The sequence below is a fragment of the Trachinotus anak genome, unplaced genomic scaffold (assembly GCF_046630095.1).
Source record: "Trachinotus anak isolate AG129_WGS33_773 ecotype Australia unplaced genomic scaffold, CSIRO_AGI_Tana_v1 ptg000007l, whole genome shotgun sequence".
Classification (NCBI taxonomy): Eukaryota; Metazoa; Chordata; class Actinopteri; order Carangiformes; family Carangidae; genus Trachinotus; species Trachinotus anak.
In genome coordinates this window covers 18,921,054-19,064,693 of record NW_027273858.1, presented here as the reverse complement: position 1 = coordinate 19,064,693, position 143,640 = coordinate 18,921,054, and the positions used below count along the sequence as shown (strand labels likewise).

Genomic DNA, 143,640 nt, shown 5'->3' with positions numbered 1-143,640 from the left:
GGTTGCTCTGCAAAATCACAATTACGTATCTGGGGATTTGAACTAGTAGCCAATCGACTGACAGGTTGGCCTAGTATTAAGGAATCCTAGTCTGTAAATGGAGGTCATGAGTGCACTTTCTTCAACACCCCAATGAGAGAACATCTGCATTAGGACGTCCTTAACCAAAGCATTTTGCTCATGACTACGCATTATATAATATATTCATTGAAACTACATGAAAAGCAAGAATTGGCACCACAAGATGAAAGAACAAGAGTCAAAAACATTTTAATAACAGATAATAGGAGAAAAGTTTATAATTATATGTTTAATTGGTGGTTTAATAGATGACTGCATATGACCAGCCTTATCTCTGTAACCGCGAGCTTTTATACTGTGTTTGTATTGGTAATACTACAACCAAAGTGCTCTGAGAGATACCTAAGTGTTCTCTGGAGCCTGATTGTGTGGATACGTCCTATGGGGAACCCAGATAATATGAGTTCTCCCATAAATTCACAGCTTTCCGGGGGAACTCAATGTTCTTTGGGCAGCAATGATTGACTGCCGCTCCAAGGGTCATTATTTTCTGGGTGAGTGGCTACATCTTAGGGGAGACAGCAAGTAACTCATGCCTTGAGGACCAGAGCTATAAATCTGTGTGTGTGTGTGTGTGTGTGTGTGTGTGTGTGTGTGTGTGTGTGTGTGTGTTTTGGATCCAATATGTGTGTATGTCTGCCTGTCAGTGTGTTGCCTCAAGGCTCACCTGATGCTGCTGTGTAGCTCGCTCTTGCAAACCCATCAATCAACTCTCACTCTATAACTGTGGGGATTCACACACACACACACACACAGGTAATCTCCATAGAGTCAAATGAGTTCCCCCTGACCTGAAAATATCAGTGATTTGTGGAGTCTGAAGTTAAACTCAATCTAAATTCTGCAGTAAAAGATGTGTTTTTTTCATGATCAGAAGCCAGAAGTCACAGTTTGAAAAATCCTGTGATTGGGCCAGCTGCAAAAGTAGCAGGTGTTGGACGACCATCCACAAATCTGAAAGGAGTAAATCAAAAACCTGCTTTCATCATTTTTATTTTTCAAGTCAGACAGTATGGCATCTTAAAGAGGCCCTCCACTGTTTTTACACATAAACTCATCACAAGGAGCGCTCCTCAGCCTGTGAACACAGTTGTATAATGTTCTAAGTGGCACTGGAGGGAGCTCTCCAGAGTCTGAAAAAATAACCCTGATGATGTTGTTAGGGGATTTGTTTGGGCTAGAGGGTTTATTAGAGTACACTTTCATACATAAAATAGGAGGCAGGAGGGTTCTACCCACAAGACTTTATTGGGTTGCATTTTGGGGAATGTGGAATCCAGTGTTTTTGAAGCTTGACCCGTTTTAAGTAATAAAAGTCAGGATATCTCAGCCTGTGCTGTTCTTTTTTTTTTTTTTTTTTTAGATGGAAGGGACTAGCAAATCAGACAAATCTAAGACCAGAGCTTGTGATGTGGTCAGAAACATAGCAGGTTGTGCATTTTGTAGCGCTGACAGTACCATGGGAGTAGAAATGACCTACCAGAGGAAAAAGCTTAGATATACAGAGCTGGCAGCAGAGGCAGGGCAGCGTGGTTGGAAACCCAAGGTCGGCCCTGTGGATGTTGGCTGATTTGTTGGCAGATCAGTTAACTGAACAGGGTTGTAAGAGGGTGGAGCCTAAAACAAGCAGTGAAAAACATGGCAGACACGGCAGCCAGTTCCAGCGGATGGCTGTGTGAATGACAAGGGCAAAGATAGGTTAGTGCAGAACTTACTGTGTACAAGTTTTTGACACCTAATTTAACACATTCAAGACCTTGTCATCCACAGGAGTAGGATTCCAAGAAAGCTTAAGCAACGCTCTTTTCACCTCTGCTGTACAGACACATCACATCATGTGCACTCCTCATAACTGACTTTACTGGTTAGCAACTGATGCTCTGAGACATGAACAGGCCTGCGGTTGGAGCAACCAGGATGACTCACTTACCCATAATAACACCCTCTGCTGTGATTTGCCTAAATCAATCAAACCTCAGCAACAGCACTCAGTCTTCTGTGACATTATAAAACTGAAATTTGAGGTGAAGTGGGTCATCTTTGTTGTATAATCTGTTTGTATGACATACAGTGCATGTCAGTGATTTTATGTGTTGTCTGGTGCAAATAAAGATAAATATGTTAGTATTTGTTCACCTAAATATCACAACATAGGAAACTGATTTCAGATCATCGCTGAATATCTTCTATGTATGTAGTATGGTATCTAAACAGAGGTAGATGTCAACCAAGGAGGTGTGTGCTTCACTGTTGTAACCTTCAGTGTGTATTTGGGACATATTAATGGACAACAGACAACCCCCATATTATTTTTTATTGTTTTGGGTTATTGTTTTGTTAATTGTATTATTTTAGTAGGTTCATTTATGGTTACAATGAGTAAAACTTGCACAGACATTTTGGGCAGCTTAGGGGGTCCTTTGGGTGATTCACAGGAGGGCACAGCATCAATCAGTAGACCCACTGAGCCTGCAGTGATGTATGAAAGTGGTGATGGTGGTGGATGTATAATGAGTGTACAAGAGTAATGAACTATGAGTAATGCAAATATGAGATTTTATATGAGAGTTTGCAAGATAAATTGGGGAAATCCGTAGTGGAGCCACGTGTAGCCTCGTACAATATTAGTTGTGTGCGTTTGAGTGTGTGTTGAGATTTGTTGTGGAAGCGGACGTTGCATGTTTTACCCAAGGTCAAAAGTGAATAATGATGTTAATAGAGCATAATTCAGTCAACCCAGACAGCCCGCAGTGTGCATCCACACTATATTTATGTGCTTGTGTTTCTTTATTTACGGCAAGAAACTAAGTAAAAGAATTATTTTAAACTTATGCACACCTGGAAGTCCCTTTAGTGTCCAAGAGTGCAACATGTAACATCACTTGTTTAAAATTTCTATCAGTTACTTTGGGTGTTGTCTCTTATTTCTGGGTCATTTCTCAACAAAAAGTCTCCGGAAACTAGCAGAACCCTGACAGAATGCTAGGCAGCCATTTTGTTAGTCAGCCATATTGTCTTGTTTATTTATATATGTGTGATGACAACGTAATCAGAGGAAATGTCAGCTCAGTCTGTGGTCTTGTATTCCAGCCTCCCGTCTGCTTCTCACTGATACTATCACATCATTATTTCTCCAAATAGCAGGAAGAGCCCAAATGATTGTGATGCAGGCAGAAAGCAAGGACACACTCTGAATGGCTCGATGAAAACTGGCAACAACAACATCTCTCTGTGAATGTGAGAAGGCAGCGGCAGCCTCGAGGAAAAGCATTGTGACAGAAGCTGCCTTCTTGTTGTTATTGTTATGATACAGCAAAAGAAAAGTGAAACATATTTTTTCTCTTTGCAATGGAAAACCGCCCGGCTCAGTGCGCTCCAGCTGCTTCGGCTTCCTCCCTCACCCGTCTCCCCCAGCAAGACATCTTTCAAGCCATTGTGGATGTGACATGCTGGAAACACAATGAGACAAGCACGAACCCAAACTACACTTCCCCTGGCACCACTGCTGTATTGTGGGACCCGGTGGGAGGAGATGCTGGGTCAGGGGAAACTGAAATGGGGCATTTGCACCCATGGCTAACAATTTACAGTTGAGAAAGCAAAGACAAAGGGCTGCCAAGCTTCGGCCTTCTGGCTACTTCCTTGTTATTACCAGTCTCTCTTCATGCCTTTTACCTTTACAAAGTTAATTCTTACCATTTTACAGTCTGTTGGAAGCCAAGTATGTGGAGGTCACATGGGTAGAAATCCAAGTTTGAGATTGTTTCACCAATGGGGGGAAGAAATAGGGGGTTAATCACTGTTAATGATTTAATTACTAAAAAATATAACACATGCGACAACACAGAAGACAGGAGCATAAAGTGTAGAATGTACTGTTGTGTTGTGTGGAGGTTCTGAGAGCTGGCTGACTGAATCCACCAACATAAAGTAACACTGCAGAAGTCCTCCCCCAGCTGTTGTCTGGCAGCTGGCAGGTTTAGCTAGCTATCCAGAGGTTTGAGCTAACAGAACCAGCCAACAGCTGCTCAACCACCACAGGCCGGGGAGCTGCACATCACACAGTGCAGAGCAAGGCTGTGGTTACACTGCTAACGCTGTGGACAAGCAGTACTTTCCCACATTAAAACAAATGTCACGAACTTTTCCTTTAGGTGTAAATCCAGTTTAATGACGATTGTGAAATGTTGAAGGATTCCCAAGGCTGGTAAAGTATTTGTGTATATTGGGACATCTGTTCCACCTGAGCAGGTGTTTTCAGCAGCTGGACTGGGCACAGCGCTCAACTCACCCCTATCCTATTGCCAAGGTATGCTCGTCACCAAGACTTAATGCATTGGACTGACCACCCAAAGTGCTGTACAATGCACACACACATTCACACACTGATGGTGCAGCATCAGGAGCAGTTAGGAGTTCAGTGTCCTGCTCACTGACAGATTCTGGAGGATAATAATGCAGAGATCTGTTTATCTATTTAGCTATTTAAAGCTTCAGCTCTTTTTGATGATACAAGGTTAAACTGTTGTTTGGGTGATCATGTACAGTAAATATGAAACTACAGCCAGCAGACATTAGCTTAGTTCACCATAAATAAACTCCAGGAAGCTGTTGTGCTGTTGTGCCTGGCTGAGAAAAAAACAACTTTAAGGAAAGGCATTATTATAATTGAAAATTATTATTATTATTATCATTGTTATTTTATTGCTTGCTTATTTTCTTCGATTTTGCTGTAGTTTCAGGTTCACTTTTTATTATGGAGAAACATGAACTTTGTGCTGCCTTATTCTGTATACATTAACCAACTACTGACTGTGAACTCAGCTAATTATCAAGAAGTTGTTTTAAATTTGCATCCCAACTTTCAAGAGAAACTCATTTCAACCCAACTAAGTTTACAACTAAGAAACATCCAGACCAGCCAGTAACACCCATTTACAGCACATATCATGAGCTCACCCCAAGGGGTTCTGTAGGTAGCAATTACACCACCCACCTGAACCTCACACACACACACACACACACACACACACACACACGTTAAGTACCTATGCCTCTTTCTACTGACCATGACCCCACTATCCATCTCCCGTATTCCTTCAACCTCCTCCTCTCTAAGAGAGGTCAGATTACAGGCCCATCAGATAATGGTAAACACTGTGGTTATAGCTGGTGAGTTCATGTGTGTGTGCTAGTGTGTGTGAGATGACAGTAGCTTTCAGTGTACAACAAGAGCCATCACCAGCCCCAGTTTGCTCTTATAGGAGCCATCCTTCTTCAAGCACGACAACACACACTCACACACACAAGCTCAGATTATAGGTTGTTTTGTTTTCCTCTTCTCCTGAATTCAATTTGCAACCATAAGAGTGGTCTGCACTATGTGTTTAACTCCATCATCCGTTAGGTCATGGCCTGTTCAGCCGTGACATCCAGACCCTTCTGCCTCTGCAATCAAGCCAGTAATCCTATTGATCCAAAACACACCTAACCCCACCATTATGTTATCTCCAACATCGACCGCGGTGCAGCCTCTCGCTGTATACATCCATACAGTGATTCATCTCTCTGAGAAGCGCTTGATTAAAGATGACATCTCATTCAAATCAGGCTCTACATTGAGGCCTCCACACTTCAGTGTTCGGGTTGGAGCAAAAAAACAAAAACAACTGTAGAGACATTGCTGTGGTCATGTACAGCTTTCCACTGCAGAGACACGCTGGATTTATGTTTACATGCTAGCCTCGTTTAATCCAAGCTGTCTGAGTGGTGTGTAAAAGAGCTGGAATTTGGTGGATGTTAATCAGAGAGGCTCAGGCTTAACAGAGGTTTGGGGAAACTGTCAGTCAGCCTGTCTGAGGGTTTTTTCAGTGAGATTTTAGCTATGTCTTCATCCCGATGCATTTTCTGTAAATAAAATGAGATGTTAAAGTGGAATTCTGGTTATTGCTATGGGTTAGACCAATTGATCGACATGGGCAATATATTTTCAGGGAGGAACTCCCAACTTTTCAGCGATAGACAATCGATCAGTATAAAGTCTGTTAAAGTTGTGTTACTGCTACATAGCCAATGTTAGCATTAGCAGCTTTTATCTTACCAGTCTAGAAGTTGTGAGTTCAGAATCAAACATCACTCCTTTACTCACCAAGAGCTGTCTCCAGCGGTGGAAAGCAGCACCAATGTTAACTCTTTTTTCTATCCCCTTTTCTACTACTGAAGTTAGCATGCTAACCACCTAGCCCCTGCCTGTCTTGTCACTTTCTGATAGTAACTCACTGTAGCACTGTAGATGTAGCACTGCTCAGAGGAAGTATTATAAGCTCTTGTATTATAAAGACAGTGATGGACGAAGCTCTTGCTAAGAGAAAATCACCGATAAGAAAGCACGTTCAGTGGCAGAGAAAACTTACAAATAAATTCTGACTACATAGAAGATGGCATGTTTTACATTGGATTTTGGGTCCACATCTTCTGGGAATATAGTATTTAATTCCTTAATTGAATTACTTTATATTAAATTATGTTGCTAAAGATAAAAATGAGGTTCAGTAGAATTAGCAACTAGCTCAATAAACAGACAAACCTGGTAATAGTGTGTGCTGAGCGTTAACAGATGGGCCACATACCAGTGTGACAGGCCTGTTTCCATAAAACAGAAAAGGAGTCCTGTGATCACCTGCTGCAGAGGGGTGGGACTCTCATCTGCTGCTACAAGAGCGCTGAGAGATGGACAGATTGGAAGATGGGGGGCCGGATTCCTCAAGCACAATCCTCAATCACACTCAAACACACACCTGCGATCAGATCATCACCTGCAAAGATAGACAGACACACACACACACACACCAGACCCCCCTCTCTCATCTACTCATACAGACACACCCTGCTTGGGCAACCACATCCACGTGTACAAACGAGTGAAATGAGTGTAAATTGCAGTGACATAAATACAGAAACCTCAAGGATTAAACTGAATAGCTGCAGCAGCAGGTACCGTGATTCAAACCAGACCTGTAGTGTTGGCAAAGCATTTTGGGGGTTTGTTTGGTTCTTCTGGGATAATACAGGTCACGTAAGGTAACTGGTGACATCACACAAAAGTAGTATTTAGTATGTAGTATTAAAAGCAAATATTCTCATGCCAGGTATATTTCAGATGTCTGTCCAGGAGGTCTCTACATCTGTTAATGCTGGCTGGGAGACACACAAAACACACACACAAAAAAAGAGATACACAATGTACTGTTCATGCTGGTCAAACACACACACGTGGACACCGTGAGGGCACACACCAGCTCATGGAGTTAGGAGGCAGGCATCCCTTGTAGGCATTTCTGTGGGCAGCTGGGGCTCTTTAGTGGTCAAGGCAGACGCAGACACAGTCAGAATGAGAGCGGCATGGAAATCTAAGGCCCTCATAAACCCAGATGATTCAGCCCCTTTTCACAGGGCCGTGTGTGTGTGTGTGTGCGTGTGTGTGTGCGTGTGTGTGGAGGAGTTAGTGGGGTGAGAGTGGGTGTGAGAGCATCATCCACTAAAGTACTGGTTGCAGTGGAAAGGTTGTGACCCCCACTATTTGCAAACAGTTCGTACAGTTAATTTCTTTCCTGCTCAGGTTGGCTCTTCGCCACTACACTCGCTGTTAGTGGCGTCATGTTTTCCTCATCTGGATTGTTCTCAGATAATCACTTGAGCATCAAAAGATTTAAACACAGGCTGAGATTTATATGCAGCCTCTGAAGTGCTTGAGGTCAGAGGTCACTAAGGAAGGCTGCAGGTGACCACAGGTGTGTGTGTAATCACATAGGTGTCTTTTACAGGCAACAGGAGGTCAAAGGTCACCAAAGCAACTGTCACACAACACCAACAGTAAACTACTGGCCATGACAGACGAACAGTGATGTAAGGAAAAACAATTACAGCGGAAAGAGCTGCTGTCCATGGAAATGGATCTCTTCATTTTTCATTTTTCACTTCACTTTTTTCAATTCAGCCTGTAAAATCAATTAAAATTTACAAATTAAAAGCCAGTCCTTAATTTATACCTTAGCGGAGCCATAAAAATTCAGTTTAGATTTTAACTTAATTAACCCTGTAATGCCTGACCCCAGAAATTATGGACAGAAAATTCAGATTTCTTGAATCTGGAACCTTTATTTGGCCCTTTCACAAAATTTGAAAAAAAAAAATTACAAAAAATTATTTGCATATAGGTTTTTCCAAATTTTATACACAATTTTACTACATACTAAAATGCAAAAAATTACGTAATTATAACTTGTTTCAACAGATTAAGTGTTCAAGAGGGTTTTGAGTGAAGTTTTTACCATAAGGTGATGCAATAGGTCTCAGAAATGCTTGTATCAAATTTGATGCATTTGGCATTATAGGGTTAAGGATTTATTCAGAGGACACATCTTAATCCCTTAATAACATTTTAAATGGCCAATTAAGGAGGAACTCATGTAGCCCTTTATTAATTAAGGGATTTTGAAATGAAGGTGTTTTAAGAGGTTTAAGTTCAGTCTCTTGAGAACATAATATATTGTATCTTCATAACATCTTAACTTGATAATCAGTTGAATTGTAAAATATTTCAAATTCTTGTGTAAATTAATCGTAAATTCATGTACCATCTAAAATCTAAACATGTCGAGGACTTTTGAGATTAAGGTGTAATTTAACTCATTTTTTGTTATTTTATTTTGTTGATTTCTTTATTTATTTTTACCACTTGGGGGCAGCACAACAAGGTACGACCACAATATTGGCATTGTATCACGGTATAAAATTGCTATACCACATGAGTTGGCAATCCAGCAGACACAGATCACATTGGCATTTGTTTCTGTCCATGAAACTAACCTCAGTCCAATACTCACTCTCCTCTTAGCCTCCCCCAAATCCTAAGGGAAATATTTGGCTCTTCGCCACTTCAATGCTCCACCAAGTTCCCCAGTTAGACACTAACTTTGCTGTTTTGCATCGGGCCGGTGATGTACTGTGGTTTTCATCAGTGGTTTTCTGCTGAAACATCTACCTGGCACAGCTGAAAACACGGTTGATGAGAGCGATGAGAGTGAACGAAACAGTTAAGTTGAGAAAAAATCCAATGAACTTAAAGACACTAAAAAGCCCCACAGAGTTGAGTCAAAATGTAGCTACAATTAGGTTATGGGCCTAATATTGTCAATAAACTTAGACAAAACTAAGACAAAACAATCTCATTACAAGGACCATGTGAGGGCTGTTGTCAGGCTTTTGACTGCATCATCTTCCTCAGTACATGACGTTTGCTGTGAGCTGGATGTATCAGCTACTGATTTCAGCCTCTCCAACTCAATCATTGGTCTGTTTTCGCAGGTAAGGATTGATAAAGTGGAATTTCAGCAAAGTTTCATATCGTGTGAAAAAAGCAAGCAGCAGAATGAAAATGAAGCTTTATTCTCATCGTACTTAATGATTAATATCGCCCAAGGAGTTATCCTTGTCCAGGGTCCAGGTTGTACCCTGCCCCTGCCCAATGTCATCACCCTCCACAACACGCTTTGGATAAGCAGATGGATAACTGCGTTTGGATAATTGGCAGTTGAATGTATGTTTATTATTTCTAAAAAATTAGCGATCGAACTTCAGAGGACGATCCATCTTGCCTTTTCTCTGCAGGTGAGGATTGAAACTTAATTATAACCTTTTTAATTAATGGAGCCTCCACTGCCTCAGGTAACTTGAAGCTAAGTCCACACACACACACACACCCACACACATACATACACACTTCTTGCCTGCCTGTCTGTCTGTCTGCCTGCCTGACCACCTGAAGCATTGTGGGATATTGGAAAGCCACCCCCATCCTCCCCCGTCTCTTGTTCTCCTCCACCCAGCCCCATTAAAAAACTCAAGCTACTGGAGGAAACACCCACTTCCTCCACATTCCTGAAGGATTTTCCATACAGAGAATAGTAAACAAACCTGTGAACAAAGACCAAGTGGAGGGAGGAGGGTGCGTGGACAAGTTAATGTTATTTCCTTTGCGTAGTAAATCAAACTAAAGGCCGAGGAGGAGAAGGGGGGTATTTCTTTGTGAGTTGGCAGAGGTGTTGACCATCAGCAGCGATGGCGGCAGGAGTGGCATAAGGAACAAAGGCCTGGGTGACGGCCTGCATCACCTTCCTCATCCTCCCCACTTACCTTTCCCAGCTGCTTGGTACACATTTTGCCCCACAAACACACACTGGCTTTCACCGCATGGGAGGAGAGAGGAGTTGGCAGTGGGAGGAAGGCCTCCTTATCAGCTTTCAGCATGGGAACCTCTGTGCTGTTCACTGACTCGTGTCAAAACCTCGGCCTGAACTTGACGCAGAGGGAGTGCTTTTGTGTGTACATGTGAAAGGAGGACAGAATCTGGAGAGACAGGAAGAGAAACAGTCTGTTGTTAACTGACAAGTACAAATAGCCAAGAGACAGACAGTTAAATGGAAAGATAGACATTTGGCTTATTTCCAATGGGACTGATAGACAGGTAAAGGTCTGATCTTGTTACTGGTGTATCTGTGTTTGTGTAAAAGGGAGGGGCAAAGCACCCATTGGCGACATTTAGCATTTTACCCGACAGAGCAGGTGAGTCTTTGAATTTTTCCAGTAATGAGAGGTAACGCTGGCATATAGCTGTTGACTTTTAAAAGCGTTGATTTGTGCAGTTGTCAGACATTTCCTGCTGGCCCGTTGGCACACACACACATACAAAACCTTAGCCCACGCAAACCTCTGGACCTCTTAAAAAAAAAAAAAAGTCGGCTTCCTTCTTTAAAGGTCACTCCACTCAGTGTTGACAGTTTCTGAGGGCATGTGAATTTGACATCCACCAAGCGTCCAGAAACAATAAAGCACCATTCCAACCTTAGACCTCCGAGCTGTAGAAAATATCTGCTGCGCTCATATAACACAGGAGGCCCATTAAACTGTGTCCAGGGTCCAGTGTCATGGAGGCCGGCACAGGATGTGTGAATGACTAATCTTCTATCCTGCTATCTAGCAAGGGCCTACTAAATCTGAGTCCTGACCTGCTGCTTGTTCTGACGACGTCCTTTCTGCTCGATCCCTCTGGCAGAGGCCGGCCTGTAGCTGTGGATCCTGCCCCAGCTTGCACACAGGAATGTACTATTGAGAAAGCGTTGCACCGCAAACGCTCCCAGCCATTCCAACCCGTAATCAGATCCAGTCTGTCATCCCCCATCCCGTCTCCAATCTCTCTCTCTCTCCCTCTTTTTTCTCTTCAATCTTTCTTTCTCTAAATGACATGCACACACGCAGAACACAAACACCCACGTACAGAACAAGCACTCAGACACCCACACAGAATTGCAGACACCAATTTGTAGACATGTATGTTTGTGCAAACACGGTGCAAAAGTCACAGAGACTTTCTGCAGAGCGAAGTAAATGTAGCTCTGCAGGGAAAACTAAAAAACATTTCCACATGTTTTGTTGGATTTCTATAAGATTTACATGAGAAACATAAAAACCCTAAAGGCCTGGTAACACCTGGTAACACCAGAAAGTAGCACAGCAAAATCATGTGTGTTCTCGCAAAATAGGTCAGCAGGTCTCTCTGCACTTCGCTTTTTTTTTTTTCTGTGTGCAGTTTAATCCCCCCAGCATTTTGTTCTCAGGATTGTACAATACTTCATTCAATGACAAGCTACTGAAGACAGCAAAAAAGCTTGCTAGAAAGCAGAGTAGCTTGCGAGGTTTTCTGTTTTCTCTGTGACGCGCCATTTACTCTGTCTGACCCACCTATCTGGCATGTTGTTCTCAGGATTGTTCATCGTTTCATTAAATAAAGATGATAAAGATGTAACTGAAGTGAAAAAAGAAGTTCTTCGAGCCAGCAAGCTTGCTAAGTGTCAGTTAGTAAAATTATTGGTTAGCAAGTTTGTTTTTGTTAGCTTCGTCACTAACACAATGATGAGTTTGTATCATAAATCTTGGTCTTGTGACTGTATGAAAACCATCGCTATTTTGTGGATTATTTTACACTCTGACAGAGGAGGTTAAATAAAACATTATGAGCCAATACGGCTAACAACATAACTTCTCTACAGTCCATCAGCACTTTCGAGACAGCTTCGTCTTAGTCAACAACACAAATTCAAGTGTCACATCATCAGAGTTGAACTCATTCACCCTTTTTGTGTGCAAATCCACTGATGACCGCAAACCTTTTCAGTTGTAATTGCTGGTGTGACGAGGCCTTTGGAGTCAGTCATACAGAGTTCAGTGGGCATTACTCTGTACCACTTTAGCAAAAGTTTTGAAATTTAAATGTGATTTGATTCTGATTCACTACAAAGCTTCATGTTTCTGTTTACTTTCCTTCTCGTCCTCTGTATGGAGAGTTTTGGAAGCTCTTTATGTAGCACCATTTTTGTGCATGTGCTTAGCTGGTTGTAGATTTATCCTTTTAATACTATAAAAAATTATTTAAATGTAAGAATCCATTTTGTTTCCTCAGAGGCAAAAAGTTTAGTTTGCACGTCCACTTATCCACTTATACTCTTAGTCATTGTTTCAGTTAGTTAATCATCCTAACAATGAGCAATCTCTTCCTCCCTCTATCTCCAACCACCAAATCTCCTCATCTCTTTCCACCTGACTGGCTATGATTGCTGCTGATCCTTCCCTCTTCATCTCCAGACCTCCCTCCTTCTCCTCTCTCTTTCTGTCTTTTCACTGAGGCGGGATGGGGAATATTTCTTTAAGCTCCTTTTTCTCTCTTCTTCTCTCAGGAAACTCTGACTGTGGTGCTGTTTTGCTGGCTTTCAATAAACTCTTGGATCCCGCGCCTTTCTGAAAAACCACAGCTTCGATTACACAAAATGAAGCACCACACAACCCTGGGCAACCGAAAGGTGTTTTCAATAATTACTTATTATATGTGTTTGGCGAATCAGAAACATCTGCGGTGAATTTGACTGAAAGAGCCCCAAAACATTCCTAAAATAGGAGTGACGCACGCAGGCCCTGAGACACAAACTGTCTTTCAGACACACGCACACACACTGGAGGGCTACACTGCGCCATTGTCAGTATGGGTCTATTTGCGGGCTGTTTTTTTAGCTGGCCACAGCTGCGGAAATGAATATCAAATGTGGTTATGCTCCCATAAATCAAAACCGTTTGCCGTGTTCTGACTTTCTTTCCCCCGTTTAAAGTCAATTCGCTGGGGCAGTGTGCATTACACTTATACCCTACAGCTTAACTCTTTCCTCTGAAGCAGTCAGAGAGGAGTGTTCAGGGGCTGAAAGTTAAGAATGGTGGGTAAGACTTTATTTAATGAAATGATATCTAATTAAATACTAGCATAGAGAAAATAACAAAAAAATATGTACAAATAGAAAGAGGCTTAAAAAGATGCTGTGACTGAATATCCCTGCATATTACTGGCTGACTAGCATGTTAGCAGCGGGCTTAATAGTGTCAGTGGTTCAGCCATACAAGTAGTCACTACATCATCAAGCTTTACGAACCATATTTTGTTAAGATTCATTGTGCTGTAGCACATTCTGGTGCGATCAGGCCTTTTAGGTAATGGAAAACATCATTGCTGACCTTTATGTGATCCAATCACAACACTTTGTGTGTGTGTGTGTGTGTGTGCGCAGGTGAAGGAGGGTGCATCGATGAAAGCGCCGGAGGTCCTGGACTGGGCTTTACCTCTGCTTTTCTGGGATTAGAGGGGATCCAACGCTGTCCAAATCTTATCCTAACCTACCGTCCAGGCCAAACCAACACACACACTCCAGATCAAGCTGTGGGACAATAGACCTGCCATATGTTAGTTTAACAGGTCTGGATGCTTGCTAAAGGGGGATTGGGAAGGCCTGCTCTGATGTCCAAAGGCCCGGGATGGTGAAGGAGGGAGGAGGGAGTGAAGCATTACCACAGGGGAATGCGTGTGTGACTTTGTGTGCATGTGTATGTTCAAGTAGCGCAGGGTCACATAAGGTCGTGCATGTGAGTGTGCATATTTGGGACAGTGGAATGTGAGGGAGGAGACGGGGGAGGGGGGGGGGCATGCAGCAAAGGGACATCCCATTAATACCAGACCTAATCTCCACCCTGGGTACTGAATATATACACACACGCATACACACACACACAGGGAGACTGACAGACAGACAGCCAGACAGAAGGAAGGGGATAAAGTCAATGTTTTTATTCTGAACTGAAATGGAAAGGAAGAGGAAATGTTTTCATTTCCTTTGTTATATCCAACACCTACACTTACACTGTAAGAAATGAAACATGTCTGAACTCACATCATCAGGATAACTTTTCACTTTCCGTGAGTTTAACCTCTTTTTTACAACTTCACAACAAAAATTCAAATGTAACCATGTTTTGGGATCAAGGTTTAAATCCTTAACATTTCACTCCTGATGCTACATGTAGCAATTCTACTAATTTAACTACATTTCAAGTAATGTTTGGGTAAATTAATTACTTTCAGAGTCATGCAACTTTTCTAGTGGGAAGCTACTTTTTACAGCATGGGTAGCACAACCAAAGACAACCAGAAACCCCTGAGTCAGATATTAACAATGTAAAAACAAATACATTACATTTATATAGAAAGAAATTAACCCACAATTTTGTTTGCATTTGTTTACTTTGTTATTCGTTTTTTTCTATGTAACAGCTTTCGCATATTAAGCAGCTTGTAGTGTGTCCTGTTACTTTTAAAGGAGCTATTTATAAGTGTTGCTACTGCTACATAGCCAGTGTTAGCTGTTAACTTGCCAGTCTAGAAGAAACAAGGACAAGTTCAGCATCAAACTTAATTTATTTATTCACCAAGAGCTGACACTGGTGGTGAAAAGCAACACCAATATTAACTCTTGCCTCTATCACATCGTGTCTTCTCCTGAAGTTAGCATGCTAACCAGCTAGCCCCCGCCTCACAAAGAGCTAGCTAAACTAACTACCTTTAGTTAAGCTAGCCGGAAGTAGATTCCCCAACATAGCTGTAGCAATGACTGACTGCAGAAAACATGCTGCTTTGAGATGGAGCTGGGCAGAGGATCACAATGGATGTCTTGTCAAGTTGGTCGGGTTATTTATTTATTTATGTATTAAGGTGACAAAGTGAGTTCCTTGTATGTTTCTAAATCCATTTCTAAAATAACTGTGTCTGATATAATGCAATATCAGACACAGTTATATGTAATATAACTATATGTTATATAGTTACAGTTATATGTAATATAACTCTCAAGGATTTAAACTTGGTTCTCTGCATTATTTCAGATTAAATATCTTCTGAATTGCATTGTACTTTAAAGTCCCATGCAAACTGTTTGAATTCAACACGTTCAACAGTCAAATCTATAACTACCCTCTGGTTTCCCCTTAGAATCACTGTTACACTGCTTTGATTGCACTGTTTTGAGTCAAACTTATTCACCACTTTTAAATGTACTTCTTTACAAGGCCAAAATAATAGCGACGAAGTGCATCAAAGCTCTGTTCATAAGCCTAACATTTGCATCAAGTTACTGTGACTCAACAAATTTTTGAGAACACTTATTTCCCATCGGTTATTTCCCAAAGTCAAACTTTTTAATGCACATGTGAGTATGGATAGAAAAATAAATTCCAGATTGCACCTTTAAACTCCATTCAGTGAAAATGACTGCTTCACCCGCACTGTGCTGTCAGGCTTAATAAATTCCCCATGAAAGCATGTTCTTTGCATGCAGCCTAATGTGTTTAAGACCTGAATCTGGGCAACATGTGTAAGCAAGTGCTTACTTGTACCCATCCACACACACACAGAGCTGTAGCCATCACCCCCCGCCCAGCTTTAGCTTATTAAGATGGGCAGATTTACAGCTGATGTTGAGCCGTAATTGGCAGTTACACCAGGAGTGATAATGCCGTGGTGTCAGTCGCACACTCTGTAATTACACTGCAAATTATCTGCTGCTCTGTGTGTTTGTTTGTGTGTGTGATTCTAAGTTTTTTTTATTCATGCCTACGTACGTATGTGTGAGAATGTGTGTGCCAGTCTCACATCTTAGCATGTGTATGCTTGTGTCTCCGTCAGTATGTTTATCTGCTTGTGTGTGCGTGTGTGTATACACAAGGAAATGACAGAGCCCCTGTGATGTGAAGTCCCACAGAAGTGTTTGCTGTTGCTCCGGCTCGTCTAAGCTGAGAATGGCAACAATAACAACCCCCTCAGCACTGGAAGGAGTGATGTCAGCCTCTCCCCTCCCTTCACACACACACACACACACACACACACACACAAACAACTGACACCCCCTGGATCGCTCACATCAGACACTGGCACAGCATACCAGCCTAACTTAGCCAGTCCTTACACATACACACAGCCTCTGTTGCTTCACTCTCCAACCTTTCCTCGCACCCTCTGCTGAATAGCCACATTCATTGCTGTCTGCGGCGAAACATAAAACACTATTAACAAAACAGCAAGAGCCTGCTGAGTGACACCTGCCCGGCCCAGCCAATGTACACTTAAGCCCGCTCCAGTAACAAGTGTTATCATAGTCAGCTGTAAGGAAGGCGTCATAAAAAATATATTTAGAGTTTAAAAATATAGATCCTAGAGGGCATTTTGTGTGTAGCTGGGGGAGGATGGTCATACTGTGGCTTGAAAGCAGGGTGAGATGGCAGAGCAACAAGTATAACAGTATCTACAGCCAGGTGTGAGTGCATGGTTATAAACACCAAGCACGGAGTGTCGGAGGTGATAGCCAGTCTGTATTTAGGGCAGAGAAGAATGGTGCTACATAAAGGACCAATGGAGTAATACCAGGGGGAGCACTTTAGTGAGCTGCTGCACGGAGCCAATGGAAAATAAAGCTGTGCCATGCTAGTGGGGGTGCCAGGGAGGCAGAAGGAGAAAAGAAAGATGAAGATGATTTGCAGATGACCATAGTGTAGAGGAAAAGGGGACCTATGGGGGTCAGAGAAAGACCAGGATGATGTATTGTATGATGATGTATTTTTATAATACTAACAGCAGTTTTTCCAACAGTGCTACATCACTCTTGGATCCCCACGGACTGGCAAAGGGTGCTGCAAGATTTGTTCATTTGCAATTTTTCATTGTGCTTATTTATTTTGTTTTATTTTCATCACATATTAAAACATGGATTTTTAACTCTGTATTAAGTTTTTTTCTTCTCGTCTTACATTTTCAAATGTGTTGAATAGAAGCAATAAAATGACTCAAATTGGCTAAACTACATCGCGACTATGTGCCACACCAAAGTTTCAGGTGCGGAAAACATGCCTCAGCAATGCATCGTGGTCATGTGTAGTTATAGTGAAGACACGTTGGAAGCGAATACCCTTTTACATCAAAATTAACGAGTGTAAGCAGGTTTTTTTAAATGCTAGCAGTAAACCCGCTAAAAAACAAGATTGCCTTTTACACTGCCAGGAGTTTGCCTGAGAGGACACACACCACTGTCGTTACAGAGCACACACACAGACGCAGGAGAGAAAGAGTGCTAGCTGCCGTGCAGACTGGTAAAATGGATCAGATGCATCTCATCCTCAGGTTGTTGCTTCTGTAAATGTAAAAGCCTCGACATGAGATGCTTCGATCTGTGATCATGAGTTTTTGAAACTTATTTTGGGGCACCAGCTCACTCCTGCATCTGTGTAGCCACAGTGTTTCTGGTCTAATAGCATCGTGCTGGACCGATGACAGGTCTGGTTACAGTGTCTGTGTGCGTTGAAAGATGTCACAGCTTGGAAAAGGTACGAAAATTTGCACGTGCACCCGGGTTTTGTGTTTCCATCAATGCTAACTGGAGCTGATAAATACCCACATTTGCTGCAGAGTCATTTGACCCAGGTGTGAATGCTGATTGTAAACTCTTCCGTTGCCGACAAAAGCCTGATGTTCGGGTCTTGGTGAGTTTTTTGACCAGTGGAAAAAGGGCTTAGTAGATCAGGTAACATCGGCTTTGCCATTCCTCACTCCCTGCTTTGTGTGCATGTCAACCTCACAAGTTAGCCAGTAGCTTGCACTTGAAGATGTTTTGTGAATGAGCAACCTATGACTGGCTCCAATGACCAATATGATTTTTATGCTATATAGCAACTTTGTTTTGTTGGTATCTGTATTATTGGAGGCAAGGAAAAGAGAGAATCCAGAAATCCACACCTGGTCTACACTAAACTTCCTGGCGCACCACAGCTTTACTGTTTTTTGTGATGGCAAGGGGAAAACTTACCATTATTTGCCAAAAGCTGTTTTTGTTTTTTTTCAACATTTAAACCCTCTTTTCTTTTCTGTGGCGCTGGTCAGTCCTGTATCATTTGAAATCCCACAGTGCTTTCAGGAGCAGCTCACTCAGTTCTCATAGTAAACAAAATGACATTGCAATGAGTAGGTACTTACATTTAATGTAGTGGTAATATACATGCATCCTTCTACACAGCTGTCAGAATTAGCGATGAGAAAATACAATGGAAAAATTTGGCAGCAAGTTTGTTTTATTGTTATGTTGTACTTTGCTGTACTGTATTTTTATGCTGTAGCTGTTTAGTTAGTCATAGTTAGTTCCACTTCCACTGTACCTGAGTGGCACAGCAGAGCACTAACAGTCATGTAGTATCTGTAAAAGCCAAATGTACATGTAAAGAAACAGTGTGGTTGTTGTGGCCATGGCTTAAGCAGTTTTGATTTAAACTATTTTCAATTTACACATAGAGTAATTGCACCTGTATAATATATAAACAAACCTGAGAAACACTCTCTGATACTGCAGTGGTGAAGGTCAGAGGTCAGGTGTTGATGTGAAGTCATAAGACATGAGTTTTCAGCCTCTGACAAACAGAACTGCATCAACTCTGACTCTGATGGAAGGATCGGTATCACTTTTTCAGCATTTTTGACAGACTGGCTTGTTATATGTTCATACACCTCACTACAAAACTTCACACTGCACTGTGTCATCCATCAGCACTTACCTCTCATAGAAATACATGGGATATTGTTAGGTTTTTTTTTTTACAGATCACAGGTTCTGGGATATCACGGAGCCTGAGCACTATGCAGCACCTGTAAGTCCACTTGCCTCCCTCCCTGTAACCACAGGCGAGGACAGGGGATGCAGAGTTTTCCCAGGCTCAGCCAAGGTGAATATAAAGGCAGCTCTGTTCGCTCCCTGCCTGCATCTCGTGCTCAATCTCTTTGAACTGGGCAGTCATGTCAGCAGCTCCCAGCCTCCAGCCCCCACACCGCCCTTCATGTGCCCATGGGGAGCGATAGGCTGGTCGCCGACAGATCCACACAACACCCAGAACTAAGACACGCACACACACACACAGGGCTGTGCCCTGTCTGCCTACAGGAGACGCTGATACAGACATGTGCAGTATCCATCAGAAAGGCAGAGAATGTGCCATTGGCTGTATTTTTGCATTTGGCATGCATTCAGTTACACACACAGGGTTTGAACCTGGGCACCATTGGAACAATGAGCCCTAAAATGTCCACTACAGCATCTCGGTTGTCCCCCATAAAGTCAAGGGCAGGATAAAGCTGTTAGCTGGTATTTAATTTAGAATCTGATAAGCTGTATCAGTGCTGTAAATTTAGACTTTTGGCTGTTGACTAGTAAACATTCATTTAACTGTGTCTGCAAGTTTAACCAAAGATGGTTTGTAGTGTTAATATCCCACTGCAAGCAAACAAATCACGGTACATCGCCTCTAACGGCTTGTGGGTGTATCAACTCTGACAAGCAAGCTAGTAGCTTGTACATGTGCAAAGATTGCAAGAATAAGCAACCAACAACAACAATTATGTGACTGAGCAGGTCTTACCTGTTGAGTAAACAATTTTCATAAATAAAAAAAAAATCTAAATTAATGAGGACTGTGTCTTTTTGCTATTCAATGCTTATGCTCAATAAACATCTAGCGTTAGCTGATTGCTCTACATTCTAGCTAGATAGCATTTGAATACTATTGACAGCTAACAATGGCTAAAGCTAGTAAAGTAGAATCTGCATTAATAGGCACTAGTTTTGGCCACTTGTGAACAATACTGATCATCATTAAGTTGATGTAGCAAACTTGCAAGCAAACATTTCATTATGGACAACATCATTCATTTAGAGTTGTGTTTCTGGCCCTTTCTTTTGGTCTCTACTAACTCATGAGGGAAATATCTGGTTCTCTAGCTGTTAAATGCTTAATCGTGTCTGTTTTGTGCTGAGTAGTTAATGTGCAGTGGGCTTTTTGAGCTTTTTCACTTCTGCCTGCTGTGGCCAAAAACAATACCCAGCCCAGACATCTAAATGAGTTGAAATTCACTACAAAACTGTAAAGCCAAGGGGAGCTACATGTGGCTTTTCACATTGTTTTCACATTCACATTTCTTATGATACGCTGTTTATCATTAAAAAAAAACAAAAACAAAAAAAAACACCATTGATTATAGCCCATTTAAGCACATCACTCTAACATCTGAATGACCTTAATCAAGATCTCTGGACATTCGGGCCTAAGCAGCAACATCTCCCAGAGGTGAATGCAGATTGTAAGCTTTAACATTGTGGACCAGTGGGTTTTGTGACCAGTGTAAAAGGAGCTATAGAAGATATAAGAGTATCTGATGTCTTCAGCTTTAAAAGAATGATAATGAATATTATAATTACACTAAAACAAAAGTTAGTTTAAGTAGAAAAGTAACGTATCCATCACTAAATCTGAGTTTTAATAAGTAAATCTTGTGGTTACAGGTCCAAGTCAACTTCAAATTAAATACTGCACAGTTAAACCTTGGTTAAACAGAGATGGACTTTCTTGATCACACCAGTTTCAGTCATATGATTTTACAGTGCACTACAAATTCCCATTTGTTTAGTAGTAATCAAAAGCAAAACAACTATTTTAATTTGGCTTATATAAATTCTAATATCATTATTTTGCAGCCCCTCCCACACGTTTACAGTTACAAACAGTGGAAAAATACCCATTTGCCCACTTGACCCAGATAATTCTGCCTCAAACATTACACACATGCAAAAACAGGAACCTTTTTAGAGAAAGATGTGCTGTACACAAACACACAAAAAAACATAAACATCAGAGAAAAAAATGGGATTACAAATTCATTCATAAAATAGTTGTAACAAGCATATAACATGTACACTTTCCCTCGCATACACTCAATATACAAACACACTAATCAGGCGCTTTCCCTCCTTTTCCTGTTATGGTGATAAGTGTTGAGTTGGTTGTGTAGGTAGCGTGCACAATCACACTGGCACAGGATCAGACATTTCATTTCCTCTATCAAAGGTCATCATTTTGTTATTTATACCATCCACGTCTGCCTCATACTGTGATTGCTACACAGTGAGTAACGCAGACACAATGGCAGCCTTATAAATCATTGAGTCCATACAAAGAATTTGGAAAACTGATGAAACACACCTGGTTCATGCCAAAATGAAGACTATGGTGTTTGTTAGCAACAAAGCAGTAAATACACATGTTGTGATGACCGGAGGGAAGTACATGTGTGTGTATTTGTGTGAATGTGTGTTTATTTCAGTGTCTGCCGTGGCAGAAGCAGATGTTTTAACGAAAGTTAGAGATGTTAAACTTGTGTGTGTGTGTGTGAGTGTTTATCTACATATTAAAGACAGAGCAACAGTCAGAGAGACAACTGTGAAAGCAAGACAAATATATATTCATATTAACAGCATATAAAAACTCTCCTCTCCTTCTGTGATGAGTTCAGGTTGGTCCATCCAAGAGAGCTGCTTGGCTCAGACTCTCAGGAAGGACCCTTTTAGAGATTCTGGCCCGCCATCAGGTCACACACTCTTCCTCTTCCAGAGGGCTCTGTGCGCACATAAATCAAACATACTCCCAGCGCTCTCCCATTATTTGTGACATCTATCTGGATGGGCAGACATGTTGTAGAGGATGTGGTCGTTTACCAGGCCCCGCCAGGCCAGAGTCCTGGGCCAGGGGAGTGGGGCGGAGGCTGGAATACAAACAAATCCCTGGCTGGGATGATAATACTCCCCATGCTGTTTTTTTCCTTGACAAATGAAAGTCTTAAACGTTGCTGGGAAGATATAGGAAGTTGCAGAAGTTGAAGAGTTTCAAGTCCAGGTTTCCTGGAAATTATGTGATGAAATAGTTTGTTGTAAAAGTTTAAGTACAGGTTTCCTGGATATAAAACAAGCGAATGAGTATGTTCATGTGCACCTATACTCTCACACAAACACTGATTCATACAAAAGGTCACACATCCAACCCAAGTGGCCGTAAACGAAGAGTGAAGTGCTGCAAATCCTTTAGAACCACTGTCATTTCCAGGAAGATTGTGCGTGTGTGTGGATACGTATGTGTGTGTGATTGGGGTTGGCAAAAGAAGCCATGCAGTTGGAGGGATGTTTAATTAGGTTAAGGAGGTGCAGCAGGCAAGACAGCCAACTGGCCCTACACACCCTTGTCCTCGACAGACACACACACACACACACACACACACTCCACTTCTCAAGTGTATCTGGCTCCTCTGGCTCAGCACAGTGTTCGGTACACGCAAAACTTGGAAAACTGTTCAAGTTTCCAGCTGCCACCTGCTGCTGTACTCACTTTTCATTACTCCTGAGTGAGAGCACACAGCACAACTTTGAGTAACCTGCGGCCTTTCATTTATTTTTAGTGTCTGTAAAAACTGACAAAGTAAATGTGGAAATGCAGAAAGATGATTTACGTTTGACCTTTACTTATCCCTCAGTCATACAGTATTTAAACCTGCACTATACACTAGTCTTCATTTTACCATGCTTCCCCACAGTAGAGGTTAGCACACACACCTGGGAACTTCTCTGTCGCATATCCGACATAAAAACCTTGCCTAGAGGCACGTTGGCAGTATCTCCTGAGTGGAACGGGCACGTCATTACTCAGATTGATGAAATAGCTCCCCACCTCAAAATGCAGCCATGTCATCACCGGCACAGACAGCTCCAGCAAATACGCTTTTGGAAACAGAGACAGTTTGTACAGGCAGTGGTTTGAGATGCATTTGAATGCATCTGTCTCTACAAGACACACGGACGGTGTTGGTGCCTTTGGGAGGATTTTTTTTTTTTTCAATGCAAATATCAAACAATTAATTTGGCTTGTGGTTAATTGATTAACAGAATTTGAGGAAGTCTGTGCCTCTGCTTTTTGAGGTGTTAAAAATTCTGGTGTTATTTTATTCATATGTTAGCTCTGACTGCCACATATCAGTGACTGTGCTCACCATATATGGCTCGTTACTTAGCTTGTTAGCTAGCAAATAAGCCTGCAGATGAATTAATCTTGGGTTAACCTGTAAGCAAGATGCCCAGCCGCTCAACTATGCTAACAATGCTAACAGGAGAGCAAGCTTGCCACACTTATTTAAAGGTTTTCAAGGGAGCCTGATTCAGATGCTGAAGTATCAATTAACAGGCAGCTTTTAAGTTTCTTGGTCTGTAGGACATCTTCTTTTGATCTTTTGAAAGTGTTAAATGTTGCACTGAATGTATTTTTCTTGATTATTAAAGAGTAAAAAATAGTAGTCTGACGCCTTATAAAAGTCACATGATGAAGTTACGATCAGTGTCAATCCCAGACCTTACTCCAGGAACACACTGCCTGCATTGCATGTGCATGGCGACTGTGTTGCTGAACTGCTGCAGCTTGCGCGCATATGTGTGTGCACACCACCAGCTCTATCTTTCTACATAGAGTTTGCCATGAATAATGGCCGTCAGCTGGCTACTCGAATGTGGGATTTCTTCTCATTATAAATTAATTTAATTAAATTATGATGCTGCTATGATGTCAATGTGACTATCAACATGTCTGTTTCCTCTCTATTTTTGCTGGTAACTGCATGCCAAATCTCTGGATCACGCGATGCAGCCGCGTGAGGCGTGACGCAGGCAGTGTGTCCGCTCTAATCTGTTACCATGGGTGCCGAAATGAAAACCAAGACATTTCCCAGCCGCCACGCAGCCAGTGTGTTCCTGGTATTACAGCCTGTGAAGACATTCATTAGTGTGTTAGTTGGTTTGCTTGTAGCTAGCTATCTTGTGAAACTGCTCAAGAGTACAGATAGTTCTTCTGGTGTTTTCATCAATTAGACACTACCATCCTCTGGACTGGAGTAGAGCAGACCCTGATTTTCAACAGGCTCAGAAAAACTACAACAGATGCAGTTAGATTTGTGTTGTGCTCAGCTGCTTCTCTGACCTTTACACTGCTGCTGTGACAGTGCAAGTGTCTAGCTCAGCTTTTGCTGCAGCATAGGACACAAGCATCCAGGAATACACTGCACTGATAAATCAAATGCATGCATCATGAGCAGTACTTTGTATCATTCCCCTTAATCATTTATGCTAATTCTACTTTTACCACCCAAGTTTTAGGGCAGAGGAGAAACAGAAAACTTTTCAGAGTTGTACAGTCCTTTGTCAAATGAGTATAAAAGTCGATTTCATGTCTGATAGTCATTTAATGAACTGCCTGGATTTTATTTTTGTCTGCTGCCCCAGTCTTAAAAACCCACTTACACAACACTCCCAGAAGATGACAATGATGAAGTGTGAGAGACGTTCATAGTTTACCTTGTGAAAGTGGAGGTTAAAAAAATGTAAATGGCACATCTGGGAATTCTTCACCAGATGACCCTGAAAATTCACACACTTCCCATGAAGAACAGTCACTTAATTGGCTTCTTAAGAACAAAACATTATCTCATGTCTTCCTCAAAACTTACTCTCCCTCCCTGGCTGTAGATTATATCCAACACACCCACACATCTCCCCCTTCTGACAAGCACACCTCTGACCTCAGAGTTTGCTGGTGTGCAGCCAGGCAAAATGACATCACTTCCTTTTGGCAGCTTGACAGACTCTTCATCAGTGAAGTTGCCCCTGGCTTGAGAGAAGAGTGAAGGAAAAAAAACAATAATGATAATAATTATACCTTCACACGTAATGAGCAGAGCCCACGGGCCACAATATATAACAGCTGGGCCTGGGAGCTGTCAGACAGCTAGATAGTGAGTGAACGCTCAATGCAAATCAAAGACAGATGTGAATTATAGTTTGTGACACATAGCTTTGTGGTTTGTAACGCGCTGGGGCGGGTTTGGATCTAAATATCTTAATATACTGTTGCAGAACACCTTTTAAAATTAAAGTTTGATGTTATGGGCCAGCAATATCTGTGTTTTTGCTAAATTTTCAAGGGATTACAATGTATAATATATATCTTAGCACAACCCTTTTGACACTAAGTGTTCTTGTGGGGAGCAGTTAGTAATGCTAACATGTAAATAACAGCTTCAGTATAAGAAAACAGCAACCTGGAGGACGCTGAAGTGAACTGCAGTTCCTCAAATGGCCACTTGAGGCTGGCTCCAACAGTGAGTCAATCCCCGCAGACTCTCTTGTTAAAATGGACAACTTTACATCAGAAATAAACATGTTTACAGCCTGGTACAAAGATGGTTTTAGTCTCTATAGCTAATTTCTTTCCTTCATGACAACTGTTCTGTGGTAAATTTCTATAGAACTCACTAATTTTATCAAGGCTTAAAGTTCTGCATAACTGAGGGTGAGCCGCTTTGAGTGACATGGTGAGCGTATGTTTGCCACATTCGCCAAAGTCTCAGCTCCACACACGCCCCACCTCTTTGCCCATTTCTGGATTAGCCAGGAGTTAGCCGGAGTCGGGCACTGCCAAGTTGGCGATGGCAGAGCAGCCCACTCTGAGCTTCAAAACTGCTCTTCAGAAACATATGGGTGATGTCACAGAGGCTACATCCATCTTCATATACAGTCTATGATTGTAACTGCTGGTGCTTTGCATTCATGACTTGTATTTTTTTATCTTTTTTCAAATAAAAGCTTTGGTGTTTAATATGATATTTTAATTGGACACACTAGGCTATGTGGATTTGCAGTCTTTGCAGTTGTATGTGCCCATTCAACTGTGTGTGTGTGTGTGTGTGTGTGTGTGTGTGTGTGTGTGTGTGTGTGTGTGTGTGTGTGTGATTAATGCTGCAGGCCAGATCAGGGCAAAGATATGAGCACAGGCCTTGCCACAACACCTACAGACTTGCAGTTACGGTGCCTTCAGGTTCTGTTTTTTCTCAGGTCTCACCTTCCTCACACAGTTTGTGTGGTTCCCTGTCATCATCACACACTCTCCCGCTCTTCTTTTCCCATCAAACATTTTGCCCAATCAGGATTTCTCACTTTTAATGACACTATCATTCATGCTTGTGTACACACCCTCTCTGTTACAATGAAATGAATCTGCAGTTGTACATATTCAAATCATAACAAACCAAAGTTATGGTACAGCTAAAGACACGATGACCCACATACTGTTCACGCAGACAAAATGTGTCTTAAGTGGAATGTGTTGGTTGATACGAACCTCACTGTATAACAAATACAAACCCCTGGTCTAATAATGCTGCACAGGTTGTTCTGACATAATGGAAACCAAACAAAAGATGTGCAATGTATATATACTGGTAGCTGCTGCTAGTACACTGTGCACTGCCATATTACATTTTATGTGAGGCACCAGTGTCATCAAGACATTGTTGGGTTTGAGATAAAAGATGGTTTGAAAAGTTCTTGTTGCATGAAGGAAACAGGTTTTTGCTAGTTTTGCAGTGCTCAAATTTTTTAGCATACACTAAATTTAGAGTCAAGACTTGTAGATGCCATGCTATTATTTCAGCTCTGTGTAGAGTGATAATAGGTTAAACGCTTGTTCTGGTCTGATACTTAATGCTATGTTGAAAGCCTATAAACTCCATCCTAAGACCTTTACCTGTACTAGACTGACACAAAGAAGACGCCATGTTAAAGACACCATGCTAACACTTTGAGAAGTAGTAAACTCCGTGCTAACATTTTGAAAACAACACATTAACAGACAATAGGCTCCATGCATTTAAAATTACTTAGCATTTAGCTCTAACATTGTGTTTTTCCTCATTTTCCCTGCATCACGATTCCTCTGTCACATCTTAAGCTGCATGTTAATGGTTGTTATCCATCATAATTACTGAATGAAATTCATAGTTTACTCACCAATTTATTTTGACTGCACTGTCACATTTATAATACATACACAAATAAAGTTATCTTGAGAGGAGATGACTGGTTCACACTGAAAGCTAAGTCAGGGGAGAGAAGTCAGCTGTGGGAGGAGGGGGAGAAAAGACAACACTGGCAGAATGAAAAGACTCCTGCAAATGTTTGTACAAGCAAGTACGGTGATAGCGGGACTGTGATGAAAATGTAAGTCAAAAAAAGACTGTGTGTTTACTGGATCAGACGAGACTTGGTAATGTCTTGAGTACATTTGGTGAAATTTCCCCATCCCATACTTATTATGAATGCTGCGTGCTTGAGTGGATAATCAAGTACTCTTTGCAAGCATACACCCCCGACTTTTTTTGCAATATGGTGATCTCATGCTCACTGCATCTGGCCTGATCTCAATGGAGCAAGTTGAAGTCTCTAAGCGCACAATGTTTTCTACATTAGTCCTGTTCTTGAGCTTGTGACAGTCAATAACACACATCCGACTGGATGGCTGGAACCGGTGTGTGAGTGTGCTTTGTGTGTTGAATTGTTGAGGTGTTATCAAATCAATTCTACCTAATCTATCCATCTTTCCATTCATGCAAACACAACACCAATCATATCTACACAACTTTCCTCCTACACCTTTAACGGGCAGCGTGGTAAGATGAAAAATGACTACCTGTTTAACTTATATATGAAGGGGCAACCACTCAAATGGCACATTTTCATCAACACACAAAAAAAACCTGTTCATACATCCATTTGTGCAGGTCATGCTTCAGTTCCCGCTAGATAATAAAGTCAGCTTGGGTGGATTGTACAGAGAGATGAGAACATACCCTCACACTCACAGAATACATAGAGTGCAGAAGTGGGAAGAGCAAAACTGGACCAACTGTTTTCATTCAAACACCAGACACAGCCAGTCATATTTGAGCATCACATCTGCATCAGGAAAAAAAACAAAAAACAAGGACCAAAGCATCCAAACAATGGGCAACACTGACCCCTAGTGGAAGAGAAGAAGTAACTTTTCATTGTTAAGTCAATGATAATTTATTTAGCACAATTAACATCTTTCACTCACACTGACTTATGATCTAATCACTTGAATGAAAATTAATTTTTGCATTCCTCCCAGGAACTTTAAACCATGTTATGATGTTTATAAGAGGAATTTGATCATATGTTATATTTTTTTAATGGAATAAATTCAAGGAAATGTATGAGGCAAGAAAAAATAGCAGGTTTGGAGAGACTGAGCTCTGTCTATATCAAGACACAAATATCTAAACAGAATATCTATAACTTGAAGTGCTATTTCCTTCAAATATTGGGTATAATGTGAGATTTGTCATCCATTTGTAACAATATGTGAATGGATATTAAATCCGACATCATGCACTATGGGATCTGATATCCATTACAGTTTTGACATCCATTTTAAATTATTTGTAAAAGATTACTACATGATGCAAATTTGGAGTCAGAATATAAACTACTGTGGTTACATGATTCACTTGTTATTTTCACCAGTCTAACTGGATCTTTGCTGAGATGGAGAGATACTGCCCCCTCTTGATCGCAGAGCTGAAATACTACTTAGGATGTACTGTGCAAAAAAAACCAAAAAAACAAAAAACAAAAAAACTGACTCATACCTTGCGTGTCATGTTACCCTAATATGATGGTTTTGTTCTCGGGTTTGTCACAAAATGTAAATAATGTTATTTGATATTAAAAATGTGTGTTACAAAAAAATGAAATATTTATGCATTCCATTGCCTTTTATGTTTAAAACTTCTATGTAGACTACAGACTTTGTGTGTCCCTAGTAGTGATGTGAATTCTAATTGTGTCCTTTCTGTTTTATGACATTTACTGTGGTTACCACTGTAATAATCCTACAGACTTGTAATTAATTTGAAAGAGTGCCCTTGTAGGCTGTATTACTGTATTTTTTTCTGGTTAAGGGCTCATGTGTTTACAGAATAGGGTCTCTTGTAACACAAAATACATGTCTCGGTGGAGGAGTGAGTGTCAAAAGGCTGCTCCAGGTGAGGCTCGAACTCACAACCTCGGCATCGCTCTACAGTGTACTGTCGTATAAGTACCGCGCGCTAACCGATTGCGCCACTGGAGCTCAGTGCTGCTGTCGGTCAGTTCGGTTTATAAAGACACCGCGGCGAAACACTGGCGCGCCTGTGACGTCATTTGTTTTTATTTACCTGCTGCATTACTCCCTCGGACGCGTCTATATTTGAGATCACAGCATGACAGCACAGCGGTGCACTTATTGAAAATGGTGAAATTGAAAGTATTTTTGTTAAAAGAAACGCAATGAAACACGGAAGCGGGGCCACCAGTCAGAAACAAAGCAAACAGTGTCCCCAGTCCTCGGTGCATGATGACCGTGTAAGTCACTGGTGACTCGTCGCGGCCCCCACGGCTCTGTCTCCGCCTGTGAAAGGCGCTCCTCTCCGCTGGTTACAGGGCTGGGCTCACACCAGAGGCGTCATGCGTGTAGTGGCTACTCTGAAATACAAGGAAGTACAAACTTTGTTTTTACTTTTTTTTCCTACAAATTCTTTATTCGTAGAGCGAAAGTTCTTAAATCAAATGCTTCATTTAAGTTGTGTCTAATTCATCTTGAACGCTACTTTGAGTCTCTCAAATTTGTAACATGTCAGCAGTTAATATATATTCTCAAATGTTTGTCTGAAGAAGTCTGTCACTCAAGTTATAGATTTTTTTTTTATCCAAAAATATATATATATTATTATTTTAAATATGAACTGATATGTCTGAACGTTTGTAATTGTGTTCAATTTAAATAAATGCATGGGGGAAGGAAAAAAAACAAGAGGAAGTACAAACAGTCCTTAACAATTTCATAGTTTGACAGAAAAAAATGAATCTCAAAACACAGCAGACTAAAAATCATTTGTTATATAAATATATTGTACAAATATTGAAATAATGGTGAATGTACTGTCCTGTCTGTTACCAACAGTTTCAACTAACCTATGTGCCGTCCTCTTCTGAGCAGAAGTAAGAGGTCTTGTACCTACTTAATATAAACAATTACACATGATATTTGTTTTTTAACAAGTTGCAATTTAGTCTTTGTCTGTCATTTCTGTCACATTGCTTTTGTTTTGGTCCATTTCAAACATTTGCATATTCACTCCTGTCTCCTGTCTAGAACTGTGTGGGACAAAAAATTCTTAAACATAAGATTCTTAAACATAAATCAGTTCATTCGATTTATATAGAAAATTACACCTTTCATCAGTGTCAGCTTTCATTTTATACATGTTTATCAAATAAGGCCAATAAATCAGTTGTTTTTTTGTAGTCACATTTTGCACCTGTAATCCGGTTGCAAAGTCAGTCTATAGCAATGGCGTACATTTATCCACAGGACACAATCATAAAGTGAACATGTCTACATGTTAAATTCGTATATATTTAATGCTGAATTCATGGGCTGATTTGAGGGGAACTATAATGATTATAATACAACTGTCAACAAATGAATAAGTTTAGTTTTGAAGTCAATTAAGACAGAATTGCTAATTAATTAAATATCAAGGGCTATGTATTTTTTCCCCTTTGATAAATGTTATCTGATAAACTTTACTTTTTTGCCTCTGAATTTTTGTTATCCCTTAATCATCATAAACACCTGTGAGAACGGCACGAGCAGACATTCTGTATAAAGACATAGATGCAATGAATGCCAACAAATAACCACACACACTCACATTTTACTGCTTTTATTTGTCCATATTATCCAGTGAGAGAATACATTTATATTTATATCTACATTTACATTTAAATTTACATTTACATTTTCTCATTTGGCAGACACTTTCATCCAAAGTGATTAACAAGTGAGGGACACCACTAAAGCTTCAGTGCAGTAAGAGACCTTTGCACAAGTACTACTTTCTACATCTATTTATAACTGTGAGGAGATCAAGTAAAGAAGTGCAACAAAATGATGATTACGATTAGGTCTAGGGCAGGTAGGTGGGGTTGGCAATTTACAGTAATAGTGAAGGGATAAGGATCCAGGGAATGCGCTATGTCATATGTATGTAATATTAAGTTTGCCTTTCAGATGTTATTGTCTATGCTATTGTCTGGGCTGACATTCGTCTTCACAAAGCCCAGCTGACCGAAGGAGCTCTTGAGGGCATCACGAAACATGGAGCTGGAGAAACAGTAGATGACAGGGTCCAAAGAGCTGTTGAGGTAGGTGAAGGGAATGCTCATCATAAAGCACGTGGTGATCAGATTGTAAGCTTTGCAGTTCTTGGGGTGGTACTCCTTGACGTACACCCCCCCTAGGCCTGTAATGACACCTGGCATGAAGCAGATAGTGAACACCAAACTTATCACTACCACTGCTCTCGTGGCCTTCCGTACCATCTTCCGCCTGCTGTCCATCCAACGATGGTGCAGGGAGCAGCTGATACGGGCTGAGCAGAGTAACAACACGAGCCACGGCAGGAAGAACTCCACAATGAAGACCACATAGTGTACGATTATCACCGGAGGGACTCCCTTATAGGCGTTGAAGCTGCGACACAGGGAGACGTTGCCATCCTGGTGGAGGAGATTGGTGGTCAACAGTGGAATCCGAAGGGCAATCACAACAGTCCATATCAGGCCTACGAGCCAGCTCGCCTGAGTTAAAGTCACATGGTTGATGCAGTGATGTGGATGGACCACTTTGAAGTAGCGATCCACTGTCACAGCTGTCATGAACGCAATACTGGCAGAGCGATTGACAGCCAGCATGAAGAGGTTGATGCGGCACCAGGCCTGTCCAAACACCCAGTATTCATCTCGCAGGCTCGCGTCGATGCGAAAGGGCACGCTGAGGATAAGCAGGAAGTCAGCTATGACCAGGTTAAAGAGGAAGAGAGTGTGGGGTTTCCAGAACTTCATGCGGAAACAGAAAATCCACACGGCTACTGTGTTTCCCGGCAGGCCCACAATCATCTCAATGATCATGACAATTGTCAGGAACAAATTTCCAGAATTTTGGGTGGTTTGGCAATGCATTGAAGTGTAATTTTCACTTACTGCTGCGAGATCACCACTCAGCGAATACATTTGTGGTCTGATCTCTCAGATTCTTTCAATGTTCCTTATTTTCAGCAGCTTGTTCCTGAAATTGATAGAGAGAAAAGTGTTTCATGGATCAAATAGATAAAGCAAAAACACATATTCAAGGTTTTGTCTTGATCTACCGTGGCTTGGATTGTTCCAAATGTGTATGTTGCTTTGGACAAAAGCATCTTTCATACATAAATGTAAAAGTAAATACGTAAGATGAGAAGACTGCTACTACTCTCATGTCTGTTTATGAAGATACAGCCAGCAGCTGGTTTTTTCAGCTGGCTAAACTCTGTGCAAAGATTACACAATACACCTACCAGCATGATTATGATTAATTAAATGTGTAAAACTCTATGCCTATCAATTTATATCTTTTGCATACATTATTTAGTTCGACTGTCTTCATATTGTTGTTAGTGAGGAAATAAACCAGCGAAAGTGAAAATGCCGTCATGCAAGCCAAAGGTCTAATCTGTGCACAACAGAATACGGATTAGTTTAAATTTCTGTACTCACCAGTAGTCAACACTCAACTCTTTTAATCCCTCACAAAGCCATCACCACCTTCATTGTCCAAAGTCAGAGTTGTTTTATCAGTTCTTTCAGCAGATGCAGACAATAGTGTGAGTGACCCTGATGTACAAAAAGTGATCCAGTGATACAAAACGCTTGCAGCATGCCCTGTATATAAGCTGGTTCCTCCAGAGGGCTAGTCGTAACATGAGGGTAATGGTGGTTCCAATGAAACAACGCCACGAAGAAATCACTTCTGGTATTTGAGAGCACTCACTCACTTATTATGTATCCTCAACTGACGCACAATTTATCAGGGAATGTTGTACTGACAAATAAGAATCTAAATATAATATTAAAAAAAAACAAAAAAAAAACAAACAATTAGATAATTATGAAGACAGATTTTCAGGGTCTTTTTGGTTGTGATGACACAAATGTACATATGTACACTTAAATGAATATTTATTTGTTTACTCATTAAAAACATATTATACAGTATCAAACACTTGCATACATGTAAGTAAGCTATAGATACTATACTTGCTCGTGCTTTAAATTCCTGTGTATGTTTTATAAATTGTTCTAAATTAATTTTGTGCCTTTGTGATGTAACATCTAAATTTCCACATAATTATTCCACATAATTGTTCATTTAGAATTACCTCACCCTACCTCGTCACTATGTATTTCACCTTGATTTATATCAGCAGCATGCCAGCTCCTCTGCTCACAACACCTCACATCAAATCATCCCATCCCATCTCACCTCGGCTCACCTCAAGGTACCTAAACACAACTTGTCTTTTCTTTTCTTAACTGGTCTCACCTCACTTCATCTCAGATCCTTGCATCTCATCTCATATTGCATCATTGTACCTGAGCCTTATCTAAACTCACTTAATCTCATTGTTTCTCACCTCACATGCACTAATTTTTCTGGCAACAAGTCATCTAATCATCTCATCCACCAATTTATTTCAATTTCTCCATATGCCTAATTGCATTTCATCTCATTTTATCTCCTCTCATCTCACCTTATTCATCTCATCAAGTACTAAGTCTCATCTCCTCTCCTGTTTAATTATAATGTCTCATGTTATTTCTCATTACATTGCATCCCAATTAATCTAAATCAGATTTTGATGTATTCATTTCAGCATACGAGACAGACTCAACACTGACAGTGACTCACTTCCAGAGAGCCACAGGTGAAGCTGTTTTCTCAGAGAGAGAATGCAAATTTTCCTAACCAAACTTTCTCTGGCTCATTACACAGAAATACAATAAATGCACTCACAGAGTCAGCCCAGTTCACCACTGTGTGAAGAGTCCGACCTTTGTCAGTTCAATAACTTTATGGTCACTGACTCCCATACAGCAGCATAGTCCCCCCTCACAGCTCTAAAGGTGTGTTTGCTAGAACCACTGGACTCTGATCTAGAAGTCCACCATTCATCCAACTGTTTTATTAGAGTACACACAAAACAAACACACAGAACCCACCAGTGGCACCATGTCAAGACTGACATCTGCTCTCATTGACACTTTATGGTTGCACTGTATGCCATACATGTGTGAAACTGTACTGGAAAAGCTCTGTGTCTATATTTATACAGTATGTGTATGTGTGTGGTGAAAGTTTTCTGAACATGTCTCTCTAGGTCTCGGTGTCAGTGCTTAGTGAGTGACAAGGGGAAATAAATGTGTGCACCAAATTTCATGGCGAATCTACCTGCAGTTGTCAAGATACTCAAAACCACGACCTCATTGGGCGATAGAGGAAAAGTCTGGGGCTCACATAAGTAAGTAGAATTCATTCTGTGCTGATCATTGTATGTAGCAAATCTCATTTCCATGAATTTCTGTGGTAAATTTCATGCCAGTCCATCAAGTGGTTTGGTCTGGACCACAGGGGTGGACTGACCGACAGGCCGACAGACTGCTAGCATGGCTGAAAATGACCTGGATACAATGCAAATTTTTCAATAGCATTGTAACAATCCATTCTTCAATCTATCAATATGTGTATAATTCTGAGCAGCTTCTCTGATACACCCAGCTACTGTGGTTCACCGATGACCCCCAAGCTGGACCACAACATGAAATCATGAAATACAGCATTATATGGAGCTTCTGCATGATACAGACACATCAGTGCAATTATTTGCACACTTACTGTATGTTTAACAGATAACATGCAATCAGCCACCGTGGGATCAATACCAGTGCACATAGATGAGTGTGCACACACACACACACACCACACACACGCATTTATCCTCAGGTGGTCCAGGTTTCACAACCTTAGCCTGTGACAGAGACATCACTGTCTCACTCTGACAACACGGAGCAGCTTAATGTTTAGCCCTGGATCTGCACACACACACACACACACACACACACACACACACACACACACACACACACACAGACACACACACAAGGAAGCAGAGGGATTACCAAGGCACAGAGACCCATATGCTGCCCAGGGATGGAGATGAGGAAACTAAATACAAGGAGAATGCAAGATAGTTATGACCAAGGTGAGATTTATTACTGTTTGTTGCATTTTAACGTAATTTTTATTGACTGCAGAAAGACACCCTGTGTCTGAGGCTTAATGTGGCTTTTTTTGTTGCTACATCCTTATCTCAGCAGTAGTGAGTGAAATGATGGAGTTGGATTCAAAGTGTTTGCAAAACTTTTGTTGATTGTAATACACATCAAGGAGAAATAATTGACAATGATGTCACCTAGTTGATAGACTTTGAAAAATTGCACTGTTTTCTAGCGTGGAGTGAAAACCTGTTGAAGATTTTCCGAGTCTTTAATTTGCTAAGCCGGGCTGTTAGCCTGTTAATCCACATTACAGCATGGGCGCTGCGCTGTGTGTCCTGTGGAGGAAGGACAGAACAAGACTCTATACACACTGGACAGACAAGGCAGGGAAGAACATTTATTAAAAAGAGACATGGACTGTCCCAAAAAGAAATAAAAATGTACCTGCCAAAAATGAATACAATTCTTATACAGGAGAATTTCATGGTTAGTATGAAATAAGGATAAAGCTACAGGTCTATTGAATAAAGGTAGTGATACCTGTATGCTATAGACGCCATAATTAAATTTTTTATACAAAAATCACTTTAACAACTTGCAGTAATTCTTGGTTTAATTCCTGTGTTTCTCATAAACCAGTTTTGATCAGTCAACTTTACAGATGTGACAGAAAACAAAAGTGGAAGAACCTGTAAGCCTCGTGTAAACACACTTGTGGCCCCACCGCTAAAATTCAAAGCATTTGACTGCAAGCTGCTGTCACTCCAAAATGACTGACAGGCAACAACTAATGTACACCTGCCATTACTGTTTTCTGAGGGTTTAGAACATCAGCCACGTAAACAAAGCACAAAAACAGGCCTGTAGTGTGAGTTATGGTCAGAGAAACACACACCTTCTAACTTTTTATGCACTTCTCAATTATATGGCTATAAATGTATTTCACATTTATATATTCAAAAATGTTCTGATTGGGCAGCTCCTGTCAATGACAGTTTTTCTTGCAGTAGTCAGTTTTACTTTTACTCAATAAGTCTCATGAAGAGTTAGATGAGAAGCTCTCTCATGCCTGAACATGCATTACGTAACTGTAGCCAGCAGCTGGTTAGCTTAGCTTGGTATAAAGACTGAAAACAGCTAGCCTAGCTCTATCCATGTGTAAAAAAAAAAAAAGATGCAGCTCTTCTAAAGGTCTAGCACGTAAAACCACTACATGTCATTCATTACTCTTTTTTCTCTATAGATCAGTTTAATATGCTTTAAATTCAACTTTTCACTATAAAGAATAAGTTCATTAAAAGTTATATATTTGTGAGCATATTGTTGTTTTTTGGGGTGGCTTATGAAACTCCCCAAATGGGCCAAAAATGTACAATTATTTCAGTTTCTCTGACAGGGACCAGTGTTGAACAGGACGCCCCAGCAGAGCCACATGGCCGCAGCTCCAGCCGTCCTCTGTCTGCTCTAGTTCGTCTCTATGTGTATGCACTGCACGGCTGCCTGTGTGAGGTGGCCTTCACTGCTGTGTTGGACTGGTGCAGCAACCATGACAGGAGGCTGGCAGGTCACAGTAGTCTGTGGGCGCTGCCCATGTACGCCACTGCAATCTACTTCATGGAGAGCCTCAGAGCGTGGCTGCTGGCTCGGCGTCAGCCGCTGCCTGTGCGTCTGACGGCCTACACCCTGTTCATTTACTTATGGGAATTCAGCTGGGGCGCCGGACTGAGGCTGCTGAAGGCCTGTCCCTGGGACTACTCGGGTTATAGGTACAACCTGGGAGGACTGGTGACTCTGGAGTATGCACTACCCTGGGCTGTGGCAGCATTCATAGCAGAGCAGCATGTGATCAGGAACACTCTGAGGATAAGACTGCACAACTGAAGTGATATCAACCTGGAATAATGTGCTTCCAAAGAACAGCCACAAAATGTTCATGGACAATGTTGTAGTGAGTTTTTGACATTTTTGATATTAAAAAGTTGGTTAATTTTGCTGCATGTCTCTGTTGTTTTTTCAGTTCAGTCTGCAAGTGTTTTTTTTTTCCTCACCTGAAGTCTGAAGACAAAACTATTATGTTAGGAAAATGATTTGGCAGCCAACAGAATGATAGCATCAAGGGAATAGTTTGGCATTAGGCTCATTTGCTTTCTTGCCAAGAATAACACAAGAAGGCTGACACCATAATCACATCTCTCTGTTAAATATGAAAGCACAGCCAGGAGACGGCTGTTTACCAAAAGGACGAGACAAAACAAGACAGAGCTACAGCTTGGCCAAAAGTCAAGGTGTAAAGACACCAAGTTGTTGTTTTGTGTTGGTCTGCTTTCAACTGGTGTGTGTCTGCTGGTTCCTCAGCAAAATGGCTCCAGGAGGTTGCCACACCCATCTGCTGTTCACCAGGAAATAGTCCCCGCACCTAACACACACTGTCATGTTCACCGGGGAGCTTTAGGCATATTGTTTTAAGTTTAGACAAAGGCTGCTTCTAGTCTCTATGCTAAGCTCATTGCCTCCTGGGACAACTCTGTGCTAAACGCACAGACTGAGAGTGGTATTGACTTTCTCATCTGAATCTCAACAAGAAAATAAATCAGTGTATTTCCCGAAGTGTCAGACTGTAGCTTTAAAAATGGGATTGTTTGCATCAGCTCAGATTTGGACGGTGCATTTGCCTACTGTGGTGTAAGGAAAGTCAAATACAGGCTAATGTAGGACTTGGAGATAGTTGTAACTTCAAAGTTGAAGTCATGTCTAGGAGTGAAAGAGCAACTCTCCATTGAACACTTATGAAATTCAGAAAACAGTGACTGAAAAACGTCACCACAGATAGAAATGGGAATCTGCTGTGTGCCATGGGGTTAGTCCTGCTAAGTGGTCTGCAAATGCAAGCTTTGTTTGGTTAAATCATGAATCCTTAGCACTGGTTATATTATTTGCACAGAGTACACTGTCAGTTTTTTTTAAATATCTTCTCTGATAAACGTTCTCAAAAATCAGGGGGTAAACAAGGTATTTGATACTAGAAGAAAAGAGTTCATTTTTTAATTCAAATAGACATTCAGGTGATGTAAAAAGTGGGATTCATAACAACCCTAAATCTGTGTCTCACCAATAACTGCATCCATTACTGGAAGAGTTTTGTCACTGGTAAGACACCTACTGATTCATGCCCAGTCAGATCTGGGTTTCTCTGGAAAAGCCCCACCCCTGTGTAAAGTGATTTCCACTGCAGTGGGAGAAAAAAAGGAGAAGAAATTCAACAATGAGGAAGTGACGGTAACAGTAAGAGAGTGTGTGTTTAGAGAAATAATCATATCCCACAGTTTTTTTCTATACTTATTTATGGCTTTGTTGTCTCTCAACAATAAAGATATTAACATGAAATTACATGCAATGATAAAATTAATCGACACCACTGGTTTGTGTATGTAACTTCAACAAGGTGCAATTTACAGTTTCAGTTTCAATAACTTCTCGTGCCCATTAATACTGAAAAGAGTCAAAGTTCACTTTCATTAACATATAACAGAATCTTATAACATGCATGAGGTCATGATTTACATTATTGTATTGTGATGATACACAATGTGCTTTTCTTGGCTGCACACAGATACAGTGGTGCATGTCATGTTGTATACTTGTAGTTGTGAAGAACAGGGGTAGGTCAGACGGCAGGTCCTGGTCATGGCCTCTTCCGTTCAGGGTTTTGAACCACGAACAGGGCAACAGTCCCCTCATCTCTCTGCCACTGGTACCTTCAGAAGAAGACACCATTTATCAATTTGTATAGTATCTCAAGTCATTTCTGCCAAATCACCTCCTTTTAAACTCCATCTGAATATTCAGAAGGGGAAATTGAAACTCTCTTTTATCTAATAATGTGGACCCTGACTGGATAAATTTGCCATGAACTGTTAGTAATGACTCACTGGCTCTGTTCAAGAATGAGTAGACTGTCTCTTGCAGACAGACTGAACTCCTGCTCATTCACTGTTACTCTTGAGGATCCCTCCTGAGAGACAGAGGGAGAGGAAATAGATGGTCAGACACAGATATACGGACAGCAGCATCTAAGATACAGAGTGAACATACCAGCTGCCAAATCCACACATCACTCTGGGGTACTGATGTCTCTGTCAGCCCAGGGCCAAACACCATTGCCTGTCGGGGTCATAAGAATGAGCGTTATAGCATTTTTCCATCTTCTGCTTTGTTCTTTTTTTATTTTATTTTTTCTGCTTTGTTCTTATGAATTTACAGTGAGACGCTGTGTGGCACGTTTCCATTTATACAATACAGTCACAGGGAATTTCCACAAGCAGGAAAATGCCAAAATTGACGGGGATCTACTTTAGTCTCAGTTTCAGTTTACCAGACACTGTGGTTTAAGGATTTCAGCGACGCATTAAGCAGAATGAAAGAAAACTTCCAGCAACCTACTGTACATGTATATAAAATAAATGATATAGACTTTATATTCATTAGGAATCACTTTCTGGGGGGTCTCACTTTTGCATTTATAGGGGACTTAACAGGTTAAACACTAGTCCCCTGATTAGACGACTCTATGTATAGTATGTACTATGTAGTATGTACTATGTATGATGCTCATACAAGAGCTAAAATAGGCAAATTACATGTCTGTAAAAACCATAGACTGTATATAAAAATGGATGTAGACTCCAGGTATGAAAAGTGAAGTCAATGTGGAAGAGCCTTAAACCTGCATTCTATCTAATGACCATCAGGGAGTGACTCCACTGGTTGCAAAAGGAAGTCTCATTGTATTGAAGTCTATGGGTTAATGGCCCTACTTCTTGCTTGATTTATTACCTCAGTAAACGTTTTCCTAATGAGTTTATGGTCTCAATCACTAGTTTCAAATCTTCTTCAACATAACATGGTGTTCATTATTTTAATTATGGTCCCATTTAGAGGAAAATAGACAATAAACTGAGGTATACATTAGGGCGTGGCTACTGTCTGATTGACAGACGGTACCACACCCCCGATAACCCCCCTCACTTCTCCTCAGCTCCACCTTCTCAAACTAATATGGTTTCTTCTGGTTTCAAAAACCAAGATGGCAAAGGCTAAATTGCAAACTTGCGGCTTCAAAACGGCCGTTCACAAACCAATGGGTGACGTCACGGTACATTGGCACTTGGTAAAAACACCAAGTTGTGGTTTTATGTGGGTTTTGTGTTGGACTGTTTGTAGTTGGTAAGTGGCTGCTGGTTGCTTGGCAAAGTGGCTTCAGGAAGTCACCACACCCATCTGCTACTTACCAAGAAATAGTCCTAGCACCTAACTTTTCATAAAACCACATGTTGTCATTTTAACATTTCTGTTCTTGTATGAATCAAACCAGCATACTGTACATACTACGGGTTAATTAGTGAGTTTTAGGCATATCTTTTTACACCTTACGCTGAGAAATATAAACATGTTTTAAATGTTATTTGTTGCTTTGGCAAAATTAGTCATACAAGAGCTAAAATAGACAAAATTATGATTGAAATCAGCATCTATCTGGTCATAGAAAACTCTGAGAAAGCATTTGATGCCAGCTCAGTACTTTACAGTATTTAACACTCTGTGCTTCACACACACTTTGGTTGGTACCAAAAAAAAGTATTGAAGTTGAAACTGATAACTATTCCTAGTACCTCTGTCTCAAACTGAGCTCCAAACATGTCAATGGGCCTGCCACTGGCCAGCGACGGCCTCTGTTTATCCAGCCAGTCTTTGAAGGAGAAGGGAGACATCATGTTCATGGTGTTCATATGGAACGGAGGCTCTCTGAAGACTTCATCTGTTCATCAAAGGACAACAGTGACACCAGTTAAAAATCTACAGGGATATCTTAGATATCATAAGTTCTCCTGCAAAAAATTGACAGGCATCACAAGAAATTTCAGAACAACTCACTTGGGTCAGGTTTTCCTGTTTTGCACTGCTTCGATGCCATGAACCTGCAAGTAAACAGTCAACCAATATGTCAACAAATAACCTGGTCAGATGGAGACTGTAGGTGTATAGATAACAACGAAGGAGGGAATATGTCTTACTCTTTGATTACTGGCACCAGTTGGGTTCCTAGATTCTCACAGTAGAACCATTTCTCAAACAGGATCTCAGTAGTGTTGTCCACATAGTACCTGAAAGCACCAGCACACACTGATTTGTGAGGAGAAGAGAGGAGAGGAGACGAGAGGAGAGGAGAGGAGAGGAGAGGACAGGAGAGGAGAGGCAACAGTTTACCTCAGGCAGTCAGTCTCAGTCAGCAGCCGTCTCCTCTCCACCACCAGTCCCACAGTGTTGGCCTGCCTCTGTGGGGAGTGGGGGATCCGAGCCGGCAGCAGGAACATCTACAAATGAGGAGGAAATGAATGGAATACTGAAAGGAACCGTGACAGCAGTGGTTTGTACTGCTGTGAAGTTGGACTCCATATAAAGTGAAAACAACTGACGTATTGTGCAGAATATATAGCTATGGCAAAGAAAGTATATAATATAATAAATATATAATAAATATGTATATAAAAACATATCAGAGCTCACCTCTCCCTCTCTGATGTGCACATCTTTGTGTTTTCCATTTTCAATCACCTTCAGACACATGTCTCCCTTCACCTGGTAGAACAACTATTTAAAATAAGCAGCGGGAGACAAACATAAAGCAATGGATTAAAGGGTGACTCCACTGTTTATACACATCAGTGTGTGTTGATAGGTGTTGGTGAAGACGAGTGCAATCTGAACATTAGTGGTACTATCACATCACACACTAATCTCTGACCAAACTGTCAGTGGTCAGGTTGCATTGTGGGTAAGGCAGGCGCCAGGTTTTGACAAGAAAGAAGAATATGTGGAATAAAAAAGACGATATCTCATCCATCATGAGTCTGGCAATGTAACTGAGTTCCAACATGGTGTTTAAAGATGTATTTAGCATAGTGCATAAAATGAGTCCAACTCTAAAAATGCTAATCAAGTGTCACTCATTCCAATAACAATAACAGCTTATTGTATGTTACATATCCCATGTGCAGTCACCTGATCTCACTCTACACTCTGAGACTGTAAACTTCAAAAAGCCTAACAGCAAAGGATGGTAATAACAACAGCACCCAAAAAACACCAAGTACTGGCAGCCAGCCAAGAATATCTGACCAAGCATTCCAACACTGTGGTAGAATAGGGGGGGGGGGGGGGGGGGGGGGGGGGGGGGGGGGCAAGAAGACAGCAGGAATTTAGTGTCCTATAGGGTCACAGTGATGTGCAATCAATGGAAAATGTTATGCTCAAGTGATTTTTATTTTTCTATTTTAAGGTAAACTCCAAGTTAGCATTGAATAATCAGAGTTTCTCCTGGTTTAATTGTGTGCATGTCTGTGGTGAATTACAACTTTACACAGTACTATTCTCTTACCTCCTCCCCTTCCTCAATATGATAATCCTTCCTGGTGTTTGGACCTCCAACAAACATGATATTCAACTGCTGAAAGTGCCTGAGGAATTGAAGACAACCATGGACTCATCACGTCCTCAAATGGTCAAAGGAAGTTCAGTGTTCATTTGTCAGTGTACCAAAATTATACACTTACTATGATCTGATTGTGATTGTGTTGTTGTAAAATTGTCAAACAAATTAGATTGTTTATCACATCATGTAATCCATCAAGTTGTTGCGAGGAGGATCTCCCAGTAATTATATACATTATGTAACAATATGGCTAATATTAATAACACATTACTCACATGAGCTTGTTGCACACTGGTGGCACAAAAGCATTCTGGTTCTCTGAAATCCAGTCTTCCACATTCACAAGAAGAGGGCTGTTGCTCATGTTTTAAACTTGACTGGGCTCTGTGTTGTAGTGTTAAATGTCTCAGACCAGTCTGCTAGTCTGATTTGTTTAAACAATGTGACTGAGAACGAAAGTCCAAAATGCAGAAGTGGGTGTAAGCTGAGTGGGGAGGAGCTTTGCGTTCCACACAGGTGAAAGGTCACTTGCACATTATTAACAAGTAACATAGTGTTTATCTGCTGTGACTCTATTGAAAACAATTTAGATTCTCATGAAGCCAAACTAATAAAATGCAGACACTGTGCATATGCATTAGCTCTCTCCTGGACTGTAAATGCAAAATTTGACTGACATCCCTGTGAGATAACAACACATCAATATTAGAGCTTCAACACAGAACAAAGAAAAGCTCAAATAGCTGAGAATAGGTAGGTAATGGAAGTTTAAAACAAGTTTCATTCACACATGATTTTTTTACTTGGCCTACATGAATATTTTCATTCATTCACAGAACACATCAATACACACACAGTCCCTGTACCACAATGGATTGTATTACAAAGACTGTACTGCACAAGGAAGTGAATTGAGATTACAAAATGGCAAATTATGCTCAGTGTAATTTCACACACCAGCATCATGTGTGCAGTATCATATCTGTAGCTTTAAAATCTGCAGAATTTTTACTGGGAATGAAACCAACTGGTGATCATTCACTGCTCACACTGACCTTGGTCAGAGTTGATGATCAAACCAGTTTATTTGAATTTTTTTCACTTAATGTAATGATTACAACTGCCCACCACATAGTTGAAAACAGTTGTCTGTCTTAGAAAGTAAACATTTTCTGTGCTCAGTGAAGAAGGATTTGACAGAGGCTTTGACAAGAACGCTTTCCAGGTCTATACAGAAAGACATTAAGGTGGAGAGAAAAGGGGGAAGAGGCTGAAAATTTCATGGCGACCCCTTTCACTTTCTCTATGACCATCTGTGGACCCCCTTTAGCCACCACCTCATCATATCCTTAGAGGACTCATAAATGCCCCTTACCACAGAACCAAACTGAAATGAACAGCTCCGACAGTATCTCACCTCATTTGAAATTACTTTGAAGATGCATAAATTATTAGTGGAGGATATCTTGTCATCCAATAAATGGCAAATTATCATTATTGTTTTGAAAATGGGTAATTAAAAAAGCTGATAATTATATATTTAATAGCAGCTTTGTTTTTTCTTTGACTGTACAAGTGAACATCCATCCAGCCATCTTCTTCTGCTTATTAGGGTTATTCCAGACGTCCCTCTCACAAGCAACGCTTTCCTGCTTGTCCTGGGCGATCCCAGGCTAGATGGGATACATAATCCCTCCAGCAAGTTCTAGGTCTACCCCTTGGTATAATAACATCAGAAGCTTTTATATTAATTGCATTGTTGTCTGTTTAAGAGAGAGACAAATGTTGGCAAAAATATAATTTCTTGTGTTGTAGTACAAATTGTTCACAACTTCTATTGACTGTGGAAAAATAAACTAGTTAAAAAGTTAGCCTTTAGTGTTATCTTTGAGTGTCATAGTTAAAAGAGTATCTATCACTTATTATGGCAGTATCAGTGACAACAAACACACAATTGTTACCCGTTATAGTTTTGGGGCCTAAAATGACATATTGGTACATCTGTCATTTATTGATCTAGTAACGTTTTAGTTTTATGCCTTTATCTTCAGCTTCCTTCCATCCATCTTGTTTTCCTGTGAAGAGGTGCTCCCTGGTGGGCACAACAGTACACAGCAACAATAAACACACATCAGCAGTTTACTTAATGGACATTACGGTTTTATTTTTCACACACAAATGCACTACGCATTAATGAAATGCATTATTATTTTATTCTTTTTTTACATTTCTTTGTTAGTCTAAACAATCCTAAAAGAAAGTATGTCATCGTGTCACATTTTGTTTAAAAACAACGTTGTTACTTTGACAAATTAACGTACAATAACACTAAGGTGAATACGTGAATGGCCACCTGCAATATTGGGCATACAATTTAGTCTGTTTTGAGGGGAAAGGCTGAAGTTCTGCAGTTTTAAATGTGCTGTATCCATTTGTGCCATAACAAGCTAACAAAAATAGCCAATATTAGCTTACATAAATGTACACCATAAAGTATTACACCGTAGCTTTTTTTGCTAGCTCATTTTCATACAATTTGGTTAACAATACATTCACTTATGTCGCATTTTGCTCCTTCATACCCACCTTGTGTAACAGGTGTGGGCGACATGCCGGAGCTAGCTGTGCCACAGTGCCCGGTGTGGTGCTCAGCGGCAGCGGGCCTCCTCGGTGGTCATGTGACCTGCGGCCTCGGTGAGGAGGGGCCTCCTGACGATGGTTGCTCAGCGTGCTGCACGCAAACGTTGTCCCGACAAACGTCGTTACATTTGTAGTTTTGAATTTAAAAAAAAAGTCCCAACAGCTATATAACGCGTGTTTAGCTGCAGGCATCCAAAAATCCCGTGGGTTTTGTAAACGAATTAGATATGAGTATTTTTTCGGGGTTACGAACTTGTACGTTATCTGATAAGAAGTGATTCCGGTTCAGTGGGAAGGTTTGAACGGTTCTCTGGAAAGTGACCATTGTTGTAATCAGGTCGAGGCTGTTATCATTTCCACTTGCGGACTCTCTTAGTTTTTTTTTTTTTTACCGGTTTACAGCTGAACACAGAGCAAGCTTTTTCGAGTGTCATGAAAGAAATGTCAAGGTAGGTCATGCATGTGGCACATTTTCCACTTATGAACATTTCTGTTCGCGTTTAAGAGAGTCCTAAAGAATAGGCTAAAAGCTAACGTTAGCCAACTGTCACAACAACCAAACAAGGCCTGCAGCCATCGTTTGTTGGCTAGCTCGCTTGTATGTTGTTTGGTAACCATAGTGTAAATGCGCCCAACACCACGAACTTATTTTACGTGCTGCTTTTGTGTGAGAAAGTGGCAACTCTTAAATCGGTCTGACCGGATCATTAGTTAAACAAATTCTTCCGTGGCAGCCCGCTAACGTTTGCTAACTTGCTAAATTAGCTAATTTGTTAGCGCGTCCAGCCTGTTTGTAGCATCTCAGCTAACGTTAATTCTTGGCTAGCCGAGGCAGAATAGTGGCATAATTCAAACACAGTTCTGCAATTTTCTCACATTCGCTTTTCATAGTTGGATTTGTACACAGCTGTGGAGTCAGTAATGTGCTTGTTTCTTTTAACAAATGTAATTTATGAACATTGCTCTCATAGCATTTAGCTAAGTGTTTACACATGGGTTCGCGGTAATTGGAAAGAGGAGTAACGGGAACCATCGAAACAGTGACAACTTTCACATTTGGCAGGGGCTGATAAATGTGTTAGCACTAACTTGCTAACCAGTCGCTATTTCACACGTTGTTTGTTATTTAAGACAAGGCTTGATAAATCGTGACATGGAACAATGACTGTAGGAGCATTACGCGGTGTTGTGTGGTACCTGTCACTTAATGTATTATACCGTGTTCCCTCGTAGCATCATGCCTGGTGGGCAGCAGCCTCAGAAACACTATGGCATCACCTCTGCCATTAGCCTTGCACCTCCACGAGAAATAGACCATCAGTACACCAAGAAACTCTGTGATGCTATGAAACCGTTTGGGGTATTTGAAGACGAAGAGGAATTGAACCACAGGTGAGGAACAGTTGGCATAATTTTTATATTTGACATCACACCACTAGTGGATATCTTGATTGAATGCCTTGAAGGGATGGACACAAAAACACCTGTAATATATGTCTTGTAGTCTCAACAAAAATGAAAAAGCTCTAACCTTCTCAAAGCAGTTGCTTTAATTCACAATTAAAACAACTGTATGTGTAATTATGTATAGTGTATTTATTGCATCATTTCAGTCTTGCTCTATGTTTAGCTAAAGGGGTGGATTATGTGAGAAGCACCTGCTAAAAGTTGTATCTGCTTTCAGACTTGCAGTTCTCGGGAAGTTGAATAACTTTGTTAAAGAATGGATTGCAGAGATCAGTGAATTAAAGGTATGTTCTGTTTTGTGTGGTGATATGATATATGATTCATTGTGAAGTCATTAATAGGGACTATCAAATCAGAAACTTTAAAGCAATTGAAAGGATTCTAATGTTATGCCATTAAGTGGAAAAAGTCACACTGACTTCATTCTATATGCTTCTTTACTCCACAGAATCTACCACCATCGGCTATTAGCTGTGTTGGGGGCAAGATATTTACATTTGGTTCATACCGCCTTGGAGTGCACACGAAAGGTATGTGTAGTTTTTATTGTAATATTGTATTCATTCTTTCAATGCTGTGACATAAATCAAATCACTATTTTATACTGGGAAATTTGCTGACAATATTAAATTTTAGTGACAACAACATGTAATGTATGACTGGCTATATTGGCTCTCAAAAGTAGTAAAGAGAGATAGAGGTATCTGGACATTACTGCCCCACAGCACTCGATCCTGTCTGAACAGGTATCATTGCATCATTGTTTTAGAAAAGCATAGTTCACCCTGACCACACTAAAGCACGAGGCTGGCATTGTCATATTCAACTGCTATTGAGTGTGTTTTTGAAAAGACCAGTTTTGGTGTTTGAAAGCTGCATAAACACAGGCTTACTATAGGCTGAAGGCATTAATGTGAATGCAGTCCTGCACACCTCTTTGATTTAAAACACATACACCTACATAACAGAGTTTTACTATTTGTTAAGTTATGTGATTTTTTTTTTTTTAATTATTTATTTATTTATTTGTTATTATTGTCACACGTCACAGTGTTCTCCATTAGTCTGAATGACTAAGGGTGTTCCAAGCCAATCTGCAGAATTGGCAATATTGCTGATTTTCATTAATTGGTATCAGCTATATATCACTTGATCAGTTTCTGATGCTGTGTTTATTGTAGGCAGTTGCATGTCTGGATAGCTCAGATGTGAGAACTACCTGTGTTCTATTAAAATAACTAAACCCATTTATATCACATTGCAAAAATTTGAGAACTGCAAAGGAAGCCAAGCAAAAGAAAAGAAGCTTATGTTTCATTGCATGATATCTATCAGTCTAATGAGACAACACATGTAGGCCATCATATTGAGTCAAGTCAATTTCAGCAATGTTACACAGATAAACCACACCTCTAAACTGTTGCTGTTGTTTATAAACTGCTTTTGAAAGTCTGTATTTTGGTCATGCTGCAAATAAAGAGAGGCTGTCCTAGTCCTGTCCAAACATTCCTGTCACAACAGTACACTGAAATTGATTTGGAGATAGAGGTAACTGGACATTACTGCCACACAGCACTAATAGTACTTAAATACTGCAAACCTGCTGATACTGAATTTGATCTGACACTCTCCTACGTGACACAGCTACTTAGTCCACATTGAAGCACCAAACTAAAAATGACCTAACATAGAACTTAACACTCAGTTCTCTCTTATTGCACACAGCGGTGCCATAGAGTTTATTCAGTCATAAATCAGCTAAAAATGAGATGCTGCTATATACATGTTTTATACACTGTTACTCTTTGCAAAAAGGTAGAGAAGAGTCAACAGAGTCATAAGCATGGGAGTTTGATGAAGTTGTATTTTTCCAATCAGTGTGTCAGAAGAGTACAGCCACATTGAGCAGATTAAATCTGTAAACGCATCTTTTTCTCTCTGTTTTAGCCCAGCATCCAGATTAAAACCCATGCAGGGAGGGTCAGGGGCTCAGTGGCTGTAAAGTTAAGACAGCCTTTAAGCGCCTTTAACTTTCACGGTGATAGTTAATGTTAAATGCCTGTATAGCCGAATACACAGCAGAGCTGTTGTCAATAGCCTGGATTTATGTTGAGTCTGTCACATGACCTCACGGTTGTAAATAATCGATTCATTTAGATTTTGATAATTCAGTTACATAAGGTTAACACCATTGTTGCACAGAGCCCTTTGCAGAATTTATCTTAGGAACTTAAGTTTTTCATACATTCAACCAGTTAACATACTCTGTTGTTTCCTTGAATATGAATTTGTGGAAAGTGCACATCATGGGCTAAATTGTAAACACATTTTTTTTATTAGGTAAATGTATATGACTAAAACATCACATCTATATTTTCTTTATCTTTTTTTTTTTTTATCTCTATCTTTTCTTTAGACTTATATGTATGAAACAATCAAATAAGAATAATAAAAAAAAGACATGGACCATTTACAAGGGCATCATCATTTTTGGGTAATTTAAAAAACAAATGACATTCCATACAGCTAGACATGAAGTACAGCACATCCACTGTTTTGATCCCTTTGAGCACAGACGGGACAAAAACGTCTGTCTGCTCATTAATGCATTTGCACTGATTGTGCTGAGCAGATATCAGCCTGAAATCTGTGGACAGCTGTTAGCAGCAAGGACAGACTGAAGTAGAGTCCACACACTGTTCTGTCAGCATTTGTGGTTTCACATTTTTTAGCCAGAGATGACATCTCTTCAACAAACACAAACAGCTCAGATCAGTGTGCAGTGTCTTTTTTCACTCTGTCTAGCTCATAGATATCTCTAAATTCGCTGCAAGATATTCACCTTTTGAAGACATCAGGTATAATTCAAGCCTCACAGGATTTACTCTTTGTCGGGAGCAGAGTTTGACATTAGTATGGACAGGTGGATATGGTGTCAGATGTCCAACAACAATTGGAAGATTTACTCTCGCCTTTAGTCTTAGAAACTTTTCTAATTCTTCCCACCTTTACAGAGTTCACAAGAGGTCATCAGTGTCTAGCAAAACCAGGCCCCATGTCTGGTTTTGTTTGTTAAAAATATCTAAACCCTAAACATTTTATAGGCTGAGACTGTCCAAAGTAGGGGCTGCATGAATCAGATGCATCATGGTAGAAAAAACTATTCAAAAGTTTCCGTGCTTCATTGTTTACCCACAATGTTTTATTCCACTCTTTATAGCCTTGAGTGTAGAAACTTTGTTCAGTCTACTTATCAGATTGTTATTGAAGTCATTAACCATTTAACCTACTGAGCAACACAGATTACACTGATCAAAGTAACTGTCGATTCCAGGAGCTGATATTGATGCCTTATGTGTGGCTCCACGCCATGTAGAAAGAAGCGACTTTTTCCAGTCTTTCTTTGAGAAATTGAAACAGCATGAAGAGATCAAAGACTTGAGGGTAAGTCTGGTGCATCTCTATGTCATTAAAGCACAGGGCAACAGACAAACTTTTCTGTAGGCTTCAGTGTTAAAACTCATTTAGAGGGGAGCCACTATGTTCAGACATTTCCCAATGAAGGAAGCTCTTGTTTTATCCCACAGCCTTGAAGAGTCACAATCATGTCAAATCAAAGCTTTTGTAGTGTAGAAGATACAAGAGCAGCAGACCGCTTACATCACTGCTCCTGGGAGAGAACGCCCAGGAGCGTTCTCTAGAGAGCTGAGTTCACTGTACTGGGAATGCTGAACTGTATGAAGGACTGGTATTGATTGCTGGATTATGGTATGGTTTAGTCTTAACCTTGCTTTTGCTGAATAGGAAGAGAATTAAAAAAAACACTTCTCCACAGTAATAATGGAGTAACTCTCAGGAGATGAGAGATGAGGAAATGAGAAAATAGCATTGTCTGTGGTGTTGCAAGGTCTGCAGGAAGGAACTACAGTGTGTACATCTTAAGTTTTTGTTTGTTGTGACTCCAAATGATCTTGAAATAAAATAAACTAATTGGCTGATATGTGTTGAAATGTTTAGTAGTACTTTCATTGGCATAGCCAAAGGCTCCTTGCCGGTGGATAAACAGTAGTGAGTACACCTGTATTTCTTGGATGATAGGAGGAGGAGGATGATGATGATGATGATTATTTATATTTTCAGTTGAAATTTGAAACTCTTTACTCCAAAGTGACACTCATACTCTACATTATGTTAATGTTTTCTGAATGTGAACCTACACTGCACCCTCAAACTGCAAATATTTCTGCATGCTATAGGTGAAGCTGTAGTATGCTGGAAGCAAACTGTGCTTTCCACTTGTTCGTTTGGTGCTGATTTCACTCCATGATAATGGCAGTCAGTCTTGTTACTTTGTGTTGTCTCAGAGTTGGTTTTGACATTGTCTCTGTCTTGTTTTTTTCTCAAGGCTGTTGAGGATGCTTTTGTACCTGTGATAAAATTCAAATTTGATGGAATAGAGGTAAGTTGCTGAGATCCAAGTGATCTGTGTTGTCTTGATCATGAGTTCCTAGTTACTGGGGCCTGAATATTGGCTAGTGGACCACAGAGGTATTAAAACTAACTAAATAACAGGTTACTCATTAGTGACCTAACTGTTACTTTGACTGGGATTTTATAGGCACTGTCTTTGTAGTTCATTGTATAGATAGGACTGATTTTTAAAGATGACTTTACTCCAGCTGTTATCATCTAATACAATAGCTATGAGAGGAATGACAACAAAAAGTGAAGTTTTTTCGGGACCATGGAAGAACTTCATGACACAGGTGGTGGCCCAGCTTGTGGTTCAGGTCTATGAAAACCTCTAGTAGAGAGCAGGAACACAGATATGAAATAATCTGACAGAGATGAACATAAACATAACTGTTCCAGTATCTCCCTGCATTTGAAACCTGTGTGCATGTTGTAGTTGCCCTTTAAAGTCTTGCACTGTGTCTGGACGAAGTCTGTAAATAAAGGCTGTCAAATATAATCATCTAAATACTCATACCTGTTGAAAACCATGATTGCAAATGATGTTTTTCATGGCACTCAGACATTGTACAGTTGATGTGCACTCCCCATCATCCAACTGTGCCACATTACTTTTGGACTTGTTTGTCATTCCTACACAAATAGGGATTCTAAGCAGCAATCGTTTGCCTCTTAATGATTTTATTAAACATGCTTTTTTGTGTCTGGTTATTTAGTACTTAAACTTTTTTACTTCAGTAGTTTAACCTCAGTCCCTTGTGTATTTGACTCCAGAGAAGACATTTGTGCCCCCTGCAACTCTGAACAGGATTAACGGGTGTAGAGGGTGGATTTCATTAACCTTTTTTAATATCTACTTTTCCTGTTTTCTGTCTGTCTGAGCAGATTGACCTGCTTTTTGCCAGACTGGCCTTACAATCCATTCCAGACAACCTGGACCTGAGGGGTGACTCCATCCTGAGAAACTTGGACATTCGGTGTATCCGCAGCCTTAATGGTACACTTCATGGCTTCTATCGGATCATACAGATGCAGTAGAGAAGTGGATATTGACTTTACTTGATTAACTTAAGGCCTGATGATGTTGCTGCTGCTCTTTTCCAGAGTGATATTTGATAAGTACATGAATAGAGTAAGCTTGTGGTACAACACAGTTTGCAGGTATATGACTGTAAACAACAAGATTTCATGGAACCTCAACCTTCTCTTTTTGTGAATTTACACTTGAACTGTAAGTGTGATGCTTTTCTGACAGAGTTTGATTTATGATGTTTTTGTCTTATTACAGGCTGTCGAGTGACCGATGAAATTTTGTACCTGGTGCCAAACAAAGAAAACTTCAGGCTGACACTGAGAGCCATCAAACTGTGGGCAAAACGTAAGTAGACTCGAAATATTCTTCAAATTTAAAACATACTTTTGCATCTAGTTTTGTATGCCTGCTTTTATGTGTGTATCATAAGCATATAAACCTTTGGCCCATCGTCAGTATTGCCCATCAAAAACAGAAATACAATGGTCATAACTGAATAGCTAATATATGAAAAGTGGGAGTAATGAAATTATGTGCAGAATTAAAGATATGCTCATCTCCTACATATGTCTCTGGGTTTTGACAAACCACCGCTGTAACACCAATATTTTTAAGATGTCACTGATTTGTAATGTATCCTGTGACTTTAGGTCGCGGGATCTACTCCAACATGTTGGGGTTTCTCGGTGGAGTGTCGTGGGCCATGCTGGTGGCCAGGACCTGTCAGCTCTACCCAAACGCTGTAGCTGCCACGCTCGTCCACAAGTTCTTCTTGGTTTTCTCTAAATGGTGAGAATCTAGCTCCTTGCAACTAGAACCTGGTTTTTGTCCTGTTCCACTTGATGGCAGCATTTCACAGTCTTCTACAATGCCAGTTATTTTACCTAGGTGTTAAACACATTTATTGACTACATTTGTCATTTCTATTGTGCAGGGAGTGGCCAAATCCTGTGTTACTGAAACAGCCTGAGGACAGTAATCTGAATTTACCCGTGTGGGATCCTAGAGTGAGTATGATGCGAACATTGTATTTCCACATCCTTATAATGTTGTTATGCCCCTGTTTATTACGTGTACTGCTATGCAGGCACAGGAAACACTATCTGGACAGAGTTAATTACTGAGTTGTGAAAAGATTGTTTGGTATTTTACAGTTAGCTCAATAGATAGAGAACCGGTACATTTATTGTCTCTTATTTCATGTCTCCTCGCTCCTCTGCCCTTTTGTGACCACGACATTGATCGGGTCGCCCATCATGAGTTCAAAAGCTCTTAACTCTGCTCGGAGGAGGCTTCCCAGAGCAGCTTGGAGCAAGGACCTACCAGGACATCTTTTATCACACAGACACATCCCTTCAGTAAAAATGCATTAGCAATTGAATAACATGACAGATCTGACATTTGTGTAGAAATCACACCAGAACAGTTTGCATTGTAAAGTGCTTATACTCCAGGAAAAGGACAGGCTTTGCATTTGAATGGTTTTTTTTTTTTTGTGTGTTTTTTTTTCAAGGCCAGGTTTTCAATACCCTTACTTTGACTTTAGCTGTGTTTTTACTGTTTTTCATAATATCATAAATTGACCTCTCCCAAACTAATTTGTCTATTGCATTAACTGAATAATTCTAGCGGTTGAAATTTCTGTTATGTTTGTTGTGTCCCTTCAGCAATAAACACATTTTAATCGTCTATTGTTGTTGTTTCCGTTCAGTCACATTAGGGCCAACTATCTCTGTGTATTGGACAGAAAGTATAGTTTTGTAATTTCCCTACCCTTTAGGCCACTTATTCCTGTTTAGTATGAGAAATTGTGGTGATAAAATACACAATTACAAAAATTGCAAACAAAACAAAGTAAAAGTTCACTTGTGGTTTGATAGAGCTGTCTGTTCACATTTATTGTGTATGTATTGATGCTTGTCAAGCACTTGATATTAAGGCTCAGTGTGCACATGTAGTATTTGAAATTATGTTGAATATTACAATAAAAATAGTTAAAACTAATAGCATTAACAGAGTCTGTGTACTTAGTGTTTGGATAGTACTTCACAAGTACAAACCATGAGACAGGATCCAAAAGATCAGGAACAGTCCACAAACAGGTGATCCAGCTGTGCAGCCTTCATCAGTAAGTTCAGGTGATTTTTGAGAGGGAGGAATGTTCCCTTGATTCCTCCTTGAATCGCTTGATGGGGAAAAAATGCAAATGAGGGAAGACGGTAAAGTGAATTGAAATGTATTGTGTGTGTGGAGTGTGATCACGTGTTGGTGAATGCTCCCTCCAGCTGTGAAACCAATCTTGGTCCCCTGTTCCGTGTTTTTAGGTGAACCCATCTGACAGATACCACTTGATGCCCATCATCACACCTGCCTACCCCCAGCAGAACTCCACGTACAACGTTTCCACATCAACGCGCACCATCATGAGCGAGGAGTTCAAATATGGTAATACAGAATACACGAGTGAACCAACACTGCAAAGCAAAGAAAATACAGATAAAGTGTATCTCTGCTTTCTGTTAACCTAGCCTTATATGGTACATTCTTGTTCTTTTTAGTAATGTGTCATTTAAGTGTGGAATTGTTACATATTTTCCCCTGTGTGTCTGTCATGAACAGGGCTCAGCGTCACAGATGAGATTCTTCAGGGAAAAGCAGAATGGTCCAAACTCTTTGAGCCACCCAGCTTTTTCCAAAAATACAAGTAGGTATTGAATTTGCCAGATACAGGATTAATGGGTGGACATTTCATTGACCAAAGCAAGACAGATAAAACATGTAGAGCTACATGTTTCTTTTGTATTTAACTATTTTAAGAATCACTAAATTTCATATGTATGGGTATGTGAAAAGCAGCTGTTTGCGTGACATTAACAGTTTTGTTCATGCAGATTGTATTTCTGCAGTTGAAACTAAAACTGGACAATTTCTTTTTTCCTCCCTGACCAACACAATGTTTTCCACTTTCTGAAGACAGGGCAGATTTGACTCATCCTAACTGTGGTCAGTAGAGTTGGGTCAACTCATTTTGTTTCTGAAAGTTCCTCCCACACAGTTCAAGTACAGCAGCTGAGGGTTCTGCCAGGTTCTGGTCCTTCTGCTCCAACTGCACTGTTCCAACATGTAGCACAACAGACCATGATTGATTGAAAAAGCAGCAGCAAAATTGACCAGTCACACAGCCCAGTAAAAATGTAAAGGGGCTGGTCACTACGTCATTATGCCAGCACAGTAGTTGCAACAAATACTGGTTGTATTGAGTTGTATTCTGTTAAATGGCCTGTTTTTATGTTTTTCATCAGAAGTACACCTGGGTAGGATACAGTAAACATGTTTTTTGTTTTGTTTTGTGCTGCAGGCATTATATAGTTTTGACTGCGAGTGCATCCACAGAAGAAAACCACTTAGAATGGTGAGTGTCAATAAACTGGATTCTTCGTAGTGTTTAAATTGTGCTGGGGCATTTTACCTGAGCCACTTCGTGCAGTTGTGTACCATTCCTGAGCTTTTTGTGTGAATTTCAGTGAATTTATTTCATTTTATTTGCATTAGTGAACAACAGATCCTGCTCACAATAACAAAGAAACAAATGCAACTGAATAAATAACTCCTGGAGCCAGGAAACTCTACAGAAATCCCATTTGTGATGTGAAGTTAATTTGTATTACTGGCACTCCTGTGAGCACATCTTGATGTCTTCCCTCAGGATCGGTCTGGTGGAGTCAAAGATCCGCGTTCTTGTGGGAAATCTGGAGAGGAATGAGTACATCACCCTGGCTCATGTCAACCCCCAGTCCTTCCCCGGGTCCAAAGAGAACCGGAACGAGTGAGTCCAGTTTTATCTCTTTACAAACAGCTCACTGAGAAAGTTCTGGAATAGTAAAGACAAATTCTGCAAATCATCAATCAAACCCTTTCTGAGATAATTCAGCAAATTATTGTTGTTATTATTATTATTATTATTATTATTATTATTATTATTATTATTATTACTGTTAGTAGTAGTAGTAGTAGTAGTAGTAGTAGTAGTAGTATGCCTCTCTGTTTTGTTTTGTTTTTTTGTCATTGACATTTGAGCAAGTTACCCATTGATGTAGTTACTGCTGGTGCAAGTCAGTGAGTCGTGAAATCCATTGTTGGCACAGATCCATTGTGGCTGCCTAATAACTTAGTTATTAGGCAGCCACATGGCATTGGTTCACTACAGTTTTGAGAGTCCTGTAAATGCAAAAAATACATTTCTTCCTCTTTACTTGCTTGAACATCACAAACATGTACATTACTTTCTAAATTCTGCAATCAGCATAAAATAATTTTGAGTTAATGATTTATTTTGTTTGTTTTTTTTAATCTTGTGTCTCTGCAACAGGAACGACTTTGTGTCCATGTGGTTCATTGGGATAATCTTCAAGAAAGTGGAGAATGCAGAGAGTGTGAACATTGACCTGACGTATGACATCCAGTCCTTCACAGACACTGGTAAGTCCTGTCATATCACTTATCATTTTCCCTGGGTGGTAGTGAAACAACCTAGTTAAACATACAATAAGGTAAAGTATGCTGCATCATATGCTGTGCACTGCAAGTGTATGAATAGCTATAAGGCCTAATTAGCAGGGTAAATATCATTTAAAACAAATGCAGTCAACCCATGTATTCAGGGACAGTTTCCACCTTTTTGCTTTCATTACAACCACAAAATGCCCAAACTTCGGCTTTGTTTGATAGTTCTTCTGTTTAGACTGCAAGAAGTATTTGAAATACTGATTCAGCAAGCTAAAGTGTTTAAGTTCTAAGGAGTGAAAATAGAAGAAATGTGGAGCACTCTCTCTGGCCTAATACATAGACAGAGGTCATTGAACCTTAACGTGCCATGTTGTTCTCTGCAGTGTACAGACAAGCCAACAACATCAACATGCTGAAGGATGGGATGAAGATTGAAGCAACACATGTAAAGAAGAAACAGCTCCATCAGTATCTTCCTCCTGAACTGGTGCAGAAGAAGAAGAGGGTGAGATATCTTCCTGTACATGATGGGACAAATTATGGTTATTGTCTTAATATTTTGCCTATTTGTTAATTGTCTCTCCATTTATTTCCCCTCCTTTCTTCTTTTCTGCAGAGTATAGCAGAGCTGAACCGTAGCTCTAATGGCGGGAGCTCTAAGCGGATCTCTCTGGACAGCAGTCATCTGGACAGCTCCAGAGATACGGACTCGGGGACTCCCTTCAGCTCCCCAGCCAGCAAACCCTCCAAGCCTGCATCTGACACGGATGATGGGTATGATACACTTGTGATTCAGGTTTTTCTGTACTGCTGTTACTCTGCACATCCAGCCTTCATGCTTTAACTGGTGCACGTTCATGTTATTCATTTGTACGTTCCTACCTGATAGCTGCTACTTTAGTCTTTACAGTGACCAGGCTCAAATGGCCATGTTGAGTAAATGTTTTCTTTCTTTTTTGTATTTTACAGCGTCAGCCCTCCCAAGCAGCTTTTTGTGGAAGGCTCCCCAGCACCCAGTGCAGCAGCAGCAGCAGCAGCACCACCACCACCACCAGCTGCTGCACCACCAGCTGCTGCTAAAGACCAGGGCATGTCTATTCCTGTCATTGGCTCAAGTGAGTTTTCCAGTGACTAATACACAGATATTGTGTTAAGTATGGAAAAGTAAAGTCATTTAGTAGGCTGTTTAATATTAAGTAATTACACAGTCATATGGTATAATTGAGCGTCTCATTCCCTTACATACACACACACACACACACACACACACAATAAATGCTAACTAAACTCTTCAAATCTAAGGAACAATATCAACGCACAAAGGGCATGTTGATATTAGAAATGTTAATGTTGTCATATCAAGGATTTGGTTACATCCTGATCTTAGCTCTTGACGTCTGTCCTTTCTCGTTCTGAAGAGCCTCTGCTTAAAGCAAAGCCTCCATCCCCACCGCCAAGCAGCTCCATCACCACAGTGCTGAGCAGCAGCATTAAGCCCGACGCCACCAGCAGCCCCAGGGAGGAGCCCAATGGCCTCGAGGACTCCGTCAATGGAACCCCTGCCAAGAGACCACACTCGCCTACACAAGAGGACCTGGCCAAGAGGCACAAAGACACAGAGGTAAGGAGGTTATTTTCAGGTCAGGGCAGGAGTTACAGTAGGGATATGTTTTGAATACATAGATTTAAACTTAAGGGCATATTTAATGGGATTTTCTGTAACTGTCATGCTGAGTAAAAGTTATATTTTTGCTGCAGGTGGTGTCCAATGATGACTCAATATTTAAAGAGCCATATCCACCATCCTCTGACTCCTGTACACATGGAGAAGGACCTAATGTTGTAGGTGTAATCTACTCCATCTTTTTTTTAACTGTTTATTTTAAGCCAGACAAAAAATAAAAAATAACATACATTTTCATATTTTGTCTCTTAACCATTTAGACCCCTCTTCCTGGATCAAAGGCTAAGCCCATTCCAACCATTGATACCTCAAGAACACAGGTAGCTTCCTCTTCGTAAACCATTAGCCGTATTTTACACCCACATGTTTTGATTTTAATCATTAGTTAATTACAAAAGTTACTAAATGATTTTAAATAATGCACATGTGGTGATTGATGTCATTTGTTCTTACCTCAGAGACTTCCCAGCATGGAGCTGCCAGACGCCTCCTCGCCTCTCCCAGCCAGCAACAGTTGTCGTGTTGTGAAAAATTCGATTAAACTGGCCCTCAACCGCCACAAGTGAGCTTCAGCTATTCCAGCAGCAACAGGGCAATTGAAACTGGTATTTGATTGTGTTTCTGCTGTGATTGCTTTGTTTAATTTGCTCGTACGTTCCAATGTCATGCAGCATCACACCTCCCAAGCCCCCAGTGTTTGAGGGTACCCTCACCACTGACGCTGCTCCTGCCAGTGAAGAGAAGGGCATGTCCATTCCTGTCATTGGCTCAAGTGAGTATCTGTTGTTTCACCAGCAGCTCTTATAATTGAAGTCATCAAGGTGCTCACTACTATTTTATTTTTTTTCATTTTTAATTTTGCCAAGAAAAACTATTCCTATTCTGTTCCCTGCCAAATACAAGACTTAAAATTTGTTGATGACTTTTTTTTTTCAAGAGGAAAATGAGACTAAAACATAACCATCAAAAATGAACGATGCTTTTGTCTTCTCTGTTTCTCTCTGCAGAACATGTGGCATCCAAACATGCGGTGCCCCCGGTCGGCAGCTCCATCCCCACATTAGTGAGCAGAGGAGCTGACCCACTGAACGGAGCAGCCTCCAAGAGACCCCTCTCCCCCTCTCTGGAGGAGCAGGCCAAGAGGCTGAAAGAAACAGAGAAGGCCAGAATCCACATAGCTTGAACACACAACTGATAAGACTGGATTCAAACACACACAGGTGGGGCTTTACATGTAAGTCAAACACCAAGAGAATGACTTCACACAGGGACAGGGAGTGTGTTCAGTCTCGAGAGTGAAGCAGCAGGACGGACACCTCACCTCAAATCTTCAGAGATTCCAGATTTGCCAGTGGATAGGTGATTTGGTCAATGTTGTCTGTGCCCTCTGCCACACTCACAACCAGAGGGCATTTTACACAACTTCCTTGGAGATATCTGACATGAGAGCTAAAGCAACAGTTTTTTACTCATCTTGTCCCTCAGTGTTTGAAAATGCACACTGTAATGATGGAAAATGAGCTGATCTTTTCATTTTCCCTTTTTTCCAGTTAACATGTTTTAAAACAGCCCAAAACGTTTATCAACGCTTGCTACACACACTTCTGGTGTATGCTGATTTTTTTTTTTTTTTTTTTCCCCTTTTCTCCCAAACAGAAACCTGTACAGTAAATGTTGATGTACATAACTTTTTTTTTTTGTCTTAAAAAAAAAGCAAAAGATCACTGTTAAGTCTTTTGACCATTCTATTGTAGTTTTATCTAAAAAGAAAAAAAAAGTTTAAAAAATTGTAATTTCTTGTTTTCTCTACTGCTTGTCCAACAAATGTGTCTCCAGCCCTGGATATTTTTTGTAAACATTGTATAGGTTTGGATACTTGCAGGGAGGATTTATCGAGGGTTTGCTTATGACGGAAATCACAACCACGACTCTTTGGGCCACCATGACTACCCACAGAGGACTCCAGGGTGGCATCGGACCTGCAGTGTGTAGGCGATCATAGATGCCCAGTGACATCAGTGCTTCTCAGGTGCCAGTAAGAGCAAGAAAATCAGCCTCACAACAACAGGAAACGTCAAGCATTTTCTGGAAGCGATAAAATGGGTCTGAAGCTTTTCAGTCATTGTTCAGCTCTTGGAAGGATTAGGACAGAACATTGGAAGAACCATATCAAGATGCTACGCTAATCCTTCTGTTCAGTAGCTTCAGTGTCGCTGTGTCACGCCTGTTGTTCGTCTTGGATTAAAAGCAAAAGTTGACAAGTTTTCTGCTTATTTTCATGGTGTGTTTAAGCCCAATGTCAGATAAGTGTGGTTGACACAAAAAAGTGAGTGCTGGACAGGTGACGAGAAAGCTGTCACAAGTAAGTGTTTAAACATTGGTTTTGTGTACGTACCTGTGATTGACAGATTGTCTGACACCTTAAATTATCCTCCAGTCCATCAGGAAGGCTTAATAGCAGTTGTTCAGGATACTGCTGGACCCCCCACCACCACCACCACCACCTTCAACGTGGTCTGTTTGCTAGTGAAGCTCGATCCTAACAAAGCGAAGTCCTGGTTGTTTTTCGTGTTCCATGTCCATGAAAGAGTTTGTGGTGCTTTTGTGAAAAATGGTTCAAAGCTTTTTGACGAGTTGTGCTGGTTTGTGTGTGTATGCATGCGTATGTGGTTGACTGTGTGTGAGCGTGCATGCATAGACGGTTTATGTGCTGGAGAGAGATGGAATTCCCTTCGTTTTGGGTGTTAGCCCTCTGCGCCTCCTGTGGAGGTTCTTAAAAGGCATCTCCTAGGGCCACAGGTGGGGGGTCAGGAGACAACTTTTTCCCGCCTTTGGCCCCAACCCTCCATCTTTATGGTCTGAAGCTGGGTTTCTTTGTGTTGGTCTTCAGCACAGAGGTTCTATGTATACAACAAAGTGTAAAGTGATGCTAAAGAAGCGCCCTCTTCATCGGAGCAGGTAGAGAGTTGGGACACAGGCTCTTTTTCCAGCATCAGTCTCCCCAACTAAATGTACAGAGAACATTTTTTTCAAAAGGCATATTCTTCATTATTGGGGGTTTTCTTATCACTTTATTTATATTTGCATATTTGTACCATGTGATCTTTTTTTTAATAGCATTCATAGCAGGTAGGTCTTTTTTGAATGAAATCTGCACCACTCTGTTTCAGACAACTCATGTTTTGCTGTTCAGAAACATTTAACAAAACAGGTCATTTAGATGTTTGTTTCTAAAATGTATTGAAAGGGTATTTTTGTATGTGTTTATCACTTCCTTTAAATGAATCTGTACACCAATTAAACCCCTAAAAACTACTCTCTGAGTGTCTGTGTTTTTTGTTACATGTATTTCTACTGCGACATTGCTGCATTTGCTGCACTGTCGTGGTTGAAGGGTTTTTATGACCTGCATGATTTGTTTTCCTGGAAAAGTCTTGATGTCTTGTAGCATCAGTTCACGTAAATGAAATATACCTCACTCAACAGAATTGAGGAACGACATTTAAAAAAAAAAAAATTCCCTAAAGTGTTTTTTTTTTTTTTTCCCCTCATTTTAAGGTTTATCACAGTGATAAGCCAATGATTGTAAAGTTTTATTGTTGTCACTTACCACGTTGTGTAACCTTGTTTACTGTCTCTGTCTGATTGCACGCTAATAGATTACATCTAATTTAGCAAAAAACTAATATCAAAATGGATAGCTGGTTAGCAGCAGGAAGTATTAAAAGAAAAGAGTCAAGAGACAGACAATGAATGGACAAGTGATTTCTCCCCTTCAAACAAAAGAAAAATTGAGCTTACTTTATGCTTACTATTTCTCCTGCTTATGTGTTGATGTGGGCCGACAACATTTTTGAGATTTTCAAGTGGGCCATCAGTTGGAAAAGGCAGGGAGCCACTGCTGCATCAGCCATTTTTTACAGTTCAGAGTTGAGTTGTTCAAGGAGAATGACCTTTGCACTTGTACTCATCAGGTGACCAGAAACATGACTCCACATTGTTGCTCTGTGTGTATGTAGGCACCTGTTTGCTAACACCTTCACCATAACCATATCTTGAAAGGTAAATTTAGTGTTTACAGATTGTTTCACTGTGCCTTAGGGCCCCCAAAATCAATACAGCTTTTCATCACCAACATGGCACGGATACAGAGCATTCATACAGTCATAAGTCATACAGACATTATGTTATGTTGCAGTCTTGTGCTAAAATCTAAAAAAAATAATGTTTTTCCTCAGCAATCTGCACCCAGTACCCCATAATGACACGGCGATTTTGCAAACCTATTAAAAAGGAAAAACTGAAATATCACATTGAGATAAGTATTCAGAAACTTTGTTATGACACTTGAAATTTAGCTCAGGTGCCTCTCATTTCTCTTGATGTTTCCACACCTTGACTGGAATCCACCAGTGGTCAGTTTAAATGATCTGACATGATTTAGAAAAGCACACGCCTGTCTATGTAAGGTCTCACAGTTGACAGTGCTTATCAGGGCAAAAACCAAGACATGATGTCAAAGGAGATGCCTGCAGAGCTCAGAGACAGGATTGTGTCGAGGCTCAGGCACTAACGGCCCCCAAGAGCACAGTAGCCTCATAAATACTGAAAGTTCCTCTCCAGACATATTTGATCATCAACAAATCCCACAAAGACCTCCACCAGCACTGAATGAAGGTTTTAATAGGGGTTGTCTGTTTAAAGGCGCCATGAAAATCCCTTATATTTTTTTTCCAGCTGCATTTTGTCTTGAACGAGCTCGTTTCACACGGTGTGTGCTTGTGTTGATGCTCAGCACACTGTATTTTAACCACAGTGTGTTTGTTATGATCTGCTATATCAAACTGATCTAGATTAACCACATACTAAAAGTATTGAAGCTTAATGTTGCAGCTCTGTGTCACATCTGAAGATAGCGGCTAGTATTTGCAGAGGGGTTTCACTGTTGAATTAATAGTGATCTGTTTTGATAACTGTAGCACATCTGATTGATAAAGTGGGTTTAAAAAGTACAAGTCCACATGAAAATGAATGACACAGAATATTTGTACCCTAACTGGTTGATGGGCTATAAATTATAAATTAATTGAAACATTTTGTCAGTAAGTTTGATTTTCACAATAAAAGGCCATTGTATACCATACATTAATGGTGTGTGAGAGGAAGCAGCATCACTCTTTACAGTTTGTTGACATCCCTCTAAAGGTGTCTGCACGGCCCTGCAGCCTATTGTCTCCTATGCTATGAGCTGTGAGTTTACAGTGTGTGTGTGTGTGTGTGTGTGTGTGTGTGTGTGTTTCAGTGCCTGGTGTGGGTGGTGGTCATTGCTCCTCTCCTCCAGCTGGAGGCGCTGTAGGACCAACAAACAGCGCTGCTTTCTGAGGGGCTTCCATGGAAATAAGAAGATAAAGAGACGATGAAGGAGCTGCTGCGCCACATAAAGAGCTGGTGTGTGACCGTGTGTGTGTCGCAGTGGTTTGTTGAGGAGTGTACAGGGTGTAAAAAGACTGGGTCCCGCTGTGTCGCTCAGGCTGCGCTACAGCGCCTATTCTCGGGCGCGATCCCACTACTGAGCGGTACGGGGGCTTTGACCTGCTCCGTCTCCGGCCTGGGCCGGTGCCCCCCTCCTTAGACGACCTGGTGGTCCCGGGCTCCCCCAGGACCACCATATCGATACCGAGCTTAGTGCGGACACCCGATCGGCACAGTCCGCTGCAGCTCAGAGCTCCTGAGCTCAAACGATCCGCCAGCCTCAGCCTCCCGGTGACTGGGATTACAGGAGCGCGCCACCGCTCCCGGCGACCGCTGCTTCTGTCTCAGAGGAGTCGGGGTCTCACAGAGGTGACGTCATCACGTCAAGGGCTGCAGCGGCACCTGGCGACAGAGAAATAAACTGGCTGCAGCATTAAAGGCTGCTCAGTGTTTGAACAGTGAGAAAACCTCACTCTGATCAAGACAAATACTTTATTATCATTTTCCTGAGTGCTTCTCTTTTTGAATTTATCATCGATACAAAAAAGAAAAAAGCACAGTTTAAAGTACAAAGCAGAGGCAAAAAAAAACAACTAAACTTCAAACATGTCAGGTCTGACTTTACAATAATCAGACAGCGCTATGTAAGATCATCCACAATTTCAGCAACATGATCACTGGAGTTGTAACAATATACTGCACCAATACAAAAGATACAGAAAATAAAAATCACAGGTTAAAGTCATAAGTACAAAGCAGTGGTGAAAAACAACTAAACTTCAAACAAGTCAGGTCTGACCTGAATATCAATAATCAGGCAATGTACTGGAGCATCACCCACAATTTTAGCTACATGTTCACTGGGTTTGTAACAATATACTGCACCAATACAAAACTATGATAATATTAACTGTGGCGCTGAAAGCACAATATTAATATTTGATCAGTTTTGACTCCCACAATGTTCATATTCATGTTCATATACATTAAACACCAGAGTGTGGTGTGTCATGTCCATGACACTGTGAACTGGTCGCAGTGTGAAGTGTGATCTGAAATATTAGGCCACAGATGGAAACATGTCCCTGTTCTACTCAGGAAATCTAAAAGCAGTGTGTGAGAGGAAGCAGCATCACTATTTACAGTTTGTTGTCCTGAAGATGATCCTGTCTGTCATCACACACAGATCCAGCTGGAATACAGGTCTCACAAAGTCTGCAAGCTTGCAAAGGGATACAGCTACATTAGTCATGTTTTACCTTGTCGTCCTCAGAGAGCTCTTTAAAGCCTGTGGGTAAATTTAATTTGTCTTGTTCAACTCCTGTAGCATTGTTTCATCATTTTATTATCATCAGCAAATCCCACAAAGACCTCCACCAGCACTGAATGAAGGTTTTAAACAGATGTCATGTCAACACACCATGAACTTCCTTTATATTTTTGTTCCACCTGCTTTTGTCTTGAATGAACTGATTTTCGTACATAGTGTGTTTTTATTGATATTCAGCACATATGAGGAAAATTGATCACACACTGCATTTTTACCACAGTGTGTTTGTTATGATCTGTTATGTAAAACCAATCATCTGGATTAACCACATACAAAAGTATTAGATCTTAATGTTAAGTTAGTGGATAGTACAACAGTATTTATGAAGGCGTTTCAGTATCAAATGAATAATAAATATATAATTCATTAATTCAGTTTTTTGTATGATGTTGTAAAATTTTGCTCCATGTGCCCCTTTTTAACTTTGAGCACCTGCCCCTCTAAAGGTGTCTGCACGGCCCTGGGCTGTAGCCTGTTGTCTCCTATGCCAGTGGTTCCCAACCTGGGGGGCCCGACCCCCCAAGGGGGGCGCCAAAGATCCAGGGGGGGTCGCGAAGCCCTCTTGATTTTAAGGGGTTTAATCATTTTTATGTAATTAAAATGTTAAATAAATGAGTAAGCATTTAATTCATATATGTGACAAAATCAACTAAATTCAAGGGCCACATTAAACATTTATTCGTGTATTTAAATAGATAAACAAATAAGTTATATATATCACGAGGAACAGAGCGTGTGTGACGTGAACGCGTCTCGTGCTGCAGCCGTTGCCTAGCAACGTAAACGGAGCTAAGGGAGAAATGGCGAAGCGTCAGGTCGAGGAGACTGCGGAAAATGTCAAAAAGAAAAAGAGGGGCCACCAAGGAAGTTATTCTGAGTTTGGCTTCATAGAAGCGATGGATAAAATTAGAGCTGAATGTATATTTTGCCGTGAGAAACTGGCAAATGAAAGTTTGAAGCCCTGCAAGCTGAAGCGACACCAGACAACTAAACATCCCGAGACAGTGGGTTAGGGTGAGGTTGAAATATAATAAAGTATTTCATGTAAAAGAAGTTATGATGTTCCTTATTTTATTTTATTTTTCATCGGGGGGAGTGTGTGTGTGTGTGGGGGGGGTCACCAAAATTTACAATGGTAAAAATATGGGTCCCTTAAGAAAAAGGTTGGGAACCACTGTCCTATGCTATGAGCTGTGAGTTTACAGTGTGTGTGTGTGTGTGTGTGTGTGTGTGTGTGTGTGTGTGTGTGTGTGTGTGTGTGTGTGTGTGTTTCAGTGCCTGGTGTGGGTGGTGGTCATTGCTCCTCTCCTCCAGCTGGAGGCGCTGTAGGACCAACAAACAGCGCTGCTTTCTGAGGGGCTTCCATGGAAATAAGAAGATAAAGAGACGATGAAGGAGCTGCTGCGCCACATAAAGAGCTGGTGTGTGACCGTGTGTGTGTCGCAGTGGTTTGTTGAGGAGTGTACAGGGTGTAAAAAGACTGGGTCCCGCTGTGTCGCTCAGGCTGCGCTACAGCGCCTATTCTCGGGCGCGATCCCACTACTGAGCGGTACGGGGGCTTTGACCTGCTCCGTCTCCGGCCTGGGCCGGTGCCCCCCTCCTTAGACGACCTGGTGGTCCCGGGCTCCCCCAGGACCACCATATCGATACCGAGCTTAGTGCGGACACCCGATCGGCACAGTCCGCTGCAGCTCAGAGCTCCTGAGCTCAAACGATCCGCCAGCCTCAGCCTCCCGGTGACTGGGATTACAGGAGCGCGCCACCGCTCCCGGCGACCGCTGCTTCTGTCTCAGAGGAGTCGGGGTCTCACAGAGGTGACGTCATCACGTCAAGGGCTGCAGCGGCACCTGGCGACAGAGAAATAAACTGTGGCTGCAGCATTAAACACAAAATGAGTTACACAGCTGTGCTACGCTTTATAAAACTTGTATAATTCTAATCGTAGGTGTTTATTTTGAAAACCATGCTGGATTAGCAAGTGGGAATATAAACAACTGCTCCAGGGCCATCAACCTGAGTGGGCCCTGCATTTACACCTAATGCTGCAGCCTTCGTTGTCTTTCAGAGAGGCCCTGTGCCAGAATCTAGTTTTAATAACTGTCTCTGGCTCTTTCGTGAATGAAATAAATAAATAAAAATTTCTTTGAGCAGAGTATCTCAGTGACTAACACATTGGAAACGTGGAGCCTGACAGTCTTGGTCTGGTATCAGAGCAATGGTTGGTTTCTGAGTGTGACGGTTGATAATGTGCTCGTCTGCTGTGTGGTTAAATTGGTGGTAACTTGACTGCACCAGAATATGTGACCATGCATGGAGGGCAGGACGTGAGGCAAAATAAACTTTTGCCTTGGGGCCTCCTGCAGGTTAATGTGTGGCCCCTGTATGGAGGCTCTCCTCCTTCAGGATGTTGTAGCACTTCTCCACCACCTGAGGGTGCAGTAAAACAAAACATATCAGTAGAGGAAAAAGTTGAGATGAATATGGACCTCCATGAGAGCAGATCATACCTAACTTGATCATTTATTTTAGCATGAAAGCACTTTGATGACTTTAATTTCTGCAGAACTGTTGGTTCATTGTGAAGCAAGAGGGCCATGGCCTTTTAAATGAGCAACTTCCTCACACTTTTTATTAAGCCAGCAGACAGTTTGACTGGTGATAGTAGGAAAAGCACAGGTGTTACTAATGACATTAAGAATGGCTGCGTTCTGCGTCTCTTCTCAAAGCTTACCAAGGCTGCTGTCGTGATCCTCTGCAGCTGTTTTGCCGCAGGTAAGTAGATGAACTGTTCATTGGTTCCTTATAAACTGAGGACAATGACAAGTCATGCTCTCGTGCTGCTGGCCTTTTGTACATGCCAGGTAGACGCAGTGACAACTAAGATGGAGCAAGAATTATACTAACAAAGACTACATGTTAGCTCTTGCAGGTGGCGAAAGAAAGGGCCTGTGTATCCCAGAATAAGCATAACATTAATGACCACATACTTGAATAAATTTGGTAACACTTCAGTTTACAGCCCACATACTGTATTTAGTGCATATCTTCGTCCGTTTTTTAACAAACAACTTAACTGCATCTTTACCAAAAATGTTGGTGGTATGTGTTTATGATAACAAAAATAAAATTAAAAAAACAAAAAAACAAAAACAAAACAGCTGATACGCCAGTATTGGATTTCTCTGACTCTCGAATATTGGTGTAATATCGGTATCATCCTCAAAAATCTAGTCAGTTGGGTCTAAAGTGTGGTCAATGACTTCATTAAACATGTTCAGGCACTCCGTGTTCTTTCTGTTTATGGAGATCATGCTTTGCTGACTGTGCTGTAACTGGACCCTATTTAATGGTTGCTCCCTTTGTTTTACAGGTTTTCACCGCTCATATCCAGATGATGTACAGTGTGATGCTTCTGTCTTTGACCTTTTCTGTAGTTGTTGGCCTTCATTTGGGTGTTATGTCATAATAAACGACTTTTTTCTTAGTTGCAGGATTTTCTTAACTTCCTGTTCAAACATTTTAGACATTGTGCTTCACGTGATCTTTAGCAGTGTGTTTGCAATTTCAGTTCCCCTTTTCATTCAAATGTAAGAGTTCCAAAAGATTTAATTGGCATCACAATCTGAATTATAAATTATGAATACCACATTTTGAATTCTAATCTCTACTTAGTATTGATATTTAAAAACCACTTAATTTATTGTACTTAAATATGTTATTTTGAAAACCCTCTTTCTGAATTCATGTGGTCTGAATTTCACTTCGTGAATTTTAGAGTTCTCAAGTTCAGACAGAAAATTGACATGCTTAATATCATATCAAAAGCAATCCAGCCTTGATCACTGTGTGAGAAAGGTCTGTAAGACACACTGAGCTGTCAAGCTTGGGTGAGTTGTCCTCATCTGATCGAACTAAACAAGAGAGATCAAGTTTACCATGTTTTTCGGGGACTTTCTCAGGCTTGTTAAATTTTATTAGTTGGCCGGAATGACATGTTGTGTAGGGCTAAGTCCACCTGTGCTTGGCCAAACACACAGTAATCACCACACTGTGTATTTCTGGACTTGGGACAATTTAAACAGTTTTTAACATATTGGTAGAAATTAGCATTGGATCTTGGGTATTGCAACCTGCAGGGTGTAAGTACAGCGGAGTTACAGTGTACTGGTGTACCAGCACAGTATGTACAAATACATATATGTAGGTCACCTTGTAAGGAACAGGATGTGAAGTCATGGAATTAAGGGGGTAACAATTCAGGGTCTTATATTGTAGTTACTCATAGGTACACATGACATTATTACAGGGTAGCCCAGTATGATCCAGTGGACAATAATTTAGATGTTTGGAAGGAATTTAGAGAGAATTTATGCTGTAACTACAGAGAACAACATGAGAACAGTTTGTTTTGAAACTTCTTCAAATGCTTCAAACATGGGGCAACAAACTAAATTAAATGCAGGGTTTGCTATCAGTACATTAACTATATATGCAATGTGATTTTTTATAAACTTTATTTACACAATGAAATTTACCACAGGTTTACCATATCTATCTATCTATCTATCTATCTATCTATCTATCTATCTATCTATCTATCTATCTATCTAAAATAGCAATGTATGTTTAAGGTAGTGCACATATAATTAAACATGAAAAAATACATAAAGAAAAAACAACAACATGAAAACAATGGTTGGGTTTTGCTGGTGTGTATCTGGAATTTTGCTAATAAAGAAATAAGATCAATAACATACATTTTGATAACACGCAGTTTAATAAATAAATACATTCAATTTTGAATTTGAGTATTTGATTTTCTGTTTGAAAAAGATTAAGGTTAAGCCAAAGATGAGTTGACGTTTCAACAAACAAGTTAAACACTCAGCCTATATTTTACAAAAACCGAATCACCTGGATAACACATGCACAATGTTTTCAGAAACACCTCTTTCACCTCATTTGAAACAAATTAACCAATAAAAAAAAAATCCTGGGTGAAAGACTATTGATGTTCGATAGTAAATGATCACATCAGACGCAGCAGGGCCGCGGCAGAGTCACATGTCCTGCTGAGTCGTGTTCAGCAGTCAGCTGACACTGAGACATCATAAAGGCAACAACAAGCCGCACCGCCCGCATTGCAGCGCCCTCCACTCCGCCGTGTGCTTCAGCCTCCAGGGGAACCAGACCAGACAGACGAGCCGGAAAACAGCGCAGTCATGCTGCTTTTAACTCTGCTTTTCGTGTCCACAGGTAATGTCAGCACATAGTAAGAAATGAATGGTGCTTCGTACGTGGTCTGTGAAACTGTTCAGACGGTCTGTTGTTGCTGTTGTTGTGTAACTAAGTGCGTTTCAACATCAAAAGGCGGAAACGTCTCAGGCAGCGTTAGCTTTGGTAAACAGTAGCAAATTAGCTAATGTTAATTTTTAACTCTGACCTGATATGATTTTATGAAGACAAACCAGGTGTTTGTTGTGGTGACATTAATCTGCTGCACATGTGTTAAATCTGTAAAGAAGTCGTGTTACGTGAATGTCGACCATTTGTCTTTGAGGTTCAAACGCGTTGTTGTTGGCCCTCTCACGTCGGTTGGTAGCGGCTCGGCTAGCGGCGGGCTAACGTAGCCTTAGCTTCAGGTCAGTAGATTGGAGACCTAAACATCAATACAGAGTCAGCTTTAGCCGAGTATTCGTGTTTGTGGACATGTAGGAACATCTCCGTAAAGCTTGTCACCTGAGCAGCCAGCTAACTGACACTTTCAGGACATTTTCGTGGCGTTTAATGTCGGTATCGGTTGATGTTTTCCCATTAAAACAGACGGGCTGATCCGCCCCACCTGATCTCCATAGATAATGGACTGTATGTGGTCCGTCGTTGAACCTAGTTATACGAGGAAGTTTAGATAGATCTTCTCGACCAGCGACTTTCACTTCAGCTTTCAGGAAAATGTCTTCTTATTTAAAGAAGTTTTGTTTTCGGTTTTTCTTCCTCTAGGTTGTTTTCTGTTATGTTACATGCATTTGTCTTCTTTCCCCCTTTCATCAGCAATAAACTCGGCAGCTTATCTTTATGTGCAGACAAATCTGGGTCAGTAAAATCAACACAAGTTATTGCTGCAATGCTGTGCGTAAACACCAAGGTTATTTTGACATGAGGTTGGCTTGGTTTTGTGGCATTTGGAATATGGATCTTAAATGAATGTCATATGTTTACTTCTTATCAGAGCAGAAGCCGTGGTTGTTTCAGCCCACTGGCAATATTGGTTCCTTCAAGTCAAGACATTAGTGCTTTGTGTGTTCAGTGCTTATCTTCAATTTGACCTCTGAAGAAGAAAAAAAAAAAAAAGGTTTTACTTGCTGTCTTTGCACTTCCACATTCTTGCATGTGTTTGCTGCGGACATTCCTGTGGTGCATGTCATAAGCTTTAGGGCTCAATAATATTGTTCAACAAGTGTATACATGCTCTCCACTAATCTTTGGTTGTTTGGTTAAATTGATGTGTAATCTGCTCCACTGAAACGGTTTCACAGATCACTTGCTGTTGTTGAACAATGTAATCTGAATTCTGTGTAAAAACCCTTTGTGCTTTGCTGCGTCTCAGTCATGTGATGTTGATTCACTCACATTATGATGAGTTGGTCTGTTTCAGTCACAGAAAGTGAGTCAAAAATATGCCACAGGCTTTTTTTTTTTTTGGCTGAGCTCATAAAACTTATATTTTTGAACTTTTGATCGGCTTATCTGCTGTTGATGACATAAAGCCAACAGAAATATAGAGCATTCATTCTCTGCTGCTTGATAACTGTAAATGGTTAACTGCAGTGTTGAAGTCGAATCCAAAGATGTCTTCCTCATTGGAACAGACTCTGCCAGAGAGCAACTTGTTGTTTTCTGCGACCGCTCATGTGACTCAAGCGGAGGGTTGACATACCCTGCCTATAACTCTACTGTAACTCCACTGGTATGAATGCAGAGGGAGAGGGGTTTCACAGTGGTGGGAGATTGAAGGTTTGTCAGTGCAGCTTCACCTGCTGTGCCAGTTCTTGGCCATTATCACCACAGGTCACGCATTCACAGCACAGGCATACCGATCAGGTTATATTCTAATATTACTGTTGTGTTTAGACACAAGGAGCCATGTAGTTTCTCTGACACAGACATGATCCTATTTTTCTTAAATTCTGTTCCTCAAGCAGGGTTTAGAAAGTGGTAGAGAAAACAGGAAACCAGGAACACTGCTGCAAAGCATTAGGTGCTTCCCCATGTCACTTTTTTCACTTCAGTAAAATGTCTTTTGCATTGGCCTAAAATATATTTTCATTATATGCATAACCACTCACTTGTGTAACTCCGATGGTCATGTAAATAATAAATTCCCTCATGGTGCGTCTTCTTGGTCTGTTGCTTTCTGACTGGTGCTCTCAGTCTGGCTCGTGGTGGTTGGTGGTGGGAGATCATGCCAGATTTGGAGGTGTATGCTAATGCGACTTAGTAATGTGAACTAAATGGATTTAGTGTGTTTTTGCTTGATAGCAGTTATGAAACAGTTAAGCAGGTTGTTTACCCACAATGCTCAATGTCTGAGGGAGTTTTGCCTTCACAGAACTAGCACACTGATTTTTGTTGGCTTGCCTAACAACAGGGCGTAATTGCATTTGATTGGTTCAGGGAGGCTGGATCAACCTGATGTGACAGTTGATTGAATCTGTTTTTAACAGCTGACTGAGCAAGTGCACTTCTTTATTGAAACATCAAAATGAATCTTTCCTGAACTGCAAATGGCTGCCGTTCTGAAAAAAAATCCAATTTGTAAAATACATTTGGACTCTTCAGTGCCAAATTCAAGTAGTTCATATTTATCAGACTTGGTAGCTCCCATGGTATTATGCTAAGTTTAAATGTAAAATACAACACTGCTTATTGTTCTTAGCAAAACATCTTAAAACTCCTTTGCCTTCTTTCTCTGCATAGATGTTTTTTTTTTAAACTAAACTGGCCAAGCAGAAACATAGTCAAAAACAAGATTCTCAACCCATCTTTCTCCTGTAATGCTTAGAGAAAGTGTGTGAGCCTCGAGTTTCCCCATTTGATATCAACAGGCAGATCGACAAATAATAAGTTAAGACATAGTGTCTTCTCTTGGCTAAACTAGACTTTCTGGAAATTCAGTCAGAGAGGATGTTGCTTTGCTTGCTCCACATTTACGATCACATACAATGTGGATGACTTGTTAAAATGTCTGTCTTGTCTATTCTAAAGAGATTGAGTGAGGGTAAAACCTTAAACTGATAGTTGTAGGAAGAGGGGAGAGAATATTCAATCAAGATGAGAGACCATTTCTGCTTGTGCCTTTTTTTTCCCTCTTTAAACAGTAATGATATATTCAGGAATGTGGTTTTATCACGTGTCTGCTTTCTGATCTGTAGAATAATTAATTTGACTCTTGTCTGCTTTGCAGCTGTGGCTACCCCTCTGCTGGGCACTGAGCAGTGTGCTCGTGGCCCCCCCTACTGGTGTAAGAATGTAAAGACGGCCTCTCTATGTGGAGCGGTGACTCACTGCCAGCAGAATGTGTGGAACAAACCCCAGATGGTGAGACTGCTGCTTTTTTTTTTTTTTTTTTTTTCCCTCTATGAAAGTGACAAGTACCATTCAAATACTTTTTCTTTTGTTTATTCCAAAAGAATTGCAAAGTGTTCTCAAATAGCCTCTTCTGTAATGAAATGAATCCGTATGAGAACACACATGCTCCTCTTTCTCTAAGTCTCATAGTGTGTCATAGAGTGTTCTGTACACTTAGAAATGTTTTTATTTTACACATCCCATTGTCTGCTTTCAGAAATCTGTGCCATGTGATTTGTGTAAAGAGGTGTTGATGGTGGTGGAGCAGATACTGAAGGACAATGCCACTGAGGTAAGATTAAAAAATAAATAAATAAATAAATAAATAAATAAAATCAGTGTGATAAACAAATGAGTTGCATGTGACTATATCTAGTTCATTTGGAAGACTTATTTCATTTTATTTCTGTGATTGCAGGCTGAGGTTCTTGGGTACCTGGAGAAGGCCTGCCAGCTCATCCCTGATCAGAGTTTGACAGCAGAGTGCAAGGAGATGGTGGATGACTATTACCCCATCATCATGGGAATCATCACTGGAGAACTGGTGAGTGCTGTTAAACCGTTCATGCAAGCCTCAGACTGTTTTCTGTTTTAATACACTGATTAATTGTTGAAGTTCCAGGGACATAACAACTAGCTGAAATAACATTAAAATTGGCCTTTTCAATTTTGCCATTACCAGATAATCAGGCTTATTTGAGTTTGGTTTTTCTGTCAGTTTATTGTTTAGCTTCATCTGAGACTCTTAAAATGGTCCATCTGCCCATTTTATGTGGAAAAAAAGCGATAACAGAAGTGGCTGTGAGCAAAGTGCAGCAAGCTAAATAAGGCCCATTGATGAGGAAGTGAGTCTGAGTCTAAATGGGAACAGAGTAGTCATTGTGTAATTCCAAACCTCATGACTGGGAGGGCATCTGGTGTAGGTTTCTTTGTTTCAACTCTCACCTGGCAGAGAAACTGTGAGAACAAAAGAGACAGTTCTTTACAGATCATCAAAAACAAAACATGACTTTTCTAGATATCAGCTGCAGGTTGAGTTTCTGTTAAAACTCATTTGATTGTGTGGCTGTAAAGCTAGGAGTTATTTAGGTTGTATCTTCTGCTGTGTACAGCTAACAAACACAGTATGCAAGCCTTTTAAATTAAGCATTTAAACTAACTTAAAATTGTGTGTTTTGTAGCAGGATCCCAGTGTGGTGTGTGGCGCCATGGGGCTGTGCAAGTCTCAGCAGGCTGCCCTGGCCCAGGCTGAGGCACAGGAGCAGCTCATGTCCAATGAAATCCCTCAGGTCGACCTTTCCCAGCAAGTGGCTCCCTTCCTCCTCAATGTGCCCGAGCTCCTCTATCCTCAGAGTCCCAAGCAGGAGGCCCCAAAACAGGTACTGTGTTTGACTCTCCGCCGCACCCACATGCACAGCATCATGTTCTCCTCCTGTTGTTGAGCATTGTTTTCATTTTGCCCTGAATCTAACCTTCCCTGCAGGAAGGTGATGAGGTGTGCCAGGACTGCATCAAGTTCCTGACTGATGCTCAAGCCGAAGCCAAAGCAAACTCCTCATTTATTGATTCTCTCATTGAGAATATTGAGAACCAGTGTGACCTGCTGGGGCCAGGCTTGGCTGCAATGGTGAGAGTCCCTCGAGTGAAGGAGTTTTAATTGAATATATATCATTCTTTCTAAGAAAGCTGAATGTGAACTGTGTTTTATTTTTTCTCCCTCCTCATTGCAGTGCAAGCAGTATGTCGGCCAGTATGGTACCCTCGTGGTTGAGCAGCTCATGTCCATGGTGAGCCCTCTAACTTTTCATGTGCTTCACTCAAGTTTTTGTGTTTTGCATACATAAGCCACATTATAACATGAATGGCCATTATATTCTAATAATCAATGATGAGCTTAGTGAACAGGTTGTCAAAGCTAATGATCATTTGTATGTTTTGGTGGTGCTAAGCCCATACCCAGCACCCACTGGCATGCTGACCGAATTTATTCATACCTTTTGAATCGCTTACTTTCTTTTATTGTCTTGATTTGTGTTGTCTTCGTCTGTGTTTCTTCTTCACTTTCCTCCCCTCCATTCATGTTGTCTTGCTCTGTTTTCTCTCGCTCTGGGCTTTGTGTGCTGCTCCCCAGGAACAGGTAGGTCTCTCTGTGTTCAGCTTGTAGCCTTTTAACCCATAGCTCTGGCTTTTTGTGCTGTCTACTCCACTAGAGCTACTCACCTGACACTGTAGAGATGCATGTTAAATGATGATCTAATTATGAGTGAGACTACTTCACTTAACCTGAACACTCTGCTTGTTTGGTCAATGACTTTACACTTAAGTGCCTGTTGGTAAACCGCTGCAAAGGGCCACATTAAGATCCTCTCCTGTTTCTTCACATCAAATGAGCATACAGTGCTGGCATATTTAAAGTATACTTGGATGTTGTGATGTGTTCTTGGATCTTGTGACTTAGTGCATGAACAAGCCAACAGAGAGATGCACTGGTCTCTAGTAACATTGATGTGACCATCCCCATCAAAAAGCCCAATCTTTATTGTTCTCTACATGGCTGGTCTTAAACACTAAGTTCAGAGCTGCAGAAGTTAACTTTTTTGCGCGTGCGTGTGTGTGTGTGTTTTGTGTTTGGTTACGGGTAAAAGAAACCTGCAGTAGACTGTTTGTTTAGAGGGGGTGGCTGTAACAGAAACTTGCATGGGTGGTCATACTGTGGAATGGACTGCTGATTAGAAGCACATGGTTAATGCTAACAGCATGCAGTGTGGCAGGTTTTGTAGACATTTAGCTGTGTATCCTAAATTAAATGTTTGTGTCCTCAGCAACCCAAGGATATCTGTGTCCACGCTGGCTTCTGCACTGCTGCCCTGAAGAAGTCCATTCCCTTGCTGAAGCTCCAGGCTGCCATGACTCTGCCTGCTGCCAAGACTGTGCCCACTGCCAAAGCTGTACCTGCGCTCAAGCTTTTCCCTGCCACCAAGATGGAGTCTGCTAAGGTAAGTTATGGCAAGTGTTTGACCACTGACTTGCCAAAAGAAATCATTTTTGTAATGCAGTGTTGCGTGCTCACATGGGACATAACCTCTTTGCATTTCTAGCCCATGGTGCGCGTCCGTGATTCCCCCCAGTGTGCCATCTGTGAGTTTGTGATGAAGCAGCTGGAGGGCATGTTGGAGGATCAGACAACAGAGGTAGGATGTGTGCTACTAGATATATCTACTCCGGCCATAAAAATAAGCTCCAAAAAAACGCTGCCAACGTGCTCTTGGAGTCAAGCTGACTCATCTGTCTGTCTCAGGAGGAGGTGATTAAGGCTGTGGAGAAGGTGTGCTCACTTCTGCCCCAGAGTCTGACCGCCCAGTGCAAGGACCTGGTTGAGACCTATGGCCAGGCCATCATTGAGCTGCTGGTGCAGCAGGCCGACCCAAAGACTGTCTGCACTGTGCTGGCTCTCTGCAATGATGCCAGCCGTGCATATGTCCGTAAGTCCTCATTCTTTAAGGCACAGGTTAGCTTTGCTGTCAGCAGGGATGTCTTTATCTGCCTCAAAGGTGTATGTCCACATATCAGTAAAGACACTGGTTTCTGTTCAAATTCTTTCCAGCTGCACTTGATCAGGCTCGCTTCAAGGCTGGTGGCTACTGCGACGTGTGCAAGATGGCCGTTAATTATATCGATGGCATTCTGGAGAAGAACGCTACTGAGCAACAGATTGAGGAGGCTGTGAGGAAAGTATGTAGCTTCCTGCCCGACTCTCTCCAGACTGAGGTGAGTAATTTCATCTTAGCTTGTGTAACTTTTACCCATCCTCATGTGACAGCCTCTCATTACCCCCATGTGTCTGTCAACAGTGTGACCAGATGATTCAACAGTATGAGCCAATGCTTGTCCAGCTATTGCTCCAGATGCTGGATCCAGACTTTGTGTGCATGGTAAAGAGTCAACTTTATTCATTCATAACAGAATTTCAACACAAGTAATGTGATTATATCTTCATTCTTGACTTTAGAGCTTGGGTCATAATTTTTTTTTTTTTCCCACCCATAAATTGTTGGGAATCGACAGTAAATGGGATATTTGGCTGGCACAACATCCCTGCAGCCCAATTTAGTATTTGAGCTGTGTGTGTGTGACAGAAATTGGGAGCCTGTCCTGAAGCTGTGCGCAAGCTGCTGGGAACAGAGCAGTGCAGCTGGGGACCTGCATTCTGGTGCAGGAACATGGAGACAGCAACTCGGTGCAATGTGAGTAATTAAGTTTTATTTTGACACCAAAATGTGTCTCCAGAGTGGGACTCTTGGAGCGTGTTTTGGGGATATGCACTGTCTTTAAGGCTACAACTCTTAAGTGAAAATTCATAATTGATAAACTGTAGTGACTAATGCTACACAATAGATGATTCCCTTTAATTTTATTGTGTATTTTTTGTTTTTGTTTTTTTGGCAACTGATTATGTGAACTTGTTTGTCTTTTAGGCTGTGGCTCACTGCGAACGCCATGTGTGGGTATAGAGGAAGACCAGCACAAACTGACCTGTAGGGAATTAAAAGAAAAACTACGTAGTGCTGCTTCCCACTTTTAATTGTTGTCCTGTTGTCCTTTTTTAGTCGACTTAAATGACTGCAACTTATGTTTAAATTAACGTTGATATTTTCAATGAAGTCATGGTGGAAAGGGACTGGACCTTTTTTTTTTTTTTCCTCCTCTGGGGTGGGGGGGGTGGGGGGGGGGGGGGGGGGGGGCAGGGAAGGAGTGATTACATGTATAGTGGCCTGCAGTTCAGCCTGTTGCTGTTTCACTGAGCAGAAGTCACAAAGCTTCACCGTTGGGCTTTATAGATTTGCATCACTTGGGTTGTGTTTCCCAGTATTGCTAGCTGTGTGTGTGTTTGTGCGCGCGCGCGCGTGTGTGTGTGTGTGTGTGTGTGTGTAACAACACAAATTCAAGTTTCACGTGTTGTATAATGTTCACACCACATCAGATGGCTGCTGTGCTGATTGGAGAGACGGCTCGGTGTGCTAAGAATGACTGGCATTGCTTTTAGCAAGATGTTTGATCCTTTAAACAAATTTCTATTTTGTGGATAGAAAATGTTTCTTTTTGTTTTAAGGAGCTAATATGGAGGTAATTGGTCTCTGAGTGTACCTCCCACTCACTTCCCATTGTTTGCACTCTTACTACTGTTTGTTTGTAAATCACTGTTTCTAACATTCAAAAAGCATCTTGAATTCAATTGTCTGCTTCAAACCCTGAGCCAACTGTCAGTTGATCTGTACATTTTTAACAATTAAAGTGATCCCAATCCACTCTATTTATTTCCTTTTCTCCCTTTGCTGTAAACTGAATCATGCTTGTCATTTTTAAAAAAAAAAAAAAAAAAAAAAAAAGCAAAAAAACTTGTCAGCCAGCAACTTGTTTATTACAGGGGGGGCATTTCTAAACCAGGAAACTGTTTTGTACAACCTCAACATCCAGTCATATCCAGATCATCTAAAGTAGAACTCTATGGTTGATACACTTGAGTTTTTGATTTGAAAATCTAAAATCACAAAACTGGATTTTTTGTTTTTTGGCAAGTGGCAAAACACTGATGTCACCCATTGATTTGTGAACTGTCTTTTTAAAGCCTCAGCCCAATCCCAATGCCTGCTTTGTAAACAGAACGGTATTACTGGATAAGATTTGATGAAAGCAGATTTCAATTTATCATGACTGGCTCTGAATCACCCATTAACTTATTTTTGTCTTGATGTTAACTTTTGGATTCATTCCTTTCATACTTGATCGTTTTTCGTCTTCCTTATTCTTGTTTCCGTTTTGGTGTTGTGGCAGTTGTTTCCTCTGGTAACCTGTGATTTAATGTCACTACGCTACGAACTAATTCCCTCAGGCTGCAGTAATGCAGCCTTGCGGAAAGTGTGCATAAAGGGCTCAAAATGTCTGCTAGAGAGCTGCCACGGACCTGATGGTTTACAGTGGGACAGCCCTAAGGCCACATTAACTTACCGAGAACGCGCCTCAAAGTTTGAGTCTGAGGGGGGCATTAGGATTTGGCCCTTGAGTTTGCCATCTTGGTTTCTGAAACCAGAAGAAATCATATTTGGATGAAAAGGTGGAGCTGAGGAGGAGTCATGGGTGGCTGTCACAACCTCTCTACTCGAGCCTGTGAATATTCTCATTTGTCCAGGTCATAGTATCTCAAAGGAGTTTTAAATCGAAAGCAACTGGACTTGGTTATTTGTCTAGGAAGACGTCCCAGCCTGGGACCGGTCCCAGCCTGGTCAGGTGCGAGAAAGAACCAATGAAGCCTCTTGGATGAGAGGTGAAACGTCTTCCTAGACAAATAACCAAGTCCAGTTGCTTTCGATTCAAAACTCCTTTGAGAACCTCTCTATCCTGATTGTCAGGCAGCTGCCACGCCCTAATGTATACCCCAGTTTATCATCCATTTTCATTTACACGGGACCATAATTTTAAAAATGAACATGTTGTATTGAAGACTTGAAACTACAGCTTGAGACCATAAACTCATTAGGAAAACGTTTACTGAGGTAATGAATCAAGAATTAGAGCCATTTTCCCCATAGACTTCAATACAATCGGACTTCTTGGTCATTAGAATGCAAGTTTAAGGCACTTCTGCATTGGCGTTACTTTTCAGAGCCTATGTCCATTTTTTATTAACAGTGCATGGTTTTTGGTCTATAAACTGTTACAGCTGACCACTTTCCTAATGATAGCCTGCAATGGGCCTCCAGTTTAAGTTTTGCTTTTCTCCATTTCACAACAGGAGAATAACCAAGTACTTTTACACTAATTTGCAAAAACACTGTACCTTTGGAACTTGCAGCTCAAGTAAACATTTAAAAATGATGAAATCCAAAAGTTGTTTATGGAAATGATCACATTTTATAAACTGAACAAGTTCAGTGACAAGATTTACAGACAGCAGGTGTAAATCATCAACATGTTTCTTGACCACAATTAGCAAGATTCTTCCACCCATCTCCCTCAGTAAGATGTGGTGCTTCTTTTCCATCTGCATATTTCATTCAAGTTGAACTAAAATCATATTTAACACCCTCTACATATTAACTTCTATACCCCAAATTTTCACCTTGAAATATATTTGCAAAATGAAATGTATAAAATAGAAGTTTTGTTGTTAATGAATTGTCCCTTTTGGATTGCAAATGTTACTTAAAGAACCACCTCCTCATTTCAAATATGTACAGACTGAGTCATAGTGGACACAGCGCCAGGGCTCATCATGAGCCACATCAGTGTAAACACAATACATATTAATGTGAGGTATGGCGGAGTTAAGGCTTTGTGGTCAAGTCTGGCAATGAGCTCATCAGGACTTTTCCCCTCATAGCTTTACTAGCTTTACTGGTACACTTTGCATCACAGTGCCTTGAGCTTCTGGTATTCACCAGCAGTTGGTGCACTGACTCCACTTTTGAGCTCCACTATGCCATTGTATATGACACTGTTATTACCTAGCAGCCCGATCAGATACAGTGCACAATGAGCACAGAGAACGCAGATCCAATAGCCAGTCCCAGAGTGAGGAAGAAGGACATGACCACTCCTGTGGCCTCTGCCAGCTCCCGAGGTACCACCTTTGGGCCATAGATCATTGGCAGAGTGCCAAGGTAGCCATTAGAGAGTCCTAGCAGGCAGTTAAAGACCACAGGGTATGCATCATGCGTGAATAGCACTGTGTGGAGGTGGTCCCTCGGCTGGTAGTTGCAGAACATGAGAAGTGGGACCATGATGGAGCGACACAGCACCAGTGCTGGCAGGACTCGGCTGGTGGGGCCTGGGACCTGCAGCCATGCTGTGGCCTGCCTGCCGCAGAAGTCTGCTACATTGTACAGGAGGAAACTGGTGAGGGGCACAAAGTAAGTGGTTGTCCAGGGGCTGCCGCTGTCTTTGTGGACAGACTGGATCCCTGAGGATACTGCGGGGAACACCATGATAGAGATGAAGAAGACATAGAATACACTCAGGCCGAGCACCCATGTCTTCCTGAGGATGGGCTGCAGTGGTGGGACAGAGACCGTGCTTGCTGTGCCTGCAGCGCCTCCACCTTCACTGATTGCTCCTGCACTGGTGCATGTTGCTGCCAGCATGTAGTGTCTAGAGAGGAGAAGCACAGCGCAGCATGTTTTAGAATAAATCTAAAACAAACATCTTTGGGCAGGGAGACTTTTTCTGAATTTTATCTGTTAAGTCTAACCTGCATTAGGCAACATCGCTTTGATTGCTCTTGATATAATGAACCAAGTTGTCTTATTTTGTAACATATCTCCACTTTACAAGATGTATTGAAGCTTAACATTAGTTATATCATGTTACTGAGATGATGCTGTCTTTAAGGGCAGGTTAACCCCTAAAGTTACTTCAATTTTATTGGTCTACTGTGTTAAATGCATTAAAAAAATAAGGAATAAAATAATGATTTGTTTTATTATGTGCACTGCCACAGCACTAAATCAAATAGTAGCAGCAAATATAAAATGCACAGTTATCCACACAAGAGTTATGTGTAGGATTTCAACATTTCAAGCATTGGCTCCACCTGGTGGTGGGTGACAGAATGACACTGGCAGAAAATGCACAATGCTACATTTCAGTATCTGTAATCTATGGTGTCCAGATTCAGATGAAGCTAATTTCATGGAAAATGGGAAAGTGTTATCATCACCCACATTTGTAGGCTGAGATACAAGTTGGATAGATAGTGTATGTATCTATATGGGAACCAGAATATCATTGTCTATCTCTGACCTTGAATAAGCCAGCTTGGGCAGCAGCAGGTATGTGATGATGCAGAGCAGAATGAAGACGTCGGCTGTCAGGAAATAGGCCAGGGCGCTGTCTGTCACATCCTCGGCGACTGCCAGGTCTATTACTGATGCCACTGCACTCAGCGTGCCTCCCATAGCCTGGCCTGAGACAAAAAAGGGCTTACTGTGCAGTCAGTTAAGAAGACACCTTTGAACCGCCAAGCGTCCCACCATAATTACTGTGATATGTTAAAAATAACTACTGCCTTTATTAGAGAATGCAGTAGAGAGTTGACAGGAAATGAAGGCAGGAGGATAATGACACCGCTTGACCCCCAGGAATGCTATGATTATAGGCAGCGTCCCACATTCATAGCCCATCATAATGCCTTATAAGCTCATCCATTTTATGTACCTGCTTATTTCTGTTCTCCACTGGAGAGTAGGCTTAATTATAGCCAGTTATGTTCATAAAGTCCACAATTAAACCCATTAATTATTTGGAAAATGTATGTCAGTATATTGGTCTTGCATAATATATAATATAAAGGTAAAAAGAAATGCAGTGAACTTGAAGTTTGAGATCTAAAGTATTTTTAGCAACAGGACTGTTTATTCATTAATATGCAAATGTCTGCAACAAGGTGTTTTAAAACAAGACCCAAAAACAGAATCATTTGTTCTACATTCCAGACCTGGATGACCTGAGTACCTGATATCAGGGCCTGAGAGATCCTCATGGGGAAATGACCACTGATCCCAAACACGCTGCCAGAGAAGAGGTTGGAGGCTCCGCTGACGACAGCCACGCAGGCCAGCGTGCCGATAAAGAACTCCACCCTGCAGTCGGACACGTCCACCTTCACCAGCACCGTGGTCACCACAAACACCAGCAGGATGACGAAGAGAGACGACAGGATCCTGACGTTCGGAGACAACCTACCGCCACCGAACATAGACAGACGTACTGGGATAAGAGTTTTATCAAAGAGGAGCTGATCAAAAATAAACACAAAGAAATGCAGATGTTTTGTGCTGTGCTGGTAGAACAATCAGAAACTGTAAAGTCTGTGTACAACAAAAATATGCAAACAATACTGCCTGTGCACAAATGTGAGGCAGTGAGCTATTAGTTACCCACACAGACGATAAATATAGAATGTATTCCGCTGTAGAGATGTGATTAAACATCCCCTCTGCTCCCTGTTATCTCAAACCAGAACAGACTGATCCAAGACCAGGGAGAATGTAAAGCAACACACACCATGGAACATCCTGTGGTAAATTACATTACTGTCATCTGTAAGGCCTTACATGGGACAAATGTGCCATTGTAACATCCAAACACCCAGAGACAAACCAACACAAACCATGTGAAACTGCACTATATGTACTTTACACTGACTGGGGTGTGGTGTGTGTTTGTTTGTGTGTCTGTGTGCGTGCGTGTGTGTGTGTGTGTGAGATCTTAACCTGTTGACTAGGACGTAGTTGAGTATCAGACACAGCACCGAGGGGACCGTGGAGGCGATGGCCAGATAACTTTCAAAGTAATCCTGTGAATAGTTACAGACAAGATAAAACAACAAATGAGTTTGCTTGAATATAAGAGATATAAGAGAAGACACTCATGTAACCGCACAGCATCTCACACCAAATGAGAGGAAGTGAAAGGAGGAATATGAAAATCCTTTCCTTCCTTCTATTTGCTGTATATTCTAGGTCAAATCAAACCAAGCATTAAGACCAGTAGAAATCTATCGGGCTCACTGATCTATCAGCCATTTGCCTTGTCTGAAATAAAAAGCTTCCATTAATTGTTTTGTTTTTCTTTTTATGTTTGCTCAAGCAATACAATGCTCCATCATCAATTTATCTGTGCATCCCATCAGGAAATGAAAGCTTTAGTAGGTGGATTATACAGTGAAGCAGATGACAGATGATGATGTAGAATTAACTGTTCAACTCGGTATTTATCTAAGACTGTCACCCTGTCTCTCTGAAGCTGTGTGATTCTTTCAGTGTACTACACAAATGTGACAGACGTTTTTATAGTAACCATGACATTTATGTCCACTTTGATATGTGAGACTAGAAAATAACCTCACACAGTCAGTGTTAAAGCAGATCCTAAATTAACTACGCTGTGTTTACCATCCAGACTTATAGCTACAATATATGGTTGCAAGACACTTTTCATTTACCTTCTAAGACTTTTACTTCGCTGTCCTCAACAGGCCTTTGCCATGTCTAATTGTATAATTGTGTTACAATGGATTTCTGTCAGATGTGAAAGGAAACTCAGTCCTCACATGTGTCTCAGGATCACCAGTTCCATGAAAGGCATGCAGACCGGCACAAATGTGCATCTTACTGTGAACACACATGAACAATAAACAGAGCCGTGTATTTAGTGTTGCTCTGACTCACACTGAGATCTGACCGTTGATCCCCACTGCCACCGTGATGAGTGTTGTTACTCAGTTTGTAGAGCCAGTAGTGTTTGGCTGTTATGAAGAAGTTCCAGGGCAGCAGGGAGCCGATGCCCATCAGAAAGAAGATGATGTACACCAAACAGTAAGAGTCCTCTGGACTGTAGCGTACAGCCAGAGGCACTGAGGAATGTTTGGGCAGGAGGGATGCAGAGGGACTCTCATCCTCCTTCTCCTCATCCTCAGATACATCATGGTTGCCAAAAACAGTCGGAACGTAGGAGGAGTTCAGACTGGGCTGCACAGGCTCTGTGCCGTCCATTTTTACAGACAGACAGGATACTTACGAAGTACAGATGAGAGAAAACAGGGAAGGTTGATGCAGTAAAAAAAAAAAAAAAAACACTAGGACTGGAGCTGTTAAACAGAAAGCTGTGAAAGAGAAGAAAAACACGTTTAAAAAAGCAACATTATAATGTTATTGCAATAAGTGCGGTTTGGATGAGGCTTACATTTACTTCTGCTTGTCCAGAAAGGAAAAAACTGTGTTTGTTTGTTCTGAAGCCATAGTCTGGAGAGGTCCCTGTTCTGTAGTTGATATCAGTCCCCGTCCAATCACCCAGACCCTGTGATGCTGCAAAGGAAGGAGTCAGATTTAGTCAGAAAATGATAACTCAATTCTGAATAGGTATTTTATCCCTTAATAGATACACATCTAAGATAATGCACAAACCACAAAGCACTGAACATGACAAACTGGTACTTAACCATTAGGAATAGAAAGGTGTGCGGTTAAACAATGACTCATCATCATTATGAGTCACTCGGTGTGAACACATTGCCCCTTTTCTCACTGTGGCTTCATCACAATTTGGCAGGAGTGTGTTGATGTGAACCCACTCCCCTCCCACAGAAGGAATGAGCCCTTCTCCCTAAGTAACTAGAGTCACGACTTGGCCATTCCCACACACAGTGGGCTCCTTTTAAGTTTAATTCTCTATCAGATTAAACAACTCAGCATGTTAACACACGTCTCTTTCTTCCCGAAGGCATGAGCTTGTTTGACCCATTATACTGACTTTGAGCAAACACTACAGTTCCATCACACATCTGCAGGCCTTGTGCAAACTACAATCTCACATGTCAAAAAATACAACGTGATGGATGCATATGCATGAGACAGGACCCGAGCTGCGGCGAGTGAAGTGAGCGTCACTGAAACAGACCCTGACTCGCAGCACTGGCCTGCACATGAAGAGGCCACTGCTCTACCTCTGTGAAGAGACCAGAGCAGAGACAGGCAGCACAGCACGCCGCTGACTTCGCATCTAAAAGCATCATGTGTGCCACTAATGAGGAACCAGTATTCACATGATGCTGACCCGAGTAAAACAATTCACAATTGACACCGAGCTGTTTCACTCAAAGGAAGTGTGTCACAGTGGACAGCTGCTTTCACAAGCCCTTTCCACTGTTCACTGCAAAAATACTCTGCTCCTCAGGTGAAACTTACATGTCTAGTCTTGTTTGTTTAATGTAGACACCGGCGTATGCACGTAAACACATAAACTAACTACTTAATGAGTTAAATAATTCAACTAATTAGGGGCTAGCTAAGTGTGTATGGTAGCCTTGAACGCCGCACGCACAAACGCAGCTGAATAACACACACACGTACCTCACTGTCGGAGACTCCCTGAGTGCTGCCTCTGACTCCTCTTGAAGAGTTACACTCACACAAACATCCATTTCACTGCAGACTGCTTTTCTGGTCAGCTGACAAACTACAGTCCTCTCCCTGTTGACCATGAGCATCAACAATACGACATCCGGCACCGATCTTTCAGAATAAAACCGCTATCAACGCAAATCTAAACCAGACTGACTCAAAACGTATTTTCCAGAATCGGTACGTAAACCACACCTGTATAATACCCCCTCTAGCTCTATATTTATATTTTCATATTTTAAACATCAAAATATAATAAGAGTAAAACGCAACTCGTGCTATTATTCTGATAGTCAGGCCCATGTACCCGAAGACGCGTTGTTGTCGGAAATGCTGGCCGCCGATTTCTTTTTCTTTTAAAATAAAAGCATGTCTTCAGTGAAACCGAGACGGAGTAAACTGAGGTCGACGAATATCTAACAAGTGCTACTCATTTACAATACTTGAATGTCCTTTTTGAAAAGAAAAAAAAAAAAAGCGTGGCTATCTGGAAATCCGATTCAAAATAACTGAAGGCAGCAAAAATGTATGTGTTGGTGTATGTTTGTATGTATTAATAAACAAATCTATGTATATATTAAGACTTTCAAAGGTTATTACAAAAAGAAAATAAAAAAACTGAAATTCAAAGTGAGCTTTTTTGTTTGGATTTTGAATACTGCTATGGATACACACCCCCTATCATTGGCTCAAATCATACAATTAAAAGCATCCTAGTATGTCCATGTGAAACACTCCCTAATATCAGGTGTTTGTAGGTCTTTGTTGCCATTTCCGTAGATTTTGATCTGACACATCAAGGTTGGTTGGTAAGGTTGTGAAATATAGCCTATACAAATAATCTGAAGCAGTAGTTCCAAATAAAATGTAGAACATTATGATTTTAGAGATAAACTACAAACATTTCTGAGAAAGGTTCAGTGAATGATGGAAAACTAGGTAAAAAAAAAAAAAGAAAGAAAAAAAGAAAGAAAGTTAGCAACAAAAGAAATGTCTGAGGAATAGAATATTATGAACATTTACATTCATTCGGCTGATGCTTTTATCCAAAGTGATGCAAGCGAGGGCCAACATTAAAGCTTCAGTGCAGGAGGCGACCTTGGTGTGAGTGCAACATGTGTTAATAACATTTCTTTGCTCAAGCTAACGAAATATAGCCCACTACCATATGATTTGTAGCATTCATCAATAAAAATGAACCTAACCTTCAGATATCACATGGAAACCATTACACTAGCAACAGACTAACCTATCTAGTGGCTTAGAGGGATTGAAACTGTATGTTGCGGACTTCATCATTAGTACTTGATCATTAGTAATCATTACAACAGCTTTACTATTATTAAAAGTAGTAACGCATTTATATTTATTGATAAGAAATCTATCAGCAAATTTCCATTGATACTGTAATCATTTTGGCAGTAGTCATGCTGCATTAGGTCTTTATCACGTTTATTAATCTGATAAAAACCACACTGAAATATAAAAGTTGCTTATTCATGGATGGTTAATTAAATCTGATACACATTGTAAATATTTCCTGTTCATTAAAAAAGTGTCAGAATCATTATATTGTGCCTTTGTGTGTACTCACTTATGAAGTGTGTTAAAAAAAGTGTGGCGTGCCCATAATATCTACCATTAGAGGGCACCAGATGACAGCATGCTCAGTAGAGTGTCAGTGCACCTCACTGGGATATGAAAACTACAGCACTGTGAGAAGAAGAGACTAAAAGTCCTCTTCACTGTTAAACATGATGACACAGGGTGATTTTATGGCTTTGACTGGAGAGAAAACCTGCACATTCTTAGCTCTCTGTGGAACATGAGTGAGCACCAAACAAATCACCAACAAATGAGTCACTGTTTAAATGTGGAGCCTATCCAACCCACAGCTCCTCAACTGCTTCCCCCCTGGCAACAACAGATCGAAGTCAGCTAATTCAAAAATAATATACTACAAAATGTTTTTTTCTTTCCGCTATGAGCCTGAAATCAAATACATCCTCCTTGTACTCAAAGTATTCTACTGGTTATAAAACTAAGCACTGATTAGATTCCCATTTTCTCATTTTCTTTCTATGATGATTCATGGGTCTGTAGACTTTTGCAGAAGGATTCAACAGCAGTTCATTGTAAACCGTAGATACTCCATGTCTCAATGCAGATTCTCACAACTGTCGTTTCATAATGCAGAACATGTGTTGTAAATGCCATATGCCATGTATGTGTATGCACGTACTGGCGTCACAGTTTGCGCGTGCCTTTAAGATAATGTTATTCTCACTGCTGATTCATTCACTAAAAAGCAACAAAAACATCCTGTGCAGGGGTGAGGCTGGAGCTGCAGCCAGCTTTTATACCACCACTTTATGCATTGCAAAAGGTTCAATTAACTCATGCACTGAAGGGTGGCATATCCATCCTCAATTAGCAGTGCATCTAATGAAACAGGTGCAAAGTGTTGCCTTCCATTAAGACCATGCTGAAGAGCACACTCACTATAGATGACTCACTGGGATATTTGTTCTCCATATACGAGCCCAATCTGATGAATCCCCACACATCCTGCACTCGTAAAAAAGTTGAGGTTAGAGCTAAAGGCCCACAGTCAATCCTTAAAGGCCACTATTAGTGTCTCTAAAACCTTGTTAATTTGGACGTTGGACTGTTAAAAGCTTTCAAAGCTAAATGGACCTAAAGGGAATTTTCCATTGAGGTGTGAGGAAGAGAGGGACAGGCTGAGTAGTTCTGCATTTTCTGTGAAAATGAGGTGTAATTGATAAAATAAAAAAACATTTAAAAAAACTATTCCATTTAACAGTGACTTTGTCCTGCCAAGACGCTCCGAAGAAGCCTGTAATTTGGTCTATGGATTTAATAGAGGCTGCTTCTGCGTTGGTTTTGCTCATTTGGATTTGCAATAACAAGTTTGAATTCAATAACAACAAAACAAACAACACAAACACTGCTGTTAAACTAAGAAATATAATTTATTGCATAAAAATTATATTTAGTTACAGGTAAGAAGGCTAGACGTTTATTTACAATTGGTACTTTACAGAGATAAAATAATGTCACTGAATCAGTTTTGTTTTCTTTGTTTGTTTTTTTTTGTGTTTGTTTTTTTTTTGTAAAAATGTCTCACTTCTTGAACAAAAGGCTAATTTTTTTTCTCTTTGATGGGAGCAAGGTAGAATCCAGTCCAGTTCCAGCACAAATGATCCAGAGCTATGGCCAAAGATCCTACAGACACTCAAGAAATCTGGACAAATAAACACTGTAGTCTACAGCTAGCCAGTCTCTGTCACGAGATTTGAGGAAAGAAAATAGTCCCGCTGTGTTCAGGGATCCAAAGTACTGAACTGGTCATGTTCAGATATTTCCTCACAGGCAAAAGATCTGCAGGGCACGAGTTCATAATATTAGTCACAACCTGTACTGTAGCCATTGCACCATACTTAGTTTTCTTCTTCCACATGTGCTTTTTCAGTTGTTGCTTCCTTGTTCACTGATCCACTTCTTCTGATCCAGATGGGGGATTCCCACGCAGACTACCATCACCACTCTTTAATCACTTTAGGATACAAAATCAAAACCCTGTCAATGTCCTGGTCTGAAAAAATAGAATTACTCTTCCAGGAAACAAAAGAAGTCAAAAAATGCTTTGCTTTTCTTTTGTACTTGCATAGCACTTACAAAGAGAAATGACAGACCTTAAGCGTGTGCACATACTCTATTTGCACACCCACCTACCCACTCATGCACACATACACACGCACTCACACACATACTTACGTTTTCAGTTCATTCACACAAAACAGTGACATGACTCACTGCAGAAGAGGAGGGATACTGCCTGTGTTTTGGTTTTTTTTGTGTGTGTGTGGTTTCAAAGATATGAACACTTTGTTTTTGCTTTTGAGGGAGGAAAAAGACTCAACACACACAGAAATTAAGTAGAGACAATGTTACAGATGACAGCATTTCAATTCCCGTCTAACAATAACCGACAGAATAATATTGATAATGCAAATAGCTTGAGGACCCTGACCACAAAGCAGGCGGCTTAGTAAAAATTACATGTTATCAAATTGTGAGGAGAGAGACGTAATGAGTTCCACGCTGATGGACAGACAGATGGACACGTAGATAAGTGGTGGACAGAGAATAGATCGAAACATAATGCAGTTAGTGTTGAGGTAAATCTGATGGTCCCTTGCTGCCTAGTTGATTCAAGACAAGGCTAATCTATTCTGCAATATTCATCTGTGAACAGTGGAAACTGCTCTCAGTTACAGCAAAGCAAAAAATGCCTATTAAAATACAGCATATAGTATGTTCACCTGGACATTTGACCACCTCTAATCATGTTTTACAGTTCATATTTTACATTTCGAATCGATACACAATATTAAGAATAACAAATAAACATGGTGCTGTTATTCACAACTGAGACATCCACTGTGCACCTAAGCTTCCCATTCAGCCTGCTCTACTAGAATCAAAAATAATACACAGCAGCTCAGCAGCCTAAACAAGCACAAATAATAAAACTGGTTCAATATGATCATAACAGCAATGACAATGAAAAGGAAAAAAAAAAATCCACAAATATGGATAATAACTTAAAGAGCGTTCCCCAAAGGAAACTTTTAAGGGATGACCAGAAAGCTTTCCTGCAGTTTACTCTCAACAGATCGGAGGAGTGTGGCAGAGCGATAGAGGAATGTGAGGAGAGATGAAAGAGAAAAACCCCTGTGAGTCGGAAAGATATGCCAAGGCTTTGAGGCATTTGTTGGTACAATATAAAGAGTCAGTCGGTGTAGTTATCCACCAATTCTGAAACAAACTTCACAATTCGCCCTCCCACCACAAAGAAGAGGCAGCTTTTTGATTTTTTCTTTTTTCAGCACAAAGCGATAAGCTCAAGCCCTGAAACCTTAAGAGTTGGGTCCTCATACGATTTGTTGGCAGTCAAAGCAGTTAGACAAGAAATCCTAGCCTGTCTGATTCAGAGCCGATTAATGACCAGTTTGTCCGCATGTGTGTTGGAGTGTGTCTGTAGCCTGAGGAGGTTGCAGACAGGTTTCTGCTGCCTGTCACTCACTTCCCACACAGAATGACAATGGAGGAAACAAAAGCCCCTGCCATGAGGTGAGATGGTGTTAAATCATGCACTTTCATGCTGCTACTGAAACATGGGTAAACATAGTGTTTGCCTTTTTGTGTCTGTGTTGCTTTAGTGTGTGGAATACATAGATTTTGTTGTTGTTGTTGTTGTTGTTTGTTCCAAAGCTTTGTTATCTATATACAAGAATAGCATCATTTTCAATCTTTGAAGAAGACAGTCAACAGCACATACACTTAACACCCATTTCATATCTTTGCTACCTTCAAAATGGTTTCACATCTTGCAGATGCAACATTGCTTTGGAGGATTCAGGCTGAATCAGGTTAGCATTTATCATAAGATGACTCGCATGGAAACAGATTGTGGTGGATGTAGCTACAGTGGGCCAGTGAGAAGTGAGATGAGGCAGAGGTAATAAAGTACATGTGAGAGAACCAAAATGCTCTGTGGGCTTATGATGTGTGCCAGGGTGCATATTCATATGCAGGTATCCTTATTTTCATCACTGTGGGGGGAAAAAATGTCTTGCTTGCTCTCTTGTTCCTTGACCAATCAACAATCCCCATCAGTTGTCATGACAACTAGCACCTCACTTTTGCCCATCTCTTCCAGCGCGGTCGCCAGAGAGACCAGGTCTGCGTCACCTTGGTGACAGGCTTCCCATAAGTCCAGTAGAACACCTGTGGGGCTGGGCTTTGTTGCAAAGTAGTTCAAGTACCTAAGGGGAAGAAAGGCGAGGTAAGTTTATTCTCAACATAAAAGGAGAGAGTGAAGGAAGTGCTGTATTATTAATTACAAACACTTAAACTCCTTAATACTTTATGTTGCAAATGCTGCTGGTAACACTTCATTATGACAGTCCCATATTGATATCCAACTATCATATTTCACAAAGCAGGACCAGGTAGGAAGCAAGATGAAATGTACAACATGTATAATAATCATGTTCCTGAACTTAATATTCAGGCCATGTTTTTACGATTCTGTTCAGTATGAACAGGATACAACACCTTTTTTCTCCTGTTTAAATTTGTGCTCACACATAACCTAAACCCACAGTAAACTCCAACTCTAAGCCTTTTTTAAATTAAAACCCCAGATTTATCTCTCCACATTAGGATCTAAGAACCTGAGTATCAGCACTGGACTCTACGGCTAAAAGTGTGACCGAGCAGCTGTTCACACATTAACATGTGAGGCTGATCTGACCTGTCAAAGCCCAGACTGCGCGCCAGTAGCCTCCAGTCACACCCACGAGCGCTGGGTGCATCCAAACTGGCACAGATCTTCTGGCGGATGGAGTCAGGCAAGCGAAAGGCATAGGGTCCCACTTGAGAGGAAGGCAGGCAGGTGCTACCTGAGGGGAGGGGCGAGTGCGGCGGTAGAGTCTGGATTGACACAGACAGAGATTTAGTGATTTTTTTATGGCGCGACTGTGTGGTTTACATAGCACTATTATCTATGTCTGCACAAGCCTATTTTAGCTGCCACCGTTACCTCCTGGATGTCTGTGTGCAGCTGGAATATCTGTCCCTCCCCTTCCACCTGTCGGACGCAGATCTTGCAGGTGAGCTGCGACACAGCCAGGCTGCCTCTCTCCAGGCTGAAGGTGCAGTGCAGTGGTCTCTGACTGCCGCTCCAAATGTGATAGAACGGGATCTCCTGTCACACAAGGGCAAAAAAGTTGAAGCTGGATAAAAGCATCTTTGTCCTGAGCGCCACAATCAGGAATTATCTAGAGCACAGTTTCCATTCAAGCAGTGTGCAGTATATGTTATTTTGATTCCACCAACTGGATCTCCGCGTGTTGCAGCACAATTTATTTCGAAAGCACACTGTCCATAAATTAGACCCACTATCAGATTTCCTGGTTGTTTATTCAGAGGAGGTTCAGACTGCAATTTCAGTGCTGCCGCCAAGAGAAAGCAGCAGGGAGTATTGGTGTTTACAACAGCAGTGTATACTATAAAGCCTACTGGCTATATTCTCTGAGAGAAAAAAAAATTCTACTCAAGTGATATCAAGAGTTTGTCAGACCTTTGTGAGGTGGTACTTATTCATTTTTAAGTAAAAACACTATTTGCAAGCTCCTGATGATTTGTCCTGTGTTCAAGTACAGGCAGACTGCTCTCTTCTAGACCGACATGCATCTGTTGTCTGCTACATTATGTCACCTGGTACTTGGCCAGTAGTTTGCTCCTCCAGTGAGTGTGAGGAATGTCGTGGATGGACAGGCGCAGGTTGTGGTAGCTGTCTTTGAAGAGCAGCGGTTTGGGATCCTCCAGCAAAACTCCACCTAGACTCCTCTCCAGATCCAGCACCTCCTGCAGAGAGGAACAGAGAAGACGGGCTCAGGAAGACCTCTATTTGATTATTATAGGTTTATAATCATGACATATTTGAGAGCGCACTTCGGAAAATCCTTAATTAAAATGTGTTGTGCACTGTCTAAGTTAGTGTTTCCAAATGGAAATGTGTGAGAGCTGCCGGTTTGAAAGCTGCCTGAACTTTGGCAGCCAGAAATCATGTAATGTGCCGCCATTAAACTGCACACAGCACGCTCATGTTTACTGCCCTGGCTGGTCTGTGAACACTTACAAACATACAACAAGGGACTGAGAGTGGGAAAACATTTAACGTCAGTGAGTCCAACTTTCTCTGGATGGTGTGCTCGTTTGCTGCTTAGTGGGGCGCTTGTATTGTTCTGTACTATTTTGAGGCATTGCTGCTGAAGGAACAGAAACAGGGACAAAACAGGGTGGATCTGCAGGGTCAGCTCAGAGAGGACGGTACTCCCCTATTGCCCAGAACCTCCATGGAAATAAGTAATATTGATTTCACAACACCTTGTCTGTCTCTATTTATATTTATACTTCTTATTCTATTTCATGCTGTGCTTTTTGATTCTACATGTCCAGGTCTTCTGCATGATTTCGTCTGTCTTTGATTTTTGGCTTTCTTTCTTTTCTTTCTTTAAACTAACTCCTATTCAGACAGGATGTTTTTACACTCAATGATTTTTTTCACACATCGAGTATTGTTTTACGAGCTGGTCATTTACAAGAGGAACAACACTTCAATCAATGGAATCACTTTACAAGAAAGCCATAAAAAACAGCCTCATTTCATCATTTCAATGTACTGGAAAAATATAATCTACTGAGCTAAATATGCTTGTTTTATGTGTAAGATTTTGCATGGACTTGCATATATGTTAATGATTTACTGTACATTTAATTCATATATGCAAGTTTATTTAAAAAAATACACATTTATATAAATTTATATTTACATATTTTCTCATTTATTTTAAACATCTCTATCTTCCTATTCTGGGAAAGTGGTCTTTCTCACTGTATATAATATCAAAATATATTGTAACATATGTCTACAATATAAGCATACACACATAAACATACATATTTGTATGAGCTAGACATGTATGTCAATATATGAAATTGTTCCAATTTCTAATAGGATTCAATTATGGTTTTTACTTAGCCTATATGTTTTTATTGTATGTGTCCAGATATTCCATGCATGGAAATTCAGTATATGTGCATATATTATATTTGCATATGGGCCACCACCTTTAAAAGAATTTCTTAAACAGAGGGCTAGATAGTTGCATTGGCACTAGGGCTTCCACTAAAGGGGACTGTGAGGTGCCTCATAGATGCACCACATTTATACAAACTGTGTTATCAGTAAAGGGAAGTGAATACTGGAATAGTTTACTATTTGTAGTAAGAGAGTGTCCTACATATCCCACCCCCCCAAAGACATATCTCAAGCTTCAGTCAAACCACATCAGTGATCACTTTTAACTCAGTGTGCTGACAAATGTATTTGTTTTTTTATTTGTGTATTTTATGTTTGTACTTGTGTATTGTTACTTGTAATGTTTTTAGTTTTATGTTACCTGCCTATAGGGACTATGTATCTAAATCAGCATTTTTGCTACAAACAAACAATCTCTGCTATCTTCACAACTACTGATATGATGGATTACATTTTTCATTTAAAAGAAAATGCTTAAATAAATTACTAATACTGCACTTATTAAAAAGGGCTTCAAGTCTGTTTACAGTTCATTGGAAGTAGAAAGTGCATTTGTGAAGAATGTTGTGTAAAGTCTTATGGGGCCTAATAAACTGTTTGGGGCTGAAGACTACAAGTTAAAAAATCTGTGGGTGTGGAGCTCACCACACCCCTGGAGCCTGATCCTCATCTCTGCTTGACGCTAGCTGCTCAAAGCTACATTAGCTGCCACAAGCACAACACAACCAAATCTGCAACAGAACTGTTGGCAGGCGAGATGCATTTTGGGTAATATGGGTGCCAGGTTTTGACAAGGAAGAAGAATTTGTGTCTGCTGCATTGATTCTGATTCTTTGTCTCCAACTGTGCTGTAAGAGTAAGAGGCTAAATCAGTACTGTGCTCTTTTAATATTTAAACTAGTGTTTCCAGACTCACACAACAAGAAAAAGAAGTAAACAAGTCAATAGGAGAGGAAACAGAAAAAGAGACAGAAGAAAAATAAAGGCAAGCAGCAGGAAAAACTGACAGGAGTTCAGATATACACATCGACACACACGCACGCACACATGCAGACAAAAGAGATCGATAAAAACAGAATACACACCTTCAGGGCATGTGGGGTGTCATGGATACAGTAGATCCGGAGGCTGTAGTCCAGCGAGAGGCAGGGTGCTCGGGGAGCAAACAGGGCCAATTGCAGGCGTTTGCAGGCAGGCTGCGGGGGGCAGGACTGGCCCACCAGGCCGTATGTTCCCAGCTGCTCCATGAGAACGTGGCAACACTCCTCCTCCAGCTGCAGGTAGCACGGAGACGACAAGGTCTCCTCGCCCACCGTCAGCACATCCTGGAAGAAGATTGAAGCAGGGTTTCACTGCTGCCACATCAGACAACGAGCTCTCCATTATCTGATACCTAGTTGTCAGGCTGACTGTCTCACCTCCCAGGCGCCCTGGTGCGTCTGAGTCTTGAGTGTGAGGGTCCAGTCGGGTGTAGGTGTGTCAAGCTGGGCACAGTGGGGCAACGTAAGGACCACAGGACGGTTCAGCAGCATACCGGACGGGCCACAGCTCACCACAGGACTGAGTACAGTCTGACTGCCCTCAGATGGCAGCCTGTAAATGTCACACACACACATTTGCTACAGTTGCTGAAACAACCTGGTATTGATGTGTTTCTAGCAAAGTGAAAATCAAACTTCCAGAAAATTGGCAAGAAATTAATCCCCTCCAATATTCACGTAGAAGTTGAGTCAAGTTTATACATATTTTATCTTCAGAAAAAGTGATAGAGCTGCCTAATAACCTTCAAGTGATGCGCTGTAGGTGAGCCTTGCATGGGAACATTTCTGATTGAGGTGAGAATGAGGTCTTGTTCTGCTACGTGGTTGCAAAGGAGATGAGTGAAATAGAGGGATGAAGCACTCACGTTGTTTTGTCCCACTTGTTAATAATGAGGTACATCTCGTAGAACTTCCCCTGGGGGATCGTGCCAGGCGGGACAAGCAGACTCACACCTAAGGGCGAAGGCATCATGACTTATCTTTAACTTGTGTGTGATTAACTGAGCACGTCGTTGCCTCACAGTGGGAGAATACAAATCATACAAGCATAGAAAAAAAGAAGGACAGCTGGGTGCGACAGGGTGTGTTATTACCTGTGTTGGGGATGGTGAGGCGTCCTCCCAGGTTACCCAGGGTGGCGCTGGTGCTCAGTCCAGGCTCTCTGGACAGGGTGTGACTGTAATACTCTCGCTCTCTACCCATAGTGCCCACCGACTTCAGGCTGAGGATCTCCCCGTCACCTGAGCCCATGTCAGCAGGGAGCTCCAGGGAGGAAAGAGTGGAGGAGTTGTACACCTTGATTTTGAGACTTGGCAAGGGGTCCAGCAGGGGAGAGGTGGTCATGGGGATTTTGTGGGGGCTGTCGTTGACCCCGTGCTGCAGGGAGAAGAGCGGCCCGCGGAAAGCCCCCGCTGTGGCTGTCAGATCCGGAGGAGCTGAGGGATGCAGAGGGTGAGGGTTATCTGCAGACACAGGAGGGGAGAGGAGCTGTTCTCTTATCACCAGAAATGACACAGGCAGGGCTGAGAGTGCTAAAAGTGACGCGAGTGAAATGGATTAATGTTGCCAATTAAAATTTGATGGCAAGAACAAGAGGAGGGATACCATAACAAATGCTTAAAAATGAAAAAAAAAATGTAATGCAGTGAAGAACAGAGAATTGACTAAGTGAGAGGAGATAACAGTATAAAGAGAATTAATTTATATGGTGTTATAAATAGCAGGGTGATAATGAAATGAATTGTGAAGAAGTTCTCCTGTGAGGATAAGTAAAAACAAGAAAAGTTGTGAAAATAAACAATGATAAAAAGAGAATCGAAATGTGTATTGAATAAAGTGACTCGGAGTGTGTGTGTGTGTGTGTGTGTGTGTGTGAATTCACCCTGTCTGGGAGGCTTGTAGTTGCCAGGGTGGAAAGCGGTGGTGAGAGCAGACGAAGAATCGGTGATATCTCCGTGGAGATGGCGGCGTCTGCGGCGATATGCGAGGACTCCCACGCACAGCGCCAGGATCACACACAGCAGCAGGGCCACCACCAGACCGGCGTAGACTGCTACACCCATACCTGGGGCCAGTGCTGAAAGAAGGACACAGCAACAGACATTGTAAAGAAAGAGACACATATGAAGACATACAGATTTATGACATATCATCTGATTTACTACACATCCATTGGAGCAGGAAGTAGCATTCATTAGTCATTGCAGTCTAAGGTTCTGCCTGACTGCATGATTAATCCAAAAAATAATCAACCAATTAATCAGTGATGGAAATAGTTGCAGCCCTTTTTCACAGTAGCAACTGAAATCTTCGAGGATGGTTTCATGTTGGTCATGTCTGTCTTAAAACAATACAGCTACCAGTTGACTTGATTCCAGTGTAACAGATGGAGGACAAAATCCCCAGTCCTTGTTCTGTGTAAAACGCATTCTGCTGCAGCTAATATGAGGCTTCAACGGGCTCAGTAAGTCAAATCAAGTGTGTAGCTTCCAAAGTTACAGACACAAAAATGATGCCAATGAGTTCCATGCAGTGGGATGGTACAATTGTGAAAGGAGAGAAGAAGTTGGATCGGTGTGGCCCTATAAAGTGAGCTTCAGCTGCACCCTATGATGCATTTTACACACAGGACTGTGGACTGTGTCCACCATCTGTCACACTGGAACTGCATTAGGGAGGGGATCACGTCACCACCAGTATGGCAAAGGAGACATGATCCCAGTGACCAATAACTCCCTCAGAGAACTTGGGTATGTGAGCGTCGTTTTAAGTTCTGTTTGATAACAGCTACAGCTTTTTGGTTGAAAGAGATCAACTAGATGACATTTTTACAATCATTTTCACACTTGTCTTAAAATTTACATCCACTTAAATACACCTAACTGTGCATACTTTTCATTGCTTTGATACAAAACCCATTCAACCATCACTTATACCAACATTCATGAACACCTCTCTTGGTCAGTCAGTGTTGACCACCATCAGAAATTCTGCACAACTAGAGCAGATCACTGTTTATGGAAATATGCTGCATTTTGACAAACAGATGAAACTATATATGAAACTATAATTCTGAACTTTACTATTTTTTTATTGGCCACCTTGATAACAACTATAACACATAGAAGTCATACCTGCACTGAAATGTGCACGTATATACTGTATATAATATGCATGTAGTTGTTACCATGGAGATTTTTCCACTGTTACTGCCACAGATGCACCGCTGACACACCTGGCTGTCATTTCAGCTAACAACCTACCCAGGTGTTTTCTATTGATGGTGACTGTATTTTCTGAAGCACAGTACATTACACTGTTAGAACAAATGGAAAATGGCTTTTGTGCCTTGTTTCTTTATCATTGCACAGTACACATTTATTCATGGCTTCTGATGCAGTAAAAAATGAATTCATGTATAGTTTACTGTAAATTGACCACACTCATGACGTCTGTGGTGAGAGGCAAAAATTTCTGTAGCTGGAAAAATTCATTAGGGGCAAAAATAGGGGATAAGCACAACACATGTATTTTGCGATGCCGCAAGTTGTTTGTGTTTTTTAGTTCACTGCACATTGAGTGACAAAGTAGTCTTGAGGGAGAGAGCATATGCTATAGTTACAACAGCATGAGTAACACAAAGTGTTAACTGATGTGCTCAGGTGCACAGTGTGTGAAGAGTTTTGAAAAGTGGACATGGTTTTGAGACAAGTGTGAAAACAATTGGAAAAAAAAAAAAAAAGAAAAAAAAAAGCTGTAATAAACAACTCCCGGGGGCGATCAGGGGTGGGGTCCAGGCTTGACCTTAACTTCACCTGCTCCCTGTTGGCCTCCCTCTGTTTTCCCCTGCTGGGTGATTGGTTGTGACTGGTCAGCAGGCCCAACAAAGCCTGCTTAGCCCTGACTCCCCAACACTAGCAGAGCCAGGCCCAACCCAGACACGTGAGCCAGTCACACCCCAGCAGAGAAGAGGGGAAGGCGAGCAGAGAGGTTTGGCGGGAGACAAATAGGAGCAAAAACGGAGACGGGGTAGACAGGCGGGATAAACGATCGAGAGGCAATGCTATGGGAGAGGCAATTTGGAAAAAGGGATAGGAAGAAGCTAGATAAGGTTGTGATTTGTTGAGAGGACAGAGGGATTATAAGTGTGGTGAGGAGGAGAGAGGAGATAAGGATAGCAGCGCTTGAGGAGAGGGCCCATGTTAAAAGAGCAAGGAGAGAGTGAGGAGGAAGTTAGAGGGAACCACAGAGCAGCAGTGAGAGTGTAAGACAGGGTGGAGGAGAGGAAAGCCGGAGGCAGACAGGCTGGCAGAGGAGAGCTCCCATGCTCACGTGGCGCGATGGAACTGAATCCGACAGCCGTCCGCACTTATTACCAGAAACGGAACAATAGCGAATTAGGTGCATTACCGTGGCTGCTCTCCCCTGAGCCCACGTCACATTGAGCTACAGGAATTACCATCACTTCAAATGTAAACTATATCACAGATTAACTGAAAGTCTTACAGAAATCAACTGTTTTTCCCCGGCATGTGCTATGGTTCCTCTGCACAGCCAGTGGATCAAAGGGCTTCAGCTTAGAGACATGTTATTCTGCTCCCTCCATAACGGAGGCTGCAGATTCTCCTGTCTGCCACGTTGGGTCAGAGCAAGCTGAACTGTTTTTGGTCTGTTTGTTGAATTATATCAACATTTATTAATCTGTGTCTTGTAATTATATCTTTTTTTCCCAGTCTGCAGTTGTAATGTAAATGAAACATAAATGATGCAATGTGCTAAAAAGAAACCTACGCAACACTTAGTCAACACAATAGACAAGATGGAACAACAACATTCACGAGCCAGCTGGACAAGAAGGTGAGCAGAGACTTCACTGAGCTCGATCTGAGATGACAGCAAGGTGTGGATGGACAGACTCAACACAAAACGCTGCACACATTCAGATCCACGTGCCAACACAGATGTTAGGACTCCTAACATGTATGAGCACACAAACAGACACACACACACACACACACACACACACACAAGTGAAGGAGTGAAGTCATGGGAAGGTGAACTTACGATGGCTTGCATGTTCAATAGAAATCTTTTTATCTGTTTGAACAGGAGACAAAACAAGAGAAGAAGAAAAGAAAAAAAACACAAAACATAAAAATGGATGGACTACTTGTTATGCAAATGAAAGATGCGATAACAGCAAAGTAAACAATAGCTCATCAATTTAAAAATATAAATGGAAACATAAAAGGAATACTGCAAGGCAAGAAAACACTTTATAACTAAACAATAATAGCCTCTGTTCTGAGAGTGTGTCAAGGATGTGCAGCACAACTGTCCACACAACGGGGTTGTGTGGGGTCACTGAGTGGGCCGATGAGTGTCCAGACCATCTTTCAGGACTGTGTCTCATACTATGTCTCAAACCAACCAGCCCTTATCTCCCAAGCATCATTAAAACACCAAACCTCCTTGAACCTCCCAGCCAATGGGTTTTAGACTCCACCAGGATGCAGTGAGGAGGATGGTTTGTGAGGTCTCCGAGCATTTCACATTAATGACTGGGGTATTTAGCCGATTCTCAGAGGGATTAACGATGAGTGAGGCATACGGTTAGCGTCTGATTGTCTGAAGCATGTGAGGAATGAAAGGAGTCATAATGTCATCAGGATACTTGTGACCACAGAATAATCATATTAACATGGTGGGAAAATAAATAAGTCAGTCAGTCCCCTGCAGTTTGCCAAATGACACCTTCACAGATTTTCTCCAGCACATTGCTTCCCATCTTCCCCCTCTGTCAGAGCTACTTGAGTGCATGTTTTGCTGACGACCTCCTGAGAACACTCAGCTCTCTGCAGCCAAATCAGACAGTGTATTTGTCTAATCTGGCTGCTCCATGGAAGCCTGTTTATGCTAGGACTTGCGTGTAGGGTCTGATAGAGCTGAAGCACAGTGCTGCACTTAATGTGGATATGACCCCCCCCCCCCCCCCTGCATGTGCATTTACGAGGCTTGCCTGGATGCTCGGGCGTGTCGTTCTTGTGATTTGTGAGTGTATGTGTTTATTATGTGTGCACTTGAACGCATCTCGCTGCCTCTGTGGATGTGCGTCTCTTAGATTCTAATGCGCTGTCAGCTGGATTCCTCCCAGCTCATCACGGGCTGTACACTGGGTGTCAGTGCGAGTCTGACTCACTCTCATATGCTCTTCTCTGTGCTAATTTCTCAACTTGGCCGTGTCATGCTCACTTCCCACTCCATGCACTGCCTTAGCGTGCACTTGCTCTATCTCTCCTTCTCTCTCTCCATCTGTGCTTTTTAGATGTGAATCACTTGCCCTCTCTATCTGTGAACCTAAATTCTCCCTCGTGAAACATCTGTCTGAGATGTTCTTTTCATCTCTCTCTCATTTGCGCTTTCATTGTGCTGCAATGGCTAAACACCTTAGAAATACAGTTCTGCACAGTACAGCTCTGAAATAAAATACACCATATAAAAATGACCTATGAGCAAAGAAATCTCTTCCTGAAGGCTTGTTATTATCAATTCCACCACCACCTGAGGCAGCAAATAGGCTGTTTGGGAACTGACCCCTATAGAAACCTCAGAAACACCACTTTCCTTCAGATATTACACAGCTGAACTGTCTGCACTGGTGAACTAAATCTCACTGATGCTAATCTTCACTGAGCAGCTGAAGAATTAGGATGCATTACATCAGAAAATATAAATCAGCCAAATATTTACTTTCTTCTGACATTTAACAACCACCCCAGCTCAAATACATTACAAATACATTGATCTGGTGACTTACTTCGTGTACACAGCCCCTCAGTGCAGTTTTTGCTCTCCATCATGCTGCCGCTGCAGTGCTTTCCTCCGTTCCTGGGTGGGGGGGCTTGGCACTCGCGACTGCGCCAGTGGGTGCACTCTGTCCCGCAGGCGGACCACTTTGCCCACTCCGTCCAGCCTCCATCCACTGGAATGAGGCCGTGGAGACGTGAGTCATTATTTTATAGCTAAACCCTTCAAGGTAAAGGGACCTGGGTGTGACATTATGATGCAGCATGATGCATACTGTATGTAATGGCCTGAGGGGCGTAATTCTGTAATTTGCAAAAATATGTTCTGTAGTTTGTTTTAAATGACTTTGGAGTCAGGAATTACTGTGTTCCTGATGTACATAAATGTCATGATGAAACCTACACACTTATTCAGTTATTCTGAGTTATGTTAGTCTGTCCTGGCTTCAGTTTTAATATTCACTCTTGCAAAGTGGCCCATTTGGGAAATTTCAGAGTCTGAAAAAGTAAATAATACAGGTCTTCACCTGGGCACAGTGTGGTGCAGGTCACCCTTTGGAAAGGTGGGCCCTCGCAGAAGGCTCCTCCATTCAGAGGGGCAGGATTGGTACAGCTGCGTGTCCGTCGCTGCCAGCCCCGCCCACACTGAGCGTTACACTCTGACCATTCAGTCCAAGATGACCAACCTCCACTCACTGTCAGAGAGACAGACGGACAAAGTGAACATATCATGATTAATAAGCCTCCAAGAACCTCTCAGAAAGCAACATTTCATAGTTGTGTATCATAGCTGACAGTTTTATCTTCACTGCGAGCTGTGAGGGAAAACATATCTGGTACCATAAACAATGAGAGTAGCGGTGCTGCTGCGTCTCTTGGCCACCACATTACGAGCCACACAGGTGTAGTTTGCTGTGTCTAAGAGTCTGGCTTGTTTGATGATCAGGTCATGATCGATGGTGATCAGGAAGTTGGAGTCCTGTGATGGATCAATGACATCCTCGTTCTTCAGCCAGTCCACCTGTAGTGAAGCAGGAACAGACACATACCTCAAGAACTTTCATCGTTAATCCCTCTGAGTTTAATTGAAAATATAAAACTCTCAGACTCTCAACCCTTTGTGTCAACTCCACTTTGAAAGACGGACTTCTTTTAATTCTTTTGGCAGATATTTCTCCACATAAATCATTGTACAAATCAGCAGGTGTGTATGCATGAACATGAATCAGCACACCACACACAGACCCATTCAGCAAACACTATAAACCTGCAGAATATTAAGCCATAGCAACAGGCTTCACACACTTCGTTTGCTATTGATCAGACACTGTAAATATTTGATCAATAGAAAAACATCATTTGTGAACATTTGGCCAAACTCACTTTTATTTCTTACAGATCCTCCTCCTTACAAATGGGCATAATATCACAGCACACAACCGCAAATAATACAATTAGGATTTATTATGAAATTCAAGTTAAATGCTCTCCCCTTTGATCTTACGCTTTCTCACTATGCACATTTCATCTTACATAATAACCCTGTTATTAAGCCACTAAAAAGGCAGAACATAAATATTTACAAAGTCATATAAAAATTGGTATTTCAGAATAATTTGTTTTCTTTTGTAATATATAGTTGCACTGCTGTTTTATGAGAGAAGTAAAACTGTCTGACGTGGTCCCGTACGGTTAGAGCAGCTTAGTGTGAAAACATGACATTAAGTGGATTTAAGTGCAGCCTTTTTTGCTTTATTGCTTAAATAACTAAGCATATTATTACTGGTCGTTATGTGTTTTAGGGGTTTTTTTCTGTGATGGTGCCACGTAGCTGAATAGACTTAAATCTCTCAAACTTCAGTGGCTTGGCCTTTACTTTCCTCCCTCTTGCTTTATGTTGTTGCAGACTATAGTGTATAAATTTGTATGATTGATCATTGATTAGTTAGATCTTTGCTTTGCTGTCTCTTCCAAAATACATGGACTTGGAACACGCCATAAAATATAAACTGTTTATTAATATCAAACAAAAATTTAACCCCAAAAGAAAGACAACCAGGTGACGAGAACGAGGTCTACCTCAGCGGCGGGCATGCCCTCCGGGGGGCGACACTGCAGCAGCACCTCCTGCTCGAGTCGCACCTCCCGCCCCAGCGGCTCCTGCTCAAAGTTCTTCCTCAGGTCTACAGTGGGTGACACAGATGTAGTCAGCAATTAGTGAAGACTGCCTCATGACAGCAGAGTGACACCCTGTTTATCTTAGTGACACTGGTTGTCATACAATCACACAAAGACACACACACACACACACACACCAGACAAAGCCCCAAAAAGCCTCAGTCACTGTGTCTTTTTTACCCTCGTAAACATGCACAGTGTCAATCACACTACACCCCACATTACCAGGGGTGACTGAGATGGAGTGCTACACCAAATGTATTTGCATATGTACTAAAGCTGACACATGTGCTGTCTCTCTCTCTTTCTTCCTTCCTTTCTTTCTCTCTCTCTCTCCCTCTCTCTCTCTCTCTCTCGCTGTTGCACGGACACACACATACGCACACTCGCACATGCACACGGCCTTGACACTGACATGCAATGCGAACGTAGGCACGGTTGCTCTTGGTGGTGCCAGCCGAGCTCCAGGCCACACACTGGCACCAGTAGTCCTCCAGCCCAAACAGCTCCTCCACCTGGGTCCTCGACACCGAGATGTCCACCTCCCTCACCACCAGGCCTGTGCACAGAGAGAGAGAGAGAGAGAGAGAGAGAGAGAGAGAGGAGGAGTGAGGCATATTTTTCACAGTGCATAAAAAACAATGCGCTGGCTGCAGACCAAAAGCAGTTAATATGCACATAAAACCCTATAGGAGCTAATGGATTATGTAGTTGGAAATTATGTTTGTAATTGAGTATGATGTTTATATTTGTGAAATACAAGGGGACATTATTGTTCGTGTGTAGTTGTGCTCACAGTACAGCTCTCTGTGTGTGTATCACCTGTGATCTGGTCCAGGCTCTCTCTGGTGATGTGATCGTTCTGATTGACCCACTCTCCGTTGCATTTGAAGTAGATCTGTGTGGCCGGTGACGCCCGGCACCGCAGCTGGACCGGCCGATTCTTTACGATGAAAGCGTCCTCTGGTTCCAACAGGAATTCTGGGAGAGGTTCTGCCGGTGCTGACGGGAAGGAGTCAGGGAGGACCTCGGCCTCGCTGTAGTCGCTGCTCTCTGAAAACACAGAAGTGATTGGGATGATTGACCTGAGTTAAAGCGTCTCCCTGTCCCTCAAGCAGTGCAGCCAGTCAACATCAGTTTTTGGCCGGTTGCTCTGTGGCTGATCCTGCACTATGACCTCCCTGCTGGGGAGGTAAGAAATAAACAAAATGACCAATTTTGTCCAATGAGGATCAATAAGCCATCACATAACTAGAGGGAGTGCATGTGTGTGTGACAGCCTGTCTTGTGTCTCAGTCCAGCTTTAGGGCATGCATGTATGAACGCGTCTGTCAGCAGTGTTTCACTGAATACATTAAGGCAACCCTGTTAGTGTATTTCACGAAGACATTTAAGGTGCTGACAGCTTGCACTATAAATGAAGTCACACGGTGACATTATTGCCAGTAATCTGGTCAATGCAAGCCTCCTGCTCTGGTCTCCCTGGAAGAGTCCACGCCTCTCAGCTGGGAGGAGAGCTGCTGACCTTCCACGGACAGGTCCTGTTGATCACACATTATCCCCTGACATTTTCGATGTGACACATCCCCCCTGGCGGTGCTGCACAGAGCTTCTCCTGGCAGGAAGGACACGATATTTCTGACCTCTTCACTCTGACTTGTTACTCTAATAGTGACGGATAGATCCCAGGCACTATATCAGAGCTGCAATGTTATTGGCTGCTACTCTTTTCCCAACTGGAGACAGATTTATGTGTCTGCAATGATACCTTTGCTATGTACTGCATTGTTTTTAAAAGATTCATGGGTCAACACATTCACTGCACAGATATCAAAGCCCTTTGAGGCAAATGTGTGATTTTGCTCTGTGTAAATAAAACTGACTTGACAGTTTTGAGAGTATTATAATGATGTTTAATGGTATAATGACATGAACTGTCAAACACATAACATCAGTTATCGTTAATCATTTTCCCCAGCTGCTGGTTCTGCTGGCTCTCACTCAAACATTCTGTGTCAGTCAGACTTGTCTGTTTACAGGGCTGCAGGGCAGCAGACTATGAGGCAAGCTCAACCGCAACTCATGTGTCCATCAACTGGATGGTATCACTGTGTACTTGAGCACAAACACTGAAGCACAGGCAGACCGGAGAAGACCGTGTGTCATAACGCTTGCAGACAGCAGGACTGCAGCATCCTCTGCCACCAAGAGTAACCCGACCACAGTGTAGATATAATGACCGGCCTGAATCCTGACACATACAGCAAATACACTTGTTAAGGCATGTTACAAAAGTTACAATGCAGTGTCTTAATTATCAAACTCTCATCATCCCTTTCTGACTTTCTCTTTCGGGTAAATTCAAGTTCTTATAAATTGTTAATGGGTCTGACCTTCCAACAGAAAATGTTGCTCTGCTTACGAAAATGATCTGAATTCAATATGCATTAAATGGAAGACTGGAGCGGAGAGCAGGGGATTGACAGGGTCGACTCGGCTCCAGTCAGGAGATGCCAAAACGGTAAGGGCATATCCAGCCCAGTGCACTTTCCTCCATTGACACACACACACACACGCGCGCGCGCAGGCAGATGAACACAGCTCATGGGTAATTGTGCTTTTCTTACACAGCAGTCTCACAGTGCTGCAGTTTTTAAATCTCATTCTCTACATTCAGTGGGTAAAGGAAGAGGTTTTAAGGGCAGGAGCGGCGGCTTATTCCACGATGAGATTTAAACCAGGGCTAATTTCCAGTGTTCAGTTTTCAAAATTAATCGAGCCCAACTTGATCATTTATGCCGCAACCAGGGAACAAGAGAAACTACTTAGAAAGATACCATCTCCTATTTTAGGAACATGAGCACTTCCCCACCCCCATCCCGCTGTTCCCCTTGACAGATTCTGTCTAAGACATTAGAGGAAAGCAAAGAGGAACACAGAAGCGTGAAGGGAAGTGGGAGAGAAAGTTGTGGCAGGATTTAAACCAACAGAGATTCATGGGATTCAAGAGCCTGCAGCGTCTTCAGGTGTAGGGATCTCTTGACCCAAACCTCCCCCACCATGAAGGGGCCAGCGGGGACAGAGGAGTCTGAAGCAGCAGTGCCCACAGCTCAGAGCCTGGCAGCGCTGTGGCCAAGGGACACACAGAAAGGGCAACATCTGCTCCAGGCTCAACAGCCCATCCAGGGTGGACCTGTCACCCTCTGTCTGTCTCTGCCTCTCTCCAGCCCGTCACTCTCACACACACATCCCTGAGCTCCTCCAGTCACTTCTCCTACCGTCGACTACATTTATTCACTAACCCGTGACCCCCGACTGAACCCTCGCTGCTGCACGCTTTCCCCCACCTACGCTGTGCAGTAAGGGCACAAATACTTCTCCTGGTGATGATTACAAATATAAGACTCATCATTTCTTGTAAGTTATTTTTCTTGCACTGAAAAGTTTTCCTTTTTTCAAATCCCACCTCTTCCCTTCCACTTTCCCATTGTAGTATTTCTCATAAGAGACGAAAAACAAACTTACAAAGGTACAAAAGCCCAGAATAACAGTCTAAAATAAATTCATGACATTCTTGCTCTGTCTGACTGCCTTTTTCATTGGTTCTTTTTTTGGTGAAGATGGTGCCATGTCATGTTTCACCCTTTTACTCCCATCAGAGCTTCTGGCTTCTCCATCTCAACACATTTCACACAGTGACTGTTGTAATATACCACACTGCTAATTCCAGGGGAATCTCAAATATATAAACATTTAATATCACAAGTTCACACTTGTGTGATTGTGGAAACACAAACATGTGACACATGTTTGTCTGTAATTAATTGTGCAACCTGTCTCTGCAATTGTTTGACATGGGGGTTCTGTATATTGTAAAAAGGCCATATTTGCACCGCCATATTTGTCCCCATTTTGATGGATGAACAAAAACATCTTAACCTTTAAATTTGACTTTTGCTCTAAATTCAAATTTTAATACGAAGCGAACACCTTGCAAACACCAAGGACTACAACAAGCTAAATTCTTTCACTGACACACACAAGAAACACAAGGAAAGCTCAGAGCAGTGAAGATGAACAATAACAAACACAAAAACATGCACATGCATCCATGCATACACACTCACAGGACACACACGCACAATTGTTTGTGCTCTCACAGGTTGTTTCTACACCCTGTCAGGTTCCACACTTTCTGTCACTTACATACACTCAATTAACCACGTACAATGTTGTAAGTGGGTACTCATGCAGGTAAACACAAGCAAGTATGAATAATGAAAGTTAACACATTTCAAAGTCATGCTTAACCGTGAACACAAATCACATTCATCGCCGTGCCTCTCCCACAATCCTCTCCTCCCTGTCTTGTGTTTCCTCTCCTCACATCCCCTTACTTCTCCTCTTACGAAGCTGTCGCCTCCAGTCTTTCAGACTTTGAATTCTCTGTCAATAACCAATTGTGTTGCCCCTCCCCACCCCTCACCCCCACTCTTTCCCTTTGTCCGGCATTGATCGCTCGGTGTTCAAACATTGGCTGAAAAACACAGCCTGTCACTCTTCAGGCCCGATGAGAGAGGGGGGCACGGAGAAAGAGGGAGAGAGAGAGAGAGAGGAAGGCAGAGGAAGAATGGCAGCGGAGACAGGCAAACAGAGAGAGACGCCGCTTCAGATGGAGACAGAATGGGAGGAGAGCTCTGCATATTTGGGTAAACCTCTCTCTCTCTGTGCGGAGTGTGCGTGTGTGTGTTCTGGGCCCTGCGCAGTTTAATTAAAACACTTTTGCATGACAGAAGTAGGAGACAAACAGACAGCTTCTTTCTCTTCCCCCTGTCTCCCTCTGAGATAATGGAGCTGGGGGTTTAAAGTGGAACCTGTGTTTTTGGGCCAGCGTACAAACATCCATCAGAACTCAGCAGCTGGCAATTTGTGCGGAATGGAGGAGCCTTCGAGACAAGAACTCCTCGCCGAGCAGCACAGCAAGTCTTTTATTACTCTAATGATAGACAGCAGACAGCTAGAAAGCAAACACAAGCTTCTGGGTATTCTTTTCTGGAGCACACAATTGCACGAACACACACACACACACAAACACACACACACACAGGCACGCAGACCCAGACACGAGATGACAACCTATGCTTATACGGTACGTTGTCGTACTCGTATTTTTCATGTATGATAAATTCAAATGGTGGAACTGAAGGAGGTCCCTCCGTCAGTGACTGTGTGGCTGGAGTTGTAGAGCCTCACTACAGTGTAACTGAGAGTCAGAGTGACAGTGGTGGAGCGAGAGCCGGAGAGAGACAGAGAGAGAGAGACACAGAGGGTGGCTGGACAGAGGAGACAGACGGGAAGACAGGAGGGCTGGCCGGAGACAGGTCAAGAGACACTTGTAGACAAGTGGAGAGGAGAGAGATGATGCAGTGGACACACACACACACACACACACACACACACACACACACACACACACACACACACATACACACATAACACTGGACTGCTATAATAGCTGACGAGGAAAATAAATCACAGCAATGTCTGTCTGTCTCAAGCCTTACTGAAACTGTCTCTGTTGTTCTTTCTGTGACACGTCTTCCTCCACCCTCTCTTTTCTTTTGCCTCTCATTCTTTCCCTCTTACACACACACACACACTCGGACAACTGTAATTTTCCTAGCCCCAGTGCCTCCAGCCAGAGCGGAGTCTAAAGCGTCTGTACTTTATCATTACCTTTACAGAGTTAGTCATTACTGTCCCCTCCAGTGCCCTCACTATCCCAACACTGCTCTCAGACGTGGGGGGGGGGGGCAAGAGAGAATAGTGCACGGGAAGAGGAAGGAGACTTATAAGCAGCCAACAACAGAGAACCACTGTAAGAGACACAGGGACAGGCTGTGTTTGGCTAGAGCAGGAATCTCTTTTTTTTTTCTTCTGTGTCCTATGAGGTCAAAAACAAACAAATAACAGCACAGCATCCCACCTCCTCCCTTCCGCTTTCCAGTTTGGTGTCTAACATGGGAGTGCTTTTCTTCATGCCCTCCCCTGACTCCAATCCTCCTTCCCTGCTGCCTGCTGGATTCAAAGCACTTTGTGCAGCTCCAGTCGACTTCAAATGACATCCAGCCTTAAATGCAAACACACACGCATAGACAGAGAGAGAGAGATGTAGCCCGCAGCTATAAAACACAACGGGCTTGCTGAGCCCACTAAGGACAAACAGCTGTGAGGACAGACAGTCAATGATGATGCTGGCAGAGGAAACAAGGCCAATAAATAGAGTGATCAGCAGCCATTATGTAACATTGACTGGCTGACCAGATATCCATCATCCTCACCCAATTTACCTCATTATCATCATTCTTGTGAGGAAGCCCCGAGGTGGAGTCGCGCTCGCCACGCACACACACACACACACACACACACACACACACAGAGGCAGGTCGAAAGAGACAGAGATGGATGGAGGGAGACAGTCTCTCCTTGCCTTCCTTAAAGGACAATTACATTGAGTGATTGATATTCAGACTGACCTCATCCTCATCAGCCTGAAAACAACTCGCTGCACGAGGAGAGAGAAGAACCAGACGAGTAACGGAAAAGATGAAGTGCAGAGACGTGCAATTTAGATGTTTGATGGAAAATCACTGAATGTGTGAGGAGGACAGTGCACGACCGTGTGTGTGTGTGTGTGTGTGTGTGTTGGCATCAGGCAGGGCATGAGGCGACATGAATGCAGGTTGGAGCGACACTTCTCTCATCAACAAAGGCAGACGGAGTGTGAGGAGTCATGCAGTTCACCCATCTGACTGAACACGCACACACACACTGGCACGCTGGCGCAGACACTTACAGTATAAGCGACCCTTTAGAGCTCAGACTGGGGTAAAATTGGTAATCTTTTAATGGGAAGTGTCATTAATTCACCGGTGACTAACAAACACCATTATTTTCATTTCTTCGTGGTAGCTGTGAGGCGACAGGAGGCAGGATGCAAGATTTGATGTCCTGCTAAGAGGTACACAGATCTGACTCTGTGTGCTCTTTCATAAAGACTTAGACACGTCGGCCTTGAAAGTTCTTGTTTGGATATTTTGATACTGCCATGAAGATGTGCACCTGCAGCGACTCGACATGCCTCTGCAGCTTGTTTCTTTGTACTCACCATGGTGACTCTCTAACTAACAGACTTCATTTCTCTCACAGACTGACACACACATTCCTCTCAGGTCCTCCTTGATTCTCACTCACCCTCTGTCTCTCCCAGTAGCTCTTTATGATTTTGGTTTCTTTTTTACTCTAACTAGCAACTGAGAAGGTTTTTTTTTTTCTTTTTCTTTTTTTTTTCCCATTTTGCCCTGAGTGGAAAAAAAGACAACACTATCAGTTTCATGTTTGTGTTTCCAGCACAGCAACAGGTCCAAGATGTGTTAGCCTAGCTTAATACAAACAGTGAAAACAAGAGAGAGCAGCTTGGCTAGCTCTATGAAAAGAAGACAAAAACACATCCCAATTACTTACATGATATCTTTTGTAATTCGCAGTTAGCTAGTTATACTTATACTGCTACATCCAGAAAGTCCTTCATAGTGGAGCAGCTGCATTTCTTTAGTTAATTAAACTCTGATTAGCTAGCGGGCCGTGTTCATGAAGACATTTCAGACTGGTCTGTAACGTTAGTCCAGTCTTAATTCTGCTCACAGATCAGTTTCACAAAGATAAAGACCGGCCTCATCCTCAGGCTGACTCAGGCCTAAGTTGCCATGGTAACAATCAATGACACCCGTACTGAGCAACAGCATCCAGCAACAAAAACAAACAAACAGGAGAACGTGGCTCATTGTTTGTGGTTTGCTAGCACTGGTTTGCTAACATTGTTATGAAGCACAGAACAATGAGAAGGGAAAGAGTTTTTATTTTTAGAGACCGCAGCAATTGTTTTTCCAAATCAGATTTTTTTTTTCTTTTTATTGTCCTACTCTTGGCTGGATTTCCAAAGTAAAATGTCCTCGTAACTGTTGAATTCTTCTAAAAGACAATCATTTTCTGCCGGGTAAATGGAGCTGAGCGGTTGGATGTGGTTCCTCAGTCTCAATTTACCCAGAATTCACTGTACCACCGTCCAGCTGAAGATAGAACTGAGTGCTACGGGTAAATTTAGTTGTCCATCTGAAGTCTGACTGTTATATAGTCAAAGTCTATTTTTGTGAAACCTGCTGCTTTATAGATGAACAGTTGCTCAATACACATCTGCACAACTTCTAATAAACTAATAAACAATGTTATATTTTTACTTTTGTATTTTAATATGTGTTAATTACACATCATGAGAAATAAGACACGTTCTTTTTTTCATTTATGACCGAGCTATGCTAGCTGCTGTCTTCCACTCGCGTATGGACTATGCTAGGTTAACATGTTCAAGAGCATGTGTGAAACTGACTTCCCAATAACAACTTTGGGCACAACAGGACTCAAACACATGTTGTTCTTTCCCTATTAACAAGAAAAAAAGGGGACAAAATCCTAACCAAATATGTCAACTAAGAATCGCATAGATATAATCATGTTTGTTACGGGAACTTGTGAGCTGCAACTTATTAGAAGTTCGTCATAGCAGTGGAAATATCACACCTTTGATTGGTTCCAACATGTTAATGAGGACGCCTGCAGAGTGGCTATTTCTATGGAGTGTGAAGCCTCCCCTGTAACATCAAGATACAAGCATGAGTATATAATTGATTGTGCAAGTGAATAAGAAAGATGGAATCTGTGTGAGCCAGAGAACGATGGAAAACGGGATAGAAAAGGTATGTGTGTGTCTGTGTGTGTGTATGTCTGTGTTAGTGTATGTGTGTGTGTGTGTGTGTGTGTGTGTGTGTGTGTGTGCGTATGAGAAAGAGGGAGGTGACAGGAGGCTGGAAAGCAGATTGGCAGAGAGAGAAGTCTGAGCCGGTGATGGAGATGCAGAGTGACAGAAATGCTTTGCTTGTCCATCCAGCATGTCCGGGTGGCAGGAGGAGAGAAAGCAAGCCTGAGGACATGGTAACACACATACTCACACACAAACACACACACACACACACACACACACATGTGCTCACACAACAAATGCAGAGGTTTGGAAGACCTCTTTCACAGATCTGCTTGTAAATAGAGTGTCATCCCACACTCTTAGCTGCAAGGTGTGTTACCCTGCAACCCTCTAATTGTAAATGAAGTGTGACCTGCCCTTTTTCAAAGGACTCATCTTCTGTCTCTTTTTTCCCATAAGCCCTTAGTGTCATAATGACATTTAATCAGCCCTGTTATAGGGTATGCCAGGGGGGAAACACACATACAAACACACGCACACGTAAACATGTTATCCAACTATGTGCTTCCAGACAGTAAGTAAGGCCCAATGACAGGGTGAGAATCAACAGTGTTTTTTTACTGATAACTGGGTGAATAGTGAAGAATTTTGTGGCTGTTTCACATGGACCCACACTATTGAAACTGTGTATGTGAGAGGTTGGGCGGGCGTGTTTGTAACAGACTATGGATTATATTTACCCGCTGTGCATCCAAGGGACAGCCTACTCTGAGTGAGATTCTTTGACTATGTTTTTGAATGTGTGGGTGAGTGTGACTGTGAGAGTGGGAGCACTAAGAGGATTTGCGCTTGTGTTGTAGCTGTGATCCCACTGCTGCTACTGGTGCATTTGAATAGACGGGGGGGGGGGGGGGGGGGGGGGTGCATCGTGGCAGAATGTGTGCTCTGTCACAGCTAGGGGGCGCCACTCCCCCCCCCAGAGTGCTCATTAATCATGGCCCATCAGAAAGTGGCCCTGTGCTGTTTGTGCGTGCCCTGACGACCACCTACTGCATGGGAACACAGGCGCACACAAGCACCACTATCAATCACTATCGGAGTTGGTGAGAGAGAGAGAGAGAGGGAGGGAGAGAGGGAGAGGGGTGGAAACAGGGAGGGAGGGAGGGAGAGAGAGGAGACAGAGTGGGTGAGACAATGTTGTTTCCCTATTATCCTCTTGAAATTACAGACCAATGTCACAACTATTACTTGGAGGAGGTCAAACTCATATGGTAGAATGAGACTCTGTGTGTGTGTGTGTGTGTGTGTGTGTGTGTGTGTGTGTGTGTGTGTGTAGACACTGTATGTGTTGCTTGTCTGCTCCACCACTGTGCAGCTGCTTCATGAGAGTTGCGCAAATCTAGCCAGAGTGGCTGGTTGCCATGGTAGGTATTCACATGGAGCCGGCTCCTCTAGAGGCCTGCAGTCTACACAGCCATTAACTTTGGTGCACACACTGCAGCTACACCCACACACACACACACACACACACACACACACCCACACACACATTGTCTGTAGTCTGTCTGTCTCTCCATAGCTCTTTCTTTTGCCACCTCACGTCTTGCATTTGAAAGTCTTGTTGAAATAAGTCAGTGTGTGTGTGTGTGTGTGTGTGTGTGTGTGTGCGCAGTGTGCACGTATGTATAGTGAATAGGTGAGCAGTACAGTGGGATGAGTGTTTGGAAGCTGGGGCCGTTTAAATGGCAGTAATTACATGAGAAGATGAGCTGCATTCCTTTCTGAGGGCAGGCTGATTACAGGCCTCTCCTCTCTGGGCCCCTGTAATTACCTACTCTACCCTATACCCCCCCACCACTACTTTCTATGCCTCACCCTCCATCCCACTGTACTTGCATCGTCTCAGTGGGGCTACAGGCAAGCCCCCCCCCCCCCCCCCCCCCCCCGGTCCTCTGATTCACCTCTCTCCCAGCTTCTGCAACACTCCACCTCCCCCTGCCCTCAGCAGGTCACTCCCCTGTCCTCTCTCATTGCTCCTCCAACTGATTACTACTCACTCATCCACACACACTTAGAGACCACTCAGCATCTTTTCTTGGCGTTTCTGAAAATAGGAGACAGGATGCTGCATTATGCATTTAAACAGTGTACTTCTTATTAAAAGTAATATTTTGGTCAGTTCTTAATGAAAACCAACTCTTCTACGGCCCCTCCTGCAGCCCTGTGTCTGTGGCTACAGATAAGGTGGTTGCTGTCAAATGCCGGTCAGTCTTGCCTCATGGCGACTCCCTGAGACAAGACTTGACAGCTCCTGCCTTACAGGTAAATCCATACTCTGTCTCACCCAACTTTTGTCTCCCACACAAACAAATACACACAAAGTATAGGTGGGGCCATGCACATGACCTCACACATACACAAACCACAACAAAACCCAGTAAGTCCATCCCAGTCGGGGATTCCGGTAAAACTGGAGACACACAGACAGTCAAATTACATGTCCCTCATCCAAACACCCCTCAATTGTTGCACCAGCCAGCCATCTTGGGTTCCCGCTACCCTGTCATTTGTGTTCCAGCACACACTCAGCAAGGAAGTCATTTACAGTTTGTTAATTAAAAAGCTCTCAGAATTTCAACATCCTCCATTGTTTAAAAAAATTCCAGTTTATGTTCGAGATATTGTCAAGGGGGCTCACGTGTCGGTGTGTTCAGTGAAGGGGCACAAACTGTGATCGAGAGAAGAGTCAGCAAAAGGTGTCACAACATATGTGTTTTTTATCATCTGATATGACAACTCAGCTCCCTTGAGACAGGAAGACGACTAGATCAAACTTCATGTACAAATCACATCAGACACCCTGAGCAGGTGATAATGAAGAGAGAGCAGAGAGATGGTGAGGGAGGGGGGTGGGGGGCTTAAAGAGCTGGAGAGAGAGAACTAAAACATCATGAGGGGGAAGGAGACGGATGGATTAAAAATGAAAAGTCTCGATCTCTTCGAGCATTATGAAGACAGAGAGCAGCAGGAAGGGAGACAGAAATAGAGCTAGTCGGGTAGAGAACTTCAGGGGAAGGACACGAGGCATGGAGGGGTAAGTACAGGTAACTTAGCTGATGTAAGGCGGTGATGGAGTGAGAGGGGCTGAGGCTGGGAGGGGAAGGAGGGAGGGAGGGAGGATGTGTGGACGGAAAGAGCAAGGGAGAAAGAGATGGAGAGAGAGACACAGAAACACTCCCTGGGTGCAGATCAAGTGCAACTCTCGATTGGTGTGTGTGTGTGTGTGTGTGTGTGTGTGTGTGTGTGTGTGTGTGTGTGTGTGTGTGTGTGTGTGTGCATACTGTGGGCATTGGCTATGGTTGCCACGATTGCCAGTGCTATTAGAGATGCCGGCTGCTGTAATGTGTTGTGACAGGGGCTGATTCTTGTGACTAACTGCTTTGGCAGAAGAGCTCCTCTGTCATGCTAATGAACAGATGAGGAGATGAGCCGGATTGACAGCGGATCGACGGGCCGTGCACATGACTTCTCAAACACACACACACACACACACACACACACACACACACAGAGGGCTAGGCGGTATATATATGAGGACACAAGCAGACCTTGCTGTCATGAATGTGTACACCACATGACACCCTGATGCAGACATCCCCACTCACAAATAACTAGTTACCAAGTCAGTGTGACAGAGGTGACAACACATGGGCAAAAAAAGTGAGATGAAAAAAAAAAAAAAAAAAAATCATGTGCATGCACAGATGCATGATCACACCACACACAAACACAGCAGGGTTGGCGTCACTCTGTTCCTTCATTGCGTCCCCTTGCATCAGAGAAATCCCTAGATATGCGGTGCACAACAAGCAACATGCTGTGGGCTAGCCTCTGCGTGTGCCTCTGTGTGTGAGGAGGAGATATGGTTTGTGAGCTTTGCAAATTTGTGAAACGTACCTTCCAATATGTGGCTAAACAAGCTAAAAGCAAAAATACTTGCAAAACTTACTTGAGGATGAAGAAAATGTAAAAATATACACTGATATCAAACAGTTGGTTAAATGAGGGCCTAACAGCAACTCTTTAAATAAAAGTCCGATTTTAACGAGATGTTAAAATAAAAATGAGAAAGAAGAAGATAGAAATAGGAAGACAGCAGGGCGGCAGAGAGGTGGGCGAGGAGCAGAAAAGATTAGGGCACTAATAGGAAGAAAATCCATGTTGGAGGAGATGGATGATGAGAGGTGATGTGGAGATAGCGGGGTGGACAAATGGAAAGGCAGAAGATAGAGGAGCAATTCAACCTCCTCACCCTGCAGAATGTGGGGGGGGGCTTGTAAGCAAAAGTACTGCTGTGCAGAAGCAAATCGCTGTTTTATCCTTTTGATCTTTTCCCTTCACTCCCTTTATACCTCACTTCATCATGCTCTCAAAATAAATTTCCCTCCCTGCCTCAACTCAGACACACTCGCTCAAATCAGGCCAAAGGAGAAAGACGCGATTTCCACCCAGACCTCTTGTTTCAGTGAACCAAATCTGGGTCTAGGCTACGTGTTTGTTGTCCTATTTTGATTTTAAGTCATTATTCCTTTCAAAAACTATTGAAAAAGTTACTGTGGCATTTTTTGTTTTTCAAATCCAACAGAAAGAAAAAAAAGGAAAGAGGTAAAAAAAAAAAAAATCTAACCCAGAGGATGTCAAACTTCAGAGAGAAATGTGCAGTTTTAGATACGAAGGGAAAAACATACCACACTGACTGCCAGGTAATCTCAGTGCAGTGCAGCACCAAAACATAAAAGTAATAACTAAAGCACAAGCATCTCACAGACTATCACTTGAGGCCAGGCCAGCTTCTTCATATCTGGCAATCTCAGTGGCTAACAGATTGTGAAACACTGAGAATTGAAAGCTCTTCATTGCACAAAGGGACTGGTAGCATCGCCGCAAAGTTATCTGCAACCTGGGCAGCCTGTGTGCATCTATGCTCTACACTACAAATGTAAATCTTGTTATGTTTCAGGTCAAAATACTGGTTCTCTCCCCTGTGTGATGAGTCAGCATTTGCGCATCAATCATTCATGAGACGATGGTTCCTGTCTGATATCAAAAGTTTCAGTGCAGGAACGTGTCCTTGACCCAGGGACAGAATGAGGGAACTGGGCTGCAGCGGAAAAGAGGACATCCCAGAGCCTCGGGCCAGGACAAGTATGACTGGACTGGCAGGAATGGCAGTGATGGAGAGCAGGGATGAAGAAAGCATGACGAAATCCCCGTGGCATAGGCAAATAAAACGTGCGGCTGTGAATGAGAGAGCAAACGTGCTCGTGTATGTGTGTAAAGCTGAAAGAGGGAGAGATGGATGGAAGGAGAGGCAGAGTGTCACCCACCAGACGCCCAGGGCCAGCACAGACTGATGGTGACACTGAGTGGCCAGAGTGTGCAACGCTGTGACAATAATGATGAGAGACTCTTTCCCGATCCCTCTCTGGTTTCTTCTTCTTCTCTGCCTCTCTCCTCTGTCTCTCACCCCCTGCAGCAGACTCAGGCTTTGAGCCACACCCCTGACCGTGTGTCCTCCTCGGGCCAGGGTCAAACTGCATCAGCAAACAAAGTCTCCAGATCCTGCAAATACCCCACTCAACAGAAGTCTCCAAAAAGTTTTTTTTTTCCATCCTAGTGTGCAAATATCCAAAAATACTAAATATTAAAAATCAGAAGAAATTTCTTTTTGGGAGGAGGGGGGGCTTTTTGGGCTCATTGTGCAGAGGAGGCAAACTGACATCCATGTTGTCAGCTGTGCCAGAAATAGAGGACGAGTTAGCAGGTTCCAGCACATTATCATTTATCTAACAAGCCTAAGCATCTCTACAGCCGTGCTACTGTGAGGCTGCACTGAAGCACAGCAGCGCTTTGAGCTAAATGCTAACATCAGCAACATGCTCACAATGACAATGCTAACATGCTGATGTTTATCATTTAAATCAGATGTCTTCAGTTTTACACAAATTTGGTCATACACCAAAGTAATGGATAATTTATTGATAATAAGCGTTTAGTGTTTATTACCCCTCATCCTGAGGGGGCACGAGTGTGTGTACTGAATTGTCGTCCATCCTGTTTTTGTGAATGTGATATCTCAGCAATGCCTTCAAGGAATTTGGTACAAACATTCACTTGGACAAGGATGAACTGATCACAATTTGGCGATCAAAGGTCAAAGGTCAAGGTCAAGGTCACTGTCACCTCACAAAACACTCACCAAAACTCAAGAATTCACACACTAATTATGAGATAATTTAACACAAATGTCTAATAGGATAAAATGATGAAGTGATGACATTTTATATCCAAATGGTCAAAGGTCAACTTCACTGTGACATCATTAACCTCTGGCCATTATTCAATGCTGGCGGAGACATACGACTGTGAGGTGGTAATCCTAGTTCTGTTTCTGCTGTTCCTATTTTATTTTCCTTGCACATTAAATTCAAATGTGCAGAGAAATAAAATCGATTGACATGATCAAGTATGGTTTGACATTTTCTGGTCCTGGCCCCATTACCCTGGGTCTATGCCAGAGGAGAGAGGGGGCACATGGACATGGCTCCAGTGAACAGAAGGGCATTAACTCTCTGTCCCAGATCCTAATGGCCCTGGCCCACTGAACGTTGCACAAACCAGAGGCCGCCCGGAGTCAGGACTGCTCCTCTGCACTGACTCCCAACAGCACTGTTTTGTTTACACTGTACATTTTTATGACCTGTGCACTTGTGTATGTTTCCAGTGTGGTCCTTGGCATGTGTGTGTGAGTGGCCTGGCCAGTCACTCAGTGTTCCTTCTTCCTCCCTCTCTCTCTCTCTCCCTCCGTCTCTCTGTTCAGCTTCACCCAGCCGAAGCCGTGGCAGCACTGCTGGTTAAGAGGTTTGTGTATCCCATTAGGATGATGAAGAGGCCTTTCATCAGTGCACTCCCTCTGGCCAGGCGCTGACAGGAGCTTTACCTCGACAAGCCTCTCAAACACACCGCTCGACGTGAGACAGCACCCAGCGAAGAGGTCCGCAGGCGGTACACATACTCACTGACAAACACTCACTGCTGCTCACACACACACACACACACACACACACACACACACACACACACACACACACACACACAGACTCTAAGCTGGGAAAAAAAGAGAAGACATTTTCTTGCTAACTTTTCACTTTCAATCTTAGATCCATTTTTAACAGCAGCCAATAGAGTTCATTGTACGAGGAGTGGAGACAAAAGAGGGCTGGAGAGGAAGAAAAGTCTTGACTAATTCTGACTCGCTACTCTGATCTATTTTTAATCACTGCCACACGAGGACTAATAGTGTAACGGCCGTGCAGGGCTCCGTCCAGATGGGCAAAGTAATTTTTCAGGAGGGGGAGAGCGGGAGGAAGAAGACAGAACGTGAGGATGGAAGAAGAAAAAAGAGACAGGAATAGAGAGGGACAAGACAAAGATGGAGAGAGTGCATGAGAGGGAGGAAAAGAGGGAGTGAGAGAGACAGAGATTAATAAAGACAGAGCGGGAGAGAGAATGGGAGACAGAGAAGCCACAGGAGCCAAGATGACCTGGATTCATAGCACCAGTATTGATTACTTAAGGACGAAAAAGCCCAGGACCAGATAAATGAACTCACACGCAGAGACGCGGAAAGACAGAACTGGGTGAAAGAAACAAACAAAAGGTACGCATCAGGAATCTAACTATTGTAGCAAGTCAGCTGCTTAATCCACTGCTATGATGGATGACAGGTATGACTGTAACTATTTGTGTGTAGACTGGATCCACGCACAAACAGCATTAACAACAGCACTCTTGCAGCATATGGGAGACTACATGATCTGATTAAATTTTGTTATGTAGGATTTATGGGTCTATCTATGGAATGTTTATAGACGAATGAATGGGGGTTTAAAACCACACAAACACACACATTCATGTACACACCACAGAGGCCCATCTCCCCTTCAGTACTCTGGATTATTCTGCTTCATGTAGATTAACTTTGTATAATCGCTTTGGGAATTCGGAGCTCAAAGCACCGGCGCCACCCAAAGATACTGGATCAAAGACTCACAGTACAGTAAAATGAAACACAGGTAAAACCGCCTGCCCTTCATGCCAGACAGTAGCTACGCTCTGTTCAGTGATATGTGTGATGGACACTTTAATCCAAAGAGCTTTACAGTACCAACCAATTCCTGCGAGTTGAATGAGCAGTACTGTATATAAATAGATTAAACTAGCATTTACTGATTATTTTTGGCTAGCTATAGGGCTGTGGAAACAGTTTATAAACACAACACTGACATACCACTGTTATTACCTTTTAAAATGATATAGCTAACAGTTAGCAAACAGTTCGTTATTGACACATTCAGCATTCATTTGGAGTCATGTCCCTTGCCATGACCAGTCAACTTATAGCTCTGTTTTGGTTTCCACTCAGGGAAAATTATGGCTCTTTAGCTGCTAAAGTGTGGCTAACTTCATCACCCTGCGGTTTGGTGCTGAGCAGGTAGCGGACAGAGGGTTTATCAGCACTTTCTCGATGAAAGCAGCTTACCCCTACAGCTGAAAGCAACATGGGTGAAAGCAAGTGACACTGAGCCAAAGTATTAAAGATGCAGGGCAGAAAACCAAAACACTAAGCTCAAAGATGCTAAAGGAAACTGCACTCAGGTGATAATTCCCTGAGGGTTTGTCATAAGAGCAACAGCTCTCACAAAACAAACAAAACAAGTCATCTGATCCTTTAAGTAGATACAGTTTGCGCGATCTTATGGACTTCAGTACAGAGTAGGGTGACCAGGCATCCTGGTACCTGTTTTTAGTGGCCTGTCCCCGGCTGGAGCTGTCCTGAGAAATGTTCCTGTCTTTATCTGAGTAAGACAAGAAGCAGAGCAGACAAGCGGATAGCTAGCGGTGCGCTTGTTTTGTCCAACAGAGGGGGCTGGCTGCTAGCTATAGCAGCTTCCGAAATTAAGCTAAAACCATCAAAATTACCATCAAATGAGATCTTGAGGTCTTTTTTGGTTAGCTGGCTCACTCATTGGTTAGGAGTTCATAACCAGGCAGTAAACAAATAAAAACAACCTTACTCAATCAGTCGGCCTGAACAGTTAAAATGGTCAAAATACATAACACTGGGACTGCTCCCCTTTTTTATTCATTAGATAAAAACATTGGATATTTTCATGAAATACTGACTGCCGAACTGAAAATGTCACTGGTTTTCATTTCAGAAATCTGGTCACCTTAGTATAGGGTATGCAGTTGCTGTGATGGTACCAATTCTAAACTTTCTATTTTCTCTCGCCAGATGTCTCGGGATAGAAAATCCCTAATACTGATGGTCCATAGAACAACAACAGAGCAGCTCTTGAATGGCCATACTGTGCTGCAAACCGTAAGAATAGAACTGCTTGACCCTCGTATGGCTGCGGTCAGTTGGGTCATTTGTGAAGCACAATGGCTGGCTGCAAACATAAAGGTGTTTATATCTTTCCCACAATTTACAATCTATTCAGCATGACTGACTTCCCAACTTCTATTTTCCCCACCAACAAAGAACCAGCTTCTGCTGTGTACTCGTAGGTGTTGAGGATGTGCTGGAGAACATACAGGTGAGTGGTGTTTATCGTTGAGATTACAGAATACATGTGAGATGCAACGCTATTCTGTTTGAATGGGGGCCTGTTTGAATGGTTAACACGCGAGTTACACATCCAAAAGCAAACAGTAAATGACTGATGTGAATGAAATGAGACGCTGTGTGTGTGCAGCTTGTGTGTAAATATGCATTAGGTAAAATATATGACAGACTATCTAATCGGCAGCAGACAGGAGCTAGTTAATAACATTCAGGATTCATGTTGAGGCTCCTCTTATTGCTCACACTAGTGCCCTCATAACATCAACATACAACGCTGCAAATTATCCAGTGCAAATCTGTAGGTCAGAGGTCACAGCTCTCTGTTAATTCCACATCCCAGGCTTCACTGCTCGATATGTAATACCGTCATGGTTCTGCTGATAAAACCTGCACAGCAATCAGGGCTTCACGCACATGCCTATGAAAGGTCTCTCAGCCTGTGCCGTGGCCTCACCTTTCCGCGACCCTTGACGTCTCTATCTGCGATAGGCTCCCCCACAGGTGGCCCCCGCTCTGAGCCAGAGACAGCACGACTGTTCTGCATACGTATGTGGGAAAACAACAGATTACAATCTCAATTTAATTGCCTGACACAGAGGCTCGCTCCTGCGTTTTCTCCCCATGAAAAATTATAGCATGCACAGCAGAACTACTCTCAAAGTACAAGCACATTACATTAATATACATTACACAGTCTCCAATCATTTTAATGGCTGGTGAGACAGTGAAAGCAATCAGTGGGGCAAATAATAAAAAAAAAAAGAAGGAAAGAGGAATAGAAAGACACAGGGAAGCAGAGTGGACGGGATGAAGTGAAGCTACCTGTGTACTTAAGGAGTGTGAAGATGAAAAAGAGAGAAAGTTAGCTGAGCAGAAGAGGCAATTTTGGACAGCGTGAGATTCATCATGCCGTCTTGTCTTAGACTCATCATGTTCTGAGGTGTTCCATGTAACAAGGTGTGGAGATCAATAGTATCCATTTACTGAGGTGCAGCTCATCTAATCATCTGGTGCTCGGCTGCCAACAGAAGGAGCTGTGACACACACCTGGGCCTCTGAAGGAGGAAAGAGTAATGAAATATACACTGCAGCCCAGTCTTTCTGCTAGTCCCCAACAGCTAGCACAAACACAGCCCACCACGCCTCCCCAGCCTCACTTCCTTCATCCCCTCCATCTCCACATATGAGCAATAAACCCAAGCTTCACCTCCTTCTCCCGCCTTCTCTCCTGCTTACGCACATGCACGGGCTCTCATATGTTTGGCGAACGTTGCATATCGTGTGGTCCATTAGGAATCTGAGGGGTGTGAGGCACACAGACCAAAATATCCACAGCACTCTGTTTCTCTCTCCAACTCATTGACTGAGTGCCTCGGGGTAAATGCTCCCTGTCCCTGCTCCCCAACGCAATTCTATAATTCATCTTAATTGAGAAAAACAAGTAAGCAAAGGGGAGCAATGGAAAGATGAAAGTGCAGGTTGTGTACTTCTGGGCCTCAGGGATCTAGTGTATGTTTTCCGTCTGTGAAAGGTGAATGTCGGTTGCAAAAATGTATTCACCTTTCTCCTTTTTTTTGGTGCAAAAGTTACTCAAAATGGATTTTTCTCTGATGATGCTGAAAGGAAATTAGTGACAAATCATGGAGGAAGAAAGCGCATATAGACAGAGGTAGTTTCACGTAATGATTCACTGTCATTTGACTCAAAGATTGAGGCAATATCTTACTCTTAGCAAGAAAGTAGAGACAAAAGTTTAGACCTCCTCTGCTAATGAAGGACAGGGAATGTATTTTTTATTTTCTGCACTCATTGTGATTTTTCTAAATCTACTGTAATTTATTCAAACCTTCTCTAGGTTCCCGAGCGTAGACACAGATAAAAGGCAGATGGCGTTTAAACATTATCTTAAAAATGCGACATGACGTCTGAATATGAAATTGTTGAGCGACTTTGTTGAGCTCAAATACAGATGGAGCTCCAGCTTTAACTGCACGCATACAGGCTTTCGCTTCAGGTAATTAGAAGAGAATTTTTTGTTGTGTTTTTTTTTTTTCTCTCTTTATGGGCATTTGAAGTTCAAAGCAAACTCCCGGTAACTGTTTGGTTAAGGCAAAAGTTGTGTTTCAGTGCACCGTTAAACATTTATGAATAAGATTATCCCTGCTGCTCCGGCGTAGATCGATGCAGGATAATTGAATCAAAGGGGGATTTCTACATTTGGTTGCCACTGTGCTCAGCGTGTACTCCCACAGTTCTATTTGAGACGACATGTTTTGTAGAAAATGCAGGAGTGTATCATTTGTGTTTGCTTTTATTTTTTCATCCACTTTTTCCAGAGCCTACGCTATGTAGGGCAGTGGTCAGCAGTTTTAATCAATTTTCCAAACACAGGAGCACTACGGCAGTCAGGAAATCCCAGCAGGACAGTGGGGGAATGGACATAGCAATAATAATAACACAAAATCTAATCTGAATTATGCTCTAAAGAGATTAGGTCAGAGTAATCCCCAGAATAAACACAAATGGGGAGGAGGGGAGGCTGCTTGTGATCAAACGCAGGGAGCTGCATCGCTTGTGTGTGCATGTTTTTATTCCTGATAGTGGAATTTGTCTGAAGTTGTGTTTGATTTTGGGTGTAAGAGTGGTGATGGTGTTTATTCTGGGAAATGAGAGTATGTCTGAGGCTCAAAGAGTTTCTATTATTAAAGTAGAATACAATGCTTCCTATTCCCTGCTCAAACAGACAGAGTGATTCCCTCAGTGTGATGGATTCCTGAAGCCAAACTGAGTAAATTCATTTCCAAATGGGATCCACACATCTTAAAATAAATCCCTACCCAGTTAGACCTAAAACCCATTATCCATTTGGGGTGCAGCTACATAGTTTTAAGAGTGAGTAAACACTTTGTCTGCCACCAGTCAGCTTGAAAAAAGACTGATGGGGAGAAAGAACAGAAATTGTGAGTCAATAAAGGTGTGTGTTTGTGATATCAGTTTGCATATTTTTGCTTGGAGTCTCACAATTTCCTGATTGCACTGCCAAATACAAAATGAGTACCTTAATATCACTGATTACAGCGTGGGCAAGATTTTAGCACATATAGCAGGGTCTCACTGATTTTATGGCCTTAGAAGAAAATACAGAACCAAACAAAAACAGTTTAGTTTTTCTGAAGAACAGTTTCACCTTTTGGGAAAGGTTTTGGATGTCTGACAACTTCACAGTGACAACACCACACCAGGAGTTAATCCAAGAAATTCCAGTTCCATTAAGTCACTTCATAAAATCACAAATTTTCACTATGACATTTCTGTTTATGTATCAATTAAACATGAAAGATATAATGTGTTAATTAGTCAAATTTAGAGGTGTTAATAGGTGTATTTTTTTATATTTGGACAGAGGCTGTTTCCCCCTGCTTCCAGTGTTTGTGCTAAGCTAAGCTAAGCTCCAGCTGACTCTGGCCGCATATTTAGAGTACAGATATGAGAGGAATATTGATCTTCTCATCTCACTCTCCACATATAAAAGTGAGGGCCCTTGCATTTGCTTTAATGCCAACGACTAGCAGTCTCACTGCCTATGTTTACAGCTCCAAACTGTGATTGCGGTTGATTTGCTCTGTTTACTGCAGGGTCTCCGCTGTGGTGCTGACTGCGTGCTGAGGGTTGAGGGATCAGAGCGAACAGGGACGGTGCAGACCTCGAGGTCACCGGCTGCCTTTCTGCTGAGCAGGCTATTGTCCAGCAGCTGCATGGCCACACCACTACAGGTCTATTCAGAGCCTATTCAGCAGCCTCAGCTAAGTGCAATAGAAGACCCTGATCTATTGTCTGACGCCGGGTCTGTTTGAGCTGCACCAGAGCACTCACTTCATCTCCCAGCGAGTTCAGAGAAACAGTTAAGTCTCCATGAATGGGGGCGGATTTACACAAGTGAAAAAGACACGTTAAACACATTCAGACCAACTCCAGCTCTCAAACAGAGAGCTGCTTGACCTGGGCGACCTCTGCAGAATGTCAAACCGCGCTGTATGACCTCTGCTTGCTTCCCAGCACGACACTCAAACATACATTTCAATACAAGCACCGAAAAGGTGCGAAAGAAGGAGGGAAAAAAGAAACATCTCGAATTTCATACAACACTCATCCATTAGATTCACCACAAAACAAACTATCAGCATCAACACAGACAGTGTTTTGTATTTCTGGAAACATGTCATAACTCTATTTGCATTTCTCTTCTGCAATACGAAGCAATAAAAATACTATAAGGCAAAAATGGGTAACAAGAGACCAGTGGCACCACTAGCAAGTTGGCTATTTCCAAAGTATTGGCTAAGCGTATGATCGTGCACACGAAATGGCCATATCACACTCAGTAAAAAAGCCATCTGGAGGCATCATCACTTCTACGAGCAGAATTAAGTCAGAACGCAATGACTTTCTCATTTAAAGTGCCTCCAAAGAGCCTCGTTATTACCTTCCCGGAATGCAAATGTGCTTTGGGCCAATTAAAGGTTGAGCCAATACCAATGTAAGCCCGTAAAAATCCGCCCTTCAATAATCATTCAGCGATATGACTCACGGGTAAGATTGGAACAGCGTCCTGTAAATGTGTCATGATTATGACTGTGTGCTTAAAATGAATGGAGGAGCTGTGAACATCCTTCTCCCATGGTGCTGGAGCTGAGCCACGCATATGTTAGTGTCAGCGCTTCTAATGAAATAAATAGACTAGTGCTAGTACTTATTAGGCATCCATAAGTGGCAGGTAAAGACAAGGGCCCTGTGGTAGATCAAAGGCACTTAAATGTCTCTTTTTTAGATCTCCCCCTATCAAGAGGTATTTAGGGGGAGTGGGGGTTGCTTTTTTGTTTGCGGAGACAGACGCCCTCATCCAGGATGTCTCTGTGTAATTACACGCCACAGAAGACCTTCATTCCTCTCCTCTTCACGGAGAGAGATGAAAGACAAGAGAGACAGAGGCATGTAATCGCTCCTCTGACTGAAAGAGGGGGAGAGGAGGTGAGGGACACAGAGAGTGGAAGGACAAAAGGATGGTGAGTGGTGGTGGGGTTTTAATAAACCTCCTCTGTCTCTTGTTTACAGAGTCTCTCCTACCGCTCCTGATTTCTCTCTCTCTCTCTCTCTCTGTCTCTCTCACACACAGACACGCACACACACACACACAGTCTCTATTTCATTATTCTCAGAGTTGCCTGTTCTTTGCCTCAGGACAGATGTGTAAATTGTTGTGCTAATGTAAGGCCCACTGCTGAGCGCTTTAGAGGGAAGGAGATTTACACACTCCTCACCACTGTATAACTGTCACTCACAAACTCACGCTCACAGGAGCATGAAGAGGGATGCCGTGAGCGACAGCATCTCAGCACACACACACACACACGACGCTGTGTGCACGCTTGAAGACGCGCGCGCACACACACACACACCACGGCACTGACAGAGGCGTGGGTGGACGTTGACATGCACACGTAAATGTTCTATTTCTTTTTGCCATTCATAGTCTCCTGGCCCAAATCGAACACAAAGCCTCATCACAAAGGCTTTAAGAGCTGCGGTGAAGTTCCAGTCTGTTGCTGTTTGTCTGCAAAACTCCAATATTTTTCTGTTACAAGCATTATTTACTCTCAAGAGCACCGGGGGGCAAAACACTGCAAAGGTACCTCATTTTGCTTCTGAGGCTCTGTTGAGTTCATAATCTTTATGTTGTTTTTGGCAACATATGTTGTTTGGAGTTTGACAGTTTGTTGATTTTCTGTTTGTTTTTTTTTTATCACATATATAAAATATCTTTCACTTTGTTTGGTTGGACAAAAATGACGATTTAAAAAATAATCATTACTTACTATATTCTTACTGTTGTTGTTTTCCTACTCCTCGTCACATCCCTGCCAAGCCAGCACGACCCTGGGTGACTAGTGGGGGTGGGACGTGATAAGATTTTATTGATACCAATGCCATTATCAATTCTGCTTATCGGTCTGATTCTCTAATGTTTCCCTTAACAATTCCTGATCAATATTCTGTGTGGGGGAAAAAAAGAGTAGGTCTTCTGCATCAGTGCAACTGCTTTATTATCTCTGAGTCTGAACACAGTGGAGAAACAGTAGGAAAAAAAGCTGACGTGTAACTCAGGTGTGCAAAAGGTCCACTGTTTAGTCAGAGAAAAAATCTGCTGAGCCTGCCAGCATGGTGCTAATGTTATTATGACATAGTAGACATTACCCTGGGTAATGCAGGCTATAGCTAGGCAGCTGCACACACAACTCAGACAGGTGTGTGCGCTGCAGTTTGAAAACAGTGAAGTAAGGCGTTCTAATGTCAGATTTACCTCAGCTGAAAGTGAGTGATTTAATCTGCCTAGGCGGGCCGCACAAGTACAGCTGACGTACAGCAAATGCTGTGGAAGTGCTGCTCGGGTGGGAAGCAGTGCCACTTGTGCATAGAGCGTCAAATACACGACACTCCTGTAGCTTAAGCTGATGTTGCGTAGAAAGATGTTTCAGCATAGTGTTCGCTTGAATTGATCATTTGTCAGACGTTGCAACCGGTAATGCAGCCACGCTTTGGATCAAACCTTTTCATCTTCGTTATGACTTCTTCTTGTTGCAAGTCTGCAGCAGCGTACATGCACGAGTTTGTTTTGCAATGCACAACTGTCAGAAAAGCGTGGCGGCAGGATTAGCCTGGCTGCACACAATTTCACTTATTCTCACAATTTGGAGCCAGTTCTCAACTGAAACTGGTTTTTCAATTCGCATCCCTGGTGACTTAACTACTCCTCTGCTTGTCTGTCTGATGGCACCAAGCCCTCTGGGGGGCTCCAAACAACCCATCTGCCCAGGAATCTGCCAGTCGGTCTGTCAGTCTGTCAGCTCGCCACAGGTATGTCTGTCCGTCCCTACGTGATCCATGTTCACTTTATTAAGCCGTGGAAGAGGAGGGCAGGAGCTGGCTGCAGCGTGAAGGTTGAAGCTATAGACAGCGAGACACCGCTCAGTGTTTAATGACCCACTATAACTATACCTATTCATCTCCCCTGGCAGAGCAGTGAAATGTCATGGAAATGGTCCTCTGCTGAAGATACTGCATCACGCTAAATCACAAGTCTTCGGCCAGCTCTTTGCTGGAGACTGGATGAAACATGTTTCTCCTGTTGCCTTTTCACGCATAAAAACCTCTTTGGCATAAAATGGCACAAAAAGAATCTTCAATACAAATGACATTAATCTAGAAGCAGTTTAACATAATGACACCAGAGAGCACAAAAACGCTGCATCGCCTCCACGTAAACCAATCAAGCACAAATTTCAGGCTCTCATCTATCCCTGATCGATAAGCATCTATAAGGCTTTCCTTTGCTTGTGCAAGGTGCTTTCTCTACCTGCTGTGCCTGCACACACACACACACACACACACAGAAACACACACACACACACACAGCAGGTCATGTTGCTGAGAGGATTGGAGACAAGTGAAGCTGTGCAACAGCAGCGGCAGAGTCAGAGCAGAGACTCCCAGAGTTAATGAACCCTCACCAGTCAGCATGGCTGTCCATCTGCTTTCATAATCCCCATAAACAGCAGGCCACGGGCGCTGCCCAACCAGCTACACACACACACACACACACACACACACACACACACACACACAGCATATCGCCATCCTAAATATCCTACATAATGAATGAAGAATGTTCTGTCGCTTTATGTGTGTCTATCTGTGTGTGTGTGTGTGTGTGTGTGTGTGGATTGGGTGTTAAAATGGGAGGGGGGTGGGGGCTGATGTGTCCATTATAATGGCTGTGTGCTTTAGCTCAACTCCCCAGCTCATCTAAGCGGAATGGCGGGGAGAGGTGAGCGTGAGGTCGGCTGTTGAGCCCATCTGGTCAGCAGCAGGTAAGAGGCTTGAAACACACACCCGCTGACACACTTCATGCGTGTGTGAGCTCATACACTTAAATCTAACCTTAATTACATGCAGGTACATCTGCCACATTAAACCAGACGCCGTCCCCGTCCCGTCACTCCTTCGCACATGGCGCTCATTTGAAACGATTTTGAAACTCTTCCGCGACTGACGTCTGGTGGCGTTTTGTGGTGTACACTGTGTATACACCTGGCACGGTGGCTGTACCGGGAAGAAAAACCAGGTCTCCTCCTGTGCAATCAGAACGGCTGCCAGAGTAGAGAGAGATGGGTGTGTATGAGAGCTGTGTGCTGATTGAGAGGGGGAGCGTGACCCCACCGTGACCCATGCAGAAAAGGGAGTAAAAGCGAAGCAATACGGCTGACTTCCCATCCACGTGCACCCACCGCACATAAACACCCACACCGAACACACAAACCGCGCCAGGAGGAGCCTGTCAGCCCTTGATTAAGACCTGCATCCAAGGCGAGAACAGAATCTTTACTGTGTGCTTGGAGGCTCCCAGTCAAAGCCTCTGGAGGAGAAATAAGAATTAAGTCCTGGAGCTGAAGACGGGCGGTGGAATTAAAGGGTGGACGAGGGCAGATCTCATTCTTTCACTCCTCTCTTTGCTATGGTTGTGATCCAAGAGTGTCTGAGCAGAAACAGGGATTATAACCCCTACTGCGTGTGTTTGTATGTGTCTGCATATGTCTCTGGGATGAAGCTAGATACTGCACGGCAGGCAGACCTTTCCCTTAAGCACGTTCTTTAAAGCTCGAACTGACAAGAGGAGAGGAGAGGAGAGGAGCAGAAAGACAAGGAAAGAAGAGACGTGAAAAGGAAAAAGAAAGAAGGAGAGGGAAGTAGAGGAAAGGAAAGACAAGGATCGGGCAGGAGCGGTCTGGATGCGCCCTTTGTTCACCTCTGATTAAGAGGCCAATCACTCTCCATTACTGACAGGGGCAATGAGCTTAAGAGACAAACATGGTGATTTAACTCCACAACAGTCACTACATTAAATAACACAGCATTGCACTGCTGACATGCAGCCAATCACATAAGCCCCACTCCCTGCATCCGACGCACACTCACAAATACACTCATTAAGCATCATTCGCTGTGATTGAAAACACATGGGAGGGAGGGAAGAAAAAAAAAACTAAGTTGTTTGAAAGTCCTGCTGTTGCCTAGCTGCACACCATGCAGACAGAAGGACGCAGGATCATTTCCGTCGCCTCTCTCTGCCGGAGATATGTGCACATACGCTCAATACGCCTGTTTCTCCGGGGAGGTCTGTGTGTCATTCCCCTACTTTAGACACACCAGCTGCTCAGTGTGTGCGCTCTGCGGTGTTAAGAGCCCCTTCCCACCTCGCACAAGCCCCCGGTGGCACCCACATCCACTTACTCGCAGGCATGACAAAGCTCCCCTCGCTCCCCTCCTTTACCTACCCACGACAACCCAAACACCCCCCACATTCATAAGTACCCTGGGGGCAGATGGGACCCTAATAAGCGTTACACTCGGAGAAATGGGATTCTTCACAGTGGCTTCTAAAGAGCAATTCCCAAACTCCACCAGAGAACTGGCTGGAAAAAAAAAAAAAAAAAAGATGGAGGGAGTGAGTTATGGTTGACAGGGGTTGCTATATGTGAGGGTATAAAGCTATAAATACGTCTGATGGGCAACTGAAGGAAGAGGAAGGGGAAATGGGGATAAGTGAAGGCAATTTATTAATGTGGATGTGTGGGAATGTAGCGTTGTACGCCAATTTCACAAAAAGACGTCAGAGTAAAACTAACTGCCATTGCCTTCTCTAATGTGGCACATTTCCCCTGATGGTGGAAAGTGCATTAATAACACATTTTAAGCATAATTTTCCTCCAGTTAGCCAGGCCCACGTGACACACTCTGATACAAACAGACACAAACACAAGCATTAACAGATTGGCTGTGGTCTAAGCTCTGAGTGGACTTGGCTCAACTGCCTTTTGAAGACAAAAAAGCCTCTGCTAAGAAGATGAGGGGAATCTACATGGCCTGAAAAACCCTTTATTTTTTTTTTTTTTAGTTGAGGACACACGCAGAGTGTTGGACCACAGCACAGCCAATCAAATGCTGACACTGCCTATGATCTATGGACCTCAGAGCAGCCACTTTTACCAAGTGTGTCGGCGATATGTGTGTGCTGGTGTGTGTCTTAGGGTAAGGAGGGGGGGTTTATTCTGGATCTGACGCTACCCCCCGAAGTGAATCCTGATCCTATTGGTCACGATGCTCAGAGTGCTGCTGAGATCTTAAATGAAAATTCCTGCACTCACTCACTCCTCCCAACTGACCTAGCAGGTCTTCCACCATTATACACGTAAATCATCAGAGGATGTGTGGGTGGGTGTGGGTGTGGGTGGGTGGGTGTGGGTGTGGGTGGGTGGGTGGGTGGGTGCTGTCCTTTTGATGTCAGATGTCACTGAGCATGTCTTAGCATATCAATCAGTGAGTGAATCGGGGTTTTGTTTTTTTTAAACATGCAGATGTGGTGTTTTCCTGTGCATGAGAGGTTATGCAACAGTAACACACCTCCTCTAAAGAAGCATGCACGCACACTCATGCAAGTGTAGCTCTTGTTGAAGTTGTATATGTGTGTGTGTGTGTGTGTGTGTGTGTGTGTGTGTGTGTTCTGATGCTGACCCCCTCTACCCCACACAAAGGGGCAGAAAAGGCTCTCTGGAGTCTGCTATTCATCTAAAGCACAATGGAACCCCACAGAGGTTTTCTTCCTGTTTCCCTGTCCACCCCACCCATCTCCCCCCACAGGGCAGGATGGAGGGGCAGGGGGTACCCTGTCCTGCCGGCCCAGCAGCGACTTCAGCTCCCATCTGCCACCGAAACTCTCCCTCCTCCACCCTTTGCATCCATCCATCCCCCTCTCTCACTCAACTTTTTTTTTACTCCACTCATTGGCCATTTAAAGACCCACGCCGAAAATCCTATGTTTCATTTAGAAGCATCACCTTCAAAAGTCATAGACAGAATTAAATGAATTTTGCTATAAAAAAAAAACCACTCGTCCGACCTTGGGATAAACAGCTCGATCAAAAACACTTTTTAAATTCCAAACATCAAACGCTTTAAATGTTTGGATTAAATTGAAAGATTCCTGTATTTTACCAATCTTTTCTACGAACGTGTGCAGGTAGGAGAGACCATCTGGTGCGAGATAAACAAGACATTTTTAACCAGAATCCAAGACGGCGTCACATTATATATTTAAATAGCTTCACTTGATGATAATTATGTACAGAATTTCTGAGTGCTTCTTGAATCACACACAGTTTGAATTAGTTGGCATGCTCTACAAAATCGATCCAAACGTTATTACCCCACATCCTAAATACCTCGGGAGCATATTTTCTTTGCAGGGCAAAATAATGACCTGTGCTTAAAACTATATTCATCTCAGGTCTGCCAATCTCTGCTCGAAACTTTCCCCTGCTACTAATTTCGTTTACCATTCTTTATAGTCAGCGCCCTCCTCCATTTACCTCGCTGTTTCGCCCTCCTACAGAGCCCTTGCTGTTTGCTGCAGATTTATGGTCCAATCTAACATGCACAGTATTGGCAAAGCATTAAACATGTCTACTCTTAATACTGTGAGCTCTCTCCATCGATAAGAGCCTTAATAAAAACATCCCCCTGGTGGATTTGTGTCTCTTCTTCACTTTCCGCCCTCCACCTCCCTCCTCCACAATATCCTCCTCTCTTAACCACTGTTTCTTCTGCGGCTTTGCCAGCTTTAACCTGGTCCTGCTGCACATCACCTGCCTCCCTTCTAACTCTCTCCCACCTACTTCTCCCCCCATCCCCACATGCACTGTCTCGTTCTCCGGCCTGTGCCAGAAGTTTAATGACGCTTGAATGCCACTGCTATGGAGTTTTCTTCTTCACTCTTTTCTCATAAAGGATATTTAAAAGCCATGCGCTGAGATCAATCTATCACAATGTGTCTCTCACAGATTCATTCCTCTTCCATCTCCTCTTTCTGTTTTTTTTCTCCTCGTCACTTTCAGATGGATAGCGTTACCCTGCGTAACCCCTCCTCTTGTTTGGTTCACACACATCCTCTGCAGCAGCCCCCGACTGCAATTGGCACACTTGCTCTAACTGCCACTCTTTTATCCAGTCTATAAATGGCTATTGGTGCCCTAAAATCCTTCACTGCCCCCTGTAGCCACCCGGGTCAGTTACGCCAATAAGAGCTGAGCAGCTGCTCCCCTCCCACCTCTTTCTCCTTGAGAATTTGAGCATCATAAGCACATTTTAAATATTAACAAAGACCACTTTGCACATATGAATAATACAGCAGAGAGGGCAGTGGCTGGCCAGCGATCCCATCCCCTGCCGCCTGACGGTCATAAAACTAATGCACTGCTCCAGGACAGAATGTGGCCTGCTTGGGTCTGCCAGCAGGACCTGCCTGAGGAACAAGTCTGGCCTGTGGCCTGGCCCAAACAGAGCTGTGTGTCTGTTTATTTATCATGGTGGCCAACCACCTGTCCAAATCTCTGCAGATGCAACAGCCTGGCAGCACTTTTGTTATGACTACATGTTTCAGAGACACTTTAATCTAATCTGACATCTCAATCTGTTGAGCGTCTTTGAAGCCAAATCTACTTTGGTGTTTGTTTGAGGTTAGCTTTGTCGCCACATTCCTTTCTTTCCCTGCATCTAAAAAAAAAAAAAAAAAAAAAAAAATCACATTGAGGCTGTTGGAAAATGGCAGAATTGTGGCCAAACTGTGTCGCAAGGCAACAAATATTTCAGCAGCCTTTCGCTTGCACACATATAATATTAAAGAATGCGAGTCTCCTTGCATCCTCTGCGCTGTCATTCAGGAGCAAGAGGATTCCCACACTTAACGCAGACGAGACGGCCCATCCTCAGAGAGTGTCACTATTCATCCCGTCCTCTCAGGGGGTGTCTGACATGCTACGCTCCCTAACTCTGAACACTCGGCTGCCCCTTCGCTCCCCTCGCTCCTTGCTCTCCTCCTGCCTTGACCTCCTGGGCTGGACACGGGTCTGTTGCCCCCCCCCCTCAAAGCTCCACCGAGCACCTGGTCGTCTCCGTTTAATCCCGATGTGTCACAAACAGCGCGTAAACACACTTCCCGTATGTCGGTTTCCTAATTCTGATGAAGTCATGAATAATGACACATGCAGAGAGAGAGCGGGGGCAGCGGGGCAGTCGCTCCAGACAGGCGCTCCTGGCAGTCCTGGTAATGAGTGTGTATGTCAACACGGAAAGAGGAGCTCCACAGCAGAAATGTGAGCTCAGCACATCAAGAATACAGGAGGAGCCAGGAGGGCTGAGGTGTGTGTGTGTGTGTGTGAGAGAGAGAGGATAAATGCAATCTGTCTGTCCCATCATGTTTTCCCTAAATATATCTTCTCTCCCAGACAGAAACTTTGCTGGGGCACACTGAGCTATTGTCCCCGGATGCCCCCCCCCCCAGCCCTGCAATCCATGACTGTTTATATCGACGTGTCTCATTTCTCATGCAAGGATTTCAGAACAGTCCACAATTTTAATAAACGTAAGCTGCTTTTCTGCTCTGACTGTTCGGAGAATAATACATGCACAGGACCTTGGGAGGTGCAGCGGGGGTTCTTATTGGCATTCAAAGACCTGGACAGACAGCCAGCGTGTCCCTCAAAAGATTACAGCTGTCATTAAGTAAAAAAAAAAAAAAAAACTAAAAAAACAGCGGACTTCTTCACCAGACGGTCAGATTGATTTATTTGAGTGGTCTGTTAGCAAAGCTTGTGCAGATTCTGCACTCATTGTTGTCCACATTGTTCTTTTTTGTCCTACTGTAAACCGAGTTTAATCCACAATCCTCTAAACCCTCAGATTTCTGCCTTGTATTTCAATCTGATCTGGCAAAGGGAGGAGGAGGAGGAAAATGTCCGGGCTACCGACAGGCCACACCAAGGGAAACCATGAACCAGGCGCTGGAGATGGGCAGAGTCACCTTGGCGCTCCGGGTCTCGTCCCATCAGCTGACTGACAGCGACCTGCCCCAGGTGCCAAGTGACTTCATCTCTTTGAGAGGGGGCTGCGCTTTGATGGCGTTAACACTGGGCAATTCACTGATCAAAGCCCGCTCTGTTCACACTGCGATCCCATGCCCAGTAAAATCACGATTCGGACAGTAGAAATGGTTGATGATCAGCCGAGCGAATTCAGTGTTTCAAAAACAACTCGTACACTCAGGCTTAAAACAACTGTCGCTATATTTAGATGCTGTATCTTGAAATGAGAAAAAAGAAGAGTCTCTTCCCCCGGAGCACACGAAGTGCTGTGTCTTACTTTACACAAGGCTTTGCGTCTTCTTCTTGGAGAGGCCAAGAAGGCATGGAGCAAAACTTTAATTACTCCCTGCGCACCGGGGGAGTTAGGTTTTTCCGCTCGGGGTGGAAAAGAGTGGTGTTCAGAGCTCGGGTCTGAAGCTGAAGACTCTGCTGAGGGTGAAGGAAAAGTGCTGGTCTGCACGTCACCCCAGACCCCTGCTCTGTCACAGGCAGGCAGTCCAAGACACGGTGCTTTATTCATCCACATGGAACAAAGGTTGTGGTCTGAAGGTGACTTTGAGGTGTTTATAGTACAAGTAGAAAGTTGAAATATGTTTTCGTTATTTAACTTCATCTGGTCAAAGTAATAATATATTTTTTTAAAAACTCAGTGTGTGTCTGTGCGCACATGTGAGTGTGTGTTTTGTAAATACTGTGCCATGTCACATGTGTACAGTATCTGACAGCGGTGAGAGTCCAAAGTGATCTTTAATGTCAGAACTTACCAGTGCCAGACACGACATATCCCCCGAACAGGAGGAGAAGAACCAGAGGACCGAGACCTTGGTCACGCTGCGTCCGAACAGAGAGCATCTTTTCCGGCTACGCCGTTGCGAAACGTCGCGGGCTGTCCACACAGGGGTAACCTGCGGCGCTTGTGGCTCTTATCCTTAGCAAAGTCTTAAACGGTGAAAAGATTCACAAGAGAGGCTGAAATACCAGCAAACTGATGTCGGGTGCAGTTGTTTAGGCAAATAGTTCACTCTTGACGCAAACAGGCTTAAAACACATCCATCACCAAGCAGCGTGTGAATGTCTGAGAAAGACTGAAAGGGTGTAATTTCCGCCCTCAATCAAAGTTTTGAAGAGGTCCGTGGGTATCACAGCCTGTGAATATGAAGAATCAATTGATGGGGTCTATTCCTGGTGGATTTCATTTCCAGCTCTACTTGTACCCGGAGCCAGGAGCGCAGAGGTGCCGAAAAAGTCACCGAAAAGTTTGACGCATCGCTGCTGTGAATGAAGAGGCTGGAGGACACACGAGAGAGTCCGACTCCCAGCAAACACAAACTTGGTTTGCCACAATACAAAGCCAGGACCACGGGGTGATGCTGTCAGAGAGCCGCACACTGGACTCCCCGCCCCCGGGCGCCTTGTCTCGTCCCTGTCCGCAAGGTGTAAACAAGAACACGGGGATCAACGCGGAGCTCAGCGCCAGCCTCCGGACTACCAGTCCCCGCCTGGCCAATCATACACCATCCTCCTCCTCTTCTCAGAGTGAAGGCTGAACAAGTGAAGGTAAACTAGTAGCAAGCGAGGAGGAAATAGATGGGAGGGGAGAGACAGAAAACCCGGACCCTAGAGCGCACAGCAGCGCTCTGGATTCAGCAGGAGCAACCAAGGTTTAGCTGCAGGGAGATGAGCTTCAGTTTATGAGTTTCCTGTCTATCTATCTATCTATCTATCTATCTATCTATCTATCTATCTATCTATCTATCTATGTTATTCTCAAATCTGGAAACTTCAAATGAAATAACTGACAAGTCCCTTTCCTTTGCTGTAAATATGAATAGTCTGTGGACAGCACTCTTGACTCTATAAAAGCAGTCCAGCGGCACCAGTCTCGGTTTATGAGAGCATATTATTTCCTGTCAATCCATCCTCCCTGCATCCCTGGAACACATTTTACTCCCCGTGGCCACAAGAGAGCACCCTTTCATAAACGAGCCTGTCTCCAATGAGGAGGAGGAGGAGGAGGAGGAGGGCTGACTGGATCCTCTGCAGCACTCTTCATTATCAAAGTTGTTTCCCTGAGTGACTGGATGCTGCTGATCGTGTCTGATTGGTGAGTGGACACCACGGGGAGGGTGGGGGGCAAATGAGGAGGGGAACGTTTCTTTGGAAGCTTTAATGTTGATTGTTTTTTTTGTTTTTTTACCTCCAAAGCTGTGACTGAGCAGGTAAGAACAACTAAAGACTTCAGCTTCCCAACCGTGTTGTGTTGTTAAGCAGGTACTTTATGTCTATGTCTTCAGTTGCTGCACAGATCAGCTGTTATTTAAAACAGGGGCTTGGGCGAATTTGATGTTGTTTGCCTGTCTTGTCTCTTCACCAGTGGAGACAAACACTGATCTGTGAGCTGGGAACACGTCACTTTCTGCGCCCCTAAGATTTCCCTGCGAGACACCCACACAACACCGCATTATATACAGCAACAGATCTATACAAATGCCTTCACTAACTAGGCATATGATGTACAGATGGGGGAGAAATTCAAGGATATATACGGGTGGAGAGTCATAACAAGTACAGATGCACAAGGGCTCATTAAATGGTTTGATGAGGAGGATGCAAATCAGAGGCCTTCACAGACCAGACCTCAACCCAGTTGAAACAACAGTGCACACCAGCACCATCATAAAAAACAGGGTGTTTATCCCTCTGTTAGAGCCCCACAGACTCTGAGAATCTACGCCAAGGAGCGTTGAGGCTGTTTTAGAAGCTTAATGTTGGTTTTTCCCTTTATTTGTCTATATCTATATATGTTATTTTATCTGGTGATGATGAGGATAAAAAACAATACTCTCTATGAAAATGTCACAGATTATTACCTCCTGCTTTTGTACTACATTACTCTCTGTGGGCCTTATCTCTCTGACTCATACAGTGTCTAACGTTTATTCCTTCTGTTGCTGAGTCACATTGATGGTCAGTAAGAGGAGGGTTTATCCTGGCACGATTTGCACCTTGAGATTAAATTACCACTCGAGTGTAAACTGCTCAAGATTAAATAAGAGACTTAAGAGTAAAACAGAGCGAAGCCCAGAGTTTTAAGCATGGGGCGAGGCTGTCAGAAAGCCAGAATGTACACACGCTCGCTGCTGAGCCCAAAGCGAGGCCCTTCTCTAAGACGTGACAGTATCTGGCAACAGAACAGCATTGCTGCACTTTGCTCAAATCCAACATCAAAGGTCATAATCCATCCGGACAAGTGATGACTCCCAGTGCCTCCCCTCCTCTGATGACAATTATGCTGTTTCCTGGAGCACAGAATACATTCAGGATTATTTATTTATTCTCCAAGTCCTTATTGTGACTGGCAAAGAGCTGCAGAGGTGGGAGGAGAGTGACGGAGAGAAAAGGGACACTGGTGGAGACAGTGAGAGCGAGAGAGGTTATGCGTGAAATGGAGTTCGCAGGTTGTGTTTGAGACAGATTTGCCTCCTGAAGCTGCAAATGCATTTTCTGTTTACATGTCTCTGCATGCCGTACTTTCTGATTGTGTTTCTGTGCCATTTTTACTTGTCTCTTCTTTCATATAATAGCCCTGTACTCAACATCATAAGTCCACTGCGTATATACTTACACAACATTATCCCCAGTCATCTTCAAATCTTGTCACTTAGCAGTAATTTGATGCACTTTGAAACGAGGAGCTTGTTCAACGGTTGTTATGTGACTGACTTTGGCAGCACGTCTACCTTGATGAGGTCATACAGGATGTAAACACTCTGCAAGCTCTAATTAGACAATTTGCCTCTCTCTTCCCTTTCCCCTAATTATTACTGGGCTGATGACAACATTGAACTCGCCATTAGTTATTATTTTGTTCTGCCCTTTGCTTAGACTAATTGAAGATATAAGTCAAGGACACCCAATGGAAAACTAGAGAGGGAAACTGGGGGAGAGTAGAGCCATAATCAAGTGGGATGGAACTCATATGTGGTGCACCATACAGAGGCTGAGACAATGAGAAAGCTAGGCCTATTATTAAAGCATAATAGGTTATCCGCCGAGGACTGTTTAGCGCCGCTGACTCTCCGTTGCTTTGTGTTGCAGGCGTGACATAAAAAGGATCAAGCTGCCTATCTCTGTAAAACAGAGGGGGCCTAAAAATAGGAGGCATGCTCTAGAAGTTGCTGTGGAGATAATTGAATATTATTTTCAGGAATGATTAAGTTGACCTATCCAGTAGACTAATTATTTCTTGCAGGCCAGAGGAGAACTTGTTTAATAGAATTTGGTAGCAGTGAATAAGGCAAAATAAAACAGCCAATCTACAGGGTTTCTGCTCACCGAGAAAACATCATCCATGGAGTGATAAATAACACCAGTCATTACAGTTTGGTGTGGGGGGGATGAACACAGATTTATCTTTTAAAACTGGTGTTTTGTAAGTTTCTTTGGAATGTTTTCAGGTCATCCAAAATCACATAAACCCCTCATATTTTCTTACTAAATTCCTATAAGCTGTGTAAAAAGTTCCTGTTTTATGTGCCAAGCTTTTAAGCAATCCCCCTTCACCACTATGGAATCAAGGTGAATGAAATTTCCTTAGTGCTGCTCAAAGTGTTGAAAAATTTGTTTCAGAAAGCAGTGTCCTTGTTACTCTGGACCAGTGGTGGAAAGTTGCTATCGTGCATTCACTAAATGTATATGGCAGCTTTAGTTACATTACATATGAGTATTTCACAAACATAAACATATAATCAGCTTATAAAATATACATCACAAGCTGCAACAGAAAATTCTGTTTACACATTAAAGCACTGATAATGATATAGTGATACAACATATATGAAAATATAACAATAAAGGCGATAATACACAAGTACTTTAAGTATAGTTTTTGGCTAATATGTCTGTACTTTTACCTCAGTAGGATTTTTAATGCAGGAGTATTTTCACAGTGGTATAGCTGCTTTTACTTACATAAATGATCTGAATACTTCTTCTATCCAGGCTGTGATACAACCAATGAAAACTTCAGAAATTGTTATTTAATTTATTTATGATTTTTTTTGGACAACCTTGAATCTTCATGAGTCTTTTCAGCAGAAGTACACAAAATCCACAGCTCCAATATTTGAGTCGCAGTATAGATAAATAAGAATCCAATACAAGTGATGTTGTTCAATCAATTTTTTGCTTGAGTTGAAGTTCTGGAGGACTTGCTTTTAAAAATACTTAAGTATTCAAAAAGTAA

At 42.3% G+C, this 143,640-nt stretch overlaps 7 protein-coding genes, 2 long non-coding RNA genes and 1 other non-coding gene across 13 annotated transcripts; 4 read left to right on the top strand and 6 right to left on the bottom strand.

The window, feature by feature from the left end:
- Positions 1-29,300: 29,300 nt before the first annotated feature.
- On the bottom strand, positions 29,301-29,394 carry trnai-uau (transfer RNA isoleucine (anticodon UAU)). Its single transcript has 2 exons — positions 29,357-29,394; positions 29,301-29,336 (listed from the first exon to the last, which is right to left on the bottom strand). It is a non-coding gene; the product is annotated as a tRNA-Ile (tRNA).
- Positions 29,395-31,014: 1,620 nt separating this feature from the next.
- On the bottom strand, positions 31,015-33,179 carry hcar1-3 (hydroxycarboxylic acid receptor 1-3). The gene is made up of 2 exons (XM_071481240.1): positions 32,901-33,179; positions 31,015-32,433 (listed from the first exon to the last, which is right to left on the bottom strand). The coding sequence occupies exon 2, from the start codon at positions 32,376-32,378 to the stop codon at positions 31,374-31,376; it is 1,005 nt and encodes a 334-aa protein (XP_071337341.1). The 5' UTR covers positions 32,379-32,433; positions 32,901-33,179; the 3' UTR covers positions 31,015-31,373.
- Positions 33,180-35,310: 2,131 nt separating this feature from the next.
- On the top strand, positions 35,311-37,451 carry LOC139623199 (transmembrane protein 229B-like). 2 transcript variants are annotated; one of them, XM_071481243.1, is made up of 2 exons: positions 35,311-35,443; positions 36,856-37,451. In XM_071481243.1, exons 1-2 carry the CDS (start codon positions 35,392-35,394, stop codon positions 37,338-37,340), a joined length of 537 nt encoding a protein of 178 aa, XP_071337344.1. In that variant the 5' UTR covers positions 35,311-35,391; the 3' UTR covers positions 37,341-37,451. The 2 variants fall into 2 exon arrangements, with proteins under 2 accessions (XP_071337344.1, XP_071337343.1); XM_071481242.1 differs by having other exon boundaries at positions 35,316-35,443; positions 36,844-37,451.
- A 1,030-nt stretch (positions 37,452-38,481) lies between these two features.
- On the bottom strand, positions 38,482-43,400 carry haao (3-hydroxyanthranilate 3,4-dioxygenase). The gene is made up of 10 exons (XM_071481241.1): positions 43,224-43,400; positions 42,895-42,973; positions 42,024-42,107; positions 41,724-41,830; positions 41,531-41,620; positions 41,391-41,434; positions 41,129-41,274; positions 39,552-39,620; positions 39,389-39,471; positions 38,482-39,214 (listed from the first exon to the last, which is right to left on the bottom strand). The coding sequence occupies exons 1-10, from the start codon at positions 43,310-43,312 to the stop codon at positions 39,142-39,144; spliced, it is 864 nt and encodes a 287-aa protein (XP_071337342.1). The 5' UTR covers positions 43,313-43,400; the 3' UTR covers positions 38,482-39,141.
- Positions 43,401-45,458: 2,058 nt separating this feature from the next.
- Positions 45,459-62,066, top strand: papolg (poly(A) polymerase gamma). The gene is made up of 24 exons (XM_071481239.1): positions 45,459-46,037; positions 46,822-46,980; positions 47,273-47,339; positions 47,504-47,585; positions 50,390-50,499; positions 51,461-51,514; positions 52,414-52,525; positions 52,817-52,906; positions 53,212-53,350; positions 53,496-53,568; positions 54,886-55,006; positions 55,181-55,265; positions 55,920-55,973; positions 56,268-56,387; positions 56,931-57,040; positions 57,451-57,572; positions 57,684-57,841; positions 58,037-58,182; positions 58,486-58,688; positions 58,826-58,909; positions 59,012-59,071; positions 59,210-59,313; positions 59,423-59,523; positions 59,759-62,066. Exons 1-24 carry the CDS (start codon positions 46,021-46,023, stop codon positions 59,932-59,934), a joined length of 2,547 nt encoding a protein of 848 aa, XP_071337340.1. The 5' UTR covers positions 45,459-46,020; the 3' UTR covers positions 59,935-62,066.
- LOC139623201 (uncharacterized) lies at positions 60,457-66,580 on the bottom strand. Its single transcript, XR_011691446.1, has 2 exons — positions 62,598-66,580; positions 60,457-62,078 (listed from the first exon to the last, which is right to left on the bottom strand). It is a non-coding gene; the product is annotated as an uncharacterized lncRNA (long non-coding RNA).
- Positions 66,553-69,037, top strand: LOC139623200 (uncharacterized). Its single transcript, XR_011691445.1, has 3 exons — positions 66,553-66,567; positions 66,829-68,325; positions 68,924-69,037. It is a non-coding gene; the product is annotated as an uncharacterized lncRNA (long non-coding RNA).
- Positions 69,038-70,648: 1,611 nt separating this feature from the next.
- On the top strand, positions 70,649-79,492 carry psap (prosaposin). 2 transcript variants are annotated; one of them, XM_071481235.1, is made up of 14 exons: positions 70,649-70,809; positions 74,018-74,151; positions 74,399-74,473; positions 74,600-74,725; positions 75,366-75,560; positions 75,665-75,808; positions 75,912-75,968; positions 77,004-77,177; positions 77,280-77,372; positions 77,480-77,663; positions 77,786-77,949; positions 78,033-78,113; positions 78,318-78,425; positions 78,657-79,492. In XM_071481235.1, the coding sequence occupies exons 1-14, from the start codon at positions 70,776-70,778 to the stop codon at positions 78,690-78,692; spliced, it is 1,605 nt and encodes a 534-aa protein (XP_071337336.1). In that variant the 5' UTR covers positions 70,649-70,775; the 3' UTR covers positions 78,693-79,492. The 2 variants fall into 2 exon arrangements, with proteins under 2 accessions (XP_071337336.1, XP_071337335.1); XM_071481234.1 differs by having other exon boundaries at positions 75,363-75,560.
- Positions 79,493-81,051: 1,559 nt separating this feature from the next.
- On the bottom strand, positions 81,052-87,226 carry slc29a3 (solute carrier family 29 member 3). Its single transcript, XM_071481236.1, has 7 exons — positions 87,087-87,226; positions 85,921-86,042; positions 85,407-85,840; positions 84,450-84,532; positions 83,689-83,915; positions 82,978-83,140; positions 81,052-82,326 (listed from the first exon to the last, which is right to left on the bottom strand). The coding sequence occupies exons 3-7, from the start codon at positions 85,728-85,730 to the stop codon at positions 81,696-81,698; spliced, it is 1,428 nt and encodes a 475-aa protein (XP_071337337.1). The 5' UTR covers positions 85,731-85,840; positions 85,921-86,042; positions 87,087-87,226; the 3' UTR covers positions 81,052-81,695.
- Positions 87,227-90,111: 2,885 nt separating this feature from the next.
- Positions 90,112-140,125, bottom strand: unc5b (unc-5 netrin receptor B). 2 transcript variants are annotated; one of them, XM_071481232.1, is made up of 17 exons: positions 139,160-140,125; positions 106,679-106,909; positions 106,272-106,415; positions 105,758-105,861; positions 104,519-104,699; positions 104,206-104,373; positions 103,690-103,854; positions 101,937-101,969; positions 98,755-98,949; positions 97,967-98,335; positions 97,739-97,826; positions 97,251-97,425; positions 96,918-97,157; positions 94,446-94,595; positions 93,769-93,933; positions 93,481-93,659; positions 90,112-92,989 (listed from the first exon to the last, which is right to left on the bottom strand). In XM_071481232.1, the coding sequence occupies exons 1-17, from the start codon at positions 139,245-139,247 to the stop codon at positions 92,824-92,826; spliced, it is 2,841 nt and encodes a 946-aa protein (XP_071337333.1). In that variant the 5' UTR covers positions 139,248-140,125; the 3' UTR covers positions 90,112-92,823. The 2 variants fall into 2 exon arrangements, with proteins under 2 accessions (XP_071337333.1, XP_071337334.1); XM_071481233.1 differs by having other exon boundaries at positions 97,967-98,308.
- Positions 140,126-143,640: the final 3,515 nt, after the last annotated feature.

Coding starts and splice junctions, on each gene's coding strand:
- LOC139623199 (XM_071481242.1), top strand. CDS start 35,392: ATGGAGATGAGGAAACTAAATACAAGGAGAATGCAAGATAGTTATGAC. Junction 35,444..36,843: donor GCAAGATAGTTATGACCAAG/GTGAGATTTATT, acceptor CAATTATTTCAG/TTTCTCTGACAGGGACCAGT.
- unc5b (XM_071481232.1), bottom strand. CDS start 139,247: ATGCTCTCTGTTCGGACGCAGCGTGACCAAGGTCTCGGTCCTCTGGTT. Junction 106,416..106,678: donor GAGCCTGGACCAGATCACAG/GTGATACACACA, acceptor CTCTGTGCACAG/GCCTGGTGGTGAGGGAGGTG. Junction 97,426..97,738: donor AACAAGTGGGACAAAACAAC/GTGAGTGCTTCA, acceptor TGACATTTACAG/GCTGCCATCTGAGGGCAGTC.
- psap (XM_071481234.1), top strand. CDS start 70,776: ATGCTGCTTTTAACTCTGCTTTTCGTGTCCACAG. Junction 74,152..74,398: donor TGTGGAACAAACCCCAGATG/GTGAGACTGCTG, acceptor GTCTGCTTTCAG/AAATCTGTGCCATGTGATTT. Junction 77,664..77,785: donor TGCCAGCCGTGCATATGTCC/GTAAGTCCTCAT, acceptor AATTCTTTCCAG/CTGCACTTGATCAGGCTCGC.
- slc29a3 (XM_071481236.1), bottom strand. CDS start 85,730: ATGGACGGCACAGAGCCTGTGCAGCCCAGTCTGAACTCCTCCTACGTT. Junction 84,533..85,406: donor ATCAACGGTCAGATCTCAGT/GTGAGTCAGAGC, acceptor AACTATTCACAG/GATTACTTTGAAAGTTATCT. Junction 83,916..84,449: donor AACTACGTCCTAGTCAACAG/GTTAAGATCTCA, acceptor CGGTGGCGGTAG/GTTGTCTCCGAACGTCAGGA.
- hcar1-3 (XM_071481240.1), bottom strand. CDS start 32,378: ATGTATTCGCTGAGTGGTGATCTCGCAGCAGTAAGTGAAAATTACACT.
- papolg (XM_071481239.1), top strand. Junction 53,569..54,885: donor TACCCGTGTGGGATCCTAGA/GTGAGTATGATG, acceptor CCGTGTTTTTAG/GTGAACCCATCTGACAGATA. Junction 59,314..59,422: donor CTGGCCCTCAACCGCCACAA/GTGAGCTTCAGC, acceptor AATGTCATGCAG/CATCACACCTCCCAAGCCCC.
- haao (XM_071481241.1), bottom strand. CDS start 43,312: ATGAGCAACAGCCCTCTTCTTGTGAATGTGGAAGACTGGATTTCAGAG. Junction 41,831..42,023: donor TGCACATCAGAGAGGGAGAG/GTGAGCTCTGAT, acceptor CCTCATTTGTAG/ATGTTCCTGCTGCCGGCTCG. Junction 41,275..41,390: donor AACAGGAAAACCTGACCCAA/GTGAGTTGTTCT, acceptor TTTGATGAACAG/ATGAAGTCTTCAGAGAGCCT.